We start from the raw sequence: 144179 nt of genomic DNA, 5'->3' as shown, positions 1-144179 counted from the left end.
GGCTGATATGACAAAAAAGGAAAATAATAAATGTTGGAGAAGTTGTGTAGAAAATGGAACACTAATGCATTGTTGGTGGAGCTGTGAACTGATCCAACGATACTGGACAGCGATTTGGAATTATGCTATAAAGCTGTGCACAACCTTTGACCGAGCAATAATTCTACTGGGTCTTTTCCCCAAAGAGATCATAAAAAAAGGAAAAAGGACCCACACGTACAAAATTATTCATAGCTGCTGTTTTTGTGTTGGCAAGGAATTGGAAATTGAGGTGCTGCCCATCAATAGGGAATGGTAGTACAAGTTTGGTATATGAATGTAATGGAATTCTAATGTGCTGTAGGAAATGATGAGCAGGAGGAGTTCAGAGAAACCTGGAAGGACTTGCATGAACTGATGATGAGTGAGATGAGCAGAACCAGGAGAACATTGTACACAGTATCATCAACATTATGTTTTGATCAACTGTGATAGACTTGATTCTTCTCAGTAATACAAAGGTATGAGATAGTTCCAAAGGACTCATGATGGAAAATGCTCTCCAAATCTATAAAAAAAGAACTGTGTAATCTAGATGCAGATGGAACCATTTTATTTCTTTTGGTTTTGGTGATATTTTTCTACTTTGAGGTTATTTCTTTTTGCTCTGGAGTGGAGGGGGTAGGGAGGGGAAGGAGAGAAAATTTGAAACTAGTAATCTTATAAAAAATGTTGAAAACTAACTCTACATCTAACTGAAAAATAATAAAATACTTTCATAATTTAAAAAAATTAAAAAGAAAGAAACAGAGCAGGTCAAAGGTCCTATGCTAAAGTTAATAGGTGAGGGAGGTCCTATAAGTTTCCCCTGCACTCTTAGCATGGGTGACCCTGTTGTAAAAATCAATCAGTCAATCAATAGGAAATTTATGGAGACTGAACCACTGAATTGAGCCTTGCTCCTAAAAGCCCTTTTATATTGTCATACAAATGAAGTTTGGTGAAGAAAGTCCGTTGTTTCACTACTTTTATATATATCTACTAAGAGCAAAATTTCAGTGATATTCTTTTGGTTATCTCCCACGGAAGTACTACCTCTTTGTAGTACTATTAGGTGTATTCTTCACTGGTAGAATGACTGCATTCACGGAACAATGAGAAATGAATTAGTCAAACTAAAAGGAATTCTCTAGTGATTATTCCCTGAGATCTACTCTTGGCACTGAGATGTTCATTTTTTAAATCTGTAACTTAATTGGATTATGATAAGGAAGCATCCTTACCAAATCTGCAAATGACATAAAGCTTGTATGTAGCATGAAGGAGTAGGGACCCAGTATGAACTTTATTTACTCTTTTTTAAGGCAGGTCAATGAGGGTTAAGTGACTTGCCCAGGGTCACACAAGTAGTAAGTGTCAAGTGTCTGAGGCTGGATTTGAACTCAGGTCCTTCTGAATACAGGGCTGCTTTTTCCACTTGGCCACCTAGCTGCCCACAATATGAAATTAACAGTTTAAAATGACAGAATGAATATCATAATGTATATTTAAGAAGATGTATCTCAACTCGCAAATTCAAGAAAGGAGAAGGGTGAATAGATGGAATTTTGTCAAAAATAGTTCTGGAGGTCTCATTGGATTGAATGTATAAAGAGAAATCCAGGGTGGAAAATGACAGCAAAAATTAATAATCTAATCTTAGACTACATTAAGAGAGGATTAGTATCCAGAGAAAAGGTGGTACTTCTCATTTTTCTTCTGCACTTGACAGATTGCATAAGGAAAACTGAAATCATTTTGGGTCTATGCATTTTGTGAAGGAAGTCACCAAATGAAAAGTTTCCAAAGGAGGATAACTAGGAATGTGAAGAGACTGTTAAGCGTGATAAATGATGATCCATTAGAAGGACTTTGAACACATAACATGGGATAAAGATGAAAAAATATGACAGCAATGCACTAGTATTTGGGGGCTTTTCAGAAAGAAAGCAGGACTTGTTTTCTCCCCAGAGGATAAAACTAGCAGCCTTTGGCCAGCATGGATCATAAATCAGGAGATGAAAAGTAAAAGGCCATCTTGCCCAACCCCTTCATGTTACAATAAGATAACTGAGTCATAGAGAGGGTTTCAGAGAGGGCATTTGATCCCAGGTCCTTTGACTCCAGAACCAGCATTCCTTGATGTGTAAGATGTTGAATTTGAGCATACACACTTGCACACAAAATACATACATACACAACTGTGTGTTTAGAACACACAAGTATATTGCATATGCACATATACACACTTGTGTTTGTGTATGTGTTATGGGTATATTCAGGATCAATGTCAGAAGAGAAAAGAAAAATCCTTCCTGACATATTGAACAATGCCCAAGTGGAATAGGTTATTTACAATGCACACATTCCCCATTAATAATGATCTTCAAACAGACGTCAAGGGTCTACTGGCCAAAAAATGCCACAGAAGAGATTTACTTTCTGATATAGATTGGCCTCAATGACCTCTGAATTCCCTTCCTGCTCTGTGACATTATAAAAGTTTTAGAATAATTCCCCCAAAGAAATCCAGTGATTTTTATGAGAAGTAAGTATGCCACTAATATCTGATAGGAATATTAAATTCTACGAATATTTCTCTTTCTAAGAGTATGACAAATAGCAACAAGTTCCCTTTTTTAATCTAAAACTGAAGCAACTTTGAATATAAACTAGACTTTTTACTAAAATGAAAGCTTTAAAAATTCAGTCCCTGAAGGGTGATTATGATTTTATCAGTTACTTATTAACATGCAGAGTGCCACAGACAGAATGGCACTATTAGTCCCAGGAGCCAACTCTGAGATAATGATACATATGTTGTTACTTGTGAAGTGATCTTAAGGAACATAAAAACCTACATGGGGAAGAGGAGCCAGGCAGGGGAGGAGAACTACATTGACTCATTGAAAAAAGTGTACAATTTTAGTGTCATAAAATTATGTAGCAATGAAATATTTTAATAAATTAAGAATCTCACATATTAATTACCTTTTATCCACTAAAAAGGGACACTAGCTCAACAACAAAAAGCCATAGCATAATGGGTAGACAACAGGCCCAGCAGACAACATAACCTAGATTCCTGCCCCATCTCTGTCATATGCCTAAAGTCATCTCTTATGAGGCAGACATTTACCTTCTCAGTAACCTTGATAACTTTCTAAGGATATAAATTGAAAAACAGATTCCACTATGTATTTGTAGAGGGATTTTCCTTGTCCAATAGCTTCCTAAACTAATAAAATCAAAAACCTAATACCCACCTCCTTCCCCAAAAGAAGGGGAAAATTATCTGGATTAGTGTGTCTTTTTACTTGATTATTCTGAAAATTGTACAGTCATCATGACTGTATTCACAGTATTGTCAACTCAATATTTTCAAACGTCTTTGTAATGTAGCATACTACCTTTAATCAAAATATACCATGTGTTAACATGATTCAGTTGTTAAATGGTCTAATATCCCTGTTCCACTATATTGTAGCTTCCCCCCCCCACCCAGTCATCTAGACTTGGCCTATGCCTTTCTCTTTAGATTGGTTTTCTTCTCCTGTTTCTTTTACACATCTATCAACATATGGAGGTTCTCACTGATTTCCCCCAAATTTTCAATTAGAAAGGTATTGAATAGAAATTGATGGGAAATATATAATTTTCCTAATCCCCACCCCCCCATCCACTTTTGCTCTAGGTTAATTTGATTCAGTAAAAGATGACAAATTTTCAATAATATATACCCTCATTTTGTGGTCATTTACTTTTAGAATTATCCTCCAATACCTTAATAAAGTTAGACCTAAAGTAAACAGCTATTTTTATGTCTAGAGACCTTAGAAGTAATAAAACTTATAAATAATATTTTTAGAGATTCCAGTGAATGTATTTGCATAAATACTGATTTTGAGCATAAACTATAAAAACTAAACTGCCACATGAAACTGCCAATATGAAAATGAAATTTTTAAGGATCTAAATATCTCCCATAATAAGTTATAGTGGTGATTTGGGGAATACCATCTACAAGATAGAGCTCTACTATTGAATTTTTTTTCACAATATCAAAAGTTTCTCACTGATAAATCAATATGGTACTTTAAAAGCCATTTGGAATATTTTGGGCAGCATGCTCTGAAACAGAATCCATCAACCTCATATTATTGCTACTGTAAATTTGTCTAAACATATTGAATTTCTTGGTATGCTATGGACAACAGACACCTATAACTAATAAAAACTTGAAGAGACTTTGTAAACTACTAGTGTGGGCCAGATGGCAGCACAATAAAGACAAATAATGTAATAATGTAGTAAGATTAAACAGCTATACCTAATTAACAACAACAACAATAAAAAAACTTATCCCCATCAAAAGAATTTAAATACTTTGTGCATATAATCATGGTGTTGTTAATAGGGGCGTTATAGCTAGAAGGGAACTTGAAGTACATATGTTCTTCATTTTGCAGATGAAGAAACCATGTCACATTAAGGGGAAATTCCACTTGCCCAAGGTTATACAGATTGAAAATCACAGAAGTGGGATTTGAATGCAGGTCATTGGATTTCAAATAATACAAGTTTTTGACTGAAGTACATAGTTTTCCCATGCCAACTCAGAAAGCAGAGGCCTAACTTAAATTATTATGTATTAATTTCTTTCCTAGAAGCCATGTCTTTCTTTGTGTAACCATATATGGCAGCCAAGAAAAGGAGATGCATACAGAAAGATAGGAGTTCTAGGGATATATGTATAATTGATTTGATTTTAAAAGACATATAATAATGGAACTGTTACAAGTCGATGAAAAAAACATAAAAATCTTCTGAGATTAATTAAGGTATGTGACTTTCCAGTGTGTATCTAGGAAAGAGATGCTAAGGAAAATAATTTTATTTTAGGCACATTGAAGACTTGGTAAATTGTATTTCTATTAGTAATATATAGACATTCTGATGATATGAATTTATATTACATTCTGCAACTTTGCTAAAGTTGTTATTTCCTTTAATTTTAGTTAATTCATTTTTTATTTGAATCATCAAGTGAAAAGACATATTCCTCTGTTATTGTTGTTGCTGTTGTTGTTGCTGTTGTTGTTGTTGTTGTTGTTCTTGTTCTTGTTGTTCTTGTTCTTGTTCTTCTTCTTCTTCTTCTTGTTTTTCCTTTTTTAGGGGAGGAAGTGGGTATCAGGTCTTTGGTTTTATTAGTATAGGAAGCCACTAGATAAGTAAATTTCCTTTATGAATACAAATTAGAGTCTCTCTTTCAATTTATAGCCTTAAACCATCATAATATCTGTAAAAGTGATTATTTTGATAAGTCTTATTCCCTAAATTTATGTGACTTCTTTTATTGTTGGAACTAGCATATCTTCTTTGCCCCCAAGGAAAGGCTAGTGTCCTCATTATTTGTAAAAGTGGTTCTTATTTTTAAATAATTAGTACATCTAGGAAAAATCTATTTATTCCTGTTTTATACTTTTTTTTAAGAAATGGGAATTGTATCCTGTCAAAAAAATTCTTCTGAATATATTTATATAATCATATTACTTTTCTTACTCTTATTATTTATATCACCAATTATGTTTAGTTTTCCTTTCCTAGAATTTATATTTATATCTAATAGTTTTAAACTGTCCCTACATTCCTAATATAAATCTAAACTGGTCATGGTTGATAATCTTTTTGTTGCCATTAATTTTAATGAAATTTTCTCATATCTATAATCTTTCTTTGACAAACTAATTTTAATTTTCAAATTATTTTCTCTCTAATTCTAAATTATTTTTCAATTTCCCTAATTGGACTGCTTGCAGGGCTACATATGATTTATATTTCTTTTTCCTTTTTACATTTTTTAAATTAAAAAATTGCTAAGATTTTTATGCTCTTAAATATGATTAATTTTTGTAAAGGTGCCACACAGAGTTGATATATTTATGTGTATGTGTTTTATTTTTGTTTTTCATCTCCCACTCAATAATTACTAGATAACCTATATAAAATAAAATTCTATTCAGGTCCATGCTTTTTCTTGCTTAATTATATATTTTATTATTATATTTGTGTAGCTCTAAAAGTAATTCACTAGGATACCCTAGTTTTTCTATCCAATTCTCCTGTAATTTGTCCATAATTTTTTTTCATACTATATTTTTGGTATAAGTATATTAATGCCAAGATTGATTAACAGGGTGAATTTCAGGAAAACTAGATTTCCTTATTTATTCATTCATTAATTTATTTATGGTTTATTCATTTATTCATTCATCCATTCATTTGCTCATTTATTTATTTATTAATCCATTCATTCATTCATTTATCCATTAATTCATTTATCTATTTATTTATTTATCTATCTAATTATCTGCTTGTTTATTTTATTTCATCACATTTATTTTGGTTGTTCCTTTGATCGAGATTATGATCATTAATTTTAGCTAATCTTAAGTTTGTATGAAGAATCATGGTTTCAAGAGTGGTTCTTATAAACAGAACATTGTTAGGTTCTGCTTTTTGATCCATGCTAATTTCATTTCCTCCTTTGGGGTAATTTTATCTCATTTATGTTTGTTAATTGTGAATTTCCCTAAATTTCATTCCCTTCTACTCCCCACCCCCCCCTACACACACACACACCCTTCTCTTTGCTTCCCCTGCCTTTTTACAAAGAAAAAAGTCAAGGAACACATGAATGCTTTGAACAAGGGCTCTATGTTTGACGTAATCAGCTTTTATTCCCCTATCCCTATTCTTTTCAGTTTAGCCAAACCCCAATTTCAGGTAATTCCCTTTCTTTTAAACCCTCTTATCATAAGGTCCTCTTCAAGTTTAGAGTATGTTTTTCTTATGACATCTGTCCTTAAACTGAACATCCCTCATTCCTTTTTTTCTTACTAATATTTCCTCCTATGGTGCTGTCAAATTAAATATATTTTCTACCTCAAATTCTATCCCCTATCCCTTCTCCCTCCCTCTTCTCTCCCTCTTCCTCTCCTTCTCCCTCTCCCTCTGACTCCCTCTCTCCCTCTCCCTCCCTCCCTGCCCGTTTGTGTGTATAAATTATGTTCTTCACTGAAAGGCTATAGAAAAGCAGGTGGCAGGCCAGATTTGGCTAGAGGTAGGGGTTGTAGTTTGCCAATATTTGCTTTTTCCCCTTGCCCAATATTTTTCCTACATTCTTTTTTTTTTTTCAGGGCAATGAGGGTTAAGTGACTTGCCCAGAGTCACACAGCTAGTAATTATCAAGTGTCTGAGGCTGGATTTGAACACAGTTCCTCCTGAATCCACGGCTAGTGTTTTATCCACTTTGCCACCTAGCTGCCCCATACATTCTTTTAAGATCATCAAAGCATAATAAAAATCACTCTCATATTCTCAGTCTTTTTTGACACTATGAATCCTGATATCATTAAAGTCCAGAAGGGATATTTGTATCATTCCCTTACCCTCCTAATTAGAATGTAAATAATTTCTGCTTATATATTCTGTTCAGATTGTTCACTTCTATCTTTTTAATATTTATCTTAATTCTCCTGTTTTCATTTCAGTTTCTACTCAGGTCATCAGGAATGCTGGGGACTCATTTATGTATTAAAGGTCAATTTTTCCCCTATAAAATGATACTTAGTTTTTCTTGCTAAGGTACTCTCTTTTATAAGACTACATCTTTTGAATTTTTGAATATTGTTTTCTCAAGCTTTCTGTTTTTTCTTAGTAGTAGCTACTACCAAGGATCTGTTGTGATCCTTGAATATGGTTCTTAGTAATTGAACTCTGTTGTGTTTTTTTTTTCCTGGCTGCTTATAGCTTCCCCCCCCCCCCCCCCCCACACACACATACCCCACACACTCACATACACACACACTTTTACCTGGAAGCTTGGGGTTGTGACTATGGCATTTCTGAGAATTTTAATTTGGGATTTCTTTCAGGTAGGACCAGTAGGGTTTTTATTTTGCTTCCTATTTTTTTACTTGATTTTCTGGTTCTAAGAGGTTTGGATATTGTTTTCTTTAAGGATTATAGCAATGTTCTGGGCCCAAGAGCTGCCAACTTTAAGAAACACCTTTGTGGTCATATAAAAAGCACAATCTGATTGCTGTCCTCTTTGCTTTTCATGATTCCAGTTTTTGTTTTTGTTTTTGAATAAATGTATTGTTTATTTTTAGGATTCTTTTTTACATTTTGAATTCTAAATGCTCTCCCTCCCACTTATATTCCATCATCTAAGAAGCAAAATGCTTGCAAAATCATAGAAAACATATTTCCACATCCATATTTCAAAATAAAAGTTATACTTCAATTTGAACTCGAAATTCATCAGTTCTCTCTTTAGAAACAGCATGTTTCTTTCATAATGAGTCCTTTGAAGCTGTCTTGGATCATTTTATTGATCAGAATAGCCAAGCCTTTCACAGTTGATCAATATCTCCACATTGCTGCACAATGATCTCCTAGGTCTTCTCACTTTACTTTGCATCAATACACAAGGGTCTTGCTGATTCCCCCCTGAAACCACACCTCTCATCATGTTTTTAGCACAATAGTACTCGATCATGCCACAACTTGTTAAGCCATTCCACAACTGATGGGTATCCCCTCAATATCCAATATTTTGTCACTATGGCAAGAGCTCCATAAATAGTATTTTAACACATAAGTACTTTTTTATTTTTCTTTAATCTCTTTGGGGGTACAGATAGAGTCTTAGTATTACTAGGTCAAAGAGTATGCCCTTTGGGTAGACTTCCAAATTGTTTTTCAGAATGATTGGACTAGTTCCTAACTCCACAAATAGTTTATTAGTGTACTTATTTTCCCTCAATCCTTCCACTATTTGTCATTTCTGATAGGTGAGTCATGGTTCCCCAGAATTCTTTTGATTTTCATTTCTCTAATTAATAATGACTTTTAGCATTTTTCCATATGACCACAGGTAGCTTTGATTCTTTTTCTCAAAGCTATCTCTTCATATTCTTTGACCATTTGTCAACTGGGGAATGGCTCTGATTTTTTTATAAATTTGACTTTGTTGCCTATTATATTTAATAAATGAGGCTTTTATCAAAGAAAATTTCGGTAAAAATCTTCTTTATATTACCTTATTGTTATGGTAGCTTTAAGAAAAATGTAATTTCTTGAATAATCCCTTTTAATTATATTTAATTCTGTTTTTCCTTTTAGGACCTCATGATTAATACACCTACCTTTTTTAAAATTTAGCTGATGTGTAATTGACTCTGCTTCATATGTTTATTTTTTCTATGTGTATCTCTCTCTGTTTCAAGTGTGTGTCATACATAGCATATTGTTAGATTGTGGTTTCTAATCCATTCTGCTATTCCCTAGGTTCCTAGGATTCATCATGTATCAATGTATATATGTATATATCCATGTATATCTTGTCATATATACATGCATGAACTTATTATGCAATAAATGGCAAAAACTTGAATTAGGGGAATTTTTTTTTCATTCTTTGTGTCTCTAGCTCCTGGGACATAGTAGGTTCTCATAAGTGTGGGGAAAGAGAGAAAGAGAGAGAGAGAGAGAGAGAGAGAGAGAGAGAGAGAGAGAGAGAGAATGTGCTAGGCACTATGCTAAGAATTAAATGTTGCAAAGAATGTAAAGAAAACTATTTTTTGTGGGGCAATGAGGGTTGAGTGACTTGCCCGAGGTCTCATAGCTAGTAAGAATCAAGTGTCTGAGCCCAGATTGGAACTCAGATCCTCCTGAATCCAGGGCCGGTGTTTTATCCACAGAAAGCCCTATTCTAATGTGGTTTGTAGTACAGTAAGAGGGACAACATAAAAAACATAGGTATAAATAAAATATATGCAGGATAAATTTGAGATAATCAACATTGGGAAGGCACTAACATTAAGAGAAATGGAAAGATTTCTAGTAGTGTGGGGAATTTTAGCTGGGACTTAAAGCAAGTAAGGGAATCCAGAGTAGAGATGAGGTAGGAGAGAACTTCAGGCATGAGCACTTTTGCAATAATTTTTCAAAAACATATTTATTTATTTCATTAAATAATGGACTCAAATCCCAGAGAATGACTGAACATATTTCCCTTTGGATTGTAGGAATAATCCTGAAGGGTTTGGGTGTGATTTATACTGTTATACTTGATCCAATAGAGTGTTTCCTATTCATTATCAGTTTAATCTCAAAGGAAGAGAAGCAGCCATACTCTGGGGACCTGGCCAAAAATGTGATTGACTGATATCAATGAGGCAAAAAATGTCCAAGTCTTAAACCTTTACAGTAAATTACTATATCTCACTAATGATCCCCATTAAATGGTCTGTGGTCAATTTAAAGTGGATATAGATATGTCTCTCTTTAGACTTCTCTGCATTTCTTTAACTTACTAACACAGGACTGATGTGAGAAAAACATTTTGTTAATGTTAAGTAATATATAATTGTTTTCTAATAGTCTTGTTATTACCAGAAGGGTGATTTTTTTTCTTCCTTTAGAAACAATGGTTCAAAAAGCATAAGTTTGCTAATTTAAACTTTTTCAAAAATATAATTCTATTACTGCTTATTATAAAAACAAAGCAAAATGGTAAGAAAAATGCAACTCTCTTTAATATTGTCCCTATGGGTTTCATGAGAATAATAAATTGAGAAAGATAGAGACATTTCTATATTCCACAGTGCAGGGATTGTCTTTTGCCTCTTTTTGTTTCCTCAATGCTTAGCACAGTTCCTGGAACATAGTAGGCATTTAATAATTTTATATTGACTGACTATGAACAAGATAGACAGCAAGATTGTAACTGATTCAGTAGATATCTGAGAGCTGTCTGGTGTTGCTGTTCTAATAAAGTACAATCCTTCCAGATCTTTAATACAGAATCACAAATTCTTTAAATAGACCGACACTCTCATTATTTATGTTTCAAGATATCAGTGCGAGAATAGTATCTGGTAGTCTACATGGTAAGCACTGGATTTAGAGTCAGGAATGCTTTAGTTCAAATCAGGCTTCAGACACAGGGCAAGTCACTTAACTGTCTACCTCAGTTTCCTAAGCTGTAAAATGGAATAATAGTAGCATTTACCTGAGGAGCTAGGTGGTTTTGTAGATAGAATTCTAGGTCTGAAATCAAAAAGACTCATATTTGTTAGTGTAAATTAGGCCTCAGACACTTACTGGCTATGTGATCCTGGGCAAGCCACTTAATCCAGTTATGTATCATATAGTAAATGCCTAATAAGTATTTTTCTTCCTTTGTTAGCTTCAATTTCCTCATCTGTAAAATGATGATAATAATATCACCTACTTCCCAGGTTTGTTGAAAGGATAAAATTATATCCAATTTTTAAAGTGTTTTGCAAATTTTGAAGGACTACAAAAAGTGGCTATGGTACTAGTAGCAATTATTGTTTTTGCTGTCGATAAATCAAAGAACGCAAACATTACATTAATTTTCAATCTTTCAATAAAGATTTATTAACAGTGTACTATGTGACAGATATTAAATGCCAATCATCTTTTGGTGGTTTTGTTGTTATTATTATTATTATGCATCCTTTGTTATTGAAGAGGACCACGACATTGGGAGGTAATATCATGATTTTGCAGAGAATTGGATTTAAGTGAGAGAGAGGTATGTAAAGTCACTTTCTCCTCCACTTTCTCCTCCAGAACCACCTGAGTTCAGTGGCAAGAAGTACATCAGGATGACTGGAGATGATCCTAGATGTTTAAGGAAATTGGGGTTAAATGACTTTCCCAGGGTCACCCAACTAGTAAGTATCTGAAGTAAGATTTGAATTCTGGCCCTTCCAACCAGTGTTCTATCCATTGTGTCATCTAGTTGTCCTATTTTTTGGTGGCTACCCATTCTTCTTTTTTTATATATTTAGAATTTTATTTTCCACATTACATGTAAAAGCAAATTAGCCAGCTTGGGAAAGGAAACAGACAAAAACAAATTTCAGATTAAAGATATCAACAAAAGTATGCTTCAAACTGTTTTCAGATACCATCAGTTCTTTCTCCGTAGATGGAATGCAATTTCCATAGGTCCTTCAGAGTTATCTTGGATCAGCACATTGCTGAAAATAACCAAGTCATTCACAGCATATCATCTTAAAAAATTGCTATTATTTTTTATATAGTACATTTCCCTCTGCATCAGTTCATGTAGGTCTTTCCAGGTTATTCTGATAACATCCTACTCATCATTATTTTTTCTGATGAAATAATTAACAAAAAAAATATGTTGTAATTTGTATTCAAATACTGTATTGTCCCAAGCTTAAGGGGGTCCCAGGTGGTACAATTTAAGGAGAGGCAGGTTTTTCACTCACCTGGCCTATGCTCTGGTATGTAAATAATCCCAGGCCAACTTGCTAATTAATCAGGCAACAGAATTTTATTTGCTGTGGTAGTTACCTCTGATGATCCTGCTCTCCTCCCCGACCTGGGCCACTGGCAATCAAAATTACTTCCTGGTTCCTCACCTAGATCAGACAACTGAATTCTTTCTCATCTCCACCCCCCCACTCCCCTTCCGAAGCCAGACATTCAGTCCTCTCACCAGACTGTGAGCTTAGTTAGAGAACAAGCTGGTGCTGCAGCTTATTTGGAGGTTCAGGGGTAAATTTCTTAGGCCCAGCCTGTGTCAATGTGACTGTGAGTTTGGGTTCTACTTTCAGCTCTAAACATCATCCCCCTCCTACAGAACTTCTAAACTGTCTTTGGCTGGAATGTAATCTCAGCCCAACTTTTTATGGCTTCTGCTGCTCCAGGAGTTTTCTTACGGCTGTTTTTAGAGTTTTTTGGAGTAATTGTGTCAGGAGCTCTGAGTACTTACTGCCTTTCCTCTGCCATCTTGGATCTGCCTTTCAACCCAACTGCTACCAAGTCTTTTAAGGGTACTATTACAGTGGGCAGAGATCATACATTCTTTGTTTTGGTTGTTTGTTTGGTGGGGCAATGAGGATTAAGTAATTTGCCCAGGGTCACACAGCTTGTAACTGTCAAGGCTGGCTTTGAACTTAAGTCCTTCTGAATCCCGGGCCAGTGCTTTATTCACTGAGGCATCTACCTTCCCTGATGATATATGCTTTCAGCCTTGATGTTATCCTTGGAACTTCTCATTGACATTGACATTCAGCTCACATATCCAATCAGTTGCCAATCTTGTTATTTCTACCTGTATATCTCTCACATTTATTATCTTTATTTAACTTGCAGAGATGCTTCACTTATACATCCCCTTATAACCTCATATTTTGATTATGCCTATAGACTTATGATTTGTCTCCCTACTTCAAATATTTCCCTATGTCATTCTATTTTCTACCCAGATAACAAAGTTATCAACCTGAAGTAAAACTTAACTATGACAACTACTTACTCAATAACCTCTCTTGTATCCTTATCACCTCTACCATCAAATAAGAAAATAACAATTTGGGGCAGCTAGGTGGCACAGTGGATAGAGCACTGGCCTGGATTCAGAAGGACCTGAGTTCAAAGCCAGCCTCAGACACTTGACACTAGCTGCGTGACCCTGGCCAAGTCACTTAACCCCCATTGCTCTGCCCCCCCCCAAAAAAAGAAAGAAAAACAGAAAAAAACAATTTAAATTTTAAAGCCCTTTGCAGGCTAGCTCTTTCCTATCTTTCCAAGTTTCCTATATTTTAGTCATATTATACTATATCATAGTAATTTGTATGTTCCCTCCCACAAGAATGTTAACTGCTTTAGGAAAGTGACTTTGTGTTTTTCTTTTTTTTTCTTTGTTTCCGCAACACTTAGTGAAGTGTCCAGTGTCTATGTATTTGCCCCTTGATAAATGTTAATTAATATGTTGAATGACTGGTTCTTACTAAATTAATGGATCAGACAGTACACAGCATCTTCCTTTGTCACAATTATGCTATCTGTCATCAATATACTATCAATTACATAATCTAGAAGATTCTTGCTGAACCTCATTTAATATTGATATTAAGGAGGCAGAGCCATAGTGACAGAGGAAATGCAGCAACTGCCCTGAGCTCTCGCCAAGACACCTTTAAATAATGATATAAAACAATTCCTGCAGCAGAAGAACCCACAAAAGGACATAAAGTCAAATTTCCCACATTCAAAGCCTGAAATTAAAATATTAAGTAATCAGAGATCATGGAAGTGGTCAAAAAGCATTCTGAAATTCAAATGAGACTGGTAGAAGAAAAATTGGGAAGAAGAATGAGAGTGATGCAAAAAAATATATATGAAAAACAAGCCAACAAGCTTAGTAAAGGAGAAACGCACGCACGCACACACGCATATACACATATACTGAAGAAAATAACCTTTAAAAAAATACTAGTCCAAATGGTAAAAGAGGTACAAAAAGCAAATGAGGATATTCTATCTTACCATACAGGAAGATATGAGGGGAAGGAAATAATATAATGTGTTGGGGTATGATAGAATGAAAGTCATATTGGGGGTGGTGGTAGCCTGAAGGAAAATACTTTTGGGGAGAGACTGGGTAAAATGACAGATGATCAAATAAATGGGGGTGGGGAAGAAATCATAATTTTGAAAAAGTAGGTTTCTCTGATAAAGACCTTAATTCACCAATGTATGGAGATCTGAAGCAAATTTGGAAAAAAATAATGCCATTTGATACATGATTAAATAAATTTATAAATGATCAAAATATATGAGTTTTCAAATGAAATAATTAAATCTATCTATATCCATAGTAAAAATGCTCTAAAACATTATTGATTGGAGCAATGCAAATTACAACAGTTCTGAGGTACTACCTCATATCTCTTAGATTGGCTAATGGGGTGGAAAAGGAAAATGATAAATATTGGAGGATATGTGGGAAAAAGGAGACATTAATGCACTGTTTGTGGAGTTGTAATTTGATTCAACCATTCTTTAGATAAATTTGAAACTATGCCCAAAGGGCTAGCAATGCTACTACTAGGTCTGTATCCAAAAAAGCAATTAAAAATACAAAAAGAAAAAGGATCTACATATACAAAAATATTTATAGCAGCTCTTTTGTGCTGGCAAATAATTGGAAATTGAGGGGATGCACATTAATCTGTGAATGGCTGAACAAACTGTGCTATATGATTTTGTTAAAATACTATTGTGCTGACTGGGGCAGCTAGATGGCACAGTGGATACAGCACCGGCCCTGGAGTCAGGAGTACTTGAGTTCAAATCCGGCCTCAGACACTTAACACATACTTACTAGTTGTGTGACCCTGGGCAAGTCACTTAACCCCAATTTCCTCACTAAAAAACAAACAACAATAACAACAAAAATATACTATTGTGCTGAGAGATGCAGAGCAGGATGCTCTTAGAAAAACCTGGGAAGACTTACATGTACTGTTGCAGTGTGATATTACTATGTACAAATTAATAGCAATACTTTGAGATGAATAGCTGTGAATGACTTAGCCATTATTGGCAATATAATGATCCAAGAAAAGTCTAAATGACACATGATAAAAAATGCTATCCATCCCCAGAGAAAGAAGTAATGGTTTCTAGAAACAAATTGAAACTATTTTTTCATTTTTTTCATTTTACTGATTTTTGTCTCTATTTTCTTTTTCAAAATTACTAGTATGGAAATATGTTTTGGATGACTACACATATATAATGTATATTGAATAGTTTGCCTTGCAATGATGAGGGTGGGGAGAGAGGAAGGGAGAGAATTTGAAAGTCAAATTTTAAAAGAAATATTAAAATTTGTTTTGTATGAAAGTGTTGAAAAATAAAATATTTAAAATTTTAAAAAAATAATCATATGAGGAATTAACTTCTTTCCAAATAAGTACATTATGATGTTACTGCTTAGGTAAAAGGTTTACTGCCTTGAACAACTATAAAAAAATAGATTCTGGGTATTTTTTATAATTATGTAATGGAGGAACATTCAGAGGTTTCACATAACTGCATTTGAATTTCATTTATTCTGCCCTCCAAAAAAAACTTTTTTACTTTGGGTACATAATATAACCAAATTCATAAGGCAGGATTTTAAGTAATTTAATTTCTCAGAATGGACATAGTCCCAGTGGACTTCTTGTTCAATATTTCCTACCACCTATAAGACTATATCTTGTTCACCTCTAGTGAAGTGCATATAATAGTGTGAAACACTGTAAGCTCTTATAAATATCAGATGATGCTTTACTAATGTTCAGTCTTAAAAACAAAACAAATAAAAATTAAGATAATTCTATCAAAGAAGAATCTATAAATGCATTAATAAATCCACTGACAATGAGTGTTGTGAACAGAAAAAAAGATGGACAAGATTAAATGTCAACCAAAGAGCCTAAAAGGATCCTAAAGTTCATCGTGAAACATATCATGATATTTCCAGGTAAATACTGTTTTATCAATAATGGAAAGGCAAAGATCCTAATAGATCCATATAATTGCTTCAGGGAAATCCTGATTCGCCAATGGCTGTATCTAAGTCTATGGAAGTTTGTCTTGGCATAATAGCAAGAAGAAATAAGTAAAAATTCTCCTAAAGAAGTTTGAGAATTCACTCTGACCATCTGCAAAACTATCAATTTCATCCCTCTGGACTCATAACTTATAGAGAGGAAATCAGCTAACAGAAAACAGGTGTTTCTTTGTTTAGCACATATGTTTCACAAGGACTTCATACTAGAGAGAGCATTTGTTGCTACTACATATAAATTCCAGCCAATAAGCCATTCATTCAAGGATCCTAAAAATCTATGAATGGTGCTACATGGGAGAATATAAATGAGTTTATAGTGAAGAGAAGGTAATGATAACCCTTTATAAACTTAGGTAGGATGGTAAGGCCTGCTGGATTTGAGCTTTCTAATGCTCACACAATGCATTCCACTACAGTAAAATCAAATGCTGCTTTAAGGAAAACAAGTAAGTGGAATATAATTAAATTATTCTCTACCTTATGAAATAAAACTGAACATTCTAATCAGTCACAGTTGGGCACACTGTAGCTTGACCCCTACATAGTAAGGCCATTTTGGTCCTCTTCTAGTGTAAAGGACAATAACCAGCAGGTTTATTTGTAGACTTTTTTTTTCTTTTTTAGTTAAGAACCATGTAGTTTCCGGTGATGAACTTCTAATGTCATGGCAAATTGGCACCCTTTCTGTAATTTAGTGTTTTGGAGAGTTGACTAAGGCAATAAGAGAATAACTTGCTCAGCATAAGCAAATATGAGTCAGAGGCATAATTTGAATATAGGTCTTCATGTCTCCAAGACCAGTGAGGTAACATCCATTTCTACTATGTTATAATGTCTCTAAGTTACAGAAATACATATGCTTTGTGTCGGTATACATGACACTTTATACACATATGCATATTGTATATAAATATATATACACATATATGTATATATACATATGCAGATTTATATATGTATGTGTATATACATACATGCGCACATGTATACCCATACTCTAAACTCACTGAAGTTTCAGATATATCTGATATTACATTATTTTTATTTACAAATATATACATATATATGTATATGTTGGATACATTAAAATAATGTAATATTAGATATATTTAAAACATCACTGACTTTATAGTTAGAGAACCTGAGTTCAAGCCTGGCCTCTAACACCACCTGTATGTCACTATGGGTTAGGTATTTAACCTATCTGAGCCTCAATTTGCTTAAGCACAAGGAACCCTCAATGAGGGTGGAGAGGGAGAAACTGTTGTGCCCTAGGATGGTCCATTAAGGCTGAACAAATAATTTGAGTTTTGAAAATTTTATATAATCAGAGATGTTAAGGAATATTAACTGACTGTATGTAGAAAAGGACCTTGGAAGTGGGCAAAATTTTGTTATGCTCAGGAAATAGGAAGTAGACAAGTTTAAACAGAAGACAGGGTTCATGGTAGGGAAGTTGTGGGAGATAAATATAGAAAGATAGGTTGGAGGAAGGTTGAGAAGACTGAGTGTATATAGAAGAAATTTTGACTTTATTCTGAAATTAATGTTTTAGGCACAGGAAAATTATATGGAAATTAGTTTTGCATGAAATTGATCTGGAAGTAATGTATAAAGGAAGAACTGGAGGTAGTGAGAGAAGAAGAAAACAACTATTTTGTTATAGTGTTACAGGAAACAAATGTGAAATTCAAAATTAGGCTGGTGATAGTGAAAATACAGTGAAAGGGATGGGTGTAAAGGGGAGAAATCAAATGAAATTTTATCCCCTACAAAATAAACATTTGCTTTGTATTAGTGTGATATAAAATTATCTCTGCACTGGAGTACATCACAACCTAAACATTACTAAGCAATGGCCAGTGCTATTTTCATATTAAAATTCAAAATTCTCCTAGGATTTGTTAATACAGTGTGATTTGAAAGAGCCAGAATCCAATATTCCCAATATGTTTCATATTGGCCAAATTTCTGAAGTACTTTCACTGGATGGGAGATACACATTTTAAGACTAATTTCTATAACCAAGGGACTGGATAGAAAACACAGTGGTAATTTCTAAAATTGAACTCAGAATTCTTGGAAGTTTGAGACTTGCAAAAATTTTCCTTTCCAATTTGATCATGGTAACACATGACTGGAAATATTCATACAGAAATTAGTTTCAATTACTACAGGTGATTAGCTTTCTAAATCTTCAAAGTGCTCTTTTATTTCATCTTTTCTTTATTGTCCTGCAGACACTTCTCAATCCAAATGTCAGGAGTGATATAGAATCCAATGATAAATAGGTTTCTAAATGATGTAATTTGCAGATAAAGTCATAAATTCACTTGATGAAGTTACTACCATATAAATACATTTCCTACTGTTAGAATACTAGGTCTGAGTCAGTATTAAGAATGATTATTAAAACCTGTTCTGTGTAGAATTCAGTTCATACCTTGCTTTTGAGTATATTAGGACAGGGACCACCAATTTTGATGTATTGTTTATTGGCAGTATTTATAAATTGAAAGCTGAATTCAAACGATTAAATTGTTATAGTGAATCTGATATAAAAGGTCTTTATTCAGTTCTGATATACTATGAAACTTGATTAATGTGATACATGTGATAGAAACACTCTATATTTGTAGGGTTGGTTAAAAATGAAGTAGATTTGATTTCATAAAGAACTAGAATGGAATGTTTTCAGTTCATTCAGGAGTGCAATTCTTTTGCAATTTATAGTCACCTGGGTTACTGAGAGTTGAAATTGCAATATTACTAGTGTATGTCTAAGGCAAAAGTTGTCTTGAAATCTTCTGGACTCTTAGCTGATCCCTCTCTCCAATCCTCCATGTTTCCTCTGAAATGTATTATAAAACTCTCCATACAATTTTTTTGGGGGGAGTGGGGTCAATGAGGGTTATGTGACTTGCCCAGGGTCACATAGCAAGTAAGTGCAAGAGTTTGAGGCCATATTTGAACTCAGGTCCTCCTGAATCAAAGGCCTGTGTTTTATCAACTTCCCTCAGAAGAGGATAACAACCTCAGGGCCCCTACATTCAAAGCTTCCAAGAAAAGGATGAATTGGTCTCAGGCCATAGAAGGACTCAAAAGGGACTTTGAAGAGAAAATAGGAGAAATAAATGGAAGACTTAAAGAGGTGGAGGAAAGAATGGAAAGGGAAATGAGAGTGATGCAAGAGAGTCATGAGAAAAAAGGCAACAGCTTGAAAAGTCAAATGGAAAAGGAGATGCAAAAGCTCTCTGAAGAAAATTATTGCATAAAAATTAGGATTGAAGAAATGGAAGCTAGTGACTTTATGAGAAAATAAGACACAGTAAAAAAAATCCAAATGAATAAAAATAGAGGGCAATATGAAATATCTCATTGTAAAAACAGCTTACCTGGAAAATAGATCCAGGAGAAATAATTTGCAAATCATTGGAATACCTGAAAACCATGACCAAAATATCAGTTGAGACAGCATCTTCCAAGGGATATTCAGGGAAAATTGCCCTGATATCCTAGAAGCAGAAGGTAAAATAGAAATTGAAAGAATCCACCTATTACCTCCTGAAAGAGATGCCAAAAGGAAAACCTCTAGGAATGTTAGAGCTAAATTCCAGATATCTAGGGTCAAGGAAAAAATACCGTAAGCAGCTAGGAAAAAGGAATTCAAATACTGTGGAGCTACAATAAGGATAAAAAATGATCTAGCAGCATCTACATTAAAGGAGCAGAGGGCATGTTATATGATATTCAGAGGACAAAGCAACTGGACTACAGCCAAGAATCATGTAGCCAACAAAACTGAGTATAAACTTTCAGAGGAATAAATGGAACTTCCATAAAAAAGAGGACTTTCAGGCATTTGTAATGAAAAGAACTGAACTGAATAGAAAATTTGACTTTCAAATATAAGACCCTAGAGAAGCACAAAAAGGTAAACAGGAAAAAGAAATCATGAGGTATATCAGAAGATTAAACAGTTTACATTCCTACATGGGAAGATAATACTTCAAACTCATAAGAACTTTCTCAGTAAAGAATTCTCAGAAGACACAGATCTCAACTGAATATGAAGGGATCATATCTGTAAAGCATTTATTTTTTGCTTCTCATGTTCTTTGTGGAGAAAGCAGGGTGGGGTGGCTTGTATCTGGGCTGTATATGGGCTCAGGGACTCCGGGGTCCCGGGCTGGTGCTTTGTCCCCTGTGCCACCAATTAACCCATGATGACATCTTTAATTTAGGGTTGAGCAGTAAGAGAAATGCACTGGGAGAGAGGAATGAGAGAGGTGGACAGGGGAGAGAGGTAGCTCACATGAAGGAAACAAGAAAAAAGCTTATGGAGGGGAGGGGAACAGGGGGAAGGAGTCGGGGAGTGAGCGAACCTTACTATCATCAGAATTGACTCAAAGAGGGAATAACATACAAAGTTAAGTGTGTATATTAATATATATTTTGTCCTGAGGGAAAGTGAGAAGGGAAGGAAATGGGGGGGGGGGAAGGGGAAGGACAGAAGGGCAGATTGTGTGAGGGGAGGGTGAAAGAAGGGAATGCAGAGAAGGAGAGGGGGCAGTCAGAAGTAAAACACTTTTGAGGAGGAAGAGGGTAATAAAAGATAGAAAATAAAGTAAATATCATGGAAAGGGACTATGATGGAAAGAAATATTTATGATGAACAGGATGCTATTAGAAAAACCTGAAAAGACCAAATGAACAGAAGCAGAGTGAAATGTACTGTATACATAATAACAGCAATAGTGTAAGATGATCTGTTGGGAAGGACATGCTTATTTTCAGCATGACAATGACCCAATGTAGCTCTGAAGGACTTATGAAAATTGCAATCCATCTATAGAGAAAGAACTGATGGTATCTGAAAACAGATTGGAACACTTTTTTTTGACAATTCCTTAATCTGAAGTTTTGTTTTTATCTGTTTTCTCTCACAACCTAGCTAATGTGGAGATGTTTATCATGAATAGTCATGTATAACTCATACTGAATTGCTTGAGATCTTGGGGTGGGAGATGGAACGGGAGGAAGGAAGAGAAACTGGAACACAAAGTTTTAAAAAATTGACTTAAATATTTTACAATGTAATTTGGAAAATAAAATTCTAAACAGAGGGCAAAAAAGAAAGAGAGAAATGGCTGCCACATTAAGGTGAGGTAGATTCAATGGTCCTAAACCTAATGTCCATGTTTTCTGTTTAAGAAAATACACTAATTTTAGTCAAAGATGTACAAACCATGTAAAAATTCCAAAATTAATGGGATAGCAAATATTAAAAATAATTCAGTGGGTATGAGATATTTAAGGATCAGGACTCCATTAAGAGGTTTTGAAGAAAAGATTGAAAAGTAATGAAATTTATGAGGGAGTAAATATCAGATGAATTTGAAGAGAAGAAGAACCAAGGAGGAGAACAGTGAGAACATTGCAAGTTCCTCTGACTCTGAGTTGTCTCTTCTTGTATTCAGAGACCAGGAATGTGTTTAAACAGGTATAATAAACAATGCCCTTGCCCCTCCTCAATAAACTTGTCTCTTTGCTTTTACTCTCTACCTATTCAGTCATATTCATAGGGTTTTAAAATAGGGGAACCCCAAACTCCAGAGCTATTTTTATTAGACAAATGATTATCACCTGACATAGCCTACTCTTCAGAGATTAAAATTTAGTGGTATATCATATGTTAGTCATTAACTAAAATGCAGTATTTGACAGAATTAAACAAGTTCCTGTAGCAATGAGTTGTCAAAAGATAATTAACAAGTAAAAGGTCATTGTCAAGCTCAGAGAATCATTAGTATTTGATTATATTAAAGAACTTGGCACCTGCGGCTGAGATTCTGCTCAGAACATGAATCCTCAGTAGTTAAAATGATTCTGAGTCTTTTGTTTTCTGATTCCAGTGATATGTTTCCCTTTTCAAAAAGAGCTTAGAAAAGCCTAGGAGAAGGCAGTCAGTCAGGATGGTGAGAAGGAAGGAAGGAAGGAAGGAAGGAGGGAGGGAGGGAGGAAAGGAGGCAGGGAGGGAAGTGTTCCAATTCGCTTTTCTTGAGGAAGAAATAGACAAGTATTATAACAGAGCTGAAAGTTTCAGATGCTGACAAGTATAGTTGAGTAGTGAGCAATGGAGGCTACAGTCAAATGCTATACAGAAGAGTCGCATTTGGTGAGCCATCATGGCACAGGGAGTTAGGCAGAACAGGGTTCTGACTAGGGTAGACCAGCATCCAGAAATGTAGTGGCTAGCTGAGTCTATAAGACCAGTGCAGAATAAACTAAGACACCATCAGGGAGGAGGTGTAGTGAAGTAGTTTAACATCACCATTAAACATCATTGTTTGTGAAGCATTTAAATTTTCACTCTATACACATGCCCTGACAAATAGCTAGCTCCCTACATATGTGTGTAGTCTTTCCACTATATAAAACTTTGTGGGAGAGTAAAATCCAGCTTATAGGGAGATATGTTGTTTTTATTCTTCCTATGATGCCAATTTGTATTTTTTAACTTGAAATCAACTGTCCTCTGGCAGATGATTAATATTCAGCACAGAGGTGTGGGCTTTCATGATTTTATAGATTCAGATATAGTATCTTGAACCTGAAGTTCAAGGAGAATTTACTTCATGAATTAGAGGGTGTCATTAATGCTGTATAAGACTTTGATTGATGTAATAGTTAAGAACAAATGGGAAACATTTTAAAGGATTAGAAAATCAGTAGTTATGTGATACAATGGAAAATAAGTTCTACTTTTACTAATTATTAATATAGCTTCCAAAATGGTATTTCTTTAAGGAATAAAATGTGAAGAAGTAAACTTGCTTAGTGAATTTGTTAACTTTTCTTATTGTCATTTTTTGAGGATTTATTGAAATATAGTTTATTTAAAGTATTCTTTGGTGGAAGTTAGGGCTGAGATCATTTAAACAATTTATCTTCAAGCTGAAAAACTGGAGTAAGCTCTTCATCCTAATGAATGGTAACTATTTTGGATTTTTTTTGTTGTTGTTCAGTCATGCTCAACTATTCTTGACCCCATTTTGGATTTCCTTGGCAAAAATAGTATTTTGCCATTTCCTTCTCTAGCTCATTTTACAGATGAGGAAACAGATGCACACAGGGTTAAGTGACCTGTCTAGGGTTGTACATCCAATAAGTGTCTTGAGATCACATTTGAACCCAGAAAGATGTGCCTTCTTTACTCCAAGCCCAGCATACTATTTAACATACCTCTTCCCTTCCCCATATTTTGAAGATATGTTAACTTATATTCAGCTAACAGACAATTCTGTAGGTTACTATCTGCATTGGTAAAAATACTTTTTTCATTGGTAGAAAGGAGTCACCTGTACAAATGAAATCAAAGGTCCAATCTCATCCCATTCCATGGTGACATAAAACTATTTCTTAAAACTGCTGATAAATTTGTCTCTAAATGTTATTTTCAGACTGTTTCTGTAACAACCTCTTCTATCATAGTGATAAAAATGTTTGCTCTTTTATAACTGCAAAAGGACTTCATTAAGCCTTCAAGAAGATTGTCATTAAATGAAGTTGAGTAAATAAGTTATATTTTCAGATCATTGTCACAGGTACTTATTTTAAATCCCTGTTTTTGAGTGAAATTTCATAGTTGGGATTCATTTACATTTCAATAATCAGATTTCATTTGAAAAGAGCATTTTGATTTACAAATGAGGCATTTAATGTGTATTTCTTTATGATTAAATAAAGAAAAACCAGATTTAAAAAATAATTCTCTCCTTCCTTTTAGGAAATGAATATCTAAAAGAAAATCAAAATGGAAAAACAGAAAGGTTGTCATAACAGTTGTTACACCTAGGATGGTCAGCTTTAAATGTTACTAAACTGCAAATGTTCTATATTTATTCATCATTCCTTTAATGATTTACTTCTTTTATGGTCTACAGAAGATTCAGGTGCACATCTTAGTAAAATATTCACAGTTTAATATCAAAAATATAATTGTGAGAAACCATCTATTAATTTCACTAAAAGTCATTGTCAAAATTTTAAAGACAATATTATATTTCAGAATAGCCACCATTCATTAGTATGAAGTGATCAGTTGGTGATTCCTTTTAATCATCAAAAGTCTCCTTTCTCTCTCTTAACCACTACTCCCCCTCACAAAAAATGAAGAGAAAAATAACTTTTATATACATGTATTGCCAAACAAAACATATTTCTGCACTGGCCATGTCCAACCCACAAATATATATTCATATATGTATATAATATATATACATATATGTATTATAAATGTGTGTATATGTATATAAATATATGTAATTGTATATGTATTTGTGAGTCATCTACCTCTCTATTTGAAAATGGTTGCATGTTTTATCATTAGACTTCTTTAATTGTGATCAGTTGTTACAATCATCAGAGTCCCCAGTTCTTTCAAACTTGTTTGATTGTATTATATGGTTATTTTTGTGCAAACTGTCCTGGTTCTGTTTACTTTTCATCAGTTCATAACATCTCTTAGGTATCTCTGAAACCTTCTCCTTCATCATTTGCTATAGCACAATACTATTCTATCATATTTATGTGCAATAACTTTGCAACCATTCTCCCCAACCCTCCAGTTACTTATTTTCTCCACTTCAAAAAGAGCTATAACTATTTTTGTATGTCCTTAGTTTTTATTCTACTTGGAACTAAACTCCTCCTTAAACCAATCTTACCTTTCCATTCTCTTGTCCTGTTCAGTGAATTATATTTTTGTATTCTCTCAGTTTTGGTATATTTATGCATTCTTCCCTCCTCTGACAAGTTAAGATGAAAATGCAGGTCCAGTGTCAGTCACTTCTCCCAACTTCCTCTTTATTGTTTGTATGGATGTCTAATTTATCATCTTAATGATGCAACATAATTTTCCTTTCCCTTTGCCCCATCTCACCCAATATATTTTTTCCTTCTCTTTCCATTCTTCCTTTAAGGTCATCAAGGTATGAAACTACTCCCATATCTTTTATTTAATGGGACATCCTTTATTATCCCTGATAATTATAGGGTTCAGTGGAGACACATGTATCATCTCTCCATGTCAGAAAGTAAGCAGCTTGTTTAGTTCTCTATCACTGTTTATTCATGTTTACCTCTTTATGTTTCTTTTAAATCCTATGTTTGAACTTCAAGGTTACTACACATTCCTGGTATTTCATTACAAAAACTCAAAATTCTCTATTTCATTCAAAATGCATTTTCCCCAGTAGAATTACATTCATTTTATTTTAGATAATTCTTGGCTATAAGCCTATATTCTTTGCCTTCCAGAGTATCATATCCCAAGCTCACTGCATCTTTATAGTTGTGAGTGCTTAATCATATGTTATCCTAAATGTGATTACTCATTCTTGATGTATTGAGTATATTTTCTTTGCATTGGAAGTGCTAGAGGTTATCTATCAAGTCCCTGGAAGGGAGTTTAGGGGTAATCTTTAAGGAAATGACAAAAGGATCCTTTCGTGTCTCATCTTTATCTCCTGGTATTAGGTGATCTGGGCTGTTTTATTTTAATACTTCTTCAAATATGATGTACAGGTTCTTTTTTTTTTTATCATGACATTTAGGTAGTCCAATGATTATTAATTTTTTTTTCTTCCTCAGTGTTTCCCAGAATAGTTTTTGTTTTGAGATACCTAACCATTTCTTTTTCTTATTTTAAATTGTCTTTTACATTCATTTCAATATTTCTTGCTAAGGGAGTCATTGTTTACTATGCAGTCTATTTTAGGGAGCAGGTTATTTTAAAATTCTTTTTGTCTTAGGAAGAATTTTTTTTAATCTCTTCTGCCAAGTTATTAATTTCCTTTCCAATTATTTATTCTATATGTATCATTTCTTTTTCACTTTTTCTCACTAGTTCTATCATTTAACTTGTAGAAATATTTAAACTCTTTAAAAAACACTCTTGCTTATTGCCCAAGCTGTGTGTTTTTGTTTTGTTTTTGTTTGCTTTGTTGTTGTTGTTGTTCGTTTGTTTGCTTTTTTTCAGGGCAATGAAGGTTAAGTGACGTGCCCAGGGTCACACACCTAGTAAGTGTCAAGTGTCTGATGTCAGATTTGAACTCAGGTGCTCCTGAATCCAGGAACAGTGCTTTATTCACTGTACCACCTAGCTACTTCCCCCCCACCTAAGCTGTGTTTTTCTTTGCAGTTTTATTTGTACATGTTTTGGAGCCATTCTTTTCCTCTGGATTTGTCCTGAACATAGCTTTGAACATCAAAACTTCTTAGCTTTTGACTTGATTTTAGGTCTAGGCTCTGTGCAATTATGGGGGGGAGATCTAGGCTGGTATTATGATTGCTTTCTTGGTTTATTGATTGTTCAATTATTCCTGAGTATCAGAGATGGCTTAGACTGAGAACTTGTAAATTTTCAGTGTTGCAAAGTGGTATCCAAGGCACATCTGGTTGATGCCACTTTGATATTAGATCTGCAAGTTCCTGGAGTTGGTTTGATACTGGGTAACAGTGGACTACTGCTGGGCTCAACCGCCCTCAGCCAACTGGTAATCTCTAATGGTTCATAGTGACAAAACTACAGGTTCCCCTTTGGTTTGGGATTCTTGCCCTGCTTATCCATCTGCAAATTTCATTGCAGATGAAGCCTAGAATGAGACTCCCACTCTACTCCTGGGTTCTGAACAACACAACTGCCGATTGGTTCTTTTTTTTATTATTTTTTAGTGAGGCAATTGGGGTTAAGTGACTTGCCCAGGGTCCCACAGCTAATAAGTGTTAAGTGTCTGAGGCCGGATTTGAACTCATGCACTCTTGACTCCAGGGCTGGAGGTCTATCCACTGTGCCACCTAGCTGCCCCTGATTGCTTCTAAACATGTTTTTTTCTGTAGTAGACTGCTCAGGGGCTGAGAACACTGGGTCAGGGGGGAAGTGGGTAAAGGTCTCCTAATCAGTTTGACCTGGTTATACAATACAGAATGTGATATTGAGTAGCAAAGCTATTCCTTCTCATAACTTCCATTTAAGGTGTCCCTGAATGGATCCATGTCAGTTGGTGCATAACTTCATGAGTATTAGATTACTTGCCCCATGAGCCTTTTTCTAGAACTCATGCCCAGTGTCTGCAAACCTGTCTTCCTATCCCTACCTGGGAGTGGAAGAAAATATTTTGCTGTGATTTGTCCATCAAAATTTAATCTGTTGCATTTTCTAAATTTGTATGAAGAAGTTTTGAGCAGGAACTCACTGAATTCTGTTTTGCTACTCTGTAATCTTATGCATCCTTAAAAATATAATTATATGGCACTTGAAAATCTCAGTTATAAATGTGTTTTCTTGTTTTCTTCTTTCATAACAGAAGCATGAACTTCAGAATAATATTTCTGTAGCTATACTACAATTAAAGGTCTTTAAGTTTTCACCTATTCAATATTTCAAAAATTGATATCAATTTTGTCACCATGTTTTTGCATATTTGTATGTTCATTTCTGGTTTTGGTGGGAAACATTAAATGAAGTGTAAGTATAAATCAGGCAAGTTTACAAGTGAGGAAACCAGAGACAGGCACATGAAGCTCTCAAGAACATGCTGGAGGTGTCAAACAATAGTTTTCCTGAACAGGGATGCTTATGACAAAAAAAAGAATCAAGCTATAAACCTGGTTAAAAATAATAGCAGAAGAATCTAGTCCATCACAGTAGATCAACACACAATGTTGATAATACTGCATAAAATGTTTTCTGGTTCTGCTCATCTCACTCAACATCAGTTCATGCAAGTCCTTCCAGGTTTTTCTGAACTCCTCCTACTCACTGTTTCTTACAGCACAATAAAATTCCATTACATTCATATACCACAACTTATTCAGCCATTCCCCAATTGATGGGCAATCCATCACTTTCCAATTCTTTGCCACCACAAAAAGAGCAGCCATAAATATTTTTGTACATGGGGGTCCTTTTCCCTTTTTTATGATCATTTTGGGGAAAAGACCCAAAAGCAGTATTACAGGGTCAAAGGGTATGCACAGCTTTATACCCCTTTGGGAATATTTCCAAATTGCTCTCCAGAATGGCTGGAGCAGTTCACAGCTCCACCAACAATGCATTAGTGTTCCAATTTTCCAACAGGTTCTCCAACACCTATTATTTTCCTTTTTTGTCAAATTAGCCAATCTGACAGGTATCAGTTGGTAATTCAGAGTTGTTTGAATTTGCATCTTTCTAATCAATAGTGATTAAGAGCATTTTTTCATATGGAAATAGATAGCTTTGATTTTTTTCATCAGACAACTGCTTGTTCATATCCTTTGACCATTTCTCAATTGGGGAATGATTTGGATTCATATAAATTTGATTTAGTTCCCGATATATTTTAGAAATGAGACCTTTATCAGAAGTACTGGCCATAAAAATTGTTTCCCAGCTTTCTGCATCCCTTCTAATTTGGAATGCATTGCTTCTGTTTGTATAAAAACCTTTTAATTTAATGTAATCAAAAATATCCATTTTGCATTTCATAATATTTTCTATCTCTTGTTTGGTCATAAACTGTTCTCCTTTACAAAGATCTGAACAGTAGACTATTCACCGCTTATGTCTAAAACATGTACCCATTTTGACCTTATTTTATTATAAGTTATAAGATGTTATAAATTATTATAAGTTAGGTTTATGCCTAATTTCTGCCATACTATCTTCCAGTTTTCCCAGCAGTTTTAGTCAAATACTGAGTTCCTATCCCAGAAGCTGGAGTCTTTGGGTTTATCAAACACTACATTAATAATGTCATTTACTACTGTGTCTCCTATGCCTAGCATATTCCATTGATCCTCCACTTTATTTCTTAGCCAGTACCAGATACTTTTGATGACTGGCACTTTATAATAAAACTCCAGATTTGGGACAGCTAACACACCTTCCTGTGCATTATTTTTCATTATTTCCCTTGATATTCTTGACTTTTTGTTTTTCCAGATTAATTTTGTTATTATTTTTTCTAGCTCTATAAAATAATTTTTAGGTAGTCAGATTGATATGGTACTGAATAAGTAAATTAATTTAGGTAGAATTGTCATTTTTACTATATCAGCTCTGCCTATCAATGAGAAATTGATATCTTTCCAATTATTTAGATCTGAGTTGATTTATGTGAAAATTGTTTGGTAATTGTGTTTATAGAGTTCCTGGGTTTGTCGTGGCAAGTAGACTCCCAAGTATTTTATATCATATACTGTCACTTTAAATGGAACTTCTCGTTCTATCTCTTGCTACTGGACTTTGTTGGTCATGTATAGAAATGTTGATGATTTATGTGGATTTATTTTATATCCTACTACTTTACTAAAGTTGTTAATTGTTTCAAGTAATTTTTGAGTTGATTCTCTAGGATTCTTTAAGTATACCTTGATAGCATCAGCAAAGAGTGATACTTTTGTTTGCTCCTTGCCTATTCTAATTCCTTTAATTCCTTTTTCTTCTCTGATTGCTAATGCTAACATTTCGAGTACAATATTGAAAAACAGAGGTGATAATTAACATCCCTGTTTCACCCCTGATCTTATTGGAAAGGCCTCTAACTTATCTCCATTACACAAAATGCTTCCTGATGGTTTTAGGTAGATAGTGCTTACTATTTTGAGGAAAGCTCCACCTATTCCTAAGGTCTCCAGTGTTTTCATTAGGAATGGGTGCTGTATTTTGTCAAAAGCTTTCTCTGCATCTATTGAGATGATCATATGATTTTGGTTAGTTTTCTTATTGATGTGGTTGATTATGTTGATAGTTTTCCTAATGTTGAACCAGCCCTGCAGTCCTGGTATAAATCCCACTTGCTCATAGTGTCTTATCCTGGTGATCACTTGTTGTAATCTCCTTGCTAATATCTTATTTAAGATTTTAGCATCAATTCATTAGGGAAATGGGTCTATAATTTTATTTCTCTGTTTTTGCTTAGCCTGGTTTTTCTATCACCACCACATTTGTGTCACAAAACAAATTTGTTATAACTCCTTCTTCACCTATTTTTCCAAATAATTTATATAATATTGGAATCAATTGTTCTTTAAATGTTTGGTAAAATTCACCTGAAAACCCTGGGGATTTGTTTTTAGGGAGTTAATTAATGGCTTGTTCAATTTCTTTTTCTAATGTGGGCTTATTTAAGGATTCTATTTCCTCTTCAGTTAACTGGGCAGTTTTATTTTTGTAAATATTTATCCATTTCATTTAGATTGTCAAATTTGTTGGCATACAGTTGGGCAAAATAATTTCTAAATATTGAATTAATTTCCACTTCATTGGTTGTAACATCACCCCTTTCATTTTTGATACTGGTAATTTGGTTTTCTTCTTTCTTTTTTTTAATCAAATTAACCAATATTTTATCTATTTTATTTTTTTTTATAAAAACAGCTCTTAGTTTTATTTATTAATTCTATAGTTTTACTGTTTTCAATTTTCTTAATTTCTCCTTTAATTTTCAGGATCTCTAGTTTAGTATTTAATTGGGAATTTCTAATGTGTTCTTTTTCTAGCTTTTTAAGTTGCATGACCAGTTCATTGATCTCCTCTTTCTCTTTTTTATTCATGTAAGGAGTTAGAGCTATAAATTTTCCCCTAAGCACTGCTTTGGCTGCATACCATAGATTTTGGTATGTTGTCTCATTATTGCCATTCTATTGGATATAGTTATTGATTGTTTCTATGATTTGTTGTTTGGCCCATTCATTCTTTATAATGAAATTATTTAGTTTCCAAGTGATTTTCAGTCTATTTTCCCATGGCTCTTTCTTACATGTAACTTTTATTGCATCATGATATGAGAAGGATGCATTTACTATTTCTTCCTATCTACATTTGACTATGATGTTTTTGTGCCCTAATGCATGGTCAATTTTTGAAAATGTGCCATGTACTGCTGAGAAAAAGGTATATTCTTTCTATCCCCATTCAATTTTCTCCAGACATCTATCATGTCTAACTTTTCTAGTAATCTATTCACCTCATTCATTTCTTTCTTATTTATTGTTTGGCTAGATTCATCTAATTCTGAGAGGGGGAGATTCAGATCCCCAACTAGTATAGTATTACTGTCTAATGCCTCTAATTCCTTCTTTTAACTTCTCTAAGAATTTGGATGCTATACCACTTGGCACATACATATTTAATATTGATCTTGCTTCATTATCTATAGTGCCTCTAAGCAAGATGTAGTTTCCTTCCTTATCTCTTTTAATGAGATCTATTTTTACCTGTGCTTTGTATGAGATAAGAATTGCTATCCCTGTTTTTTTTTTTACTTTACTGAGGCATAATATATTCTGCTCCAGCCTTTTACCTTTACTCTGTGTGTATCTCTCTGCTTCAAATATGATTCTTGTAAACAGCATATTGTAGGATTCTGGTTTTTAATCTACTCTGCAATTCACTTCTGTTTTATAGCAGAGTTCATCCCATTCACATTCACAGTTATTATTACTGTCTATTCCCCTCCATTCTATTTACCCCCTTTGTACTTTTCCCCCTTCTTTCACCCTATTCCTCCTCATCGTTTTGTTTCTTGCCCCTGCATCCCCCAATCGGGCCTCCCTTTTTATCACCCCACTCCCTTTTCTTTACCCCTTTCTCCCTTGCTTTTGCACTCCCTCCTATCAGTCCCCACCCTTCCCCTTCCCCTTTTATTTCCCTAAAGAATAAGCTGAGTTTCTTTATCTAAATGAATATATATGTTATTCCCTCTTTGAATCAAATTTAATGAGAGTACGCTTGAAACAATGTTCACCCCTTCCTTCTTTCACTCTATTGTAATAGGTTTTGTTTTTTTTCATCTCTTCATATGATGTATTTTGCCCTATTCCACCTCCCCTTTCTTCTTCTCCCTATAAACTCCCTTTTTTACCCCTCAATTTCCTTTATGTCATCACATCAAAGACAATTTATATTTATACACTCTGTGTATAATCCTTCTGTCTGCCCAAATACATTTACAATTCTCAAGAGTTGTAAATATTAACTTCCCATGTAGGGATATAAACAGTTTAACCTAATTGAGTAACTTTTTTTCCCCCTGTTTACCTTTTTAAACTTCTCTTGAGTCTTGTATATTAAGATTAAATTTTCTATTCAGTTCTGGTTTTTTCCTCAGGAAACCTCGAAAGTCCCCAGTGTCCTTGAATGTCCATCTTTTCCCATGAAAGGGAATGCTCAATTTTGCTGGGTATTAGATTCTTGGCTGCAGTCCAAGCTCCTTTGCTTCCAGAATATCAAATTCCAAGCCTTGTGATCCTTTAATTTTGAAGCTCCTAGGTCCTGAGCAATCCTGACCATGTCTCCATGATATTTAAATTGCTTCTTTCTGGCTGCTTGGAGTATTTTCTCCTTCACCTGATAATTCTGGAATTTGGCTACAATATTCCTTGGAGTTTCCCTTTTGGAGTCTCTTTCAGGAGATCAGTGGATTCTTTCAATGACAATTTTATCCTCTGATTCTATAATATCAGGGCAGTCCTCCTTAATAATTTCCTGGACTATGGTGTCTAGACTTTTTTTCTGATCATGGCTTTCATGCAGTCTAATGATTCTCAAATTGTCTCTCCTGGATCTATTTTCCAGATCAGTTGTCTTTCCAATGAGGTATTTCACATTTTCTTCAATTTTTTATTCATTCTTTTGATTCTGCTTGACTGATTCCTGGTGTTTCATAGATTCATTATCTTCCCTCTGTCCAATTTTAATTTTTAAGTCATTGTTTTCTTCAATGAGATTATGCACCATTTTTTTCCATTTGGCCTAATGAATTTTTTATGGCATTGTTTTCTTCAGAAAGATTATGCACCTTTTTTTTTCATTTGGCCAGATGAATTTTTTAAGGAGTTGTTTTCTTCTGTCAATCTTTGTGCTTCCTTTTCCAAGCTGCTGATTCTTTTTTTATAATTTTCTTGTGTTGCTTTCATTTCTCTCAATTGATTTTTAAAATCCTTTTTGAGCTCCTCCCAGAAGGCTTTTTGTTCTTGAGACCAATTCATCTTCCCTCTTGAGGCTTCACATGCAGGCAATTTGGGAGTATTGTCCTCATCTAAATTTGTGTTTGCCTCTTCTCACCAATGCATGGTACAGGAGAATTCCAGGGGACTCATGATGGAAGGGGATCTCCAAATCCAGGAAAAAAAGAACTGTGGAATATAGATGCTGATTGAACCATACTATTTCTTTTGTTTTTGGTGCTGTTATTTTTCTATTTTGTGGTTTTTCCTCATTGCTCTGATTCTTCTCTTATAACATGAATGACACAGAAATAAGTTTAATGTTATTATACACACACACACACACACACACACACACATATATATATATATATAACCTATATCAGATTACCTTCTGTCTAGGGGAGGTGGGAGGGAGCAGAGGGAGTGAGAAAAATCTGAAATTGGAAAGCTTGTATAAACAAATGTTGAGAACTATCTTTACATGTAACTGGACAAAAATAAAATATTTTTATCAGAAAAAAAATATAATAGCAGATAGGACCTGTGAATCAATGATCAATGGTGACTCTCAGGGCGATTTCTTCTTTATTGATGCACTTCCATCCACAATCAGCTACAAGTTCCACCATAAAATATTGCTTATAAAATAGAAATGAATAAAAGTATGTTAATCAGGAAAGTCTAGTGATAACCATTTTTGGGGGGGACTTGCTTTACTATATTGGGACAATTTCTTTCAACCAAGGTCAATAAAAATCATGTAATAGCACCCAGTGGTGATTTTACACCTTTGAGAAAGAAAATTAACACAGAACTGGATAACTTTCATAAGCCATTCTCCCAGGAGTCAAAAGAGATTGGCTTAAAACTCATATATCTCACATTTAGGAAAATGAACATGTTTTATCTAGGATATGTTATCATAATAATGTATTGTATATGGAACCAGTTTCTGGATTACAAATATCAACAACTCATATGCCTCCTTACTCTTCATTTCCTGGAATATAACATGACTATAATGGGGAGTATTTTTAGACATTTGAAACTTATGTTATCTTACATTGCCAATATCTTATCTACAATTTACCCTTTATCATTCTGTTTTTTGGCCTAGATTTGTGACCATATCTGTCACAAAAACTTAAAGAAAAAAAATTATTGAAAACAGAGATGTTTTAGTAAATGTTTAATAATCAGCCCTCTGGGAAGAAAAGTTTACCCTTAAAACACATTTATATTTAATCACTAATATTAGCATTTCACTAATCACTTTCTTAAAATAAAATAAAAAAGTAGTAAATAAAGCTCTGAAATGTAGAGTTAAATTGTTTTCAAGGTATAAATGATAATATTGATAACTTAACCATTGTCTTCCAGAACCAGTTCAAGCTGACTCCAGCCCACCTTTCACTAAGATGTATTTTCCATGTAAGTTTGCTGCCTTTCTTGTTTTCTTCTACATTTATTTCTTGTGTTCAAAACTTTTTCTTTTTTTTTCCCCTAGGTGTAAATGAGCTGGGTACATTTAGAAGAACTTTCTCAATTATTTTTGGCCTGTCTTCCTCACTCAGAAAAATAGGAAAATTCATAACAATGCTTCATTCAGCAATCTGCCACCAACTCTTTATTTTGATATCATAAGACAGACATGATCTACTGCTGGAAGAGAATAATAATAGCTAACATTTTTAAAGCATTTATTATATGCTAAATACTTTCCTCAGTGCTTTACAATTATTATCTCATTTGAACATTTCAATAATCCTAGGATAGAAGTGCTATTGTTACCATTGCATTCCTCTTTTACAGCTGAGGAAACTGATGCTAATAGAATTTAAGTGATTTTCTCAGGGTCATACAGCTAGTAATTGTCAGAGGCTCTTACCATGGACTTCTATCCAGTCTGCTATCTTGCTACTAGAATGTTAACATCATAGAGCCATATGGTTGGTAGATTCCAAAGTTGTCTAGCTCAACCCCCTCATTTTCCAGATGAAAATATTGTGACCTCTGAGGATAAATGACTTTCCAGGATGTGTGCTATATGGTACATGCATGCAGATGTTTGTTTGTGTGTCTGTGTGTATGGGGGGGAATTACAGGCACATCACTTTCTACAGTATTTAAATCAGGGATTGGATCAACTAGGTGGCACAGTGGATAGAGCACCAGCCCTGAATTCAGGAGGACCTGAGTTCAAATCCGACCTCAGATAATTAACACTTACTAGCTGTGTGACCCTGGGCAAGTCACTTAACCCCAACTGCCTCACCAAAAAAAAAAAAAAAAAAACCTAACCTATTTTAGTGAATTCTAGAATTGTTAAATTGTTAAAACTTGTGGTACTTGAAGATAGTCATACAGCATGCTATGCATAAGGGGCTGAATTTAGTATCAAGAAGACCTGGATTTAAGGAATCTTTCAGAAGCATATGAGATATATGACCATAGACATATTACCTGACCTCTTAGTGTTCTAGGCCCTAGCTTCTGAAACTCTGCATCTCGACCCTATATGGGCTCATATAAAAGAATGGGGGGGGTCACAAAAAATTGACAACTTTAAAAGTTTATTTCTACTTATATATAGCTATATTCCTGAGATTGTATAAAACTTTCTCAGACAAAAAGGGGTGGTGAGTGGAAAAATTTTAAGAAGCCCTGGCCTAGGCAACTATAATCTAAAAGTTACAGGATGATGGAGATCTACATTTTTCTATTTGTGTGTCTGTTGTTTACTGGATATATTCCACACTGGCAGTACCCTACATGGGAGGGAAATCGTAGTCCTTGACCTCCCCTCAAAAAAGAACTGGGTAGACATAAACATTTCAAGTGGTTACAGGAAATGAAAGCCATACAAAATGGGGTTCAACTGAAACATTTTAAAAAAGTGACAGAAATGCCTGTTTTCATTTGCCTAGATTTTAATCTTATAGTGAGTTGGAGACTAGGAAGTACCAAATAGTGTTGCTCTAAGATTTTTAAGATACATCTTAAACCAGGGAATTTTTTAAAAATAGAAAATCACGAGATAAAATAAGTTCTCAATTAAAATATTTTCTAACATTCTGTCTGTAACATTCTGTTAGTTGAATTTGTATCAAATTGGAAATGTTTCTTCCATAAATAAACATTTGAAATTTGCCACACATTTGATATGCTTTGTTAATTTAAAGTCTGTTCTTATGGTAAATCGAGTTCTTATTTGTCCTGGGAAATTCTGTGATGCATAGCAAATGTGGTATTATTTTCATGGCTAATACCAGCAGACATGAGACCTATATGTACAAATATGTTTATAGCAACTCTTTTTATGGTAGTAACAAATTAGAAATTGAGGCCATGTTTATCAATTTAGTAATTCCTGAACAAGTTATGGAATACGAAGGTGATAGATTACTATTGTGGTATAAATTTTATGAGAGGTGCTTTGAAAAAATATGGGAAAATCTATATGAATTGCTGCTAGATAAAGTGAGAACTGGAAGATCACTATGGATATTAACAGTCATGTAGTAATAGTGCTGAAAGGCTTAGCTAGTCTGATCAATAAAATAATCCAAGAAAATTCCAAAGGACACGATATATACATATATATATGTATATATATGTATAATTTTTCATTCTCTCTACCTCCAGAAAGAAAAATTATGATCTCTAAGTATATACTAAAGTATATTTTTCTTATTTTTGCTTTTTTATCAATATGAAATAAGTTTTTGCATAATTTCACAATAATATATTTATAATAATTTCATAATATAAATATATATTTATAAGTTTAAGTAGATTTGGCCACAAGCTTCTTACTTTTTGCAAGATGGAAAAACATTTGGATGAGCAAATACACGCAAGATCTACTAGAAAACATACAATAACTGAAGGGAAGACCAAACAAAGAATAGTACTTTTTAAGGAGTGTCTCAGAAGGAAGCCAAAGGCCACAGAAATACCATTTGTTTTCTTGCTCATCAGGAACATGTATTGTATAGTTAAGTATGTGATCATTATACTCATGATACTATTCATATTAGGAGGTATTTTTAAATTAGGGGAAAATCCAAACTACAATCCAAACAACAACAAAAAAGAAATTAGAGTAATATATTTGTCTTATTATTGGTTTTTAAGTGCCGAAATGACTATAACTTTTTACTTCTCCTTCCTCATGTCTTTAAAAGTATTTCTAAATTCAATATTTTAAAATTATAATTATATTTCACAAAGGTATACATCTACTTCTCATATCAACTTTTGACTGTTCCCATGAGGCCCTACTCTTCTCTTTGACAAAGTCCATCCTTCACAATAATAATGAATGACAACATGGCTCATGTTTTTTTTTCTTGGACAGCTTTCAACTTTCTGAAGTTTTATCATTTTTTTTTGCTGCCCTAATTTTTTCACCTCAATTTATAATTCATCACTGATTTTAATTAACCTCAAATAACACTCACAATCCAGCTGTCACAGCCAGGAGCTGAGTAACAGCTGGGGAGACAAAACAAAATGCAAGCCAGTGGTGCCTTAAAAGAAAAAGGGTTGACAGATCATGAGCAATATAAGAGGAAATTCATGGTACAAAACAATCTGTTGGTGTTTTCTTCCAGTATGAACCACACTCCTTAAAACATATTCCATATTTAATTATGTTTGGCTGTTATAGGAATTACCGGCATAACTGCATGGAGATAACATATTGTTGAGCATTATAGAAGTAATCATACATTTTGTATTGGATCTTTTATACTGCCTAGCATACATCTGCACAATGATAATAATAAGGTAATTAGGCATCCAGACTTTTATGCATGCTTAATCCTTTAAATCAAGTGTACCTTTCCTCTGAAATGCACACAGCCAACTAAAGCCATGCATCTATCACTAATTATTATGATTTTATGAGACACAAAAGAGCCAAGTAAATTGCCCCAAGTTCAAAGGGAAATTTGATAACAGACGTGGAATTTTAATTCTGAAGCCCATTACCATTTACAAAAGGTGGTTGCTTTTGAAGTTTGGATTTTAGAAAGATTATATGCAAAAATGTTATTAATGAAACATGAACACAGAGATTCTAATCTGCCAGAGGCAAGAAATTTAGTTTTGGTCTACATATCAACTTTACCTAGTCTAATCTTTTAGTTGTTGTTGTTGTTATTTGAATTTGTAACTATGAGGTTGCTTGTTTCTTATTATTCCTGACCCTTTTGCCCCACCTGCATTGTTTCAGAAGAAATTAAAGTTAAGTCCACCACAACAATTGGGATGGATATGAAAAAAAATGTGTTTCCTGCCTCAGAAATTATATTCAAGCACTGGACTTGGAATCAGGGAGAAGTGAGTCCAGTTCCTGCCACAGAATAGATGTGACTCTTAGCAACTAATTTAACTTCTTGGAGCCCCTGTTTGTTCATCTGTGAAATGGAGATAATAACATTTGCTTCCTGAGGCTATTTAGATAATATAAATAAAATGCTTTGCAAATTTAAAACATTACATTAATGTAAACTTTTACCATTATCACTATTAGTAATAAGTATAATTCTTGATTTATTTATTATTATTTTTGCTATTAATGGTTTAGCATGAGGAACTTTACATTTAATGCTTTAAAATTTCCTACAAAAATTTATGTGACTTTATAGCACTTTGGCATTTGTGTCTGAGATTCTTAGAGCATTATTTCCCTAAAAGAATCAAAGTGACTTATGAGATAAAATTTCATTTAATTCTTAACACATCCCTTTTTTGTACATAACATTTTTATATGGTGAAATTAGGGTACATAGTTAAGAGCCAAGAGACTGGCATAAAAGCACAGTTTGGTTAAGGGAAAATAGTTCAAATGAGAATCCAACACTTCTAACTCCTGAATTAGTCATCATGCTCCTAGAAAAAGCCTCACTATTTTTTTGTTTTATCTAAAAATCAAATCATAAAAATAATGCAAAATATTAAAAAACATTTGGAATGAAACATCAAAATATACAAACATATGATGAAGCTGTGATCTTGGAAATGTGCAGAAATAATAACAGATTTTTTCCCCTGGGGTCAAACAACAAATTCAGTTCTTCCTGATTACATGTGCCCATCCATATATGCATACATAACTGAGGAATTCTTTCTACTATATCATAAGCATCATCATCATTGGTATTTACTACTTGCTTGTTTGTCTATTGTGATGTGATTGAAAGGATATTTTTTTCTTCCATTATTATGAGACATAACAAATGTATCATATGATAGTTTTGTTGGAAATTAGTACTTAGAAGGGAGTCTATTCATTTTATAGATGAAGAAATAGAGGCCCAGAGAGCCAACCAGAGTGAAATGATACAGAAAGAGACAACAGTGCTGGGATCATATAATATGTTTAATTTCTTGGGCCTTTGTTCTTTTAATGAGATGATCTTGTCACCTTAAATCAATGCAGCAAAATTTGAAAGAGCACCTACTATGTTCAAGATGCTGCTGCTCCTCCCCCCACCCACCCAGTTGTGGCTTTGGGGAAACAGAGTGACTTGGGCACTTAATGAAGCAGGCTTTGGTACTACTTTATTCAGCATTTGCTATGAAAAACCAGGGGAGAGTGAGTCAACACAAGGCCTAAGCCTGACTGAGCTTTATTGACTTTTGCAAAGTCCAATATAATATTTCATCACCACCAAACATACACAAGGTCCTTTTTAGCCTTTCCTTGACCTTATCCATTTGGTCCCACTTGTTCTAACACTAGACATCCATTTTTTTTTGCCTTAAAGATCTTTCAATTTTTTTGAAAAGACACATTTCCATTAGATTGTGAGTTTTTGAGGGGAGGCACTGTCTTTTGGCACATTTTCTATCTCCTGGTTTTAACATGGCATTTGATACATAATCAGCACTTAATGTTTATTAACTAACTACAGAGGCCCTAAGTTCTTTGAAAAGATGCATTTTCTAATCATTCCATGCATGCATCATATCTATAGGATGATCTTTGGGTGGCCGGGAATAAAGAAGTCAAATACATTTGTAATTTATTCCACTTGGTAGTGGATAAAGTAAAGAGTTCACCAAGCTCCCTGATCACCCTTATAATTTTAGAACATGAAGAAGTTATTCATTCCTTGCCCTCACTTCTGGGTGACCAGTATAGAGTTGTAGAGTTCCTATATTATTCCATGGAGTGTTTATACCCTCTAGTCAAATATCCCAGCTCAAATTTCCCCATGAACCACATGATCCCTTTTATCTTTTAGTCACCAGTGTTCCTTTAAAGATCAATGACAAGGACATACAATATAAAGACTTTAATCAGAATAATAGACATAAATCCCAGCAGATTTCTACCAATACACCTAGTACAGTACTCTCCAATTCACGACTATTTCCACATCAACTTTCCTAGTGTCAGGGAAAACAAAAGCCTGGAAGGTTCTCCATTTCTCCTAGCAGGGAGCCCTTTCACTCACAAATTATCAGGCTGTATCAGATTCATGAAGTTACATGGAAGGAACTTTTAATGGTTTGGGGGTCTATCTTGCATAGAGGTTAAATAAATATTGGTGCAAATTATTGGTTTTCCTAGAAGATTGTTGTTTTTCTTTGTTTTGAAGAGGACTAATGACATCATGGGTGATATCTTGACTTGTGCCTGAAACTGAATTTAATTGAAGCAGAGTTTTACAGTCTTCAGTCTTTCAGTTCCCAAATCATCAAACTGCGATGGGAAGACAAAAGTCAAGATGACTGTTATAAGTCCCCATTCTCTGGTTTTCCTTTTCTTGCTAACAGTTATGCACATTTAATTGTTTTCCTGTGCTTTTTACATGAGGTAAGTCTGAGGGGGTCCTCCCCACAACAAAAAATACTTTGAGGATACCTAGTGTGTCACAGGTTTGATTACCATTTTTCAAGAAAGAAATCTCTCTTTACCTCAAAATCAATCAATAGACAAGTGCTAAGTATGGGGGGGAAAGTCCAGTAAAGGTATCCCTATTCTCAAAAAACACACATTCTATTGAGAAAGACACTATGCACGTAAGTACATATATACAAAATACAATCAAAGTATAAAGAAGTTAATCTGGAGGGGGTGTTGGAGGGTAGAAAGGATATGCTTAAAGTGATGCTCATGCTGAATCTTGTAGGAAACCAGGAATTCTAGGAGACTGGGGTGAAGATGGAGATCATTTCCAGTAATGGGGGATAGCCAGTTTTTTTTTTAATCTACTCCCCCAATTTCTTTTGCTAAAGACTTAGGTGGAGATGTACTATTAGGTCAATCTCATCCCAAGAACCCTATAAAAAGGGCATGAGTTCCTAAAATTCCTAGATGCCCAATAAGCCTCCATGGTTATAATATTCTCATACCTGCCTACTACATTCCATTGATGGTTTAAAAGAAACCTTTACTTTTCCCTGATCCCAGCAATGAAAACAATGGAATCTGTCATTTTTCATTACTAAAGTCCCTTTTGTCCATTATTTTGTGTCCCTCTTTCCTCTAGAAGATTTCCTTCCAGCCTCAGGTTACCAAGTAATTCCAAATATTCTCACATTTCCTAGCAATTCTGTGATGTGAGAAAAGTTTACTTGTGCCAGTGGTGTGGGAACTGGGTGGAACCAGGTAGAACCAGCTCAAGTAGGCTCAGGAGAATTCATTGTCAAAGTGTCATTGTAAATGTGTGAGTATCAGAAATTAGCAAATGCTATAGATTAGGACTTGAATTATTGTTTTGTTAATTTCTAGAATTAAAATCATGAAGGGAATATTAATTATGCAGATTAAACTTAGAATGTAATTTTATATATGTGTTTCAATTCACACAGTTGATTTTTAAATGTTACCACTTCTTCTAACCTACCAGGAGAACTGCCACTATAGCCCCACCATTTAAGACAGCAATCCCAGTCACCAACAGGTTCAAACTAGAATGGTTTTTCACCCAGCATGCATATCACCAAATATTTTTGTGACAATCTCTGGGAGGCAATGAATATAGGTGGTTGAAATTGCTATGCAAGGCAGTGCTACCTCAGATTTTAAGTGCCTGTGTCTTTCTCCCATCTACTTGGCACATTTCTACCCCATAGCTATTTTAATTCCTTGGCAGTCATGGGACTCTCATAACATTTATTAATTATGGTATATTATGGTATCATTAAATCCACTGAATTTTAAATACTGAGCTCCTGTTAACTTCAAAAGTTACTTTGTGCTTAGTAGGCTAAACTGCAGGTAGGGAATGAGGAGAGGATGTATGTCTATAATAATACAGAATTCAATACCAAAATCAGACAATCAACAGATATTTCTTAAGACTCTGTGATGTACCAAGAGGAGAAGGAAAAGGCTAATCACTCCAGTAAGTCCTCCAAGAAAACCTCAAATGGAGTCAGACAATAAAAAAAAAAATGACAACAACAAATGTACCAAGAACTAGGATAGAAAATTAGTATAAAAATTCAAAGAATGGAACAATACTTACTGTTTAAGAACTTGCATTCTATTGGAGAAATAGGTACACATATATACATACATACATACATATATATACACATAGAGAGAGGTAGCATAAATATAAACTGAAAAACTGCAACATTCATAACATGGTCGAATAAAAGGTTGCTTGGAAAAGAAAGTGTTAGCTGTTGAGCCATCAAGATAGGTTTCATGCAGAAGGTGATCCTTGACCTATGTGGTAAAGGTAGAAAGGGATTCCTTGAGGCAGTAGTGAAGATAGTATACATTTCAGCTATGTGGAACAACTAGTACACAAAGGAATAGAAATAAAAGATGGGGTTTCTTTTGTGAGGAACAGATAGAAAGTCAATTGACTGGATCACAAAATGCAGGACTGAGAGTAATATATAGTAAGGCTGGAAAATAGGTTGGAGGCAACCTTTTTAAAGGCTAAACAGAGGTTTGCATTTTATCCTAGAGGTAATAGAAAATTATTGGGTATTATTGAATAAGGCAGTCACCTGGTCAAATTTGAGCTAAATGAAATTTAATTTTGTAGCAATTTATAGGATGGAACTTAATACAGAGATAACTTGAAGTAAGGAAACCAATTAGGAGGAAGCTGCAATATCAAGAGGTGAGGAGGGACTCAAATAATGTGGCAGCTATGAGAGAAGGGAGGAATGTTCAAATGTAAGAGTTGTAGTGAAGATAGAAATGGTGATATATGGCAACTGAATAGATATATAGGGGGAAAGAGGAGTATAAGATGAAATCAAAGATACAAAGATAGAAAAATGAAAGAGAGGTGATTTATTCCAAAGAAATAGGGAGGTTTCCATAAACAGTTTGGGGAGGTAAAATGAGGACAGTTTTGGACATGCTGAATTTAAGTCTTTGGGGCATTCAGTGTGAAATGTCCACTAGTCAATTGGTGATGTGTGACTAAACTCAGGGAAGTCACTGGGGATGGATATATAGATATAGGAGACATTCATTTAGAAATGATGATTAAACCCATGGGATATAGTAGGATTTCCAGGAGAAAAAAAAATGTAGACACAGTAAAAAAGCGACACTAGAATAGAACTTTGTAAAATTCCCAACCTTACTGGGCATGATATGGATGAAGAAACAGTAAAGGTGCCTGGGGAAAAGCCATCATTAAAAGAAAGCCAGAATTACATTTTCTTTCCCCATCACGTTCACTCATCAAAAAAAGTGGAAGTAACAAATTATTATAAAATTCCAATCTGATCTTACTCAATAAAGATAATAAGTCCCACAAATACAGATTCATTTGTTAGTATGTCACAGACCATTCTTCATTCAGAGTATCCATCTGCATGTTTGAAATTAAAAAGCAAAGTATAAGGAGACACAGGTATACTACAAAATTTCTTTTCAATGTGTACCTACAGAAGAAAACTGATTATCCATTTTCAGTACTCAAGTAGATTGGCATTTCCCTTGTCCTAGTTTTATATGTGGGTGAGAAGGATAAGAATAATTCCTCCTGGTTCTCAACCCCCTTCTTAAGTTCTTCTCTGTCCCAGTTCCATAGTGTTGTATGTGACACATGAGAAAAGCATGCAGCTATAGCCAAAATGGAGCTGGCTTTGAGCAATGCAGAATTAATACTAGCTTCTTCCTACTCTGCTTAAATGTACACCCAGTTTTAAGTTGGATGCATTTGGGGAAGGGGCGGGATTCCACCTATATCTGGATAAAGGGAGAAAGTGGTGTAAAAAATATTTTAACTTAACTCATCTGAAAAATTATAACTATAAGCTGACTGGAAAATTATAACTGACCTGTAAGTCCTGCCATGGTAACCATTTAGGTAAGTATTATTATTAACTGGGTCTTAATCTGTGAACTCAAATTAGCTGGCTATCTGACTGCTATTAATTTAATATGGGGAGAGCCAATTGGGAGGCTCTCCATCCCTCATTATCTCTCCCATCCTGATTAGAAAAAAGATTAGGAGACTTCTGGGGCAGAGTCAAGATGGTGGTGGAAAGGCAGTAAGCTCTTGAATGTAGGACACGATCACTCCAAAAAACATCCAAATAATGCTATAGGACAATGCCTAGAGCAGCAAAACCCACAGCAGAATCTGTTGAAATTATCTTCTAATGAGAAATGGCTTGGAATGACAGAGGGAGGGAGCTGCTGTGCTGTGGAGCCCAACCCCACAGTCACTCTGACACAGATCCAATCCCAGGAAGGACTCACCAGAGAAGAAGACCCCCAGAGCCTCTGAATCAGCTGAAGCACCAGTTTCATCTGGAACTAAGCTCACAGTCTGGTGAGAGGGCTGAGCCCTTGGCAGGGTGGAGATTACAAGGTTCTATGCTGGTGCTGAGGCAGAACTTGGGTTTTTCACCCCTGCTGGGAACCAGAAGGTATGCTTGAGTAGCAGTGGCCCAGGTGGTGGAGGGGCACAGGCTTGTTGGAGCTAACAACCACAACACACAAAGCTGGTTGATTAGAAAGTTGGTCTGGAGTCATCCATGGACCAGGGAACAGGCCAGGCCTGTGAAAAACCTGTTCCTCCTTAAATCATACTACCTGGGTCTTCTGAAGCTAAGGATAGTGCAGCCTGGAAACAATGCCCCACTTTAAGGAGCTAAAAGTCAAATAAAAGAAAGGCAAGATGAGCAGACAGAGAAACATGAGGACCACAGAAAGTTTCTTCAGTGACAAGGAAGATTGAGGTGCACCCTCAGAGGAAGATGTCAACATCAATGCTCCCATATCTAAAGCTTCCAATAGAAATATTAATTGGTCTCAGGCCATTGAGGCACTCAAAAAAGACTTTGAAGATAAAGTTAGAGAGATAGAGGAAAAATGGAAAGAGAAATTAGGGTGATGCAGGAACAAAATGAGAAAGAAGTCAACAGCTTGAGAAGTCAAATTGGCCAAATGGAAAAGGAGGTACAAAAGCTCTCTGATGAAAATAATCCCCTAAGATTTAGGATCGAACAAATGAAAGACAGTGACTTCATGAGAAACCAAAACACAATAAAGCAAATCCAGATGAATAGAGGGCAATGTAAAAGATCTTCTGGGAAAAACTGCTGACCTGGAAAATAGGTCCAGGAGAGATAATCTGAAAATTATTGGTCTACCTAAAAACCATGATTAAGGAAAGAGCTTAGACAACATCTTCCAAGATATTCTGAGGAATAATTGTCCCAATATTCTAGAAGCAGAAGATAAAATAGAAATTAATATAATCCACCAATCACCTCCACAACGGGATCCCAAAAGAAAAACTCCCAGGAATATTATAGCCAAATTCCAGAGCTCTCAGGTCAAGGAGAAAATATTGCAAGCTGCCAAAAAGAAAGAATTCAAGTACTGTGGAGCCCCAGTCAGGATAGCACAAGATATAAGAGCTTCTACATTAAAGGCCTGTAAGGCATGGAATATGATATGCCAGAGGGAAAAGGAATTGGGATTACAACCAAGAATTACCTACCCAGCAAAACTGAGCATAATCTTTCAGAGGAAAAAATGGGACTTTAATGAAAAAAGAAGACTTTCAGGTATTCATGATGAAAAGACCTGAATTGAATGGCAAATTTGCCTTTCAAATACAAGACCCTAGACAACTATAAAAAATTGGAGTTGGGGGACATACCTGGGGTAGTACAGTGGGTGACTGTTTTGTGTCTGAGGCCAGGTTTTTGCTGGGATCCTCCTGGGCCCATGGTGAATTCTTTGTCCACTGTGTCACCTAGCTTCCCCATGATGATATTGTTAGAGTTAAATTGAAGGTTAATGGTAATGCACCGAGGGAGGGGGGAGGGCAGAGGTGAAATCCTACATGAAAGAAATAGGAAAAGGCTTATGGAGTGGGGGAAGAGATGGTGGAGAAGCAGGGTAGTAAATGAATTTTACTCTTATCAGAAAAGTCTCAAATACCTTAAACTCATCAGAGTTGCCTCAAGGAGGGATTAATATACATACACAACTAGGTGGAGTAATCTATTTAATCTGGGCATTAAATGAGCCTAACACTCATCAGAATTGTCTCAAAGACCTCAATCTCATTAGTATTGGCTCAAGGAGGGAATAATGTACACACTCAATTGGGTGGGGTAATCTCTCTAACCCTGCAGGAAAAAAGGAGGGGGAGGCCATAAAGAGAGAGGGGCAAAAGATGGAAGGGCAGATTGGGGGAGGGGACAGACAGAAGCAAATCCCTTTTGAAGAGGGATAGGATGAAAGAAGATGGATAATAGAATAAATATCATGGGGAAGGGAAGAGGATGGAGGGAAACTATTTACAATAGTAATCATGAAAAAGAGAAAAGCAGGAAAAATTGTACAAAAATATTTATAGCAACTCTTTGTGGTGGCTAAGAATTGAGATGCACAAGGGAATAGCAATTAATTGAGGAATGACTGAAGAAGCTATGGTATATGACTGTGGTGGAATGGTATTGTGCTATAGGAAACGACAAACTTGATGATCCCAGAAAAACCTGGAAAGACTCATGAACTAATATATAGCGAAGTGAGCAGAGCTGGGAGGACATTGCGCATAGTGACAGAAGTATTGTTCAATGAGCAATTGTGAATGACTTAACTACTCTCAGCAATGAAATGATCCAAGACAACCCCAAGGGACTAATGACAAAGCTTACTATCCACACCCATAGAAAGAACTGATAAAAAGAGCACTTGTGGATTGTACATATATAACCTAGTTGCTGTCTTGTGGAGTGGGGAGGAAAGGGACAGAGGGAGGGAGGGAGAAAAATTTGGAATTCTAAATCTTATGAAAATGAATGTTGAAACCTACCCTTACATATAACTAAAAAAATAAAATAAATGTTTGTTGAAAAAAAAAATTTAGGAAGCCTCTTTTTCAATTAAAGCAAATACCATGGTTTATTGAGGTGATAAACTTAAAGATAAGGATAACAAAAGTAAAATATGACCTGACTGCATTTTAACTTTCTTTCCTGCTGCCTGCACATCCCTCACCTGAGGGTATGTTGGTATGCTATCTGTTGCCTCAGCTACCCACCTCTTGCTGCATGCTGCTTGCACTTTCTTGTCTCCTCCTCACCTTCAGCCACCCCTTTCACTGTCAGCTGCCTTGCAACTTTCTCAGTCCTCTTTTTTTTTCAGTCTCCCCTGTCTCAGTTCCCCTTTTTTTCAGTCTCCTTTTCTCAGTCTCCCTTTTCTCAGTCTCCCTTTCTCACTGTCCCCCAGGCTATATAACCCTTCTATGTCCTCCTAGAACTGAGACTTGCCCAGCCCACACACAGGAAGCTAATTGTCGGCACCCCCAAGGCAGGCAGTTTCCCTTGCTGGGCATGCTGGGGGCTGGGGGCTGGGCAGAGGAAGCTCCAGTGTCCCTGAGTCCTTTCGTGCTCACCTCTGCTGAGCAGAGCACACGCTAGGCATGGCATGTGAGGCTTATGTATCTGGGGTGGTTTAGAAGTGAGCAGTTGTGCTGGGGGAGGGGCGGCACATTTTGGGTGCCCAAGGCTAATTTCAGCAGCTCAAGGTGGATAGATCACAGGAAGTGTAAGTTGGCAAGAAGTCAAAAGAGTTCAAATTCAGAAACAAACAGCTTTGTCACTGTAGGAAAGTCACTTAATCTCTGTTTTCCTCAGTTTCTTCACTTATAAAAGTTTCCTCATCTGTCAATAATAGAACCAACCTCCCATGGGTATTGTAAGAATCAAATGAGGCAATAATTGTAAAATGCCTAGTAGAGGACCTGGCCAAAAAAATAAAAAGTGCTATCTAAATATTAGTTATTACTGTATTTATTATTCAATTTATTTAATTTAAGATTGTTTTTTTTTAAATTTTCCTTTACTTTTAAGTAATTATATTAAGGGTAGCTACATGGCACAGTGGACAGAGTACCTGAAGTCAAGAAGACTGCATCATGAATTCAAATCTAACCTTAGATACTTACTAGCTGTATGATGCTGAGGAAGGCACTTAACCCTATTTATCTCAGTTCTTCTTCTGTCCAATGATCTGGAGAAGGAAATGGCAAAGCACCACAGTATCTTTGCCAAGAAAATCCCAAATGGGGTCACAAGGAGTTGGACACAAATGAAACAACTCAGAAACAAACAAAAAAATCAATAAATTATATAAATATATATGTGTATATATATATATATTTAAGTATTAATAATTACATGGGGATGAGTGGAGTAATGCATCCTTTCTTGTAGTTTGTATTATGTGATACAATCCAAATCCTAAAGTGATTCCTTTATGACAAGCTGCTTGTCTTTTCAGCACAGAGAAAGGAGGATTCAGCATATTAACAAGGTAGCTCAACATATGCATGTGGGAAAAATGTTTTGGAAAGCATTATAGCAGTAGTTTTTTATTTTGTTTTGTTTTGTTTTGTTTTCACCACCTTTTTTCAAGAAGTTTATATCGTTGGTATTTAAATATAACTGGTGTAAACATTACTTTCCCAAGTTTCACCAACTTGAAACTCAGTGGATCATAATTGAAATTTAAGGGCCAAATTCTCAGCTTGCTTTGCACCCCCATTGAGATGATCTAAGTACAAAGTACCTTTTGAAGTCAATGGGAGCTCAATGCTCAGATCAGATCTGTGGGAGGTGCATTAGTGAGATGAGAATATGGTCCAAAGGCTCTTTTTAAAGGTGTGATTATCATTCACACAAGGAAGCATTGTATTTTCATCCATAAAATCAAATTGGACATTTAAATGGAAAGCTGGCTAGGAATCTTCATGGAAACACAATGTATATCTGATTACACAAAAGCAGTAAGTGAAGTTTTTTTTTAATCACAAGAGACAAATGGTAAAAAGCCTCTCTAACCCAAATGCTTTCCCTTGCTCAGGGACTGTGCTCTCCTCAAAGTTTTATACACAGCCAAGTTCACCACAGCAACCTCAATAAATAAAAATAGAAAAGCTTTCCCTCATGGAGGAAATTACAAAGAGAATAAACTTTGAAGCTTCAATGGGTCTGCAGTGTCATGTATCCAGGCCTCTGTGTTCAGAGTGATTCTTGCCTACTTCCTTCTATAAAATTCCCTTTGAGAATCAAGTGCAATCTATTATAGAAAATGATCTGTAAAGGGTTTTCTTTTCTTCATATATGCATAGATCATTCTAATTAAGTCTTTAGAGGACTAAGTGGGCATATTTATGGGTGATTGCTATCATCTTGCAGATCTCCTGTTTGGAGTAATAATATAGTTTGTAATCTTTTCCATTTACCTTGAATATCATGTTTTTGGAATATTTAGAAAATTGGATTTTGTTTGGAAAAAAATGAAATATTCATTGCAATGAAAAACATTGCATTCTGTTATTTTATTCCAGTAATTTTGTTTAAGCTACATTTAAAAAAGAGAATGTTCAGAAAAATAATTAAAATGGAGAATGGCTAAGTAGAGGTATCAATCCAGCTGAATTCTCCACATATTACCCTCTATGTAGTTTTTTAATTTATTGTGTGTGTGTGTGTGTGTGTGTGTGTGTGTGTTTTGCAGGGAAATGAGAGTAAAGTGACTTACCAAGGGTCACACAGCTAGTTAAAGTGTGACGTGTCTGAGGCTGGATTTGAACTCAGGTCCTCCTGAATACAAGGCCAGTACCTTATCCACTGTGCCACCAAGCTGCCCCCTCTATGTAGTTTTAAAATAATACCTCAAATAAAATTCTGAAGCAACAGAACCAACAAAGGTCAGGGTAAGACATTTTTCTAGCCCAAGTCAATTTAAGAAGCTTGTAGGAGAGGTAAATGACAGTGGGATGGGGGCCAACGTAGAACACATATGCAGCAACAGCACTCATGGGCTTTGGAGGCAGTAGCAACAGGGGCGAAATTGAGCCAGGAAATGGTAAGCAAATCAAAAAACTGTTCAGAAAGATGTGCCAAAGAGATCAAAGAAAAAGAAAACGGACCTCCATATACAAAATATTTTGCTCCTCCCTTGTGGTGGGAAAGAATTAAAAATCAAGGGGATGCCCATCAATTGGGAAATTGGGAAAAAAGTTGTGATATATGATTGCAATAGAATACTATTGTATTATAAGAAATGACAAGAGAGATAGTTTCAGAAAAACCCCAAAACATCTATATGAAGTGTAGCAAAGTGAATTGGGAATCATCAGAAGATTATTGTACACAGTAACAGCAATATTGTAATTATGATCATCTGTAAAAGAGTAAGCTATTCTAATCAACACAATGATTCAAGGCAATACCATGGGACTCATGATGAAAAATGGTTTTCATCTCCAGTGAAAGAATTGAGTGACTCTGTATGCATTTTGCATTTTTGTGGATGGTATGGAAATACATTTTGCATGATTTTTTTGTATGATGGATCATAATGCCTGCCTACTTAAGGAATGAGGGAGGGGCAGAAGAGAAGAGAATTTGGACCTCAATTCAAAAAAAGGTAAAAAATAATCATGTAATACTTTAAAAATAATTAAAGAAAGTACTGTACTTTTGGGAAAAAAATTACCAAAGATAATTTGAATTTTCAATATCTTTTAATGGAAGGAGTAGTAGGTTTATAGTCAGTGGACCCAGGTTCAAATCCTTGCCCTGCATTGAAAAGTTACTTAGCTGCTTTGGCTCTCTCTTTGCTCACCTGTGGAATTAAGAATTTGAATAGGGTTATGTGTCTAGCATTAAATCAACGACCATATATTCCCATATGTCCCTAACATAGACAATAGGAAAATATTATTATAAAAATACCTCTAATGACTTCTTCCTTATAATGCAAAGATACTACTTATATTGGAGACCAGTTAAAGAAGGAAGCCGATAAGTAAATTCATGAAAAATAAGAAATTTTATAATCAGTTCTTCATTATCTGGAATTTGACCTCAGAATAAAACAAATAACATCAAGTAAAAATATTGAAAGATAGTATTTTAAAAAGTAGGAATTAAAAATCTGAAACTCTTTCCATGTACAAAGACTATAGAGTCAAAGAATAATGAAATATAAGAAATACAAAAGAAGTTAGAAATTTTTGCATTGTATACTCTCTAAATTCCTCAAGTTTCCACTATAGGACAGGTTCTCATTACCTCCCATGTAGACTATTTAAAAAGCTTTTAAATTATTTCTCAGTCATTCCCCTTTCCAATCTTTCATGTATATGCCAAACTCTTCTTCCTAATATATTTGTTAGAATAGATTAATTGACCTCTTGCTTAGAAACCTTTTAGGACTCCCTTTTGCTTATAGAATAGTGGTGAACATTTCCTGCCTTAGATTATAAGAAACTCCATGAACTGTTTCTAATTATTTTTTCATACTTTTCTATTTCACGTATTCTACATTTGAAACAAAGTCCTGCACTTGTGCTATCCTCTTCTGATTTTATATATACTGATAGGTCACCCCCAAATTTAGAACACATTCCTTCACATTTTCTCATTGAAATCTTCCAGCTACTTTTAGGTGAATTCTCATTCTCTTTTCTTCATATTTCTTTAAATCAAGATGTCTCTTTTGTCCTTATTGCCATTGTTGCTGTCATCACCTTCTTCTTCTTCTTCTTCTTCTTCTTCTTCTTCTTCTTCTTCTTCTTCTTCTTCTTCTTCTTCTTCTTCTTCTTCTTTCTTCTACTACTACTACTACTACTGCTTCTGCTTCTGCTGCTGCTGCTACTATTACTATTGCTTCTGCTGCTGCTGCTGCTACTACTATTCCTACTAATACTAATACTCTCCTACTACTAGTACTACTCCTGCTACCCCTACAAGTTTATGATTATACTAATAGCTAGAATTTAAATAGTACCTACTATATACCATACAGTGTGCTAAGCATTTTTAAAAATAGTATCTCAATTGATCCTCACAATAACCCTGCATGATAGTAACTATTATTATCCCCATTTTACAAGTAAGAAAACTGAGGTAAATAGTGACTATTTTCCCTGCCCCTAGTCATATGGTTCATAAGTGTCTTAAGTCATATTTAAATTCAGATTTTCCTGACTTTGAGCCCATCGCCATGTCTACTGCTCCACCTTTCCATTTTTCTGCTTTATATATTCTACCATACTCATATTTTTTTTAAATTTTCATGTAATCATTGTAATTATATTTTGTTTTGATGGTAAACTCCACGAGGGCAAGTGCATTGTAGGAAATAGATCTTCAGGTAGAACAAATCAAGATTGGCTTCATGGACTTCTGGGGTTTGGAGCTTAGTGTACTGAAGAGTCATCTCTCCTTGGATTGAAATAAAAAGATGGAACTATTGGAAATTTGAGGTCTTACCTTTCAGAACTTCAATATGTAGCTTTCTTTTATTTTTCTCCCACTTTTTAAAAAATTCCACTAACCCATTTTTAAAGATTTTTAATCAAAAAATGAAACTGATAAATTACATTTTCTGACCATGAAAGAAGTAATTAAAAACAAAGGAAATATTTCACTTATGGGAACTTTGTTTTTAACCTTTATTACCCTCAATATTTAATTTTACTACTATTACTTTAGAATTTCTCTAAGTTATTTTTAGTTATATAGCTAGTATAAATTAAGTTTATGTTACTATTCTGTTCAAAATGCCATTAAATTAAAAAAATAATAATAAATCAGTATTTGCAATGTCTGGAGTAGGATTGTAGCTTGTTCAGCAACCAATTTATAGTTATCTGGAAGTTTAGAAGTCCATAATAGAAAAGTACAGAAAATGAAAGGAAGAGTGAAGTTGTATACTAGAGGGCTTTTTAGGAGAGCCACAGTAAACCATGGCTATTGAGTCTATGGATTAAGGGTAGAGGTTGACAGCTACTAATATTAGCCTCCTCCTTTGTGATAATGATTCTTTACATAGGTATGTTTGACCAAGAAATGTTTCTTTCCAATGTGTGTATTAGTTGTAGATCCAAAGGCTGCAAATGAAAAGACTATGGTTTCTTGGATATATGGAATTTGAGTATCTGTGAAATTTCCTTCAAGGCTTGGTAGCTTGTCACCAGAAGAATGACCAGTATTAGTAATCTGGAATTTTATGTGCTCTCTAAATTAGCAGGAAAAAAATTCATGTTTATTTACTTGATTGACACCATCCCCCTCAGCTTTCTCTCCTTTCTGATTGGGGGAACTGGAGATTGGGGTAGCAAACTCTTCCCAATGCCTTCCTTTATATGGGGAAGAAACTTGACTCTCCATTCAGGACACTTTGATTCTACTGCTCTGTCTGGCTTCAACTTCATGAAACAAGTTGTTCACATGCCCAGTACTGATTAGCGTCCCTCCTCTTTCCTATCTCATTTAGTGTATTGTCTGCCACTTTAGATTGTAAACTCCTTGAAGGAAGAGAATGGTTTTATTTTTATTAATTATAACCCCACAACTAGGCACAGTGCCTGAACACTTAGTAGGTGCCTAATCAATATTAATTAGATTGGATTAAATTGAGGTATTTCCTGACAGGAGTCATTGTTTAAACTAGCAGATTGTTTAAATTTTGGGTCTAGTCTCCAGAGATAAAGATGGGGAAAGGATAGTAACTTGGCTAGGGAAAAGGCCCTCCCCAGAGCCATGAACCTAGACAAAGATAGGCATGATCTGTGTAAGTGCCAAATTTATTATGGGGAGAGTTAATTGGGCAGCTCGCCATAATATTGGGGTTCAGAAAATAATGAGAGACCTCTAGGTCCAAAGCTTTGGAAGGGAGGAAGCTTTGGACCTAGAGGACTCTCAAACCCCAAACTTGCTTCCAGCTCAGCTAGCTTGAAGAGCTGGCCTCCACAAACTCACCGCCTGGGGTCCGTAGTTTCAATGAGAGTCAGCTCTGCAGTCCCTCTCCAGTACTTTCCAAAGCTCACCAGAAAGAAATAGTCCTTCTATGGGAACTTGTTCCCTTCCTAGTCTTTCTCTCTCTCCCCCAAAGGGGCTGAGAGTGGTCCCCTGCTGACATCAGTAGTACACTGTAGTACAACAGTAGCACAACAGGTCACTCATGGCAGGCCAGGTGTGGCCTCCATCCAATCATCCCCAAGTAGGTACTTAGTCAGTTTCTAATTCTCACCCAATTCAAACAATACTAAGTCAATCAGGTGGGGCCCCTGGGAATCTGCCAAATTCCATTATCTTATTACATCCGAAAGATTTAGCTCATCTAATTCTGACAAATCAGAGGAGAAGGAGGTGTTCCACTGCCAGATGTGCTACATAGTTATAACTCCAGGTCATAATTGTGTCCCCAGCTATTTATTCAACACTTTGCTCATACTTCAATTCTCAAAAAAGCTATAATCTCATGGTTGTAGAGATTCCCTACAACAATGCATATTGCCACCCATTTATACTTGCCCATCCTATAATGCTCTCACATATGATCCCTAAAAAGTTATTCACAGGCAATGGACACAATGTGCTAGAAGGGTTCCTAAATTTCTCCTAACATTGGGGATGTACAGATGGAGTACACAGGCTATTCACTTGTGGCTGTTCCTTGTTCTTGCCATGAACCATGACCATCTTTTTTGATCATATATTTCTAGTATACTCTCAATAAAGGTTGAACTGAATTTCACTGAAGTGTTTTTCCTCATCTTTGCTTAGCAGAAGTAGCATAAGCTTCTCCTTTAGTTAAAGTAAATGAAAAGTTAATTCAGCAAGCAATGCAGTGTAAAATTGCAATTATATTTGTATAATGAAAGGAAGGCATTGTTGTATGCAAGTCATATTGGAAAGCATTAGAGAATAACTTTGATAAATAATAAATGTTATAGATTGTTCAATCATAGTGAATGTAAAATGGTAAGAAATCTTAATAAAAATCTCTCCTGTTATGCATTATGTAAATTTATCAGTCTTTCCCATGAGCTGTATACCCATCTTTATCACTCCCTAACCTGGTTGAGGTTATGTACAATACAATCATGATTTTTAATATACATATGTTCATCTATATGCATACACATCTATTTTAGGCCATTTATCTAAATAATATGATTGTTATTTTTTCAAAATAAATATTTGTTTTCCTTAATTTTTTGAGTCAATTTAGGGGCAGAATTTTCATCTACTTAGGGAGTGAAGAAAAGGTAACCAGGTATAAAATGCTCTGATAGAGAGAGACAAAGAGAGAAAGACAGAAAGGGATCCAGAGACACACACAGATATAGACAAAAAATGCCAAAGACTGTGAGAGATAGAGGCAGAGCCATGGGACACAGGAAAAGGAAAACAGACTAAGAATTAATCTTTGAAAATGAGTGAAAGTTTGAGGTCCTATCAAGTAAAATCATCTTAAATAATGACTAGCTTTGTAGTACACTGTCACTTTTCATCCTTGTTGATTTTAATATGTGAAAGAACAATGATAGTATGAAGGGAACATTATTGGATAGTGAAGATGACTGGATTGTGAATCAGTGGAGCTTGGTTGAAACTCACTTTTCTGCTGCTGCATATGTGACGTTGGGCTAGTCACTTCATATTCCTCAACCTCACTTCTAACCCCTGTAAAACAAAGGAGTGTTAAATTAAATGATCCCCAGTATCTACTGCAACTCGAAATCTCTGATGCTTATTAAATGGAGTTCTTACATAATAAATATTTGTAAAATAATCTGCTAACCAAAATATAAACTTTATTTTTTTCTTCCCTATTTTTAGATTCATATGAGGGATTCTTACAATGGAAGCTTTGATTCTTTTTTTTTTCAGGACAATGAGGGTTAAGTGACTTGCCCAGGGTGAAACAGTTAGTAAATGTCAAGTGTCTGAGGACAGATTTGAAATCAGGTATTCCTGAATCCAGGGCTGGTGCTTTATCCATTGTGCCACCTTGCTGCCCCTAGAAGTTTGATTCTTTATAACACACACACACACACACACATACACACACACACACACACACACACACACACACACACACAGGACAACCATGCCCAGGAATTAGTGCAGGAAGAAAAGATCATACCTACTGAAACATGAAATCAAATAAAATACATTTTTTTTTTGTGGGGCACTTAGGGTTAAGTGACTTGTCCAGGGTCACAGCTAGTCAGTGTTGAGTGTCTGAATCCAGATTTGAACTCAGGTCCTCCTGAATTCATGGCTGGTGTTCTATCCACTCACTGTGCCACCTAGCTGCCCCCAAAACACATTTTAAAAAAATGTTTGAGACAAAACACAGACAGACCACTTTTCTTGAAGAGGTGTCTAAGTTCATGAATCATCTAAACAATTTCCAGCTAGTTTGTAGTTTGAATAAGGAACCCTAAAATACTGTTTTCCAAGGTTTACATGTTAGCTTTTGTGTTTCTTTGAACCTAAACTCAATTGGGGCATGATTCACTGAAATTACAAACTAAAGAGAAATTTATACCAAGCCCTACCTATAGAATCTTCTTTACTGGGCATAATAAGACTCCAAGAAAGTAAGTTATGTGTCCTTACTTAGGACCAGTGATTCCTCTCTTCAGGAATTTTTCAGTTGCAACAAAGAAATATACATTCTAGGATATGTACAAACCAAAAATAGAGGGTATCTAAAATAATCCAACCTTAGATTAGGCTGCTGAAAATGCTAAACTTCCTTGGATTATAAAAGTCACAAAGACAAACTTCTGTGTTGAAATGCACATATACATATATTCAGAGCAAGTATCAATACCGCCATGTTGGGATGGTTTGCAAAGGGTATTAAGAACACACAGGTTGAGCTGATCTCAGAGTTAGAAAGTATTTGGTTCAAGTCTTACTTCTTAAATGTTCTATCTGTGCAACCCAGAGCCTCACTCAACTCTAAAATATGGTTGATCTACAGTGGCTGAGAAAATTCCCTTAGCTCCTGTTCTCTACACTAATAACACCATATGCAAAATGAAAATTAACAACAAAGAAAAAAGTTACCACAGGACGAGGAAGGGCTGTTGGGTATTTGGGTCTAAAGAATCTGTTTTCCTAAATGATAGTCCTGCCTAGGGGAGATGATTGCTCATCTTATTCTCATTCTAATGGCAGAATATGTATATTTGTTGTTTGTTGTTGTTGTTCATCCTTCTTTCTTAAAGAGGGCCAATGACAATCATAAGAGTGATTTCCTGGTATTTGTGCAAATTAAATTTAAGTGAGGCAGAGCTGTGCAAAACCTCACTCTTTTCTCCAGAGTCATCATTGTCCAGTGTGGAGACAAAAATCAAAATAGCTGGAGTTGGCCTCACGTGTGTATTTAAAATGAAATTTTAAATCATCAACTGATTGATAGAGAGAGTAACATTACTGGACATGGAGTCTTGAAGAGCTGAGATCAAACCATATTCTCTTTCTTTGAATGAACCAAGAGAATCACATGATATCTACTTAAAGTCCTTTTCTTGATTGATATCTTAGCAGATGTTTAAACAGTAAATAAACTGGGAATGAATGGAAAACAAGCAGTTATCACATGCTCTCCAACTTTCAGACAACCATGCAAAAACATTTATGCTGTGCTTTCTTGGATAAGTCATTTAGTTTAAGTTTCTACACTTGTAAAATGAAAATCATTGTCATCATCATCTAATTTATTCAATGGGTAATTTATTCTATTACCCATAGTTTAATTTATTACTGTTACTGTTCCTATTACTATTACAGCAACTACCTCATAGAGCTGTTGTGAGGATCAAATGGCAGAGAATATGTAAAGGACTATATACGTTTTGATGCTTATGGCTCATTGTAGTTGTTAAGTTGTGTTTGCCTTTTCATGGCACCAATTGTTTTTTGTTGGTGGTTTGTTGGTTGGTGTTTGTTTTTTGGCAAAGATACTGTAGTACTTTAACATTTCCTTCTCCAACTCATTTTATAGATTAAAAAAAAAGTCTGAGACACACAGGGTTAAGGCATTTACCCAGAGTCACAGAGCTAACCTGAGACTGGATTTGAACTCAGGTCTTCCTGACTGTAGGTCAGTTGTATCCTCTATCCATTGTGCCTCTTACCTACCCTGGCTATTATGATTACTATATTTAATTACAGTATAGGAAGATAAGAATCTTGAGAGCACCTATTTTCTAGATTCAAATTTATAGAATCATAGAAATTTTAGAGTTAACAAGGACTTTGGACATTATTTCATCTAATCTTATTATAAGGAGGAAATCAAAGTCATGGGTGAAGTGACATAGCCAATAACACATGGTTTGCTAAAGCAGTAGGACTAGAAAATGTCTACTGACTTCCTGTCAGTGCTTTACAACTCTGTATTCCCATGGAATGTGCCCATACTATGTAGGGTTCATCTGAAAAGTCTGAATTTCATGGACCTCCACTCACCACATTCACATCCCTGTAGAAAGAATATTGGGAATAAAATCAGTTCAAATCTTAACTCTGATCCTTGATATCTGTGTGATCATAGGCAATTAATTTAGACTTTCTGAACTTCACTTTCCTCATCTGAAAGATAGGGATAATAATTATTCTAGTATTTATCTCATAAGTTGGCTGTGGTGATGACATTTATGCTGACTCCTTAACAATTGTCTTACTTATTTTCCAGGTATATGTTAATCATAATAAAAAGGACTGAGGACAGTGAATCAGCATAAATTTTGGCTTTTTTTTTTTTGTTTTTTTGCTGGGCAATGAGGGTTAAGTGACTTGCCCAGGGTCACACAGCTAGTAAGTGTCAAGTGTCTGAGGCCAGATTTGAATTCAGGTCCTCCTGAATCCAGGGCTGGTGCTCTATCGACTGAAACACCTAGCTGCCCCTCATAAATTTCAATACCATGGCAGCCTTAGGAGGTAAACCCCAAATGACATCATGAAGAGTTGGACGCTACTGAAAAAGGCTTGATCAAAAAGAATTTGTTAATCAACCTTTTGAGGAGAGGCATCATTCAGGCTGTAGCATGTACTTTAATCCCACCCTTTGGCCTTTGTATTTCTTACTATCCAACAGGTATCAATTCATCCTTAACTGGTAATCCACATGTAGTCATCCCAAACTCCTTATCTCTAATTTCATTTCCTTATTATACTTCAGTGGGGGAGAAGTTGAGACACAATGGCTGACCTTGGTGACTGGGAGCATCAATTCCTTGCAAATAAAGGGAGAAGAAATGGAAGTAGTGTCAGATTTTATATTCTTGAGCTCAAAGATCACTGCAGATGTCAAGTGAAGCCATGAAGTTAAAGGACACTTGTTCTTTGGAAGGAAAGTTATGGCAAATATGGACAGTGTACTAAAAAGTACACATATAAGTTTGCTAACAAAAATCCATACAGTAAAAGCTAATTTTTTTGGTTTTGTTTTTGTTTTCCTAGTAGCCAGTTATGACTATGAGAACTGGACTACAAGGTCAATGGTATGCAACAGAATCAATTCTTTTGAACTGTGGTACTGGAGAAGACTTTTGAGACTCCCTCAGAGAACAAGGAGATCAAATTTGTCAATAATTAAAATAATAGTTCAGGCTATTTACTGGAAGGTTAAATACTGAAGCTTAAATACTTTGAACACAAATTGAGAAGATAGGAATCATTACAAAAGACCCTAATGTTGGGTGAAAAAAATAACATCAAAAGGAAAAAGAGGTTGGTAGAACCTAAGATGGAGAGATAGCATCATGAAAACAATGAATATGAACTTGGGTAGACTACAAGAGATAATGGAGGATCAAAGGGTCTAATATGCTATGGTCCATGGGTCACTGAGAGGCAGACACTACTCAAAGACTGAACAATAAAAATAATTATAAGAACTGTTTTATACTATTATGCAAATTTTTTCTTGAAAAACTTTCCTGTTTCCCTTACCCAGGCCTGGTCCTCCATGATCAGTCTCTCATTGCTTTCTTTCTGACTTTGCCTCTTTAATAAATTCTTAATTTTCTTTTCCTTAATTTTGTCTCCTTAATGAGGGTGGAAACCCAAATAAAGAATTTTCCTTTTAATAGTGGGATCAAAAGCAATTATAAAGCATTGTACAGATTAAAGATTGATTCTGCTGCTCTACTCTTCCCCCAAACAGATTCCTACTGAAGAATGGGAGAATCAAAACCAAATACTTTATCTTCTACTTAATGTTCACATGTATGTCCTATATCAAATCAGCCTCTCTGATCCTCAGTTTTCCCATATATGAAATGGAGAGATTGGAACTGAAGACCTTTAATGTACCTTTTAACTTAGAACCCAATATTCCTTTCTTCTTTCTATACCATTTTTCCTCTAAAATTGAAGTGCTTACATATATTCTACCTTACTCATCTACACAATAATCCTTAATTGACCAGAATTTTATATTATCATTTCTACAATAATGATTAGGTAATAGGAAAAATAAAGGTCCACATTCATGTTAGCAAAACATATGATTGTCAGGACTTTGTGGGGGGGGGAGGGAGGGAGGCAATTGGGGTTAAGTGACTTGCCCAGGGTCACACAGCTAGTAAGTGTCAAATGTCTGAGGCCAGATTTGAACTCAGGTCCTCCTGAATCCAGGGCTGGTGCTCTATCCACTGCACCACCTAGCTGCCCCTGGTCAGGACTTTTTAAGGACAAAATACAGACAACGTAGCTTCACAAGGATTGTAAACTTTAGAATGAACTCAAAGAACCATGTGGAAAAATTAAAGTTGTATTTCTGGATCAATATGTGAATGGTTGTTTAAAAAGTAAATAAATTGGAAAAGAAAAGAAAACAAAGACAGTTCTCTTTTTTTCCTTTTAATTTCAGACAAAATAAAAATATCTACCTTCCATCCATACAACTGTATAACTCCCCAAAAGTTGGCTAAAAGGTCCTTTGGCTACACACTTACTCCAATTCCTGGTAAACCTTCAGGATGGAAGTTCTTATAATCCTGCCTCTTTCAAATGATTCCTCCACATAAGACATCCCTTCACAACTAAAATAGTTGTTTTGTTTCATTTTTCTAATTAATAAAAATAATTTCTTCCATCCCCTACATTGAGAATATTGTTAAAAAGCAAAACAAAACTTTTGTAACAAATATATAGAGGCTACTAAATGCGGAAGGGGATAGAGTCCTGGACTTCAAGTCAGGAAGGTCTAAGTTCAAATCAGGTCTCATACACTTACTAGATGTGTGGTGCTGGGCAAGTTCTTTAACATCTATCTGCCTTAGTTCCATCATCTATAAATTGTAAAATAGCACCTACCTTATAGAATTGTTTTGAGTATCAAATAAGATGACACTTGCAAAGTGCTTAGCACAGTTCTAAACAAATAGTAAGCACTTAGCAATTATTTGTGTTTGTATACACATGCGCACATATATGGGTGTGTGTTTATGTGTCTGTGTACGCACACATAAGTAAAGATAAAATCCTGTGTGTATATATATCCATATATATCCATATATATATACATATATATATGGATGTGTCTGTATATGCATGCATATACATACCTAGTTGTATATATTTATATCTGTACTTATATCTATAGCTATGTATATTTCTCTTATTATAGACTTAGCAATTAGCTGTAACTACTATATCTATAGCTATAAGTTGGATCTATAGATATATAAATAGAGATGGAGTAAGGCAAAATAAAATTGCCACATTGAGACATGTATTTTTAGAGTGTGGACAATTTCTATCCTGAGCCCATCTCACTGCTTCAAGATGAGTGACATGCTTCTTCATGGGTTCCCTACAATCTTGATTGGTCCTTACATTAATCAGAGTTCTTAAATGTGTCAAATTTGTTTGGAAGACTGTAGTTGTTAAGCACACATTGTAGTGTTAGTCATTTGTTCATAGCCTGGATTTTGATTGTCCCCCTTATGTTTCTATTTCCTAGGAATTAGCTTTCGACTTGAGATCATATCTATCCCTCCCTCCTTACCTTAGAGATAAGAGAAACTCATAACTAAATCCCCTCTTTCCTCCCTTATCAGTCCCTACTTCCACCCAGCTTTGAGGGATACTCTTCCAATCCAAAGCTAAGGATGAGATTACCTTGTGAGAGAGCCATTCAACCTTAGTCAAGGTCAGAATGTCTTACTTTCCTATTCCATCTTATTGGGAGCATCCCTTGTCACACTGGTCTCAGTAGAAAACAAAAAACCAATCTGCAGAGTGCTTACCCATTCAAGCCTTGAGTTGTATAAAAACATATCCCTACAAAGTGGCATTTTGCCAGTTTAGAGTCAGGGTGATATTGTATGTCATCATGAACCTTTGATTAATGGGGCCCAAAAAACATCACAGTTCCAGGAGCTAAGATTTGGGCCCTGGAGAGAGAATTGGATTTCCACATCAGGCCTAGCCAGGATTGCTGATTTCTGCCTCATCACATGCAAGCTTCATCTGACTGACTTTGTAAATCTCTCCTGCAAGTCACTCCCAACATCTGGTGTTTCGAATGTAAGCACTGAGCAGCTGGTCTGTCAGGCTGACATACTCCCCAAGTCAAATATTGAAAACACCCTCAGTACCAAAGGAATCCTCTGGATCCAAGGACTGACCCAGCCCTGAAGACCTGTATGCAAAAAAGGAGCCAGTACAATCTGATTTTCTTTCCTTGCTATCTCCTGTTCTGAATTAATTATAGGGGGTCATTCACTTCCAGAGAGCCAAGTATGAATGCTAGAGAGAAATGTATCTATTCAGAAATGCTTGCATTTTAATAAGTAAAGGAATATACATGCTTATATATATATATATATATATATATATATATATATATATATATATATGTGTGTGTGTGAATGTATATATCCTTAGATTTTTCAACAGAGATGTAGCCTGGCATATAATGGATAGGGTTTTGATCTTGAATTCAAAAAGACCTGTATTTATATCTCATCTATGACACAACTAACTAGGTGACCTTTGATAAATCATTTAATCTCTTGGTGTCTGGGCTATCTATCCTTTGAGTCATAATTTTTCTTAACCTTTTTGTGTCCGTTATGTTCTTGTTTGGAAATCTGGGAAAGTCTATTGTCCTATTCTCAGAATATTTTAAAAATCTGAAGGTTAAAAAAAAAGAAAGAAAGAGGAAGAAGTTAAATGACTTTTCCAGGGCCACACAGATAAGTGAATGCCTGAGGCTGTATTTAAACTCAGAACTTTTGACTCCAGGCCTGACACTATTTACTGTATCTACTCTAGCTATAACCAAATCAGTGAAGGAACTGCCAAATTTTAGTTAGAAGTTAGTGGAAATAAAGTTGATTTTTTTCTATCCAATTTCACAGACTCCCTGAAATCTATTCCTAAGACCCTGGGGTGTCTGTCAATCCCTAGTTCAGAACACCTCCTCTAAGACCACAAGTTGAAAAAAGGCACTTGCATTGAATTAGAAGAGTAAATTCCTGCCTAATTCCTCTACAGATAAAAGCACAAGTCTATTCCTTATCCCTATCTTTCAGTAATGACATTAATAAGCAATTGGATCAAATTATCCTACTCCTAACATAAGCTATAATAGTCAACTATGTTGAATAGCATAAACATTAAAATAAAGATGCCATTTGAATACAAAAACATTATTAACCTCTTGTCAATGGTTTAGATATTGTGGGTTCTTTTTTGATCAGTGATGATAATGGTTTTCTCTAAACTCTTCTCTGCTTAATCTCAAAAGGATTTGAGGTAGCCTTCAAAATTAAATAGAACATACAATAGAAAAGTTTGATGTTAGAAAAAAATTGAAGAAATAAAAGTAACCAGGAATCTAAGATGATCTGAGTCAAAACATTAGATACTACATTTGTCTCCATGTTTCTTGGCAGCCAAGGATAAACATATTGGTAACAAGTTTTGGGATTTTTTTGTTTGATGCAATAAAATACCCAACATCTTTTAAGCTCTTTGGAAAATTAAAAAATGTGCTGTAAAGGAAATTATTTTGTACATCAATCCTTGTATTTTGTTTTGACCTTTATTCTCAACTATTGTAAGATATGTACTTCCAATAGATGATTCTTCTTGCTATTTGATGGCAGGAACTTAAGGCTGAGAGCATCACATTAAATTTTAACTCACTGTGGGCACTTTTTGAAGGAGCTGACATAATAGTACTAAGTCCGAACTCAGAGATTCTATCCAATCTATTGCAAATATTAAGTAGCTTAAGATTTTGACAAGTTCTATACTGCAAAGAATCTCTGCAGAAAAATAATTCTTTGAGAATTCTTATAAGAAAGATATTATAAAACACTAATGGGATATAGATTTTTATTTTGCTATCTTTTTTCTATTCTGAGGAATTTAATGTCATAATTTTGTTCCACTGTATTAAGAAATAATAGATAAACCCTCCAAATATTGACGATCTTGGTAAAGGACTATAGCCCATTCAGTAGACTTTCTATTGAAGATTTATGGAAGTGTATATAGAAGAAATACCCAGGATGACAAAACATGGATAAGTTGTCATCTGTTCCTGGAGGAGACACACTCATACTAAAGAGACCATGGACACTTTTGCACTTGAAATACCAGGCATGTCAGAGACAAAGTTCCAGATTAGCTGTTATATTCTTGTCCAGGCCCACTCAGTATGACTAATAATATTTTATCAGCATAGAATTTTGCATTTTCTCAAGTTCCTATCATACATTTCTTGTTGAAAATATACCAAATGTGGGATATAAGAATAAATAAATAAGAATTTATAGTAGAAGGAAGTTAGGGGGCAAATAAAATAAAGGCAAGTATCAATAACTATCCACAACATAACTGAGTATAATCTCTTATACATTGTGGATACTCAGTTACTATCAGTTGAATAAATGAATAAACAAATTGCTAAAACCTCAATGTGATCCCTGTGGAATGAATAATTTTAGATAGGAATACATTCTCATATGACTTCTGGATTGAAACATCTGACATGTGTCTTCCCAAATCTCAGAATAAATGAACCTGTAGGCAAGGGTATGGTTGCAAACATTTAACAATGAGCTCACTGGGGAAAAAAATTGCCCATTACACATTTCTGAGTTTAATCTGCATTATTAACATTTTCTTCAATTTTTAAGAATATACAAAAAAAAAAACAATGAATCAAGCCTTAATTTTAGAATTTACCAAGTGACAATTCTTCCACTGAAAATTTAAAAATTGGTTTCTACAAACTAATTCAATTATGAAATAATTTCTTAAGTTTACTCTTTTACCTGCTAGAAACACCAATAAATGAGGAATCAATGAGGGCACAGAAAGAGTAGCACACTTAATAAATGTCTAAGGCAGAAGGTTTTTGTTGTTGTTGTTGTTTTTAATTATCATTATTACTATGATTACTATGATTATGATGATGATGATGATGATGATGATGATGATGATTTGCAGAGCAATGAGGGTTAAGTGACTTACCCAGGGTCACATAGCTAGTAATTGTCAAGTGTCTGAGGCTGGATTTGAACTGAGGTCTTTCTGAATCCAGGGCCTGTGCTTTATCAAGTGTGCAATCTAGCTGCCCCCTAAGGCAGAAGTTTAAACCCATGTTTTTATTTTAGTTCAAGACAAGTTCCATTATCCTCCTTACCAAGGCACCTTTTGCAAAGGATAGAGCAGTTATGTGGAGTCATTGAGGACCATTTCAGTGAAGAAATAAAATTTGCTATGAGTATTGATTATAGAAGGTGGTCCAGAAGAAACAGAAGTTTGCTTACAGGAGCAAGACAATTTATGCCCAACAAGAGATAGAGAATATTATGAAATGCAAAATGGATGGCTAATTACATTAAATTAAAAAGATTTTGTACAAACAGAAAAAACACAGCCAAAATTAGAAGGGAGGCAGAAAGCTGGGAAACAATTTTTACAGCCAGTATTTATGATAAAGGCCTCATTTCTAAAATATATAGGGAAGTAAATAAAATTTCTAAGAATGTAAGTCATTCCCCAGTTGAGAAATGATCAATGCATATGAACAGGCAGTTTTCTGATGAAGAAATCAAAGCTATCTCTTGCCACATGAAAAAATGCTCTAATTCACTATTGATTAGAGAAATGTAAATTAAATTAACTCTGAGGTACCACCTCATACCTATAAGATTGGCTAATATGACAGAAAAGGAAAATAAAAATGTTGGTGAAGCTGTGGAAAAATTGGAAAACTAATGAATTGTTGGTGGATCTGTGAACTGATCTAACCATTCTGGAGAACAATTCAGAACTATGCCCAAAGAGCTATGAGACTGTTCATACTCTTTGACCCACTGGTACTACTACTAGGTCTGTATCCCAAAGAGATCATAGAGGAGGTAAAATGACCCCCATGCACAAAAATCTTTATAGCAGTTCTCTTTGTGGTCACAAAGACCTGGACATTGAGGGAATGCCCATCAATTGGGGAATGGCTAAAGAGGTTGTGGTATATGAATGTAATGGAATACTACTGGGCTCTAAGAAATTATGAGCAGGAGGAATTTAGAGAAACCAGGAATGACTTAATTGAACTGATGCTGACTGACAGGAATAGAACCAGGAGAACATTATACATAGTAATAACAACATTGTGTGATGAACAATAGTGATAGACTTGGCTCTTCTCAGCATTGCAATGATCCAAAACAACTTCAAAAAACTCATGATAGGGGCAGCTAGGTGGCGCAGTGGATAGAGCACGGGCCCTGGAGTCAGGAGTACCTGAGTTCAAATCCGGCCTCAGACACTTAACACTTACTAGCTGTGTGACCCTGGGCAAGTCACTTAACCCCAATTGCCTCACTTAAAAAAAAAAAAAAACTCACGATAGAAAATGTTCTCAACACCCAGAAAAAAGAACTGTGGATTATGAAATATTGGCAACTATTGGACTATGGGCATTTGTTTTTTCCTTCTTTTTCGAGATTTTTCCCTTGTGCTCTGATCCTTCTTTCCCAATATGACAAATGCAGTAATATGTTTAATGTTATTGTACATATATAAACTATAACAGATTGCTTTCCATCTTGGGGAAGAGGGAGGGAAGGGAAGGTGGGGGAAAATTTGCAACTAAAAATCCTGTTAAAACAAATGTTGAAAACTAGCCTTACATGTAACTGGGAAAAATACTTTTATTAAAAAAAAAAAAAGAATCATAGACCTAGAAAGGCAAAGGTCATGTTCAAGATCAATTAGCTAGTTAATAGAATGGATATCATGTCTTAATTCACACCCTTCGACTATATCGTTGTTTCTCATTTACTTTTCTCTGGTTTTGTCCATACTTAAATATTAATAATTATTATCAATATTAGTAATAGTTAGTATTTATATATTGCTTTAAAGTTTATAAAGAATTTTATAAAAATGTCTCATTTTATTCTTTCAATAACTTATGTGTTGCAGTATTATTATTATTCCCAACTGAGACAGATGGTAAGTGATATGCCCAGAGTCATATATCTAGTATGTATGTGATGCAAGGTTTGGATTCAGTTCTTCCTGACTCTGGGTATAGCACACTATCCATTGCTCTACCTGTTATAGTAATAGTAGTAATATTAGTAGCTGCAGGAGGAAGAAAAGGAGGAAGAGGGGAAAAAAGAAAAGAACACATAGAAGACAAAGCTAAAAAATACCTTATTTTATATAGAATGTTACAGTCTAGCTGAATTCAGTTTAACTTGAGAAAGAACTTATTCATATTATCTCAGTTGATCTCTATAACAACCTGACAGTACTCAATGTATTCATTCACCTATGGTATTTACTGCATTTAAATATATTTTCTATTCCTCAAAAAGAATGTGGAGCCTGCTTGATAATTCCGTATCACAAGAGAAGGTATTTACTATATTCCATACTAATTCATCTCACCTTTCCAATCAAGGATTTGCAAAAAGGGTCAACAGTAGCTTGACAGTAATTCATCGTGTCTACTTTTTGTTTGTTTTAATGTTGCTTTAAAAAAAAAACTCATTGCTTTCTATTAATCCTGCCTTTATCATCACACTTTGCCTTTACAACAAAAAGTTCAATTATGCAAAACTAAATGGCATACCATTCTGATAGTAGTTATCTTATACTTCACCTGTACTCTGCTACTTTCCTATCTAGAAGGTTGAGTTATGTACCAGAATTATGTCATTGGGATTCAAAATTGTTCATTGCATTGATCTGATATCTCTAAGCAATGCTATGCTTTATCATACTGTGACCATTATAGAATATACTTCCCTCATTGTCCTGCTTCTCTATGGAGGAAAGCAGGGGTCAGAAGCAGTGGGAACAACTGGAACAAAGGGCCAATGAATTGGTCTCAGGTTACTTGTTTTTGGTTTTCCTGTAAAAATAACCAAGTAGCAGGTTATTCCACTTTTTCCCCTTCTTGTCATTCTGAAATTTTCTGCATTTCAGAATTCTTGTATTATTTGGGGAGGGTGAATAGAAAACTGGACCCATAATATCTCTCTCCTCACCTTTACTATAGGCTTTGAAAGGCTGATATATATTTGGTAATATTCCTAAACATCTTTAAAGTAGCCCTGGCAAACTTTTTATATATTTTTAATTATCTTCTAGACTTGTACCCTCTACCTACAATGTCAAAATGAGTTAAATTTTATAATTAATTTTTTTGGGGGGAGGTTAACCAACATACTTAGTTAAGTATACAATTACATTAATTTTTTGTTTGTTTGTTTGTTTTTTCAGGGCAATAAGGTTTAAGTGAGTTGCCCAGGGTCACAGAGCTAGTAAATGTCAAGAGTCTGAGGCCCCATTTGAACTCAGGTTCTCCTGAATCTAGGTCCAGTACTTTATCAACTGTGCCACCTAGTTGCCTTCCCCATTTTTCTCTTTTAATTCTTTTTTTTTAATTCCACTAATTTTGATGGATACCACATCAGCTTCAAATGTTTCAAAATAAGAGTCAGACACTAAACTTACAGATATGTTTGTCATTTAATGTTTTGCCCTTCTTCTTAACTTAAGCTATTCCTTTTCTCTTCTGCCAAACTTTGAAATACTCATGAAATTCATAAAGCCAGCAAGTCTTTATCACATTTTCAACTACATAAAGGTGCTTAGTTTCTATGCTGACATTATTGCTTTTACAATCTAATTATCACCAGTGCTGATATTAAACTAAAGCCAAGACAGCTTTTTTTTTTTAAATCTTTATTCAAAAATAGGACCAACACATACTTGGCAGCCTCCAAGCGTAGCATGACCAATGCTTCTAATCTCTTCAAGCTTCAGTGTACTCAATATTCATTAGGACTAGAATTCCCAAACGAGTTCTGAGTTTTCATAGCAGCACATACAGAACTTCATTTTACTACATTTTCCTGAGCTTTGCTTTTAACACTAAAATATTTTCACTCTAATTTTTTCCTTAATATCTTTTGAAAAGAGATTTAAAATTCACCTTTTTCCTTCCATTTCAAAACAAAATGCTCCAGTAATCAATGACTTCAAATAAATAAAGAAATGTCTCTCATTAACCCTCTTTTCTTCTTGTCTAACAGAATACATGATGAACCGCCTGGTTAGATCAAATCTTATCTGTGCCACTGTGCAGATGGGTTCAAGAGAGATGGGCTGTGAAATGGAAGTTCAATTCTTGAGCACTTGATGGCATGGTCTAAAGAGCTGTACAGCATGATAATAGATCCTTCCATATCTGGGTAAAACTGTTTAATGGAGGTCAAAGCCAGAGAATTATCAGAAAGCAAAACAACAACATGACCTCAACAGATTACAATGCTCAGGAATGAAAGTGCAAAGGAATAGGCATGAGAATTAAATTTCTGTATTCAACCCTTTAAAAGTATTTCTAGATTGTTAGAATCAATCTCCTGGTAATGAAAACCAATCATTTCCCTTCTTAACTATGTGATTATTAACATACCAATATTGTCAAGAGGAAATTAATGCCTCAATAATTTAATTAATTTTAATGAATGTTCACTGCTCTCCTAGGTTCTAGGTTCTTTTGGTACAAGTGTATAAAATGATTCAATTGTTGCCCTCAAGGGGTCAAGAGAATATCCGAATGGACAGACACTTACACAAATATCTGTCTTAAAAAGTGCATTGAATGAAAAGGAACTTGATACTGTAAAAACAGCAGAGGGACATAGAACCACATGTGACCAGGGTTCAAAGCACATTTGGGGCATTTAAAAGGATTTGAATTTAGATTTAGATCTTTATAGATTGCCTAATTTAATCCTTCATCCTACAGATAAACAAACTGAAACTCAGGAAATCTCCATGAATAGCAAGTGGTATAGCTAAAGTTCAAACCATGGATTAAAGCTCTTTCGATGTCACCATGTTTCATGTTTTGTTGGATCTGTAATCCTGAGCAAATGACTTAATTTTTCTTTCTGAGCCTTAGTTTGCTCATCTTAAAGTGTTCGTAACAATGGCTATAGCAATTACCCAAGGGGGTGATTGGGAGGAACGAAGGACAAAAGATGTGTAAACCTTGAACAGCTAACCTTAAATGCCATAGGAAAGAGCAAAAAAGAGAGGCATCGGGGAGCTATAACATGGGATTAATTTTGAAATACCATAGAGAATGTATTTTTTAAATGCTAAACAAATTAGTATGAATCTTTGAAGAATAATATTATGATGCATCATTTTATTTGTTTTCCAGAATGCTGACATTCTGTGAATGAGCCCAGCTCATTTTACAGCTGATTTGCCCAGGGTCACACAGCTGGTGAGTGTGTGAGATCAGATTTGAAGTCATGAAGAGAGGTCTTCTTGATTCCAAGCCCTACAAGATGTTGTTTTTAAAATATTTTTTATAGACACACATATGTCTGTGTACATGCATTTGTATGTATATATTTACTAAAGATGACTGTGGATGATTAGGTAAATTAGGGAATATAAAAACACAAAATTCTCAAAAATGAAATCTTGAAAATAGAACAAATGTTAATGCCAAAACAGTATATCAATATAGAAGCTTTGATTCACTTCAGAGGTATTGATTTATTGTGTTATTGAGATGGTTTTTTGTTTTGTTTTGCCGGGCAATGAAGGTTAAGTGACTTACCCAAGGTCATATAGCTGTCTATATATAGACTGTCAAATGTCTGAAGTTGGATTTCACCTCAGGTCCTCCTGAATCCAGGGCCAGTGCATTATCCACTGTGTCACCTAGCTGCCCCATTATTGAGATGTTTTAAGCAGTAGATCTGTAATTGGCAAAACTTGCAGAGGAATTAAAACCAAAACTCTCACTTTTCAAACCCAAAAGTGATTAACTGAAACAATACTAAGGGCATCACCATTTTTTTCCAATTGACTGCTTCAACTGCTTCTGAAACCACAGGAATCTTTGACTTATCCCTTTCCTCTCACATGCAACCATTTTTCAAGACTTGTAGATTCCATTTCCAAGATGTATCTCACATTTCTTCTCTTCTATCAGCAACACCTCTGTAGAATCAAGCATACCCACTTTCCCAGTTACTCTTCTGGAATTCAGTTTCATGCCACCAACTGTCCATTGAACTTTTCAAAAGAGATGTTCCATGCACATCTCAGACTCGAAATTTCTAAAACAAAACTTATCTTTCTCCATAAAATGAAAGAGAGAGAAAAAGAAATGCACCCACTTTTAAACTCCCAGTTTATTAAGACATCAAGCTCCCTTGTTAAATAGAATCACAATCACCATTTATACCTTGACTTGATTTTCATTCATTGTACATATACAATAAGTTGTCAAATGAGTGGAAGATAGACCTTTCATCATCCATAGCTCTCATCAATTTGCACCCATCAACTGAACTAATATTTATAAAGCACTTAGTACAGTGCCTGGCACATAGGAGGCATGTAATAAATATTTGTTCTCTTCCTTTAACCACTTCCTCTTGCATCTAGACTCCTATAAGAGACTCTTTTTTATTTGTTTGTTTTAGTAAGGAGAATACCATGACATCACTTTAGCCTGGCCCTGTAGAGTTTCCCCGTCTACTGCTGAAACCATTATAGAATCTAGAGATTATGAACTACCATAGTTAGTAGCTCTGGCACAACAGCAGGCACGTAGAAAACCCAATCTGTGGCACTGAACCCAGCCAATTGGTCCATTTTGGCATCACTTTATTCTGTCTTCCTCTGACAAGAGAATTGTTCAAGGTCATTGATGTCCTGACCCAATCTTTAACTGAAAATCCTATATATGCAAACACTTTAGGATGGCCACTGAACTTGTCACGAAGGATGGTAACTTGATTAACTGAACCACAAGCATGGAAGTGTGCCTCCAGGTCTTCTGCTGTTGCACCCCAGTCAACATTGCCCACATCTGGAAAGGTGGGGGAGAGGTGTGCTGGGAAGTGTATAGGAGGTATATATGTATTTACACACTTACACACACACACAGATATAAAATGTATGTGTGTGTATATATACATATATGTATATATGCATGTGTATGTATATGTATACATATACACATGCAGATATAGACATACATATACATTGTACATTTGAGTTGTTTATATATTATTTATAAAGTAATTATATTTAAATAAATTTATCATAAATTATTTATATAATTTGATATTTATTTGTTATTTATAAAATAATTATTTAAGGAATTAAAACACTAAGTTATATGTATTAGAATATATTTACTTATATCTAAATGTAACAGAGAATTTACATTATATAGATCATATATGTGTCTGTGTATATGATATCTATTTGATATATGTATGAAATATAATTATATATCACAAATAAATTAATAATAATAATAATAAAAAACATTGCCCACATAGATGGACCAGGCATCAGCCTCCATCTTCTCCTCAAGGGACGCAATCAGGGGCCGGCACTGCCTGGGGGTGGCCTTCTGTTCATCTGTTTCTTCATCTCGTTTTGAAGCTCCTTCAATTTCTCTGCCTTTTCCTCTATCCCCTTTACTCAGGCTTTGATGTCCTTGAACTCTGGGTCCTTGATAGTGCCATCCCCTGGGTCTCCCTCAACAAGGCTGGGCTATCCCTCCTCCCCCTGACTCCCAGGGGCTGCTGTGCCAGGCCCAGAGGCTCCTGGGGATGTGAGGGGTGAGGGTGGCTCTTCCTCAGGCTCAGGCTCTGGCTTATCAGCAATTCCTCAGGCTCCCCTTATAAGAGATTCTTAAGCGGTCTCTGGCTTCAAGTCTCTCCACATGCCTATCCTTCTTCCACACAGCTGAAAGTCATGTTCCTGAAGCATGAATCTACACCTGTCACTTGTCTGCTGAAGAATTTCCAGTCGTTCTTTCTTTTTTCCTTCTTTTTCTTTTTCTTTTTTTTAGCAACAAACATTTATTTTATTTTTTCCAGTTACATTTAAGGGTAGTTTTCAACATTCATTTTCATAAGATTGAGAGTTCGAAATTTTTCTCTCTCCCTTTCCTCCCCCCTCCACAAGATCGCAACCTGGTTATATATGTACAATCCACAAGTGTTCTTTTTATCAGTTCTTTCTATGTGGGTGAATAGTAAGCTTCCTCATTAGTTCCTTGGGAATGTCTTGGGTCATTGCATTTCTGAGAGCAGTCAAGTTATTCACAATTACTCTTTGAACAATACTGCTGTCACTATGCACAATGTCCTCCCAGCTCTGCTCACTTCACTATACATTATTTCATGAGTCTTTCCAGGTTTTTCTGGGATCATCCTTTTTGTCATTTCCTATAGCACAAGACCATTCCACCACAATCATTTAGTACAGTTTCTTCCATCATTCCTCAATTGATGGACATTCCCTTGATTCTCAATTCTTAGCTTCCACAAAGAGTTGCTATAAATATTTTTATACATTTTCCCCCCTTTTCTCTTTTTCATGATTACTATTGTAAATAGTTTCCCTCCATCCTATTCCCTTCTCCATGATATTTATTCTATTATCCATCTTCTTTCATCCTGTCACTCTTGAAAAGGGATTTGCTTCTGTCTGTCCCCTCCCCCACTCTGCCCTTCCTTCTTTTGCCCCTCTCTCTTTATCCCCTTCCCCTCCTATTTTCCTGCAGGGTTAGAGAGATTACTCCACCCAATTGAGTGTGTACATTATTCCCTGCTTGAGCCAATACTAATAAGATTGAGGTCTTTGAGCCAATTCTGATGAGTGTTAAGCTCATTTATTGCCCAGATTAAATAGATTACTCCACCCAGTTTGGTGTGTGTGTTAGTCCCTCCTTAAGCCAACTCTAATGAGTTTAAGGTCTTTGAGCTTCTTCTGATGAGTATAAAGTTCATTTATTGCCCTGCTCCTTTTCCATCTCTTCCCCTAATCCATAAGACATTTTCTATTTCTTTCATGTAGGATTTCACCTCTGCCCTTCCCCATCCCCCAGTGCATTCCCCTCACCCCTCAATTTAACCCTAAGGATGTCATCATGGGGCAGCTACATGACAGTGGACAAAGCATCACCCCTGGACCCAGGGGGATCCCAGGCAAAACCCGGTCTCAGACACAGGACAGTCACCCACTGTACTACCCCAGGTATGTTCCCCAACTCCAGTTTTTTATGGTGCTCTAGGGTCTTGTATTTGAAAGTCAAATTTGCCATTCAGTTCAGGTCTTTTCATCACAAATACCTGAAAGTCCTCTTTTTCATTAAAGTCCCATTTTTTCCTCTGAAAGATTATGCTCAGTTTTGCTGGGTAGGTAATTCTTGGTTGTAATCCCAATTCCTTTGCCCTCTGGAATATCATATTCCATGCCTTCTGGGCCATTAATTTAGAAGCTGCTAGATCTTGTGCTATCCTGACTAGGGCTGCACAGTACTTGAATTCTTTCTTTTTGCCAGCTTGCAATATTTTCTCCTTCACCTGAGAGCTCTAGTTCCAGTCATTCTTGCCTGTAGGATAAAATGCAAAATATCCCTTTTGGATTTTAAAGCCCTTCATAATTGGGCTCTAGGCTACATCTCCAGGATTATTGCACACTAGTGTCCTCCATGAACTTTGCATAAAAAGAATCAATTCTTGCTGTTCCTCATACTTTATATTCTGCTTCTATTCTACTTGCTTTTCATAGGGTGTTCCTAATGACTAGAATTCATTCTCATCTCACCTTCACCTATTAGAAAGATCCCTGGATTTCTTCAAGTTCAGCTTTAATGTCACTCCCCTATAGACTTTTGATCCCTTGGTTGTTACATTCAATGTTTTTTATTACTCTGTACTTTGTATATTTTTGTGCATACTTTTTTTTTAATGGGGCAATTGGGGTTAAGTGACTTGCCCAGGGTCACACAGCTAGTAAATGTCAAGTGTCTGAGGCCGGATTTGAACTCAGGTATTCCTGAATCCAGGGCCCTTGCTTTATCCACTGCACCACCTAGCCGCCCTGCATGCTTATTTTTTAATGTACATATCACTTTCCCCTATTGAATATAAGTTCTCAGGGTAAGATTTTTGTTTTCTTTTTGTTGTTTTATTGTTTATTTGTTTGGTTAGCCTTAGTAATTAGCACATTGCCTGGCACATAGTAGATGCTTAAACATGTTTGCTGAATGGATGAATTTATCAGCACAAAAAAGAAAGAAGGGAAACATGAATGACTACAATATACCTTAAAAATATCCAATACTGCTGCTCCTTATTTTTGCTACCCTTGAGAACACTTCTTAGCAAATAATCAAAGGCTTATAATATCATTAGACCTGGAAGGGATGTAAAAAGTTATCTAATTTAGAATTGTTAAACTCAGATAGAAATGGACACATGTTGTAGCATATTGACTTAAAAAACACACATTAACATTTTGTATATTCATTTATTGTGTTAAACATTTTCTAATTACATTTTAATCTGGTTTGGGCTACACTGGGACTTTTACTGGCTATAAAGAACCAGGGTTGGAGTTTGACACCTCTGATTTCTAGTCAACTTTATTTTGTAGATGGGGAAATTGAATCTGAGAGAAGTGACTTGCTTATGGTCTCACAAGTGGTAAATGGCAGAGCTAGGATTTGAATTCTTGTCTTCTGACTCCAATTCCATCTGCCTATGTATTTCATCAAAAAGGGAATGAAAGTTCTGAGAAAATGTTAGGAATATGTCATTAAAATATATAAATTTTTATACATTGGGGGAGGGAGGTTTCTTAGCTTATTGTTTATTCTGAAGCACAACAATATAAATATTTTAGGTCTAAGTTCTCATACTCTCTCTGGTCATAAAACTTCCTACGCTTGGGGTTCACTAGTACCACCGATATGTTTTCAGTGGTAATGCAAGTAATTGGAAATAGAGTACTTTTGAGAACTGAATAACCCAGGTCCTAGCATTTAACCCTGAATGTAGAAAATCTTCTTAAGTTGTTTTGTTTTGTTTTGTTTTGATTTTTAGGTAGTGGCAAGCCACTAATTGATGTTGCTATCTAATTCTTTAAATAGATAAGGAAGGAAAGGAAGGATTGTTTGGAATGATTGATTGGGATATTTATTAGAACATATATCCAGAATTGCAAGTGATTTAGAGTCAGAGTCCACTCTGCCCCTTCAATTGTATAGATGAAGAAAGGGATACATAGAGGTATTAAAGAACTTGATTAAAAGGACCCCACAGTTAGTAAGTGCTTTTAGTGAAATTCTGACTTAAGGCAAACTCCGTCCAATTTCATATCCCAAGTACTATAATGTGCTTTTTTTTTTTTTTTTTTTTTTTTTTTAGGAAGGAAGGAGGGAAAGGAGAGAAGGGAGAGAAGATTTTATAACATATGTAATCAATGGTAGAGAAGGATTTAAACTTAGATATTCTGACACCATCCTTCCCAACTAAGTCTAAAACCTCAGTCAACTTTCACTCATCCCTCTCCCCTCATACACAATCAACATTTGTCAAAACTTGTAGACAGCAATATTGTTTGGTGAAGAATTGTGAATGACTTTCTATTATCAGCAAGGCAGTGATCCAAGTCAATCCCAAAGGAATATTGATGGAACATACTATCCACCTCCAGGGAAAGAACTGATATTGATGGAACAGATTGGTACATGCTATTTTTCATATTCATTCATTTGAGTGACAAATATGGTGATTTTTTTTCATGATCATATATGTATAACCATATCGGATTATTTACCACCAAGGGGAGAGGTTAGGGGAGGGGGCAAGGGAGGATAGAGATTGGAATACAAAAACATAAATAAAAATGTTTAATGTGGAAAGGTGGGGGAGGGGTGTGTTGGGAAGGGTAGAGGAGGTATATATGTATTTATAAACACACACGCACAAATATATATGTTGTACATTTGAGTTATTTAGTTATTTACATAGTAATTTATATTAAAACAAGCTTGTCATATAAATTATTTATATAAATTGAGATGTATTTGTTATTTAGAAAACAGTTATTTAAGGAATTAAAATACTAAGTTATATGTATTAGAATATATCTAGATATATCTAAATGTAATAATGTAGAAAATTTACATTATATGTCATATATGTGCCTTTGTGTATATTATATCTATGTTTGATATATGTATAAAATTTAATAATATATCACAAATAAATTTTTTAAAATAAAATTAAGTTTAAAAAGTTTTAAAATCTTGTAGATTATAGCTCTAAGATATATTTGTATATATATTCATATATATACACAAATATATATCTATATATAGATATCACATTTATCTCTTAGCAACATTTCTACATTCTGTCATATACTATACCCACCAACACCACATTTTTTGATGGAAGAGCTTCACAAGAAGGATAATTCTTTCTCATTTAGTACTAATATTAAATGTGAAATAAATTTATATAGTTAGATTAAAAAATCATGGTACCATTTTAAAGATTGTATTTTGAGAATTTTGCCAAAATTTGTTTTTTATGGCGAAGCCTTGGGCTAGGGTAAACAGTTTTGAGGAGTTTTTTTCTAAAGCTTACTGGCATTCTGCATTGTATGGGATGGGATGGGAAGAGTAGAGGCTGCACTTGTTATTTTATGGGCAAAGGGAACTTCAGTTAGAAAAAAACTTGTCATCAATGAAGATGAATATTTTGCAATTTGTCTTGTAGGAGAGACATTACCTGGGGGCACTGAGACATGATGTGGCTTCACAGCTAGTATATGCCACAGGTAGAAGTTGAACTCAACTGTTTCTGAATCTAAATCCAGACCTCAATCAACTGCATCATTTTCCTTCTCATTTGTCATACCAAAATCAAAGACTAGTAATGAAATCATACATTGTTCCTATCTACTATGGTGAACAAACAATATAAAAATGTGTTTTAATTCAGGAACCATTTGAAAAGACCATCTCCTATATTAACTTATAATACCTCTCCTGGCTATTCTGCCAAACTATATCAATTTTGCCCAACTATATAGCTGTCAATAAATTTGACAATTAAATGAAATGGGTGAATATTTACAAAAATATAAATTGCCCAGATTAACAGAAAAGGAAAGAAAATCCTTAAATAAAACCATTTTAATTTAATTTACCTATTCAGTGCCATACCAAACTACCCAAAAAAAAAACCTACCAAAAAAAATTGCTTCATAGAGCTAGGAAAAATAACAAAATTCATATGGAAAAACAAAAGGTCAAGAATATAAAGGGAATTAGGGCAGCTAGGTGGAAAAGTGGATAGAGCATTGGCCCTGGAGTCAGAAGGACCCAAGTTCAAATCCGGCTTCAGACACTTGGCACTTATTGACAATGTGACCCCAGGCAAGTCACTTAACCCCAATTGCCTCACCAAAAACAAAATACAACAAAAAAGAATATCAAAGGAATTGATGAAAAAAATATGCAAAGGAAGGTGGCCTAGCTATACCAGATTTAAAACTATATTATAAAGCCCAATCATTAGACCTATTTGGTACTGACTAAGGAATAGAGAGGTGGATCAGGGGAATGGGTTAGGCACACAAAACAGAGCAGCAAAGTAATATAGCAATTCCCTGTTTAATAAACCAAAAGACTCTGGCCTCCAGGATAAGAACTCACTATTTGACAAAAGCTGCTGGGAAAACTGGAAAATAGTATGGTATAAACTAGGCATAGATCAACATCTTACAACATACACCAAAGTCAAATCAAAATGGGTACAAGATCTAAACATAAAGTGTGATACCATAGGCAAATTAGAAAGGGAAGGAATAATTTACTTGTTATATCTATGGAGAGGGGAAGAATTTAATACCAAAGATGAGTTAGAGAATATGGATCATTTGACTACATTAAATTAAAAAGGTTTTCCACCCATATACACACAAATGTAAATATGATTAGAAGGAAAGCAGAAAGCTGGAAAACAATTTTTGCACACTGTTTCTGATAAAGGCCTTATATCTAAAATATATAGAGAAGTGAATCAAATACATAAGAATACAAGTGATTACCCAATTGAAAAATGGACAAAGTATATGCACAGGCAGATTTTAGATAATGAAATTAAAGCTATCTACAGCCATATTGAAAAAAATGTTCTTAATCACTACTGATTAGAGAAATGCAAATTAAAACTACTCTGAGGTACCACCTCATATCTAACCAATTGGCTAATATGATAAATGTTTAAGATGATGTGGGAAAATTGTAACATTAATGTTCTGTTGGCAGAGCTGTGAACTGATCCAACCATTCTGGAAACCAATTTGGAGCAATGCCTTAAAAGGCTATAAAACTGTGAATACCCTTTGACTGAGTAATACCACTACTAGGTCTATATCCCAAAGAGATCATAAAAAAAGGCAAAAGTTTCCACATGTATAAAAATATTTATAGCTGCTCTTTTTGTGGTAGCAAAGAATTGGAAATTGAGGATGTGCCCATCAGTTGGGGAAAGGCTAAATACGTTCTGGTATATGAATGTAATGGAATACTATTGTGCTGTAAGAAATGATAAGCAAATAGATTTCAGAAAAACCTGGAAAGCCTTACGTGAATTGATGCTGAGTGAAATGAGCAGAACCAAGAGAACATTTTACACGTTATCAACATTTTTTGATGATCAACTGTGCTAGACTTGACTGTTCTCAGCAAAAGACTTGTGGAAAATGCTCTCCACATTCAGAAAAAGAACTATGGATTCTGAATGCATATTGAAACATACCATTTTCACTTTTGTTTTTGCTTTTTTTCATTGTTATTTTTTATTCTTTCTTGCTTTTTTCCCTCGTGTTCTGATTCTTTTCTTACAACATGATTAACATGGAAATTTTTTAAATGAGTATAGTGTATAACCTATATCAAATTGCTTGCTGGTCTCAGGAGGTGGGAAGGAAGGAAGAGTGGGAGAAAAATTTTTAACTCAAAAATATCTTTACATGTAATTGGGGAAAAATTAAAATTAAAAACTAAATTTTTTTTGTAAAAATGCCCCTCCTATACAATTCAGTTATAATAGTGGCATAATAGATATACTACTAGAATTGCAGTGAAAAACAAAAAGCAAAAAACAAAAAAACAACAACAACAACCAAGTTTGAATTCTGCTTCAGATACTTATTGGGTCTATGATTCTATCCAAGTCATTTAGTATATATATATTTAGCCATAGATTCCTCATTTACAAAAGTAAGATAATAATATCACCTACATCAAAAGCTTGCTGTAAAGATAAAATGAGATTTTGTAAATATAAAATGCTTTGAAAAACATTGAAATTACAAATATATACATGCATACACACAACAGATAAGTGTACATGTGTGCAACACAAATATGCATGCACATGTGCACACATGCACAGACATGCACATACAAACATATATACACAGCACAGTTATATGTATATACACCTGCATATGCACATACACACACATGCATGCACACATGCATACAAGAAACATATGTGCTTACATACATGCACACATTATAAACACATGTGCATACATGTGTATGCACACAGTCTTAGTTATATTACAACCCAAACCATGGCTCAGAATAGCAGACTTAGAAATAATAGTAGCAAAGTTATCCACTGTTTGGGTTGTGACATAATTCAGACAATTCACTTTATAACAGTTTTTAGTACTTTGGGAGAAGAAATAATCATGACCTCAAAGAAAGTTATTAACTGGTAAAACGTCATTATAGGAAGATCCAAATAAAAGTGTCAACTATTTCTTTTCTAGGATTTTTATTTTAGGAGGCTCTTCAACTGTTTTAATAGCATATGTATAGTCTTTCTGTCTTGAATTCTAGGGACAGATCTTTGATTTCCAATAATGTTAAGTAGGAAAAGAAATGAAGATTATACCCTAGTCATACCTGTGGAAGGCTAAGAGATATTTGGACAAAGTAGTCATATAAAGTGAGTGTGAAGCACTAGCTCTGCTACTTTTATATAATCTTGTCCAAGTCACTTCATGTCTCTGAACCATAGTTTCCTTATCTGTAAATTGAGGGGGTTAGACTAGATAATTGTTCTGGATCCATCACATCCTTTAGAAGCTCTGAATTAGCCATTTTATTTAACCACAAGGAAGAAAAAAAATCACTATTCTAAATAACTTCATTATTTCCCACTCTAATATCATAACATTTTAAAAGAATGCTTTATTTAGATGACATCTATTATTGTTCCTGAATTGTTTCAAATAAAAACAAAAGTCCAGTACTGACCCTGAACAAATTTTCTGCATTTTTGAGTTTGGAAACAATAAGATAATGGTTCCTGCCTCTTTTCCAGTGTGTTAATGCATGCAAAAATTGCTTTGAAAGCTCAAGGGAATAATATGTCTCCCTAAAACCTCTGTCAATTTGTAGGCTGAAGAGTTTCAGATAACCACATGTACCTTTGTATAATTATTTGACTGTTTTAAAGGGTAAAGCTTTGAAGGTTTCCCCATCATTCATTTTCTGGTTAATTTCCACTGTATTGTATGTAATAGAAAAAAATAAGAAAAGCAAATCAGATGTAATAGGAGACTTTGCTGAGGTGTTAATCCTCACAGGCAAGATTGGGAAGATCTAATTATCCAACAATTCATTTGGAATTTAATAACATCTTCATGTTTGCTGCTGTTTTTGGAGTAATTGTGCTTTATCATTTTAACCCCTTATTAATACAAATTTATTGAAGAATTTAGAGTAGGGCATGCAGATGGTGACTAAAATTAAATCATCATGATGATTATGTAGACATATCTTATTTCTTTTCTTTGTGTATATGCAGCTCTAGTAAGTGCACATCTTATAATCTATCCTGTGTTGTGTTTTTTTTTTTCCAAGAATTCAGAGAATCATATATTTAAGTCCTAAAAAGGACCTCAAGGGAGTGTAGTTATTCACTTTTTCATTCATTCAGCTTACATTTTTTGAATAGCCATAGTGTATGAAACACTGTGTTAGGTGATTTGGGGAATTTAAAAGACAATTAAGGTAACTAAGTCCCCATCTTTAAGGAACTTAAAACATAGTAGAGAAAAGCTGTATATAAACAACTAGAATATAAATTAGAATAATATTAATACCAACGAAGTGTTTCAAACTCACTACTGCAGAAACCATCCCACTAATTGGAAAGATCCCTGCCAGTCCTATATTAATTTAGGAAAAATATATATTAACATTACTTGTTTTCTATTATATTTCATTTATTCTTATCTACACTATTGTCTAATTTAAGTTTCCTAATTATATCTTAATCTGGTGCAGCCAAACTCAGAAGTACTATGAGACTCATGCTAACCATGGGTTGTGTTTGACACATCTGGCCTAATAAATAGACAGTCAGTCTCAGGAAGACCTAGGTTTTAGTCCTACTTATAATACAAACTGCCTGACAACTCTGTGGGAGTCACTTCAAATCACTCCGGACATCAAAAGCAATTTGCTCAGTCTATAAATTGTAGAGAATGGGCATATTTACCATTCTCTATTTGGAGAAGAAGGGGTGTTGATACATCAATAAAATTACCTGACCAGTAAAAAAACAAATCTAAGAAAAACAAACACACAAAAACAAATGTATTCTCAATTCATATCTGTCACCTCCCCCCCCCCCCAGTAAACATACATGGACATTCACATAAATGCTCAGATGAAGTCTCTGACTTCTTGCCTAGCAATTCATTTTCTTATGTGGAGGGTACTGGGGACTCAGCACTGTTGCAAGCAAATAATTCCACCTCCTAGTTATCTTTCCTTATTGCTCTCCAAATTTGGACATGGCTCTGTGGATAATCATGACAATGACACAGGAGATCCAGTGATAAAGGTAGAGTAAATAAGACAGCCAGTTCAATGTTCTTTGTGACAATTTTTATCTATGGGATCACAAGCAATCACTTAACTATTTCACAGCCTCAGTTTCTTTGTTAGCAAAATAGAGATACAATACCTGCAATTTCCACTTGGTAGGATTGTTTTGAGGTTCAAATGTTATAATCAAAATATCACTTTTTGAAACAAATTACTATAAATATCAATTATTGTTACTGATAATATCGCCATCCTCCAGAGTCTAGGGATTTGAAGCACCTGTGAAGCACATCATTACTATGAAGTCCCTTATTGTCCCTTTCTTCATATATGTCTAGATGCAAACCCCCTACACTAAGGGTACCCAAGGATTTCACATTGACTATATTTTGAAATTTTGACTCTTAATCTGTATGCACTCAAATTAAACATAATTCATTCTCAATCTCTGTCTCTCCCTGTCTTTATCTCTGACGATCTTTCCATCTGTCAGTCTCTTTGTGTTTATCTTTCTTCCCTCCCTTTCTTCCTGTCACTCTGCCTCTTTGTCTCTCTCTCTGCCTGTTTCTCTATCTCCCTCTTACTCTCTGCTTCCATCTATCTTATTGTCTCTGCATCTCTCACTGTCTCTGTATCTTGAATTCTCATTGTACATCATACTTTAGAAAAGAATCCACATCCCAGCATAAATAGTGCCTTTCTTTCAGTATCACCACTACTGCACCAAATCATCTTGATTCTCAACAGAGTTTTACCAAGGACAGAGTAGCTGGGACTATGCCCCCAAAAATATTATCTTAGGGTTTATTTTGCCTTACCAATGACTGCACAAATTGAAATGCATGGTTTCTGTTTCAGATACAAACCATCCTATTATGACTTTGGTCACTCTCTGTTCCATTGCACCTCCACACCAGCCATCTCGACACCTCACGACTTACTTCTTTTGTTTTATCTTTTCCTATTAAAAGGTATACTTCTTGGGGCAGCTAGGTGTCACAGTGGATAAGGCACCAGCCTTGGATTCCGGAGGACCTGAGTTCAAATTCAGACTCAGACCCTTGACACTTATTAGCTGTGTGACCCTCGGCAAGTCACTTAACCCCAATTGCCTCACCAAGAACAAAGAAACAAACAAAAAAAATCCCAAAAATGTATACTTCTTGAGTAAAAGGATATTATTTTCTTATCTTCTATTTTCCTTTCTTTTTTTCTTTTTTTTTCTTTATTTTCCTTGTATCCCCAGTGCTGAGCATCATCTCTCCCATATAGTATTGTAAAGAATTAATTGTTATTTGAGGTTTTTATGCCTTGGCAGGCACTGGCCTGGGGCTCCACAAACCACATGGTGCTCCGCCCACTGGTTGTAACCGTTGCCAAGGCTCTGTCACCTCACATCATCACCACTCACCAATGCCTACATAGGCCTGGCAAAATTATGATTGGAAGCCTAGTGAGGGCAGTCATGTGACTGTCAGAGCGGCCATCCCATTGGCTGGGGCTGTGTGGGGTGTTTCTAGTTTTGGGGGAGGAGAATTGGGCATTCTAGGTGGAAGCTGGAAAGCTACAGGCATTCTGCTGCGTATTTTCAGCTGATTCCTGGGCGGTGGTATTTTTTCAGGTATTATAATTTCCCTTTCCTCATTTTATTTCCTTTCCCTTGATCCTACTGATCCTGTTTATGTTTTGTTTTGTTTTGTTTTGTTTTTTTAAGTTCGTTCTTGTTAAAATAAATCTTGTTCTGTTTTGAGGGAGGCTGCTGGTCTTCCTTGTCCCAATATTGCAGCAAGCCGCTTATCTAGCACTCCCCAATTAAAAATTGGCCCCCACAGTATACATTTAACAAAGTACTCCTCTCTTCTTTCTTTCTGAAGAAAATTAATATTATGCTGAGTCATAATATTCTGAAATCCCTACTTTCCTCTGGTCAGACCCCAATTTTTTCAGTATAGTTCACCAGATCTGTTTCTGAAGTGTGATCTAATGTGATCACTCCCAGCCCCTAAGGCATCTCCATATTAACTAGCTAGGCTTTCCCTAAGGGATAAGACTCCTCTTGTTTTCCTCCACAAATGTAGGGGTCACTTGAGTTTCAAAGGAGGAGGCCAAACGAGGTGGGGGGGGGGCTGATTGAGATGGCTATTGATGTTGTTTTTGTTGTTTTAGCCAAGATTGTTACAGGCACCTGCATCTGCTAAGACAACTAGCATTCTTTAAGTGTGAGAGAGGCACATAATTAGCAGCATCTGAAGGCCAACCAACCCATTTTACCTAGCTGAGGACTAATCCTATTACCTGAGTATTAGTCCTGCCCCACCCAATGGTGAAGTAATAGAGAGCACCTGAAAACTCTGAACCCACTTCCTCCAACAACAGGAATTGCCTTGGCGTTTGCCAGGGGAGGTTAAAATGATGTATTGTTAGGCCAATCAGAAGGAAGACACACCCAGCTTCTTTGGTCCTGGAGGCTGGCCAATGAGTCAATGACTTGGTGACTTCTTGCCTAATAAATAAACTGAACATGCTTAGGTATGTGGCTTTTGTTGAGATGTCAGTTTGACCCAATTTATTATCACTATCTGTATTGATGTCATGAAAATAATATCTTGGCATGCAGAAAATTACCTTTGCTATAACATTGTTCCCCTATTTTCTTTTCCTTTCTTTTCTTTTGTGTTTGCCTATCTATCTCTTCTTGCTTCTGCATCAGCTTCCCCAGTCTATCATCTTGCTATGTAATCTATCATCACTGTCATGAAAGACATGGAGTTTGAAGCATGTATAATGGCTTCCACACCCCACCACCTTCCTTGCACATATATATGCCTTTAAATTCACATACTTTTATAGTTAAAAATGAAAGGATAATCTTCCAAGTCAAGTACTGCATTTTCCTCTCTTTTCCATTCTAAAGGCACTTAGTAGAGTACCATGATTGCACCAAGAATTCAAAAAAATATTTGTTAAATGTATAAATGTATCTGGTCCATTTGTTAAATGGATAAAATCTCTCTGCCTTTCACTAAGTGAGGTACTTATTTGTAAAATGATGACTTATTTAAAGCAACAATAATATTACTGATTCTTCTTGTTGAAGGGGACCAGATACAGTGTATAACCTTAAAGTAGGATTTCTGAGGGAACATTAATGAAGAGGTGAAGGACAGAGTGAACTTATATTCATTGTATTATCAATCCAACAGTTTCTGAAACAGCCTCCTCTTGTTCAGTTAGGAAGTCTTGGATTTCATCTCTTCAGGGGAATGACATTAATGATGGTGACACAATCATTCTAATATCTTATTGTGAGTTAGTGAGTTTGGTTGGTAGTAGGGAGACATTTAAGAAGAGAGTCCCTAGGCTTTACAAGAAAGATACTAAAGAAGTGAAAGGTCCTGATCTCTTGGCAATTAAAAAATTGAGTTGCAAATTCTATCCCTCCTTCTCCTCTGTCTCCCCCCAATTAGGAAGGCAAGCAATTTGATGTGTTATAAATGGGCAGTCATGTAAAACATATTTCCAAGTTAATCATGTTACATAAGAAAACATAAACTAAAAAAAAGAACAATAAAAATAAAGAAAAAACTATGCTTCAATATGCATTCATATTCCATCAATTCTTTCTCTGGAGATGGATAGCATTTTTCATCATAACTCCTTCAGCAATAGCTGTTACTCACAGTTGATCATCATACAATATTGTTGTTACTATATATAATTCTTTCTAGTTTCTGCTCATTCCACTTAGCATCGATTCATTTAAGTCTTCCCGGGCTTTGCTGAGAACATTCTGCCTGTGATGTCTCACAGCACAATAATATTCATTTAAAATCATATACAACAACCTGTTCAGCCAATCCCCAACTGAAGGATATCCCCTTGATTTTCAATTCTTTGCCACCACTAATAATAGAACTGCTCTAAACATTTTTGTATATATGTCCTTTTCTTTTTAAAAAAAAAATCTCTTGGTCAAAGGGTATGCATGATTTTATAACCCTTTGAGCATAGTTCCAAATTGATCTCTAGAATGGTTGAATAATTATACAACTGCACCAGCAGTACATTACTGTCTCAATTTTCCCACATCTTTTACAACATTTGTCATTTACCTTCTCTGTCATATTTAGATACAGGATTCTTAACCATGTGTGTAATTTGGTGAAATCTATGGACTTCTCAAAATTATGTTTTTAAAAGTATAAAATAATTTTAAATTACAGAGTATTACAGAGAAAAACTTCCATTGTAATAGTTACACACACATATGCACCCACATACACATATATATTTATTGACTCCAAGTTAAGATCTCCTTCTTAGACTTAAGATATTGCATATATCATTGAACTATGGATCTTTTCTCTATCTCTGATTCTATCTCTGACTATATAACCATTTGAAACAAGATTAAGTAACCAAAAACCCATATGTAACAATTCATTAAAGTTAATATATTATTGTTAAATTATGTTATATATAATTCCAATATAACCCTGTCTCAGCCCATTGGCATGGGATTCTTTACTCATTTGTGGAGATGAACACTGCCCAATATGAGAGGTAGGACAGAGTTGATCAAGAGCAAGAAAGAGGAGAGCTCTTCAGATGTTTTTCAGATGGTATTTAGTTTTCTTAGGGGAATCTTCAAGCTTCACATCTGCTTTGAGTTCTGAGTTGATTAGAGAACTTCTGGCTTCCTGTTTACAAAAGAAAAAGAAAAAGATGGAAGAGGCCAACTACACTTTAGGCTGCTGAAAGAAAAGACTCTGGGAAGACATGAGAATAACTGCTGATCTCTATCATCTGCCTATCTCCAACTAGAGACCCTAGAAACTGTGGGGAGTTTCTCTTTGGGTGAGATCAGGCACAATCTCTCTTGGTTGAGCTGAATTAACTCATTCCCAATTCTAAAGCTCCTTCACTTTGAATTCTATGATATATATATTCTCCTGTGTATAAGAACTCTAATGTCTGTTTTATTATGATTTTGTTGAACTGGTTTCTTGACTATATTCAATGTGTGTTCATTGTGGAACTTATTTTTGGTGGGAAAGGGTGAAGATTTGGAAATAGAGTATGGGGTCCTTCTCACCCTGAATAATAATGACAAAGTGATCAGAAATTATAATGAACCAGATTACAATAATATTTAAGGGAGCAAATAGTTATAATGGTATTCTGGAATCTCCTGTCTCTGAGGAAAGCAGAATGGCCTCTGGCACCAATTTCATGTTTCCTCTCCTGGTAGGAATGAAAGTCTTCTTTAGGGAAGGGTAAAGGGATAAGAGGCTTATTATGTTTACTCTGACTTCCTTCTAGCCACATGACAATAGGTCTCTATATGTGGGGTCCTCTAAGCTTACATTATTTTATAAATGTGTGTATATCCCTGTAAATTTATAAGTCTATATGCATACATATATGCACATATATACTTACATATACATATATATACACATATATATGCCTGTGTACTTAAGTATAAAGTGAATAGATACAAATATATTCATAGTTAAATACAAAATAAGTTTTGAAAGAGATCACTTGTATTCAGAGGTATCAGGAAAAGTTTCATGAAGGAATGAAAAGACTCAGGCAAAGGTAAGGGGGATTCATTAGAGGCATTATTTGCCAACCATATCCATTTCAATGGAAATGAGCAATTTATTCCTGGTTACCCCAGGGATGATAAGTGAGCTTATGTGCCAGAGGAAGACTTTCTTGTGCTTCTCACAGTGTTTGACACATAGGAAAGAATAAATGCTTTGTCTCTCTACCTCAATATATCTATTCATTTAAAATCTATCTATATATGCAGCTAGCTATCAATACACCTATTAATTGATACATTTACCTACACAAGCATGTGAAGTAGTCAGTTGAAAGCCATGGAGATAGGAGTTGGAGTACAGTGTTTGAGGAGCAGAAAACAAAAGGACTTTTTGGATGGGAAGAATAATAATGTCAAAAATGAAGCTGTGGCCAGAAGATATAGGACTTTAAAAATCTAGTAAATAAGAATTGTATTCAGAAAAAAATGTTTCAAAAAATTTTATATGAAAATCACATTTCTGATGCTAGTTTTGCGACCATTGTGGCAAAGGAAGTAAGTTTTCAATGACTTAATTTTCAAATCTGTAAAATGGCCTGAAAAACAACTGAAATATTTGCCTCAAATGATTTCCATGAGGCCTAAATTTGATGATATCTTTAAAATGATTTGAAAACTTTAAAAGGTGTTTGAATTTCATTTATTAGCCTTCATCTTACACAATGCATTCCTCAAAGTAGCTGTTTACTAAGTGCTTTTTGAAACGAATTTTCCCCTATAAGCAAATAAATAAGCTGTATGTTTCAGTGAATTTTCCATTTCTCACCCCCTGCCCCCACCATACAAACACACACACACACACACACACTCACACAATTACATGTAAATTTTTTTTTAACATTTTCAGCACTGTTTTTGTCTTCCTTTTTCTTTTTTTTTTAACTTAATAGGATTTTTTTTTCAATTACATGTAAAGGAAGTTTTCAACATTCATTTTTGTAGGATTTTGAGTCCCCAATTTTTTCTCCCTCCCTTCCTTTTCTTCCCCCTTTAAAGACAGCAGGCAGTCACATTGACCAAATTTCTACATTAGTCAGGTTATGAAAGAAGAATCAGGACAAAAAAGAAACAAAGTGAACATAGTATGCTTCAATCTGCATTCAGACTCCATAGTTTTCTCTCTAAAGGTGGATAGCGTGAGGCTATTGGAATTGCCTTGGATCTTGGATCATTATATTGCTGAGAAGAGCTAAGTCTATCACAGTTGACAAATGTTTAACTTTTTTTTTCATAGACTCAGATCTGAGTTTTATTTAGTAGTTCAATTTTTTAAACTTTATAATTTATTAATCTCTCCTTTGATTTTTGGGATTTCCACTTCAGTGTATAATTAGGGATTTCATATTTTTAAAGGTTTTTTTTTTTAATGTCCAAACTCATTGACCTAATGAGACAAACATTTCTTGCTGACCTTTTAAATTGACGTGGGCTGGAAACTCATTTCTCTTGACCTTTTGTTGGTTCTTTCTTTCCAGGAGTAGGTTTGAGGGTTTTTTGTGTTTTTATTATTGGGGGGAGGGGGCGATGAGATTTGTGACTTGCCCAGGGTCACATAGCTAGTACGTGTGAAGTGTTTGAGTCTGGATTTGAACTCGGGTCCTCCTGAATTCAGGGCTGGGTCTTTGTCCACTATGCCACCTGGCTGCCCCCTGAGGTGTTATTTTTAAAGTTATTTTGAGGGGAATTTAAGAGAGCTCTGCTGAGTGCTTTTGTACTCCATTACCTTGATTCTACCTCCCCAATGAAATGTTGTTTCTGAATTGGTCAGGCTCTGAGAGAAAAGGCAAAATTATAGCAAATATATTTCATTTCCTCTGATACAGATAATCCAGATGCAACAGTGGGATAAGAGAAGACTTGTCTAAACTATAAGTAAGACTACCTTTATGTTCTGGATTTACCTAGATGTGAGATTTTGTGATATATTTTTTTCCAAAGTGGGAGGCAGACAAAAGGAGGGAGCCAAGATTTTGGGATTTAAATAAAATAACCAAAGGGCAGAAGAGGGAGGGAGGGAGGGAGAGAGGGAGGGAGGGAGAGAGGGAGAGAGGGAGAGAGGGAGAGAGGGAGAGAGGGAGAGAGGGAGAGAGAGAGAGAGAGAGAGAGAGAGAGAGAGAGAGAGAGAGAGAGAGAGAGAGAGAGAGAAAGGAGAAGAGGAGAAGAGGAAGGAGAAGAGGAGGAATGAAGTGCTTGATGCAGGTAAAACAATTTCATTCAGAACTTCCTTTAATAATCTTTACATTTTGCCCTCTAAGCTTTCTAAATCTTCTAATGTTCCCCTCAACCAGTACCCCTGACTCAGAAACTAATAAATGTTTTAAAATACACAATTTTAAAATTACTACTTTGAACTCAGTTTGCTAAGCATTGGTGGGTGCTTGAACTCAGTTTGCTAAGGATTGGTGGTGCTATAATTAACCATTTAGACCATCAGAGAAATATTGCAAAATTACTCTTTGTTTTCCTTTATAATCTGTTTAAATACAAGAATTTAGAAGACAATGCTACCAAGTGACATGCACATGGAAAACAATTAATAGCTAGATGAATGAATGAATGTCTAGATGGCTAGTCACATTGGACAGGAATATTATTTTTATTTTTCTGAGCATTTTTTACTCTTTCAAAATGCTGAGAGGCTCATAGGATAGGAATAAGTGAAAAAGAGGAATACATTGCGAAATAGCTGCAACATAAAAACATTTTTTTCACTAAAACGAAGATCTTTTTTTAATGAAATAAAAGGGAATGTAGAAAACATATCTTGGGATCAAACAGCACATTGCATTGGGTTAATTCCCTTCTTCAGACAACATAAAATCTAGTAGAATTCTTTTCAGAATCAGAGTGCTGTGTGTGTGTGTTTTCTCCAGTAACAACTTTTTTATTGAGTGCCTACTGTTTTCAAGGCACTGTGCTAAGCATGACAAATATAAAATATTGAGGGCCCTACCATGAAGAAGTCCATAATCACATTAAGAGAAGCCATAGATAGGGGTGGTGTGGGCAACATAATCCTAATATACAGAATTAAATAACCACAGAACCACCAATAAATGGAATAAGTTAATGGCAATTAAAATGAAATATCTAGGTAAGCATCATATCTCCTTTATACTCTGAGCTCTCAGTCCATTCATTTTACTTCTCTGTGTATATGTGTACACACACACATATATATGTACACAATCCATCTTTACATACATGTGTAGCTATGTACTAATGTGGATCAGCAACTGACCTACATTCTCCTCCAGTTCAGAGTTTTAGAGAGTTTATTTGGACATGAAAAATTTAAATGATTTGATCAGAGCCACACACATAGTTTCAGGGGTTGAGCTTCCTATTTCTGAAGTATATCTGTATATTATCTATAACATATCCACATATATTCATAAATGAGTGTGTGTATTTGGATGAATACATCTGACATTTAATTGGTGAGGATATTATCTAGGTCTTTCAAGCACTGCCCCATAGAGATGTGTATGCATGTGCACATTTTATACATGCGTACAGACACACATACACACATATCCACATACACTATGATGAATAGATGAGAATGATATGGATCAGTGAGGTCAGACTCAAATAGCAATGAAATTCTACAGTAGTATATTGACTTAGAAAACCATAAGTTAACATTCTCTCTCTTGTAATGGACTTTTATTTATTTTGTTAACCCTTTCACAATTATATGTTCATTGTATTTTGGCCATACTTATGAGTTTTAAAAGGTTGTGGTTTGATACCACAGCTGTGGATAATTCTCCACAAACATATTAACGTAACACAGAAATCGCATGCCCTATTTATAATAGCTCAATAATGTTAATTAATGATGGGGTAATATGTCATAGACCTTTGCTGAGAGGTTTTTTTTTTTTTTACATGTATCTTCACATACGAGGATGTAGGTGTATAAGGTCTAAAAGCATTCAGAATAAATACAAATAACAAGTCTGGAATGAGATAAACTGCTGAAGAAATAGCAAAAAAATAACAATAACAACACATTCTCATTCCCATTTCCATCACAATATAGGATTCAAAGATATAATTTTTCATGGAAATTTCAACTCACAGGGTCTTTACCTTCCTGTTCATGACTAACCCCGAATGAAATTTCAGACTTATTGATTCATCTGGAAGTAAAGTTCCTAAAATAACCCTAAATAATTAAAAGTATAAAATTCAATCTCCGAAAGATGAATAGGTTGTCTCACATTTTTCCCCCCAAGTCACACAGTATTGAGCCATTTGTGATATGGTGCCCTGCCAAACAGTGATCCATTAGCCTAAACTAATCACAGTGAGGCAGATGGCAATTTGACAGGGAGAGAGACAAGCTGACAGCTTTTTCTCAAACACCAGGCATATACTGTGTTTCCAGTGCCAAGCTGGATTTGACATTTAATTAAAAAAGTATCTTAACATAGGCCTCATACAAGAAACTCTGACTGCTGCTACAAAATCAATTTTGTCTTATTTAAACCCGAAAAACCTTGATGCCCAGAAGGCAGAATTCTTTGTTAGAAAAGAATCATGGCTCTACCTCCAGAAATATTGACAGTATTAAAAAAATTATGTATTTTGACTAGTTTAGGATATTGGACTTGGTTCAGGAGTATAAAAATAATAACATTTAATAAGAAAATTGAATTACTAGAAATATAACCCATTAGTCCTATAATTAGCTTGTCATGTGGATATTCCAGGTTCCAATCCAAGGAGTGTATGAGAATGAAATCTGTGTCACAAAGGTAATAGAAAATGCTAGAGATTATCACACAACTAGAGTTGGGAGGGTTCTTATGGAACCGTCTCTCAAATTCAGGAATACCCTCTGAAACAATGGGCATTTTTTTAAAAGACATTTTCAGTGAAAGTCAAGGATCTTAGAACTCTCATTTACATGAGGTTATTTAGAACAGTAAGGTCATAGGTGTAGAGCTGGGAGGGGCCTTTGAGGTCATCTTGTCCAACCTCCTACCAATTCAGCAATTTCCTTTGTAATATTGAAGACATATAGTAATCTAGTTATTATTCAGACATTTTCAACAACAAGGAACTTGACAGTTCTGATTGTTAGGAAGTTCAGAAAGTTATAGAATCATGGAATTAAATCTGGATCCCAGAGGCCACCTAAGCCTAGACCCTAAGTTTCTAGATGTCACTAGCCCAGGGAAGTAAAACAATTTTCCCAGTTTTACAGATAGTAAGTCTCAATGGGAAACTTTGAACCCAAGTCCAAAACCAGAGTTCTTTCTACTCTATCATATTTCCTCTCTTCCTTATATTTGACCAATGTCTATTTCCCTGTAACTTCAACTTGCCCTTATTTGTTCTTCCATCTGTAGTCAGAATCTATTTACTCTTCCACATGCTAGCCCTTCAGAAATTTGGGGATATATATATATAACTGACCCCCACACTATATCTCTGGTTTTTTTTTTCTTCTTTCTCTTCAGTTTATTCTAATTAGTTTCTTCAAGTGATCTTCAAACACAGTGATTATGCTAGTTAATCTCTTTCCTTAAAATGTACTTTTCATTTGTAAATTCTCCTTCTAAATTCAGAGAGGCAGAACTGACAACAATACTGTAAATGTGATAAGACTAGTACAGATTCTACTGAGATAGTCTTGCCTCCCTGATTCTGAATATTATGCTTGTGACTATTTGCAACTGATGAAAAATATTCATTTTGGTTTGTTTCATTTTTGAGAAATGTTTATAGCAAAAAACAAAATTATTTACTGCGATTTTATGAGAGCAAATAGGATATATATGCACACAGGCATACATATGTATTTATGTGTATGTGAATGTGTATGTGCATATGAAGAAGTTAACTTAAAATATTTCACAATAAAAGAACTTAAGTCCTAACTATATTCCAAGAACTGTGCTGGATGCTTGGAAAACAAATAAAAGCAAAAGCAAAAAAAAAAAAAAAAAGACCTGTGCCCTCAAGGACCTTATATTCTAATTATAATTATAATCTAATTCTAATGGGGGAAGAAAACACATTAACATAAAGAGAGAGATGAAAACCTATAGTAGGGGGTTGAGGAGTCTGGTGAAAAAAATCCAGAGATTTAGGAGAGGAGTGAAGAAAGAAATTGACTTAGTATTACTAACCTGAGTAAACTGACCAATTGGAGGAGAAAACTGCAAGGGTAGAAATATCTTCAAGGGTGAGAAGACTGGTGACCCTGGAAGAGACCTGATCAAATAATAAATTTATATCATTTAATAAATTTATAAATATTAGACTTGAGATATTATCATATATGCATGCAAATTTACATATATGTATACATAATTAGATTAAACATATAATTACATTCAGAAGTTTATTCCAACTGAGCCAAATTCAAAATACTTACAGTTTAAATTCATTGTTCAGCTAATAAAACATGACTGCTTCACTTGAAGACTCATTATATACTGTGCATTCATCCTTAGTATCAACTGCTGGTATGAATTAAAAGAAATGCCCTGTTGGTAAGGGGTGGGGGGGTCCAGCTAGAAAGAGGTCTATTTCAGTATATCTTAACCCTCTTTTTCTTACTCTGCATTTTTAATTTCTTTCTCAATATAGTTAAAGATGGCAATTGGTCCAGAATTGGTGTTGATGTTAGTGGCAAGATTATTTTTCTTGATGGTAGCTACAAGTGCAAAACTGGGTATCTGTGGGTCATTACTATTCTTGGATCTCAGTATCAGGGTCCTGGGATGTCTCCACTAGGGCCTGAATGCTTAAGATTTTTGTTATGATTTGATCTACCTGGAAAATAGTGTCTACCATCTCCCGTAAGCATACTTTGCTTCTGGCTTGCCTGTACCACATTTACAATTACTAGGCAGTGGTGATAATACATAAAATGTAATCTTTTTCCATGTGAGTTTCTACCTCAGGTGATGGCTGCCTGGAGCAGACTGGAAGAAGCTTCTTGGGCTAACCTCTTCATCTCTAGTCACATTACCACCACAACAGACAGAGCCATTGTCCCTGAATTATAACTGATGGGCCATTGCAGTAGCTTCCTTTATTAAGGTACAAGATTCCTTTAAGATAAAGAAATGGTACAGTATTGAAAAAGGGGAAAGTTTCTTTTTTCTGTAAAAGAAGATATTTATATTGTCAAAGGACAAAATATATGCCCACTAATATAAATGCACATTCTAATACAAAATGGTAGTAGAAAAAGAACTTTGTTTTAATGTACACTGTTATATGGAAATGCAGAAATAGTTTTCAGATGGGAATTGGACTGAGAATGATGTGTGGAGTTGACATGAGGACTCAGATCTCTTTGTCAACAAGTGCAGTGATACACGGTTTGTTTGGGAACAGCTTAATGCTATGAAAAAAAGGGAAATAATCTTTATTCATTAAAACTAGAGAAATAGTATAAAGAAACAGTTTCAGGGCAGCAGAGACAGATGAACTTATTGAAGCCTTAACAGTTACAATGATGACAAGTAGTATAGCAAATTTACATCTGCATGTCTTATGATTAAAGAAGGTAAAACAAAAACAAAAACAAAATAGACATCATATCCATTTGAAATCTGACAGTTGATTTTAGAAGGACTTTCAAATTTAGAGGAGACATTTGGGTAGATGTATTTTTTTTAAGTCAAAGATGGGTCACATGGAGTCAGGATGCTCCCACTTTAGCTATTGAAGGGCAGAGGTAGTTCTGAAATAGGAAGCTGGGGAAAATAAGTAAGGATTTATCAGGAGGGACCAAAAAACTTCTTCTGGGGACTTATGACACTTAGAAGCAGTCAGGAGATAGCAGGCTTTAGGTTACTGGGATTCTTGATTAATGGGATAGAGAATTGGTCTTAATTGTCTGAGAGTTACAATGATATCTAGTGCCCTTTGGTGCCAAATTTCATTTCTCACCTAACTGCATTACTTTGAGGTTTCTTTTACTTCTCCACTGGACCCACAACCTCCTTCCAACCTTTGGAATGATGTCTTTCCAAATTAGATTCTTAGTTCCTAGAGGAAAGGGTGTGTGTGTGTGTGTGTGTGTGTGTGTGTGTGTGTGTGTGTGTGTGTGTGTGTGTGTGTGTATGTATATATATCCCCCTTGGTTATCACAGTGACTGACATACACTAGGCAATATTTTTTGACTTAGTGTGAATATAATTATAGGTCAGTGATTTATCTCTGGGATTTTCAAATGACTATTGGAAAAAAAAAAACACACTAGAAAGAGTCAAATCCAGTGAAAAGTGAGATGTTTCACATACCTAGGTATGAAGCTCCTATATATGGTGGGTTTTGATGATATTCACTGCCACTCTGCACTAATCTCCCCCTTGCATGCTATAATATTGTTTTAAGAGATTTTCCCAGGGTTAAATATATAGTTTGTATGAGAAGCAGAACTTGAACCCAGGTATTCCTGGTTTGGGATCCTTCTCTCTACCCACTTTTCAATGCTTCCTCTTTTGATAGATTTCATCTAATAACTCATACTCTCACAGGTCTTGCTTTAAAAGCAGGAGTAAAAATTTCTTAGACACATAGAAGGAAAATAAACATTAATCACTTTGAAAATATTTAGTTCAAAGAGAGAGACAAATCATTCAAAAATGGAAATTGTCTCAATTAGCTTTGCATGAAGAATTTATCTTTATGCATTCAAAGAAGAAAGATTCATATCATAATGAAAGAAGGTAAATAAAGAATTCATTCCAGGTGGAGAACCTTCTTCTACCAACTCCTCACTCTATTCATGGACTACTTAGTAGATATGTCCTTCTAAGTTGCCTGAAGTACATAAAGGCTAAGTCACTTGCTCAGACTCATACTATTAATCGTGATCTGAGATATTTGAATTAAAGTTTTCTAGCTCCAAAACCTGAATTCTATCCACTAAGCCAATCCAAATCTCTTCACAACCATATGCACACATATCTACCTATCCACATGTATTTATGATGGACATGCACATATATGAATAGATTTGTGAAATATACAAACATGTATCTATGTGGTATATGTGTATATTACATATGCATATTTGCATATATGTATTCATACATCAAAATACAGAAGTGTCATTGGCATTGCTTTCTTAAAATTATGAAACAGAAGACATTAGTCATTTCAATTTTTCTTTTTCTGCACCTTTATGTGACACATTTTTTTCAAGATTTCTTTGGGGCAGATGCACAATGGATAATTTTACATTAAGGGCAAAAGCTTCAAAGTACAATGGAAAGATTGTAGGTTTGTCAGAGAGACTTCAGAATCAAACATATAATGATAAGAGAGTTTAGAGAATAACGAGCTCATTTTAAGCATGGTTGGTGAGGGAAAAATATATAGGGAAAAACTTCATGGGAAAGAAAAATAAGTTAGGTAACTATTGTTCTAGATCATTTAAGTCTGGCTTTATAAGATTCACATCACTATAAGATTTATAGATGTAGACCTAGAAGGGACATTAGAGGCCATTTAGAGTACAACTCCTTAATTTTACCTACAAGCAAATGAAGTCACAGAGAAGTTAAATGACTTGCCCAAGGTCACACAGATAGTACCTATCTGAATTGGGATATGAACCCAGCACTTCCTGACCCCAAAACTAGCACTTGACTTTCTTCTCTACACTCTCAACTATGGAGAGCAGAAGAGTTTGGCAGAAATCTGTTTGGAGAGGTACATTTGGTTCCATTTGACTAAATCACAGATTCATAAAGCTGAATGTTAGGGCATTGTAGAAAAAGTGACTTATAGAAAGACTGTAGGGGCTTGACAGTGGAGGTTAAGTTATTTGATACCTTTTCAGTAGGCAATGAGGAATTACTGAATTTTTAGACAACTTAGTATGATCTCAGCTTGAGTTGGACAATTCATAAGAATTTATATTTAAAACTAAAAGGGGCTTAATGGTTATTTAGAACAATGTTTTTTAAACTGTGGGTCACAGCCCCATATGAAGCTATATAATGCAATGTGGGAATCATAAAAAATTGGCAACAGTAAAAGATTATGGATAGAAATTTTATATACATATATTTGGGGTCACATAAAATTTTATTGGGCAAAAAGAGGTTGCTAGTGGAAAAAAATTAAGCAGCCCTGATTTAGGGGGCAGCTAGGTGCATAGGTAATAAAGCACTGGCCCTGGATTCAGAAGAACCTGAGTTCAAATCTGGCTTCAGACACTTGACACTTACTAGCTGTGTGACCCTGGGCAAGTCACTTAAACCTCATTACCCCACAAAAAAAGAAGCCCTGATTTAGACTGACTTCTTGATTATTCAGATGATGAAACTAAGGCCTAGATAGGTTGTGACTTGCCCCAAATCATATAGGTACCAAGGAGAAGATACAAGCATCCAAACCCTGGACTTCTGACTGATGTGCACTTGTTTTTTCAATGTACAACCTTTCCTCATAAGGAAAAGATATTGGAAATGAGGATATTAGTTCAGATAATATTAAAATATTTGATATAATTGGGGGCCTTCACAAATGTGGTTATTTTCCTTCTATAATTCTCAGAATATGAATTGAAGGAAGAAAATATTAATGGTGGAAATTAGCCAGCTCACAGAATGTATAACTTAGGTATAGCAGAAGGTCAAGAGGGTAAGGAATTCACAGATCCTAGGGAAACTACTCAAACTTTAAATGACTGCAGTAACTAGTGTTTTTCCATAATTTGTTAAAAATATAGAGACTGTGCAAATTATTAATTTTGGCAGTCCCATAAAGTAGGCTATATGATATCCACTAATAAATGTTTTGTTTCTCCTTTGGAATTTAAAAAACAAGAGTAAAAAAACACTTAATACTGTAGGATTCTAGTACTATAGATTTTTATACTGTATTTTAATACTCTATTAGTAAATATAGAAAACAGTGAAAGAAAACATTTTGGGAAATTGATAATAACACATGCTATTTAGAATAATTTGTACAAATTGTGATTTTGGATTTCTTTAAATAGGCTAGAAAGGAGAGGAAGGTGAATATAAGAAACATGCTTGCAAAAAAGGTCTGTAAGATGAGTTTATATAATCTAATAGGACACAGATGGTTTGCAGTGAATCAGTCCTTAGGACATAGTCTCTTTTTTATGGATTACAATTAAGCAGAGTATAATAAATCTGTTATTTGCCCAGCTGTGGATTAATAGATCTTGGTAAAGACGAGTGTGGGTGGATCATGTTTAATGAACTGTTGGGTGAACTGACAACCATCCAATAATAAGGACACACACCCATATTTCCTTTCATTTAACCTCCTTTTACCACTTGACAGCTTAATTCATGATATCTTGCTTTAAAGTTGCCCTTTTCTCTTCTCTTGAAAAGCTAAAGTGGAAAACTGTTCTGAAACCAGATTGCAAATTTGCTGTGTTTCTGTGAACCTCAGAACCAGATTCTTGGACAATCAGGGCAACCCCTTTTAAATTTAGGACTTCATGCTCCAGCAGATGGCAGTGATGAGTAATATCACTTGATTTTAACTCCAAGCAAATGCTATACATTGAGGTTTCAATTTAATTCAGTAAGTTGTCTCTGTGGCTTTGTTTATATGTAAGTCAAAACAACCAGATGACAAATGAAAACCCAGTCAATTAACCAGCTGTTTTTTCTCCATTCTGATAAGCAAACAGTTTGGCAGAGAGATATTATTTAATTTTGGGGGGTCTTCTTGTTGTTGTTGTTGTTTGTGAGTATTCCCTGATCTGAGGAAATCCACCAATTGTTTTGCTATTGTATAGGACATCATAAAATTCTTGGAAAACACAGACATTAAAGTAATTGAAATATTTAAAAATTTTAATTTTATTTTTAAAATTAAAGGAAAATTGGTTCTAATCCCCAACATGGTTTTCAAGTCAGATGACAGGCAACATCAAAAAGGTGCTGGGCTCAAGTTAAGATATTATGATTACAAAATCCTCATTAGGCAATTACTAGCTGATTGAAGGAGAGCAAGTTTATCAATTTATCTCAGCCTTAGTCTCCTCATATATATATATATATATATATATATATATATATATATATATATATATATGTAATGGAGGTAATAATACTGTATTTCACTATTGTGAAAATTATGATGCTTAAATGAGGGACTCTATGTAAAGTGCTTTATAAAACCTTAATCTATAAGTTTTAGCTAAAGTAGTATTAATTACTTAGGGAAAAAATTTTTATTTCATATCTACACTTTTAGATTTCCTAGTCATTTTCCTCTATATACATATTGATCTAAATTACCTCAGTCCTTAGAGCTCTGATCCATTAAGGCAAAAAGAAGTATCCTCCACTCCCCCACTTTACCCTAACTTTTTTCCCACTCTTCTCTGTGGAAGACCAAAGGGAGAAGTAAAGGAAATTACATCTTAAGATATGGTCATTAATACTTCCTTATAACTCTAAGTCAAAAAAGGTGGGGTTGGGGGGGGACAGAAAATTAAGGACTCAAGGGAGAGGCTAGAATAAAAAATAAAGGAAGGAAGGAAGCAGAAGGGGGAAAAGAATGGGTTGCAGCAAGAGAATAGATAGAATAAAATGTAGTGATGACCAGTATGGGACAATTGCAGATTAGTTTTCCCACCAGGCATATTTTTTTAATTGAATACCTATATTGGTATGTTTATCTGCAAAATAGAATCAAGTATCAATAGTGGGGTTGTTTTCATGACAAGGAATGCATTGGGAATGGAGAAAGTCTTTTTTTTTTTTTCTTCAGCTTCTTCTAGGGGCGGGGGTCTATACTTCTAACACAGTAGTTGCTTATTAAGTAATAATGAATTAGATATTATTCAAGTACCAAAATGGATGTGTTTGGGAGGTATTTTTTGTTAAATCCAATAATTCAGATCTCAAATAAGTCATGTCTGCCTGTCTTGTGTGACTATTGTCCATATCATCTTGTAAGTTTGTTGTCTGGGAATAGGCAAAATACTAGCAATCTGTCTTACTTTCTCCTCACAATCTGAAAGCACCAGAGAAACATTCTTGCTGTTGACTTCTCATGCCTTATTTTATGACCAGCCCATTCCTTCTTTACAATTGTCTGATGACGTCTTTGACTCCTCTGGAGTTTCTTATTAGATATCTTGCTCATTTTTCATTTGACTCTGTGAGTAAGCATAACTTACTCACTTTGTTACTTATCTGTTATGCACTTCTCAATCATTTTTGTGATATTCATCTTTAGTTTTTTGGACTTTGCTGTATTCCTTGTATACATCATTTTAATGTTGAGGATTCTTGTGCCACTTCCCACTATCAAAGAAAAGTTGCTGATTGCAGAAGAAGCCTATATCTCTCATCAAGTTGCTAAAATTACCACTGAGAAATAAGGGTTGAATCTCTAATACCATAAGTTTAAGATTCAACTCGTTTACCCACAAAATCATCATTTTAGTCTGACTAAAATATAGCTTTTCAATGGTGTATTTACTAAACTGGTATATTAATAACATTTGGCAAAAATATAAGACTCCAAGCATTTGTGACACACTCTCCCATGAACTCATGGAAATCTCAAGGGAAAGTGAGCTCAATTTTAGAGAACAGGCATAGGGGGCATCTAGGTGGTATGGCAGAAAAAACATTGACACTGGATTCAGGAGGACCTGAGTTCAAATCCGACCTCAGAAACTTGACACTTACTAGCAGTGTGATCCAAGGCAAGTCACTTAACCCTCGTTGTCCCCCCCGCTCCCAAAAAAGGGCAAACTTGCAATTTGGGGCTGCCAGGTGGTGCAGTGGATAGAGCACCAGCCCTGGATTCAGGAAGACCTGAGTTCAAATCTGGCCTCAGATATTTTACACTTACTAGCTGTGTGTGACCTTGGGAAAGTCACTTAATCCTAATTGCCTCACCAAAAAAAAAAAAAATACCAAAAAAAAAGAGGACATTCTGAAGGGGTAACACAGCTCTTTATTGTTGGATTTCCCCTTCTGGATTTGTGAGATGCTAAAACATCTTCTTTCAGGCACTATATAGTTTCTTTGCTGGGTTTCTGATAGATCTCTGGTTCTAGGTTAATTATAGGTCCATTATATACATTGCCATCAGATGGAATTTTAAATCATCCAAACCCTTCAGATTTCGCAGGGTCCTCATCTATCTAGCCAAAGATTTATGAGGGAGGTCAGCAGTTCTACCTTTAAGTATGAAGATAATGTTTCTTTCTCACCCAAAGCCAATCTAGTCCAACTTCACCTAGCTGCTCCTGCCCTTTTTTAGAGGATAATGAAAATAATATCAGCAACACTTAGCCTTTATAGTTGGCATCAAGATTTGCAAAGCATATTAAAAAATACTGATTTCATCCTCTTCAGGGCCCAACACCATACTTTGCATAGAGTAGGTAAATAGTCAAAGCTTTGGAATATATTATTAGTAGTAATGATAAGATTAAGAAAGGTTGAAATGTTGACATAAATTATCATTTCATCAGTGAGAATAACTCCCAGTAGAGTGGGAGTTACTTCCACCAAAGAATACTAAACTCTACCTATTACTTAAGAGGCAAGATTTTAATAATTACTCAAAGCATATTGAAATTTAATGATTGTTTTCAGTATATATCACTGACACAATTTGCAACCAGGTGTATCCTAATTCCCAGCACAACATTCCATATACTATCTCATGTTGTTCTCATCATCGTTGTCATCATCATCATCAATGAATATTGAAGAAGGTCAAACCTAATAACAAGTCTACTATTAAACAAGAATTTTAAAACTATTATAACATTCCATATGTTCCAGAAAGTCTTCTAAACAACAAGTATGCAAAAATATAATGGAATCCTACTTCTTAAAGAGCTCACATTATAATGGGAAAGATAGCATACATATAACTTTGTATATGCAAGATATTCACATAATAAATTGAAGGCAATCTCAGCAGGATAACAAGAGGAATGAAGTGAATATGGGAGGGTTAGAAAGGTTTCTTGCAGAAGGTGGAGGCTCCAATATATTTTATTGACTAATACAATCATATTATTAGGGGCTTTATTTTCTATTAGGTTAATAGGTATAAATCCCATGTCTTTTCCCCAAGAACTTCCTCCATTCCTACCCTTGTAGAAGCTACAAAACAATGCAAGACAGTTGGTTTTGTGGGCAGAGCCAAGATGGCAGAGAGAAGCTAGGAAAGCTACCTGAGCTTTCCCGTGTTTCCCTCAAAAACAATATTAAATAAAGCCTCTTAACAGATTCTGGAACTACAAAACCTACAAAAAGACAGAGAGACACACTATTCCTACATGAAATAATTTAGAATACTTCATGAGAGTTCAGTCTCACCTGGGTGAAAGGGGAGGGAGGCTCAGCACTGCTCAGTTCATCACTGCTCAGCTCAGTACAGCTCTGGTCAGTAGGCAGTTCAGCTCAGCAAAGGTCAGCTCAGTGGTCAGCTCAACAATGCTACAACTTGACATAGCTGAGAGTGGTGCAACTGAGAGCAGGAAGAAGCTTGCAGAAGTGACCCCCTTGCCCGAGGAGTGGACTTCAACTTTATAAGTTTAAAAATAGGCTACAACATAAGCAAGAACCACAAAAGGACCCTTACTACTGATGGCTTCTATGGTGAAAGGGAAGACCCAAACTTAAACTCAGATGAGTTTGTCAAAATGGCTACAAGTGAAGACTCAAGTGGGAAGATGATCTTGTCTCAAGACTAAAAAGCCTTCTTTGAAGAGCTCAAAAAGGCTTTTAAAAACCAAATGAGAGAGGTAGAAGAAAAATGGAAAAAGAAATGAGTTACATGGCAAAAAGAAGCAAAAAAATTGACTGAGGAAAACAATTCCTTAAAATACAATTTGACAAATGAGAGAAAAAATGGCCAAATGGTAGAAAAAAATTGGCTAAATGGGAGAAAAATTTGACCAAATGGAAAAAAAGAGGTAAAAAATTTAATAAGGAAAATAAGGCCTTAAAATTAAAATTGGGCAGATGGAAGCTAATAACTCCATTAGACACCAAGAATCTGTCGAGCAGAATCAGAAGACTGAAAAAATAGAAGAAAATGTGAAATACCTTATTGGAGAAACAACTGGTAAATAGATCCAGGAGAGATAATCTGAGAATTATTGGACTACCTAAAAGCCATGATCAAGAAAAGAATGTAGACACCATATTCCAGAAAATTATCAAGGATAACTGCCCTGAAATTGTAGCATCAGAAGATTGAAAGAATCTATAGATAACCTCCTGAAAGAGACCCCAAAAGGAATACTTCAATGAATATTGTAGCCAAACTCCAGAATTATCAGGTGAAGGAGAAAATACTCAAAGCAGCCCAAAAGTAACCATTTAAAATGATAGACACAGTTACCATCTAGCTTTCCCCTGAAATCAGTCTTAATAGAAGTTGATAGATGCTGTTTTTTAAAAATATATTTATAGAATATATACGGTATTTAATATTCTAAAGGCTACTGGGCAGGTAAATAAAGTAACTGCTTTATGTAATTAAATGAACGTAGTATGTAACCTGCTTTCTGGAGACAAATATTTTCTCGACAATTTTAGTAGCAGGTTGGATAAGGGTTTATTATACATCCTGTTCCCAAATGATTTTGAGTTGTCAGTAATTTTGAAAACCTTTGTGCTCACCATTGTTCAGATATTATACTTATTTGGAATGATGACATCTATATAAAATGTTGCTTTTTTATTTTTGGATCAATGTTTATGTACAGACAATTGTAGGCCACAATAATGTTCTGTTTCTAATACAGTTTTTGGCTTCATTCTCAAGGTGAGAGGGCTATATTTTAGTATGAAGATTTGTTGTCTGTTACTCTATGAAAGATACTAAGTTTTCAATTATTAATTCTGGTTCCTAGGTTTTGATTACTAAATAGTAAGTACTTATTTATTTTGTTTACAACTTGCAATGATTTGATAGATGAATCATTTCTACTGTGTCTTCATATAATTTTCAACAGTTAATAAATATGGGTTTCTTCAGGGTAACTTGAATTTGGGTCATAAACTATGCTTTACAAATAAGACTACATTAAGTCCATCATTTGCCCAATGTCTTTTGCTCAAAATATTATGTGGTGAGTTCATATGGATCAGGTAAAAAATACATTTTGATTTAACACTAAATTCTTGGACATTTTATCATGTTTCTGGTGAAAAAAACTGGTAGTAGTGGTGGTGGTGGTGGTGGTGGTGGTAGTAATAGTAGTAGTAGTAGTAGAAAAAAATCAAAAAGATTCACAAAAAAAAAAGTATTATGTAGTGGAACAAGCAAGGTAGTATAGGAGGAAACATCCATTCAAATGCTATATAAAATCTGAAGCTTTATAATTGGACACAACTCAGTTGGAAACTCTGAGCTCCTGTTGATTCTATTTTTTTAAATATAATTTATTTTAAAAATAATTGTGTTACAAATTTATCTTCCTCTATCAACTCCCCCTCCCAATCAGGGCAAGAAATGTGATAGAAATTGTGTATGTAAAAAATATTCCCCATTATCCATTTCACAAAAAAGAAGAAAGAAAAGAATAAGGAATTGAAAAAAAAAACCACAATTATGCTTCACTCTGCATTCGACTCTATCAGTTCATTCTCTGAAGATGGTAGTATTTTTCCTCATAAGTCCTTGGAATTCCCTTGAATCATTGTATTGATAAAAATAACTGTGTACTATGCTCTCCTGTGTCTGCTCACTTTACTTTGAATCAGTTCATATAAGTCTTCCAAGCTTTTTTTGAAACCATCCTGCTAGTCATTTCTTATAGCACACACACGATCATTAACCACAACTTTTTTTTTTTACCAATTCCCCAATAGAGGGTCATACTGACAATTTCCAAGTCTTTGCAACCATAAAGAGTTGTTGTAAATGTTTTTATACATATAGGTTCCCTTATTGGGATAGAAACATGTTTATAACCATTCAGGCTTAGTTCCAAATTGCTCTCTAGAACTGATAGATCGGTCCATAACTCTATCAACAGTGTGTTAGTGACTTTATTTTTCCACATCCCCATGAACATTTGTCATTTTATTGTATGGTCATATTAACCAATCTGATAGGAGTTGTTATTTTCATTTTTCTACTTATTAGTTATTTAAAAAATTTTCATATGTCTGATAGCTTTGATTTTTCCTTCTGAAAACTGTCAATTCATATTATTTGACCAAATTTCAAATTGAGGATGACTTGTATTCTTATAGATTTGACTGAATTCTCTATATATTTGAGAAATTAAGCTTTTCTTTTCAGAGAAACTTCTTGTAAAATATTTTCACCAATATCCTCCTTTCCTTCTAACCTTGTCTTCATTGGTTTTGTTTGTACAAAATTATTTTAAGTAAATGTAATCAAAATAATCCATTTTGCTTACCATAATCATCTCTATCTCCTTTTTGATCATAAAATATTCCTTTATTCATATATGTGATATATAAAACCCTCTATTTTCCCTAATTTGTTTACTATATCACTCTTTATGCCTAAATATATACTCTTTTTGACCATAATTTGATATAGGATGTAAAATATTGATCTATACCTAGTTTCTGCCAAACCACTTTTCAGCATTCTTTGTTAAATTGTGAATTCTTGTTCCAAAAGCCTGGCTCTTTGGGTTTGTAATAATAGATTGTCATTTGCTAATGTGTATTGTGTACCTAATCAAGTCCACTAATCCACTGTTTTACTTCCTCAAGGTCAGCTAGGGCATTGACAAGAAATTATTTAACTTGAAAAGGCTACCAGCCAAGACTGAAGTGGAGGGAGAGTTGGTACATGACTTTTTGTTCACAGATGATTATACACTTGATGCATCCTTTTAGATTGCCTTGATATTCTTGATGTTTTGTTCTTCCAGATTCATTTTATTATTTTTTTTTAATTCTCCAAAATAATTTTGGTACCTTCTTATGGCACTTAATTACCTAATTAATTTAGGTAGAATTTCCACTTTATTATATTGACTCAGAGTCCCCATGAAGGATTAATATTTTTTCAAACACTTAGAGCTGTCTTTGTGGGAAAATTGTTTTATAATTGTGTTCATATAGTTCCTGGCCTTGTCTTCGCAGGTAGATTCCCAAATATTTTATAATATCTAGTTATTTTAAATTAATTTCTCTTTCTAACTCTTGCTGCTGGATATTTTTTTGGTAGTATGTAGTAATACAGATGATCTATATTAATTTATTTTAAATCCTGCAACTTTATTGAAGTTGCTAATTGTTTCAAACAATTTTTAAAGTTAATACTGTAGGGTTCTCTAAATATACAATAATATAATCTGCAAAGAATGATACTTTTGTTTAATCATTACCTATTTTTACTCATTATGTTTTTCTTCTCTTATTGCTATAACTAGCACTTTTAGTATAATACTGAATGATAGTGGAGATAATGAGCATCCTTGCTTCACCCCCATATCTTACTGGAAAGGCTTATAATATATAATGCTTGCTGAAGGCTTTGATAGATATTTCTTTTCATTTAAGGAAAATTCAATTTATTCCTATACTTTCTTTTTTTGTTTTTGTGGGGCAATGGGGGTTAAGTGACTTGCCCAGGGTCACACAGCTAGTAAGTGTCAAGTGTCTGAGGCCATATTTGAACCCAGGTACTCCTGAATCCAGACCCGGTGCTTTATCCACTGTGCCACCTAGCTGCCCCTATACTTTCTATATTGTTAATATTTTATAATATTTATTAGAATATAATAATATATAAATGGTTTTTCTGCACCAATTGAGATATATGAGTTCTGTTGTGGATTTTTTATTGATAAGGTCAATTATGCTGATAGTTTTCCTAATATTGAACTAGCCCTGGATTCCTGGTAAAATTCTTACCTGGTCAGAGTGAATGAACTTAGTGATATATTGTTGTGATTTCCTCACTTTTTATTTAAAAGTGTTATATTAATATTATTAAGTAAATTGGTTTATATTTTTTCTCTTTTTGCTCTTACTGGTTTAGGTATAAGCACCAAACTTAAGTCATAAAAAAATTTGAAAGACCTACTTTGACTATTTTTAAATATTTCAGTACTGCAATTAATTTTCTTTAAATGTATGGTAGAATGCACTTGTGAAACCATATCGTATTGGGGATTTTTTCTTAGAGATTGCGTTCATGGCTTGTTCAATTTCTATTTCTAAGATAGGGTTATTTGACCTGTATTTGCATATGAGTAAAGTAAGTGAGTCCTGCCTCAGTGCCAGCAAAGAGACCCTTGTAATCTCCTTCTGACCAAATGTTTGGCTCCCTTACTGTATATGGGCTGAGATTTGCAGAAATAATTACTGATGATGATAATTCAGTGGTTTGTAAAGCCTGCTCCTGGCTTGCTGGGGCCAAGTTTCCTGTGGTCAGGTCTTCATTGGCACAGACTGTGATGGACTGTGCTTCACTCTCACCCTGGTACAACAGACATTTCCTGCCAACCTTTTAAGTTGTCTATGGCTGGAAAATGGTTTCTTCCTGTCCTTTTGTGGTTTCCACTGCTTCAGGAATTGTCTTATGGAATCATTAAAAGTATTTAGAGGGGTTTGTGGAGGAACTCAGGCAAGCCTCATCCTTTCCTCTGACATCTTGGCTCCACCCCCTTTCCCTCTATCTTTTCATACTCTTTCTAAATGCCCTAATAATCATTCAGTTCTTAGTAAATACAAGTATTTCTTCCCATAAAAGGTAAACATATTAATAATATTGAATCTTTTAGGATTTTTCTTTCCTGTTTATTTTATTATACTTTCCCTTGAGTCTTTTTATTTTTCTGAAAGTCAAATTTTCTATTCAGTTATGATCTTTTCATAAGAAATGCTTTAAAGTTCTCTATTTCATAAATTTTCATTTCTCCACTGCATTATTATACTCAGTTTTGTTTGGTAAGTCCTTTGCTTTCTAGACTATCATTTTCCAAGTCTTCTCCTCCTATAGCATGAACATTACTTAATCTTGTGTGATCCTGACTGTGACTGCACACTATTTCAATTGTTTTTTTCTGGCTACTAATAATATTTTCTTCTTGACCTGGGAGCTCTGGAATTCATACAAAATATTCCTGTGATTTTTCATTTGGAGATCTCTTGAAGGATGTGATCAGTGTATTCTGTCAGTTTCTTGTTTACCCTCTTGTTATAGGATATCTGGGGAGTTTTCACTATTAAATACTTCAAAGAGGATGTCCAAGTGCTTCTGTTGGTTTTTTTGTTCCTGGCTTTCAGGTAATCCAATATTTTTTTTTTCAGTAGGACAATGAGAGCTAAGTGACTTGACTTGCCCAGGGTCATACAACTAGTAAGTCTTAAGTGTCTGAGGCCAGATTTGAACTCAGGTTCTCTTGAATCCAGGGCCAGTGCTTTACTGTGTCACCTAGATGCAACCTGGATAGTCCAATAATTCTTAAATTTTCTCTTCTCAATCTCCTTTTCAACTCAGTTATTCTTTTTATATTTTATTCTATTTTTTCTTTCTTTTAACTTTGATCATTTCTTGATATCTCATGAAGTTATTAGCTTCAGCTTGTCCAGTTCTAATATTTAAGGAAGTATTTTCTTCAATAAGGTTTTGTACCTCTTTTTCTACTTGGTCAATTATGATTTTTAAATGGTTCTTTTCTTCACCAAATCTTTCTACTTATTTTAGCATATGGCCAATTCTGGTTTTAAGATGTTATTTTCTTCAGTCTATTTTTATGCCTGTTTTACCTACCCATTGAATCTTTTTTCCCATAATTTTCTTGCATCATTTCATTACTTTCTATGTTTCTTCCTCTATGTCTCTCATTTGATTTTAAAAATTCTCATTGCATTTTTCAGGAAATTTTTGTAGGCCTTGGATCAAAATCACTTTTTTCCCTTTTAGGCTTTACTTATAATTATTTTGATATTAATGTCTTTCTCTGAGTTTGTGTCTTGATCTTTCCTGTCACCATAAAAGCTTTTTATGGTCAAGCTTTATTTGTTATTTGATCATTTTTTCCTGCCTGTCTTGATTTTTTATTTTTTTTTTGGTGAGGCAATTGAGGTTAAGTGACTTGCCCAGTGTCACACAGCTAGTAAGTGTTAAGTGTCTGAGGCCGGATTTGAACTCAGGTACTCCTGACTCCAGGGCCGTTGCTCTATCCACTGCGCCACCTAGCTGCCCCCGTCTTGATTTTTAACTTTTTTTTTAAGTTTAGTTTATGCTCACTGTCCCATGCTTTAGGACTCTGTTTCTGCTATTTTCAGAGCTAGCTCTGGAGATCGTGTTTGGTTCTTCTAAATTGGTAAATGCCAAGGAGAGTTGGAGCTACTGCTCTTCTGACATATACCCTGATCCTTTCTCTGGAAAGGATCTTGTTTCCCCCAGCCACAACTGCTATCACTTCTTTTGGACCTGGAACTATGACTCAGACTTCTGATCTCCTGCAGTGACAAATAATATTGCTCTTTTCTGCATTAGAAGTAATATTAGGCCTCACCCTTCACTTTGAGTGACCACCAGCACTCTTATTCACCATGGAACTGTGACTATAGTCGCTGTTCCACTGTGGCTGCAAGTTCTTGTACCCCTCCTTATTCTAGAACTACCTTGGCAATATAACAAGGTCTGGTACCCAGTGCCATGATAGGGTTCTTTTAAATCTCTTTCTTTCCAATTGTCTCACCCCTTCCCTCTTGGAGGTGAAAGCTCCTGAAACTACTGATGCTATTGCTGGACTAAGAACTCCTGAAGTTCCTACTTCCCTGTTGTAACTCTGTCCAAGTTGAGATGCTTTTGCTGCCAAGTGTGTGCTTTGTTCTAGTTATCACCCAGTTGTGACAGACCTTTCCTGATGATCTCCTCAGTTGTTTTGGGCTGGAAATTTATCTTGCCCCAACCCTTTATTGGCTTTGCCACTCCATACATTGATTTGAGGCTTTCTTTTAAAAGTTTTTGTTTGTTTGTTTGTTTTTGTTTTGGGGGTTGTTGTTGTTGTTGTTGTTGTTTTTAGTGGAATGTTGTGAGAGTACAGCTGAGTTGCTAGGTATACTCCACCAGTTGGGGCTACCTCCATCACAGTTGTTTATTGTGTGAAATGAAATGAATACTAATTGCATGAGTAGTGTCATATAGTTAGTAGATCACTTAATTTCATTTTATGAAAGTTGGATTAAACTGGCTTCTCTGCCACTTACCTAATTTTGTGATTTTTGATAAATGACTTTAGTTCTTGGATCCTCATTTCCTTAATCTTTAAAATGGGGTGAGGGTGATAGACAAGGTGATCTCTGTGGTTCCTTTCAGTGCTAAATATTACCTCACCAGGCTGATAAATGTATACATTTTGTAAAATTTAAAGAAATATATAATCGAAAGTAAATTAATTCCATCTAACTTCTTATATTTAATAAAGTTATTAACAATAGTAATTTTCATTTTTCACAGTAACATCTTAGGAGAAACATCATAAAGGTAAGTTTAGTATGCAAAATATACATGGACATCTATAATGGAATACGTCAATGATATGTATAATTGCATATTTGTTTCCAAGATTGAGTGAGACCCGATGCTTTGGAGGAAATAATAAAATCTACCTAATGTAGTCTAATTTATAAAGCCATGCTATATGGAAATTCCTCCTTTACCCCAGCTGCTGATGTGCACTGAATCATGACGAAGGATAGTTCTTATAACATCTTATGATGTGGCATAGATAAACATAAAAGCTAATCTTACCTCAAAAACATCAACTATAAACAGCTTTCATAAATCATAAAATCAGTGGATTAATTATTTTTATTTATTTCATGTTTTAGTTAAACCTTTAATCAAAAGAAAAGAAGCAGAAAATGAAATGAAAAAAGTCATCAATGAATTTGATATTTTTATGAGTATGGTACCCAAAGTCATTTGAAACACTCATGAAAAGGATCAGGAATTGGGGACAGCATATGTCAGGGATATAATACCAGAGATTCTTAAATTGGGTGTTATTGCCTAAAATCAGACAATCTTAAAGAGGTCTTTGATATTCTTTGTATTTCTCACACAGTTCATTTGTACATATAGATTCAGTATGGTGCAATAGAGAGGCAGGGATGGGGCAGCTAGGTGGCGCAGTGGATAGAGCACTCACCCTGGAGTCAGGAGGACCTCAGTTCAAATCTGGCCTCAGACACTTAACACTTACTAGCTGTGTGACCCTGGGCAAGTCACTTAACCCCAATTGCCTCACACACACAAAAAAATAGAGAGACAGGGAGAGAGAAAGTTTGTAACACAAAAATTTTAAATAATGTTAAAAATATTTTGACATGTAATTTGGAAAATAAAATACTGTTTAAAACTCATACCATATTTTAAAAATAAAATAAGCAGGCTTTTTCCAAATCTAGGCATAAGAAGGTAAGTTCTATTCAATGGTAGAAATAGTTTCAGCCAATATAATTGCTTAGGAGTAGTGAGGAGAAAAACCTCTGTTTCCCTCTTAACTTTGACAAGAGGATGACATTGTTTACCTTAAAAGTTTGGACAATTAGCCATTCTGTGGGCATTTTATTAGTGGCCCTATAACCAGTGATCACAATATCTGCTTCATGAGCTGAAGCTAGATGTTGGGAAAAAAGATTGACCATCATTTTATATAATCTTTGATTAATCCCTTAACCATCTAGTGTTCTAATAGTAGAGATTTCCTATTTAGAGTGGAAGGATAAACAAAATGTTGTTGCTACTCCTCCTGCTGTTGTTTTCAGCCATGCAGTCCTGTCTGACTCTTTGTGACTCTGTAGACCATAGCATGCTAAAACTGTCCATGGGGTTTTCTTGACAAAATAGTGAAGTAGTTTTGCCATTTCCTTCTCCTATGAATTAAGGCAAATAGAGGTTAAGTGACTTGCTTAGGGTCACTGAGGCAGTAAATGTTTAAGGCCGGATTTGAGGTCAGGATATCTTGACCTCAGGGGCAACTAGGTGGTGCAGTGGATAGAATGTCATGCCTGGAGTTAGAAAGACTCATCCTCCAGAGTTTTGATCCAGACTCAGACACTTATTAGCTGTGTGTCCCTGAGAAAGTCAGATAACCCTCTTTGTTTTCCTTTCCTCATCTGTAAAATGTTCTTGAGAAGGAAATGGCACACCACTCCACTATCTTTGCCAAGAAAACCACAGTGTCACAAAGCATCTAATACCACTGACAGCAATGACCAATAACTTCCTAAATTTAGGCTCACTCTATCTATTTAGCCATATAGCAAAAATAAAATATGACAAATTATATGTACAATGAAATAGTAGAGCAGAAAGTCCTATCCATTATTATGACAAATACTTGTTTTTCTTGGATAAAAGAACATGAAGTATTGTTTTAATGGGTACCTTTCATAATTATAAAAAGCATTTGGGGGCAGCTAGGTGGCGCAGTGGATAGAGCAACGGCCCTGGAGTCAGGAGTATCTGAGTTCAAATCCGGCCTCAGACAATTAACACTTACTAGCTGTGTGACCCTGGGCAAGTCACTTAACCCCAATTGCCTCACTAAAAAAAAAAAAAAGTATTTTGTTAATTCTTCTTGATTCCTACCTTTGAACAGTACTTTTGTTAACAAATCCTGCTAAATGCATTTCACTGCTCCTCTTTTCAACTTTAGATGATGGACAGCTTGCTTTCTGATATACCCTAAGTAGCTACAAGCTATTACTGATTGACAGTGTATTTGGCAAAAGTTAACTGTGAGTTAACACTCTTAGCCACATGTGTTCTAAGTTTAAGCTCACTTTTCCCCTGATCTCTTTATATAAGTCTATGAAAGTGTGTCCCAGACTTTAGAGACAGGAGGATGGTGAATTTTGTGCCAAATCTTGTTACATACCACTTTAGTGAATATTTACTTAAAGGGGCAAAGGTAATTTTCTTTCTGTATAAAGGATATCAGCAGATAATGAATGGGGAAAACACACTTATTGCAGATCATGATTATTAAAAAAATGCTGTCATTCACACCATTATGTTTACCCATAACCTAAGGAAAAGAATTCTAAATTTAGGTCTTCTAAGTATTTTTTCAATTACATGTAAAGATAATTTTAATATCATTTTAATTGAGTTCTAATCATCCTCTGTCCTTTCTACCTCATTGAGAAGTTAAGAAATTTGATATAGATTATACATGTGCAGTCATGAAAAAGATATTTCCATATTAAACATGTTAATTAAAAAAGATAAATAAGAAAAATATAGTTTTTTAAAAAGCATAATTCAATCTCTTTCTAACTCCATCAGTTCTTTATCCAGAGATGGATAGAATTTCTCATCTTAAGTCCATCAGAATTTTCTTGGGTTGTTGTTTGATCATTTTTCTATCCTACTTCTTAACTTTGAACTTTATGTTAAAGTTGGACTCCCATCCCAGGATGAAGGGGCAATGTCCCAAGTTTCAAGGGTTTTTCCCTAGTTGTTTTCAGAGCTAGTTGTAGGGGTCCGTATGCTTTAAGTTTTTGTTTTTTGTTTTCATGGTGGTATGACATAAAAAGAGGTGCATTTACTACTCTCCTGGATTATGCTCTGGTTTGTGAATTCTCTCTTCCTCCCTGGAACTATAACCAGGGCCCATACTCCCCAGAAGCTACAAATTCTGCTGTGCTAGTGCTCATCCTGGGACTGCAACAAAGGTCTGTGACAAAAATCTGAGTTTAAGCAATGAAACAGGGTCCTGTTTGCAATGCCAGCAAAAGGACTGCTGGAATCTCCTTCTGACCAGTCATCAGACATTTTCACAGTGTATGGGCTAAGAGTGCTAGAAATTGGTGCTATAGATGTTATTGCTGACTCCATCACCATCAAGGTCTACTGCTGGTTCTTGGGGGCGGGGAGAGGGGAGGGAGTAGAGTGGACTGCATTGTCACAGCATGGGCTGAACTATGCTCCAATCTCACCGAGGGGGATTGAACCTTTCTGCTTGCCTTGTAAATTGTCTTTCACTAATAAAAGAAAAATAATAAATAAATAGAAATTGTTTCACTCTGTTCTTTTGTGGGTTATACCACTCTTGAATTCATTTTAAAGTTTAAAGTTGTTTGGAGGGGAATTTTGAAGATCTTGGGTGATTCCTTGCCTTTTTTCCACCATGTTTGAAAGTACTCTTGAGATGCAACCCACTAATCTGAGTCTGAGTTGGGAGAGTAAGCTCTATTGCCTTTTCCACCTTTCTGATATTTATAAACAATCAGAAACCATATTCCCATCACTGAGAGAGTAAATCTAGCCATCTTTGGAATTCTGTCATGGGGATGAGTTTTTCTAATTAGTGAAACAATAGGTGTCAACTCACCTAACCCCGTCACATGCTTGACATCTATCTATCCAGGAAATCTGAGTTTCTTCCATGTCACTAAGCCATACTTACTTGTCTTTTCTTACCTCTTGCCATGGAAATATCGATGAAATATATACTACTCTTGCTTCAAGAAACATCAAACATATATATTCCTCTATTCTCCATTCCTATGACTCCCAAGACCAGAACTCTTTTCCCTGACCTCCTATTTTCTCCCCTATATTAGAATGTAAGTTCCTTGAGGATAGAGCCTCTTTTACTCTTGTATTTATATCTTCAGCATCTAGCACAGTTCTTGACACGTATTAGGCACAGTACTCAATTACTTTTTTCACTCAGTCATTGTTGTTGACTTAAGGAGAGGTATAGGTAATCATTTCCTCATAATATTCCACATATGAGGTCAAGTTTCAGTGCTAAGATATTTCAGATAATTTAAAAGTTTGGAATTGAATGTTCTGACAGAGGAAGAGAAAGAAACATGCAAATGTTAGAATTACATTATGAATGAGCATGAAAGTAACATAAGGGATCCATTCTTTAGTGCCACCCACTTAAGAAGCAAAGCATCTGTGTAGCAAAACCTAACACCAACCATTTGGGTTTTTAAGTTTTTTATGTATATATAGTGGGAAATAAAGAAGCCAAGAGGATGGAAGCAAAAGAGAGACAAGGATCATAGGATTTAGAACTAGAAGGGACTTTAGAGATCATCTGGTCCCATCACTTTATTTTTCTTATGAGTATAAACTAGTCTCCTCAGAACAATGAGACTCACTTGGATCTTAAAATGAAATAAAAAGCACTTTAGTAGATTAAAAGATTCAATTTCAAAGTTAAAGACATATAAAATTTGATTCCCCTTCCTTTAAAAGTCACTGGGTCAGCCACTCAGCAAGTCAACTTCAGGTAAATGGAGCTCCAAAATCATCTCTGATGACCTGATATTATGATGCAATTTTGCCTCATGCTGGTTCTCTTCAAAGATCACTTAGCCACATGGCTTCTAGTCCCATTAAAAGACCAACCTAGCACAACTGTAGCTGGAACCACTGACCTGGACATAGAATGCTGGGAAGGTGTTTCAAATTAGAAAATGAAGAACAAAAAGAAAAGAGGAAAGAGGGCACAGGCCACAGTTCTACAGGATTCAGCCCCTATAAGTGTGTAGGCATTGTAGCTTAAATCATTCTGTCCTCAATTCTCTAAACCTGAGAAATTTGTCATCCATAGAAAACCATCAGCAATTCACTACAACTTTGTGCAATAGAAAATGGCCAGAAGGGTTCTGGGCCTTGTCCAAGGTTCTTAAAACAGTAAGTAGTAGAGATGGAATTCAAATCCTGGTCTTGTGACCCCAAATCCATGCCAAACATTTGTGTAATTCTGTATGGTTTGCATTGAATACACAATTTCATTGTAATTTCACAAAATTCCTAGGAAGTCAGAACTGTAGCTATAATCCCTATTTAAAGATGCAGAAACATTGAGATAAAGGGACATGCCTTTCACTACAAAGCTAATAAATTGCTAAGGAGGAATTTGGACAATTCATGAGACATACATTTGTTATATATAAGTAAAGCACCAAAAAATGCACATCAGAAACTGTGGGCATTACATATTTGCATTTCACAAAATCTTGGGCATACATGCATATGTATATATGTGCATACATGCATACATACATGTATATCTATATTTATGAAGAGAAAGATTAATATTTGTGGGCAAAATGATAATACAATTAAGTAGATATGAAATAAAGAGCAATCCTTAATAGATGTATGTCAGCATTGAAAAAGTATATAAAGGAGTATGCCAGAAATTCAGTGTTGTGTTATTTAACAAGTTTACCAGGGACTTGGATAAAAAAGTCAGTAGACAAATTATCAAATTTTCAAATAAAGCTAAGTTATGAGCATTAGCTTATTTCCTAAATAATAATCAGGATTTAAAAAGATGTTGACAAGCTAGAATATTGGGACAATTCAAGTAAGCAGAAATCCAATAGGGATAAACAGTCTTGTGTGTGTATGTGTGTGCGTGTGTGTGTGTATGTGTGTGTGTGTGTGCGTGTGTGCATATGTATATATGTATGCATGCATGGATAGATGCCTGTGATATATATATATATATATATATATATATACATACATACACACACGTATATATGAATATATGTGTACACATATCTATATATTCCATAAATAAACTATAAGGAAACTATTACTAGGCAATAGATTATCTGGGAGGTTTAGCAGATTTCAGGGCCAATAGAAATAAAACAGAATAATATAACAGAAAAAATGCTAATGTAATTCTAGGATTCATTCAGAGAAACTTACATTCCAGACCTAAGATGTCCTTGAGCAGACCACAGCTAAAGTATCATGCTTAGTTTAGGGGCCCGTGTTTTAAGAAAGGCCTTGATAAATTGAAGAATGTTCAGAGGAAGACAACCAAACTGAGGAAGCATCTCGAGATCCTGATGTGAGTAGTGGGGCTGGTTTGCTTGGAGAGAAAAGGACTTATAGGTGATAAATGATACCTTAAATCAGGTATTTGAAGGTCTTTCAAGTGGAAGAGAAATTTGATTTTTCTGTTCTGCCTAAGAAGGTACAATTAAGAGCAATGGAAAAGAAGTAAATTAAAGTGTAAAACCAGGCAAAATTTCATAACAGGCAGAGCCATTTAAATTTCAATTAGGTTGCCTTTAGGGATAGTGGTTTCTCCTCAATGTGGAAGTCTATACGCAAAAGTTGTGTGTATTTGTTCAAATATGAGTTGAACAATATGACTTCCAAGGTGTATTCCAATTCTGATATGTTATGATTCTTTATGTGACTAAAGTGATTAGTAAAACCATAAGAAATCCTTGACTGGGGATCTAACATAGATCTGAGCACATATGTTTTGGTTTCAATCGACGGGGTGGGGACGGGGATCATGTTCTTCTCATATAGCCAATCAATTCATGGCCAACTACATGGAAGGTGTTTCGGGTCAGTAGAAGGAGAGTGGTAGGGGGAGAGAGATTCTTCTGATGCTCTACCAAAATAGGATAAATGAGGACCTTATAAAATTGCAATGCTTCAAATCTTTTGAAATTATCTTCATGAACAGAAATAACCATAATTTTGTGATGGAATAAATTTAAATGGATGAGTGAATGAATGAATGAATGAATGAATGAATGAATGAATGAATGAATGAATGAATGAATGAAAAAATATGTTTAGGTCTGGGAATAGGAATATAAGCAAGGAAGACAAAGTGTTTACAATCTAATAAGAGAAAACACATTAAGGCACAAAGTTGAAGTAGGGTTTGAAAATAGTAGGGGATTGGTCGGGTGCCATGTTTCTAAATAATATAAAGTAAAAGCTCATACATTCAGAGTTCAGTATCCCTGGGCAGAGAAAATTTCATAGTTCAGTGCTAAAATAGGTAGAACAACAGAATCCAGATATACTCTGTACTCTTTTGTTCCTGAAATAGAATTTGAAATTTTAAAACTCAAAAGTGAAACAAGAGGACAAGAGAATTGATTAACTTAAAAAATACCTTTCCAGAAGCCCAGAATGGGGAGGGGAGGTTTTCAAGACTGTATTAGAGCCAGCTATACCAACTAGATTATTGTTAAACTTTGAGGGAGCATTTCACTTCAGAAATTGGAAAACACAAAAAATTGGGACTTCATTTATTATTTCATTGACTGTCTGAGCTTAAGAAATTCATAGAGAGGGGCAGCTAGGTGGAGCAGTGGATAGAGCACCGGCCCTGGAGTCAGGAGTACCTGAGTTCAAATCCGGCCTCAGACACTTAACACTTACTAGCTGTGTGACCATGGGCAAGGCCCCAATTGCCTCACTAAAAAAAAAAAAAAAAAAAAAATTCATAGAGAATATTTCATGGACACTAAGGATATGTGTTCAATTCTTATCTCAGCCACTTTATTCTAGTGGGATGCTCAGAAAATCATAAAGCTCTTCAACAAAACTTCCAGTTTCTATATTATGCAATACTGTATAGCAAAGCGCGCCCAATGATGATGTAGGACTATTGTAAACATAAAGTAATTAGGGTGAGGGTGCTATGTGTGCACTAGTGGGACTGGAAGAAACTCTGAGGAATTTTTGCTTAGAGCAACTGCTAAGGACATATAGCATCTATTTAGTGTAAGTTACAAAACAATTTATCATTAAACTTTGTTTTATATTTAATGTCATTAGAAAAAATGTGCCCTTCATGAATGATAGAAAGATTTTATCTGTAGTGTTCTGGTTTCAAAGCAGCACACTCAAGGCTGTATTGGGAAGAATCTTGGGGATGTTCTGTTGTTTGCCACCAGAAAAAAAATCAACATTTCATAGTCATGACTATTAAAAATTGATCACATTTTCTCAGAACACAAAGGAAATCTAATTTTTTCTTCTATATTTTCTGAAAGTATTTAATATAGAAACTTCAAGTTGTCTATTTTAAGTCTGTCTTTCCTAAAATGGATATTTTGTTGTAGCTAGAAAATCCTAAAAGCTTATCATCCTGTCAGCAGCATAGCACTTTTAACTCATGTTGTCAGAGGATAAGGAGATGAGAGGAGGGAGAAGACAAAGTATCATAATATCAGGATAAATCCTCGAATCTTATTAAAACTTCATGAGTTGGAGGCAGCTAGGTGGCACAGTGGATAAAGCACTGGTCCTGGAATCAGGAGGACCTGAGTTCAAATCTCTCCTCAGACATTTGACACTGTGTGACCCTGGGCAAATCATTTAATCCTCATTGCCCTGAAAAAACAAAACAAAACAAAACAAACAAGAACTTCATGAGTAGAAATTTAAACAGATATATCTATTTGGTAGTTTCTTTTTATAAAGCCAAGTGGGATTTTTATGAATTCTATGTTCCCCTAACAAACAAGGGTAGGTTTATACATGGAAGAGATGTGAGCTAGAAGGAACAGTGATGGAAAGAATTTGAAATTTAAAGTTAAGTATTTGAGCAACTGTTCCAAAGTTAGGCTTGTTGTGGAATAAGTATTTTACAAAGAGAGAAGGCAACCCTTAAACAAATTTAGAGGCTTAAATTGCAATGAAATGCTTTGGGTTGTTTGTATTCCTTTCATTCTGTTTTACAAGGTTCCTTTTATTAACTTTTATTTACTGACAATTTTAGTTGTTTCGTGGGTACCTGACTTCAGATGGATTTACCATTCTTAAATTCTAGAATTAAAAAGTATAACACTCAGGATTCAAACAATAGGACGATAGAATGAATTAAAATGAAAAATGTAGCTCCAAATCCTAGAATTGGGAGTGAAGGGATTCAGGAATGTTATAGAGTCAGCTCTACCTCCTGTATGATTACTAAATTTTCAAAGGGAACATCTCCTCATAAATCATCAAATGGTTCAAAATAGGGCTTGATTTACATTTTTGTTGATTTTCTAGATTTAAGAAACTCATGGAGAAAATAACATTGCATAATAAACTTTTTTAAATCTACTAATATCTATATACAGAAACCATCAATTCTTTCTCTGTAGATGGATTACATTTTTCATAAGTACTTCAGAATTGTCTCGGATCATTACATTGCTGAAAATAACTAAGTCATTTTTAGCAGATCATCTTAAAATATTGCTCTTATTTTGTATACAGTAGATTTCACTTTGCATCAGCTCATGCAAGTCTATCCAAATTTTTTTTTCTGATAGCATCCTGCTCATTTTTTATAGTAAATTACATTCATATGGTACTTTAAAGATTTCCTTACAAAACACTATGAGCTTGATTACTGCAACAACAGTAATAGTTAACATCTATATAGTACCTTATTGCCAGACATTTCCTTCATAATAGCCCAGCAAAGTATGTAGCCAACTCCTCTTCCTCCTCCTCCTCCTTCCCCTCCTCCTCCTCCTCCTCTTCCTCTTACATTGCTCTTGCCTCTGCTTCAATTTTTCCCCAGTTACTATTGCTGTTTCCCTCCTTCCCCTTGATATTCACTCTATTTTCTATTTTCTTTTACCCTATCTCTCCTCAAAAGCGTTTTGCTTCTGACTGGCCCTCTTCCAATCTGGCCTCCTTTCTTCCTCCATTCCACCCTTATCCCCTTCCCCTCCCACTTTCCTGCAGGGTAAGATATATCACTATACCCAGTTGAGTAGTATGTATGTTCTTCCCTCTTTGAGCCAATTCTGATGAGAGTAATGCTCATTCACTCTTGCATGCATTCTATAAATTTCAGTATACTTTATCATTGTTGTCATTCTCTTTAATAAAATTATTTATTGTTTTTATAATTAATTCATTTACCTACTTGTTTTTAAGGTTTGATTATTTAATTTCCAATTAATTTTAATCCATTTTCATTGACATTTACTGAATTTATTTCCAATGAATTTTCTACAATCATCTATCATATCTAATTTTTCTAAAATTTTGACCATTTTTAACCTCTTTCTTCTTTTGTTTTGGTTATATTTAATTGTTCTGAGAGGGTAAAGTTGAATAGTTTTACTGTCTATCTCTTCCTATAACTCATTTCAGTTTTCTTTAAAGAATTTGAATGTTACCGCTATGTTACTCAACTGGATGCCAATACATTTGACAATCTAAATGAAATGAATGAATATTTACAAAAATATACACTACTTAGATTAACAGAAGAGGAAATAAAATCCTTAAATAAGCCCATCTTACAAAAAGAAATTGAAGAAGCCATCAATGAACTCCCTAAGAAAAAATGTCCAGGGCCAAATGGGTTTACAAGTGAATTCTACCAAACATTTAAAGAACAATTAATTCCAATACTACACAAATTATTTGGAAAAATAGTTGAAGGAGTTATATCAAATTCCATTCATGACATAAATATGGTGTTGATACCTAAACCAGGCAGATACAAAAGAAAGTAAATTATAGACCAAATTCCCTAATAAATATTGATGCAAAAATCATAAATAAAATATTATCAAGGAGATTACAGCAATTCATTACCAGGATAATACTTTATGACCGGGTGAGATTTATACCAGAAATGCAGGTGTGGTTCAACATTAGGAAAAATATCAACATAAACAACCATATCAATAAAAAATAAACAAATCATATGATTATCTCAGTAGATTCGGAGAAAGCTTTTGACAAACTATAGCACTAATTCCTACTAAAAACACTAGAGAGCATAGAAATAAGTCGAGCTTTCCTTAACATAAGAAGCAGTATCTACCTAAAACCATCAGCAATGATTATATGTAATGGTGATAAGTTGGAAGCATTCCCAGTAAGATCAGGAGTGAAACAGGGATGCCCATTATCACCTTTATCATTTCGTATTGTAGTAGAAGTGTTAGATTTAGCAATAAGAGAAGAAAGAGAAAGACAAGGAGGAAATAATCTATTACTCTTTGAAGATGATATGATGGTATACTTATAGAATCCTAGAGAATCAATTAAAACTACTTGAAACAATTAACAACTTTAGCAAAGTTGAAGGTTATAAAATAAACCCATATAAATCAATGTCATTTCTATACATGACCAATAAATCTCAGCAGCAAGAGAAAGAAAGAGAAATGTCATTTAAAGTAAAGGTAGACAATATAATATTCTTGGGAGTCTACCAGCCAAGACAAACCCAGGAACTATATTAACCCAATTACAAAATACTTTTCTCACAAATGGAATTGGATCTAAATAACTGGAAAAATATCAATCTCTCATAGATAGGATAGGCTAATATAATAAAATGACAATTCTATCTAAATTAATTTACTTATTCAGTTCCATACCAATAACACTATCTAAAAATTATTTTGTAGAGCTAGAATAAATAATAACAAAATTCATCTGGAAGAACCAAAGGTCAAGAATATCAAGGGAACTAATGAAGGTCACTAGCCATAGCAAATCTGAAGCTATACTATAAAGCAACAGTTCTCAAAAATATTTTGTACTGGCTAAGAAATAGATTGGTGGATCAATGGAATACATTTGGCACAGGAGACACAGTAGTCAATTAATATAGAAATTTAATGTTTGCTAAACCCAAAGACTCCAGCTTCTGGGATAGAGACTTATTATTTGACAAAACTGCTGGGAAAACTTGAAGAGAGTATGGTAGGAACTAGGCAGAGACCAACATCTTATACCATATGCTAAAACAAGGTCAAAATGGGTACATGATTTAGACATAAAAGGTGATACCATAGGTAAATTAGGAAAGGAAGGAATAGTTTACCTCTCAGATCTATGGAGAGAACAATTTATGACCAAACAAGAGATAGATAATTTTATAAAATGCAAAATGAATGATTTTGATTATATTAAATTTAATAGTCTTTTGTACAAACTGAAGCAATGAAGCCAAGATTAGAAGGGTAGCAGAAAGCTGGGAAGCAATTTTTTATAGCCAGTGTTTCTGATAAAGGCCTCATTTCTAAAATATATAGGAAACCAAAAATAAATGTATAAGAATGCAAGTCATTGGGGGCAGCTAGATGGTGCAGTGGATAGAGCACCGGCCCTGGAGTCAGGAGTACCTGAGTTCAAATCCGGCCTCAGACACTTAACACTTACTAGCTGTGTGACCCTGGGCAAGTCACTTAACCCCAATTGCCTCACTAAAAAAAAAAAAAGAATGCAAGTCATTCCCGATTTGAGAAATGGTCAAATAATATGAAAAGGTAGTTCTCATATGAAAAAATCAAAGCTATCTATTGCATATGAAAAAAAAATGCTCTAAATCACTATTGATTAGAGAAATGCAAATTAAAATGACTCTTCCGTAACACCTCACTCCTATCAGATTTGCTAATGTGATATAAAAAAGGAAAATAAAAGGCTGTGGAAAAATTGGAACACTAATGCATTGTTGGTCGAGTACTGAACTGATCCAACCATTCTGGAGAGCAATTTGGAGCTATCTCCAAAAGGCTTTGGGATTTTTCAATATCCTTTGACCCAGGAATACCACTACTATGTCTGTATCACAAAGATATCATTAAAATGGGAAAAGGACCCACATGTACAAAAATATTTACAGCACCTCTCTTTGCAGTGCCAAAAATTGGAAATCAAGGGAATGCCCATCAATTGGGGAATGCCTGAAAAAGTTGTGGTATGTAATGGAATATTCTTGTGCTGTAAGAAATGAGAAGGCAGATTTCATTAAAAAAAAACCCTTGGAAAGACTGAAGTGGACTGATGCTGAGTAAAGTGAACAGAACCAGGAGAACACTGTACACATTAATAGCTACATTATGTAATGATCAACTGTAATAGACTTGGCTCTTCTCAGCAGTGCAGTTATCCAAGACAATTCCAAAGAACTCATAATGGAAAAATGTTCTCATCCAGAAAAAAAAGAACTGTGGATTCTGAATACAGATTGAACCATACTGTTTCTATTATTTGTTGTTGTTTTCTTTTTCGAGATTTTCCCCTTTTGTTCTAATTCTTCTTTCACAATATGACTAATACAGAAATATGTTTAATGTGATTATACATATATAACCTGTATCAGATTGCTTTCTGTCTTGGGGAGGGGGGAGGGAAGGGTAGGAGGGAGAAAAATTTGGAGCTTAAATATCTTATGTAACTGGAAAATAAAATATTTTTATCATTAAAAAGAATAAAAATTTTAAAAATTTTAAAAGTATTTGAATGATATGATATTTGGTGCACATATATTTTATATTAATATTCCTTCATTGTCTATTGTACCTCTCAGGAAAATAGTTTTCTTACTTCTTTTAATTACTTGTTTTAATCTTTTCCTTTGTCTGGAAACTTTAAAAAAAATCAGCTGAATCTTAATAGATTTTGCTCCTACTTATTTTTACTTGGTGTGTCTCTCTGTTTCAAGTGTGTTTCTTGTAAATAACATATGGATGGATTCTGCTTACTAATCCATTCTGTTATGTGTTTCCCTTTTATGGGTCAGGTCATCACTTGTACCTTCACAGCTATGGTTACTGTTACTAACTGTGTATTTCCCTTCATTCTATATTTTCCTGTTTATACTTCTTTTTCTCTCTTTTTACCTTGTCCCACCACAAAAGTCTGTTTTTCTTCTCACTACTACCTCCCTTAATATATCTATTCTTTTATCACCACTCACCACCTTTTGAAAATCTCCTTCCCTTATAGAGTAATATAGATTTTTATACCCAACTGAATGTGTATACCATCACTTCTTCAAGACAGTTCCAATGAGGGTAAGGTTCAAGGATTGTATGCCACCACCACCACCATCTTCCCCTTATTAATATCATTCTGAAGAAGTCTAAATAAGAAGAACCTGAACAGAGTATTCCAATAGGACAATCACTTCCCTAATTCTAAAATAAACATACACATGTATTTATATTTACATATTTTATAATGTAATATGCACATTCATATACATATATTCCTGTCTATATATTTATGTATCTGTGCATATACATATATGCATATATGCATTATGCTTTATATATGTTTATATGCATATATGTATTGTATATGTGCATATAAATCTAATGTACTTTTGTTCATGCACATATACACCAATATAACATATTAGTCTTTTTATCAGCTATATCACACTACTGATTTAAACTGAGCTCGAAATCAACTAAAACTCTGAAGCTACATTTATAAATAATATTTTTCAGCTCAAGTATACTTTATTTAATTCAATTTAACAAATGTATTTGTGCCTTAAAATAATTCATTACTTTAGAAGTTATGTACATAACACTAAGGAATGAGAGCACACTAATAATTAGTGTGATTAGGAAAGACTTCCTATGGGGTGGCTCATGAGCTGAGCCTTAAAAGAGAGTAAGAATTCTAGGAGGAAGAAGTAAGGAAGGAGTGTATTGCAGGAATGGCATAGACTGTTAACAACACTTAGGCGGGGATGGAATGTTGACTTTGATTAACAAAAAGTAGATTAATTAGTTAAAGCATAGACTATGTATAAAAGCAGTAATATAAAATGAGCTTCTGAAGATAACCTAGAGCAAAGGAGCTCTAAATAATAGAGTCAGCTTTCTGAGAGCTTTAAATACCATCCTAATAAGTTTGATTTTTAACCTAGCTAGTGGCAATGGAGACACACTAGATGGAGGTTCTTGAGCCAGGGAGTTAAATGGTCAGATTTAGATGATAGGATAATTATTTTGGCTCCAGTGTGCAGAGTAAATTAAAAAGGAGAATAACAAGTCTGGAATTCCATTAAGATGCTACTTTAATAGGCCAAGTGATAGGTGACAATATAAAAGTGGTCATGGATAAAGAGAGAAAGGAACACATGAGAGATATGTTATGCAAGTAGATGCAACAAGATTTTACAACTGGATGGGAAGGAAGAGGGAAGAGTTGATCATGATTCTGAGGTTGTGAATCTGAATTGTTGGGAAGGGTGGTGGTGCCCTTAACAATAACAGGAAAGATTGAAATAGACCTTCATCTTAAGGGACATTATATCAGGTATGAGTATGTAATGAAATAGAAGATAATGATTTGATTCTATTGAACTTAAAATGGCTTAGAAGGCATATATTTGGAGGTCTTTTTGAGGAGGTAAAAGGGGTCTTTCTTTGCCTCATTTCATAACTAGACTTAATAAGTGCATATGTATTGACTCAGGCCAGCTGAGACTTTTGAAAGACCTTAGCTTAAATGACCAAGGTCTCCTACTGCATATGGGGTCATTTCCAGGTGTTTTCATGTATATCTTGCCACTGGACCCAGATCTCTCCAGAGGAGAGATTGAGGTTGCACATCCCTGTTTCACTTAAATCATATTCACCGAGTCATAACATTACTCTGATGCCATGGTTCTCTTTGAGAATGGAGGACAAACAACAACAACAATATTTGGAGTTATTCGGTAAGCAGTTAATGATATAGAAATTGACACTAGGAGAGACTAATAATAGATGGATAAATAGATAGATGTGGATAATGTGTATGTCTATGTCTATGTCTGCATCTCTATCTATCTGTGTCTGTCTGTCTGTCTATCCATAGAGAGAGAGGATATATGAATATGTAGGGATATCTGAATAGAAATCATAATTGTACCTATGAGATCAAGGCAGCTCATTGAGAAAATCTGAAGAGAAAATGGAAAGCGGGTCTAGGAGAAAAATTAATCAGATGTCAGTGGTTAAGGGCCAGAGAGATGTAGATGAACACAGAGCTCTAAGAGACAATCATTCAGACCTAGGTAAGAGGAAAATTGAGAAAATAATGCCATACAATAGCATTGAGGAGTAACCAAATGAAGAATAGTAATTAATGGTAATGAAGAGTAAAAGAATAGTAGTAACTAAAAGTAGGGTATGTACAATAATGTAAAATGTCCCAGATAGGTCAAGAAGAATTAATATAGAAGTTTTGGTAGTTGTGGAGGTTTTGGTAACCTTGAACAGAGAAACTCAATTGAATATTGAGGTTGCAATGTTGTAACATGAGAAGAGTAATTGTAGGAAATGCCTTTTCCTCAAATTTTGACAGGAAAAGTGAGGGAATATGGACCATGCTTGTTGTTTTCCTTCATTGTGGAAGAGGACCATGGCATTGGGAGCTGATACCATGAATTTTAGTGAATTGGATTTAAGTGAGGGAAGGCTTTCCAAAGTCACCAACCTCACTTTCCTCCAGAGCCAACTGGGTCCAATGGCAAGATATACATAAGGATGATTAGAGATGGCCCTAGATATTTAAGGCAATTGGGGTTAAGTGACTTTCCCTGGGTCACACTAGTATATGAGATTAGATTTAAAGTTGGGTCCTCCCAGCTTCAGGGCCAGTATTCTATCCACTGTGCCACATAGTTGCCTCTTGAAAATGATAGCTTTAGAAAAAAGAAGGGTAAAATTAAAGTGCTTAAAGAATTGGATAACTAATTACACTACAGTAAAACTGGAAAACAGTATGGCAGAAGCAGGTATAAACTAACATCTCACTAAAATAAGGTCAAAATGGGTACATGATCTACACATGAAGGGTGAAACCACAAGCAAATTAAGGTAGCATATAATAGTTTATCAGATTTATGGACAGGAGAAAATTTAGGACCAATAAATATATAGCGAACATTACAAAACATAAAATAGATAAGTTGCATTATATAAAATTTAAAATCTTTTACACAAAGAAATCCAAGGTAACAAAAATTACAAGGAAAGCATAAATCTGGGAAAGATTTTTTGTAACACTTATCACTGATACAGTACTCATTTCTAATATATATATATATAGATAACTGAGTAGAATTTCTAAAACTATAAGTCATTTCCCAATTGATAAATGATCAAAGTATATGAACAGGCCATTTTCAGATATAAAGATCAAAGCTATCTAAAGACAAGAAAAAATGCTCTAAATCACTATTGATCAGAGAAATGCAAATTAAAACAACTCTGAGGTATCACCTCACACCTATCAGAGTGGCAAATGTAGCAAAAAAGGAAAATATTGAATGTTGGAGATGATGTGGGAAAACTGGGATGCTAGTCCAATGTTGGTAGATTTCTGAAAAGATCCAACCTCCTGGAGTGCAATTTAAAACTATGCACAAAGGGCTATAGAACTGTGTGTATACTATTTGATGCAGGAATACTACTGCTCAGTTTATATCCCAAAGACATCCCCCAAAAGAGAAAAAGACCTATTTGTACAAAAAATATTTATAGCAGCTATTTTTTTGTGGTGGCTAAGAACTGGAAAACAAAGGAAGGCCCATCAAATAGCAAATAGCTAAACAAGCTGTGGTATATGATTGTGATGGAATATTTTTCTGGTATAAAAATCAAAAGCAGGATGATTTTAGAAAGCCCAGGGTAGACTTAAATAAATTGATATATAGAGAAAAGAGCAGAACCAGAAGAAGGTTGTGCACAGTGATAGCAATATATTTTGATGAAGAACTGTGAATGATTTAACTATTCTCAGCAATACAATGATCCAAGACAATTCCAAAGGACTAATGATGAAGCATACTATCTACCTCCAAAGAAAGAACTGATATTGATTGAACACAGACTGAAACATGCTATTTTCACTTACTTTCATTTTTTTCTTTTATTCAAGTTTTCTTATACAAAATGGCTAATATGGTAATGTTTTACATAATTGCATATGTATAACGTATATCTGACTTACCATCTAAAAGAGGGGAAGGAGAGGGAGGGATAGAATTTGGAATTCAAAACTTTAAATAAAAAGGTTTATTAAAAGAATTAGAATTAGACAAATTTATAGACAGGGAAATAATTAATAGATTCGTAAAAATTGAAGAATAAATAATGAAAAGTTGAATAAAGGAGCAAACATAGACTAAAGAGTAGAGATGGGATCAAAATCAAAAGTTGGTCCTGGTGAGGAAGGAGGCAACATTTTTGACAGAGACTAGAACAAAGGAGAAGACTGTGGATTTTCTTGAGGATAGAGAAAAAAGAGATTAAAATTTAAAAGTTTCTATTTTTACTGTAAGGTAGGCATCACAGTCTTCTGCTAGGATTGGAAAGATTTAAGGAGGCTTGCAGAAAGGTCTGCAATATGAAACAACTGTTGGGAGTGCAATAAAAAATGAACAAGTAAAGAATTGTTAAAAAAAACTGTTCTAAATACATAGGATAATAGAGAGAGTTAAAATCAAGGTTATGAACTTGGGCTCAAGTCCCACATCTGAGACATTTGTGTGATACTCAGTAAGTTATTTAAACCTTCAGTATACTAAGTGTAAGGTTTAAGTTGCAGATCAAGTGCCTATTTCCACTGGTAAGAGTTTCCTACTCCGTTAAAGTGAGAGAATATATTTGTAAATAGGAAAAAAAAGAAAAAGAAATATTAAAGGACCCAGTAAATGGCAGATCGAATCAATACTCTTTTATAATTTATTCCACTTACATAAGAATAGAGAAATAGAAAGGCTACCTTTGTGTTTGGAAGCTAGGTGATGGGGTCAGGAAGAACTGAGTTCAAATAAGGCCTCAGATACATAAAAGCTCTGTAATTCTGAGCAAGTCATTTAACCTCTATGTATTTTTCCCTTTTTTACCTTTAAGATGGGGGTAATAATACCACTTGCCTCCCAGGATTATTGTGAGTTTAAAAAAAAAAAAACCAATGAGACAACTATAAATCACTTTGTTAGACTTAAAGTACTAGCTGTAATTACTAATTGCTTTTGTTGTTGTTATTAAAGTCACCCAGACTGACTTCTCAATGGTTTTCTGATGTCTTTAGTTTCATATCCCTTGTCCAATGTCAAGTGTGAATTTACTCATTTTTTCTACCCACTCCTCTGATTATTTTTCAGGCTCCTCATCCTCTTGCTGACCCATTAATGTGGGTATATTCCACAAGTATGACCTTGGTTCTATCTTTTTTTTTTTTTACCCTCTATATTCCCTTCCTTGACAAGCTCATTCAGCCCCATGGGCTCAATTACTACCTCTCTAGACCTGATTATTTATTTATTATCTATTTCTCCAGCCCTGACCTCTCTTCTGACCTCCAGTTTACCACTATATCCCTTTCCCATGGGAGGACTAATATGATGGTGATTATCTGGGCTAAAAGAAGGTCAATCACTTCATGAAGGAAGGGGAGTATAGCTAGAATTAGGAAGCAATATTTCAGTTATCCTCACAGCATCCTTGGGAGGCAGGTATCATCATTTTAGGGATGAGGAAATTGTGATTTCCAGTTTCAATAACTGTCATCATCATCAATGTAATCATCAATATAGTATTTTGAATTTTTGTAAATACACATATACATCACCTAATTTGATCCTCTGAAGTGTCCTCTGGCCACGTACTACATGACAGAAGATATCCATCCTCCCAAAGAATTTTTTTTCTTTTTTTTTTTTTTTTAGTGAGGCAATTGGGGTTAAGTGACTTGCCCAGGGTCACACAGCTAGTAAGTGTTAAGTGTCTGAGGCCAGATTTGAACTCAGGTACTCCTGACTCCAGGGCCGGTGCTCTATCCACTGTGCCACCTAGCTACCCCCCAAAGAATTTTTTAATTGGAATCTTTGATAAATTTTTCATATAGCAACACAAATTATCATGAATTACTTTTCATTTTATCCTCTTTATGGACTGTAACATCTACTAACTGAGAGACAACACTGTAACTAAATGATTTTATTTTCCCCCACTTTCTATCACATCCCTCTGCTCCTAATAGTCAGTTTATAAATGGCTTTTCAATAAATGGGTGGATGTTTCACCTTTCAAAATGACAATTTACAGAATGTTGAAATGTTATTTTCTATCTGGCCCACTTAATACTTTAAAAGGAATAAAAGGACAGTACCTCAATGGGATGCATTCCTGTGTCCATATACTTTTTTCAGTCTGTAATTGTCCCAAGCTCAAAACCCCCATGCCTCAGTTTAATAGTAGTTTTATATAGGTATCATATTCCCCAGTTCTGAGTCATGTGCCCTGGCTCCTGATGGCCCTCCAGAAAGTGATCCTACGTAGAGGCAATGTGTCCTGTCCTTAGTAGATACTGAGGCTCACTCTGTCCTCAAGTTACTTGCTGCTTGAGCAAAGAGGAAGGCCTAAAAGGAGAGCAAAGGAGGGATCCTTGACATTTTTGTGTTTTAGAGACTCTTTTAGGCATTTTAGAATTGGTAAATCCTATGAACCCCCTACTCAGAAAAAAAATAGTATTGAATCATAATTGATGGAAATGCACAATTTCAGCTAGAGATCAGTGAAAATAAATATGCAATTTCCCCCATCCAATTCTAAGAGCCCCTGAAATTTGTCAGTGGGCCCCAACTTGAGAACCCTTCCCCCAGAGCATATTTAGCCTTTCACACCAAAGGAAGAGACTCACTAAATCTGAGGAATTGTTTCATTTACATATAAAACATAAGGACCAGTAATGTCCTTTTCATATTTCTATGAAAGAAATGATCTTAGAACAGAATGTCTCATTCAATGCTTATTGACATTAATGTTTTTTTCAGAACACAAAGTATGCTTCTGACAACAGGCCTTCATTTATTTCCTCCTTTTGCTGCCCCACACCCAAATGCAATAATAATAGTTTTGCATGATTATATTTCTTTTCTCTAATAAGCTTCTATGGAATGAATTACAGGCAAAGGCCTCAAATTTGCACATAAGAAAGTATCATAAACTTAGTAATAACAATGGCATATTTTAAAGGGCTTAGAAGTTCACAAAGCTCTTTCCTTGAAGTAGTCTCCAGAGGTAGGGAAGTACAAGGATAGAGACAGAAAATCCAGTTAATAGGTGTTTATGTTTCTCTCTTTAGCCTTTACCTTTCAAGACACTCCACTAAATAATTTTCACTAATATCTTTCCTAAATACATTTTGTTCAGCCCAGCATCCCTCTTTGTGAAATTCAGCATTCCACAAAGCTTTTTTCCTCCAGTCTAGATTTATTTTTTTTTCTTTCTTTGCTTCAGGAAACTGCTCCTTTTCTTCAGACTGAGTAATCCCTTTCCTTCATCTGCATTTTTTTTACCTCCTAGATATTTATTTAAAGTCTAGTCCTCTGTTTGACTTTTTTATTCCTGAGTTTCCTAAATTGAGCTTTGTTCTCTCAGTTTCAATTCCCTCTCTCCCTGTTCTTTGCCCTCTTTGCAATCTTCCGGTATGAGATGAGACAAAGGATCCAAGAAAAACTGGAATACTTGACTAATTTTTTATCACATGAGGACTTTGGGAAATTACTGAGGTGATGGCCTTAACAATGTTTACCTCAGATGTATTGAAGCAATCTGCTTTGGCATGTTTAGGCAAGATAGAGTAATTCTCATGTTCTTTAAGTTACCATGGCCTGGTGTATGTTGGATGTTTGTGATGGTGTTAGATGATGTGTCCAGTGGTCATAGGAACATATGCAAATATTCATTGCAATTTACCCTATAATATTGCCCTGTTGATACTAGGAATACCATAGAATCACAGGATCATAAATCTAAAGCTGAAAAGTATTTCATAGACCATCAAGCCTAATTCTCTTATTTTAAAGCTAAGAAAATGGGTTTCCTGAGATACTAGATCCTGGTAGTCTACTGGTCATTTGTGGTAACCACAAGAGAGGATACCAAAGATATCCACTCTATTGTTTCTTTTCTTTTCTTTTTTCTTTTTCTTTTTCTTTTGCCGGGCAAGGGGGTTAAGTGTCACACAGCTAGTAAATGTCAAGGGCCCAGGGTCACACAGCTAGTAAATGTCAAGTGTCTGAGGCCAGATTTGAACTCAGGTCCTCCTGACTCCAGAGCTGTGCTTTATTCACTGCGCCATTTAGCTGCCCCAAAGAGTGATTATTTGGTTTTTGTTTTTTTGGGTTTTTTGTGAGACAATTGGTTTTAAGTGTCTTGCCCAAGGTCACACAGCTAGTAAGTGTTAAGTGTCTGAGTCCGGATTTGAACTCAGGTCCTCCTGAATCCAGGGCCTGTGCTCTATCCACTGCACCACCTAGCTGCCGCTCCATTGTTTCTTGAAGATGGCCCATTAAGATTTAGGATGCTTGATATTTCACCATTTCAGAGCTTACTGAGATGAAACAAAATGTAATAGTGTCAATGTGGAGTCCTTGTATGTCAATAGAAACAAAATATACTATTTGTAGAAAATTAGGGCCAAAGAATATCCCTAGGCAGTGTCTTGAAAGCATGAAAGGTTTTTGAAGTGGAGGAGAGAGTAAACAAACGCAGTGGCTTAGAAGGAAGGCTTTGGTGATGTGCTGACTTCCTGATATTTATCTCAGGAGGAAAAAGAATTGCCAGTTAGATAAGACCTTTCACAGAACTCTTGAGTACTTTTTAGGTGAAGGTATCTCTTTTGAAAAGTTTCTTTTAGTTGAAGCAATGGACCTTGGCACCTAGCTTCACATTTTTATACTATTTTGCTTAAAGCAATGTTTGAGGCAAGAAAGTATTTCCTAGGCCAAGGTCAAGCACTGTGACTACTAGGTGGGCATGAGTTACTAGATACCCAACAAAACAGACTTGCTCCATACTGGTCTTTGATTTTCAAATGTAGAGGAGGGGATAATTTTATGGTGAACAGATATCATCCAACAAAACAGATAGCCTACAAGTTTTCCTTTTAAGAAAATGTCATAAGTGAAAACAAAGAGGGTACCCATCAGTGCTGGGCAAATTATAATTTATGATTGTAATGGAATAAATTTGCACCATAACAAATGACAAAAGGTAGAGTTCCAGTGAAAACTGGAAAGAATTATATGAGATAATATGTATTGAGCAGAACTAGAACAATTTCTAGATTGACAACAATATAAAGTAACTTCAACAGAGTTAAGAACACTGATCAAGACTAAATGTTATTACAGAAGGTAGGTACAACCTCCTGATTGAGGTGATAAACTCAAGATATAGAATAATATTTACATTTTTGTTTCACATACCCTAAGTGGTAATTTGTTTTGATTAAATTTTGCATTTGTTCCAATTTCCTGCTCTTTTCTTTCCCAGTAGCAGTGTTGAATTATGAAGGGAGTAATGAAGAGTCTTCTTCTCCTACCAACACATTAAAAGAGAACCAACAAAACAAAACAAAACAAAACAAAACAAAAAACTGGAACCCAAAACTATAAATAAAAATGTTTATCATTTTTTAAAGGGAGTAACCTTCTTGGCTCAGCATATAAATTTATGTTATTTATACTGCTTCTCCGTGAAATTTTCAGATTGAGTTCAATGTAGCTCCTAAGTGTGTGAAGCAAATTAAATAATTAGGTTAACTTATTACAATTGTAACCAAACACCATCAAAGGCTGGAAAGAAATAAGTAATTTAAAAATAAATCACTTCATGAAACATTTATTCATTGTTAACATTTATCAGTGAAGATAGGGCTGTTCATGGACTGTTCTGAGTGAACATCATCCTGTAGTGCCTTGTATCCAAAAACCTACTTGATGCCTTCTAAGCCAAATTATCCACTTTTACCATTATCCCAATTTGGATTCATACCCATTTTCTCTGCAGACATAAGGGGGGGGGGTTGCAGAAAGAGAGGCAGAGGGACAGAGACAGAGAGAAACAGAGACAGAGAGACAAAAACAGAGACAGACAGAGACAGAAACAGAGAAACAGAGAGAAATTGCAGCAGGGGCAGGAGACACTGCATGAGAAAGTAAATACAATATTTTCATAAGTTTTTAGGGGACCTCAATCCATGCCTGGATTTTCCTGTAAAGGCCTTTCTGGGTTTCTAGTCATCACACACAACTTTGTACAAAAGAACACTCTTTAAAAAATATTTTTTTCTTGGTGAGCTCTCTAACTCACTACACAATTGTTCCAAGAAACATCAAAATAATGCCATAGGACAATTCCAGGAACAGCAAAATCCATAGAAGAAAGTACTGAGATCATTTTCCAAACAAGGTCAGCTTGAAAGTTTGAAAGAAGGGAGCTGCTGTGCTGAGACAGGAGTAGAGCCCAACCCCACAGTCACACTGATCTGGTCCCAGGAATGCCTCAACAGAGAAAGAGACCCCCAGAGCCTCTGAATTAGCTGCAGTGCCAGTATTGTCTGGAACTAAACTCACAGTCTGGTTAGAGGGCAGAGGCCTTGGCAGCAAGGAGATTACAGGGGTCTCTGCTGGTGCTTTGGCAGAACATGGGGTTTTCACCCCTATTGGATAACAGTAGGTAAGCTTGAGTAGCAGTGGCCCAGGTGGGGGAGGTGTACATGCTCGTAAGAGTTGACAACCACAAGACATGAAGCCTATTGATTAGCAAGTTGGTCTGGGGTCATCTATGGACCAGGGAACAAGCCAGGTGAATGAAGAACCTGCTCCTCCTTAAATCATACCACCTGGGACATTCTGAGGCTTGGGATAGTGCATACTGGAAACTGCTCCACTTTTATGAGCTAAAGGTCAAGTAAAAGAAAGGCAAGATGAGCAGACAGAGAAAGGTGAGTACCATAAGAAAGTTTGCTTAGTGACAAGGAAGATCGAGGTGCACCATCAGAGAAAGATGTCAATGTCAGAGGCCCTATATCTAAAGCTTCCAAGAAAAATACGAATTGGTCTCAGGACATAGAGGCACTTAAAAAGGACTTTGAAGATAAACTTAGAGAGGTAGAGGAAAAAATGGAAAGAGAAATGAGGGTGATGCAGGAAAGACATGAAAAAAAAAAAGTCAACAGCTTGAAAAGCCAAATGGAAAAGCTCTCTGAAGAAGTAGCTCTCTAAGAATTAGGATTGAACAAATGGAAGCCAGTGACTTTATGAGAAACCAAGATACAATAAAGCAATCCAAATGAAAAAAAAAAATTAGCGGGCAATGTGAAATACCTTCTTGAAAAAACTGCTTTCCTGGAAAATAGAGCCAGGAGAGATAATTCAGAAAGTACTGGTCTGCCTGAAAACCATGATCAAGAAAAGAGCTTAGACATCATCTTCCAAGATATTCTGAGGGCAGATTTCCCCAATATTATAGACGCAGAAGGTAAAATAGAAATTGAAAGAATCCACAGATCATCTCCTGAAAGAGATCCCAAAAGGAAAACTCCCAGGAATATTATAGGCAAATTGCAGAGCTCTCAGGTCAAGGAGAAAATATTGCAAGCTGCCAAAAAGAAAGAATTCAAGTACTGTGGAGCCCCAGTCAGGATAGCACAAGATCTAACAGCTTCTACATTAAAGGACCAGAGGGCATGGAATAAGATATTCCAGAGGGCAAAGGAATTGGGATTACAACCAAGAATCCCCTATCCAGCAAAACTTAATATAATCTTTCAGAGGAAAAAATGAGACTTCAATGAAAAAGAGGACTTTCAGGTATTTGTCATGAAAAAGACCTGAATTGAATGGCAAATTTGACTTTCAAATAGAATACCCTAGACAACCATAAAAAATTCAAGTTGGGGGACATACCTGGGGTTGTGCAGGGGGTGACTATCTTGTGTGTCTGAGTTCAGGTTTTGGCTGGGGTCACCCTGGGTATGTGATGTATGCTTTGTCCACTGTGTCACCTAGCTTCCCCATGATGATATCTTTTGGGTAAAATCGAGGGGTGAGAGGGGAGGGAGAAGGGCAGAGGTAGCATGGGGTGAAATCCCACATGAAATAAAATAGCAAAGGATTCATGGAATGGGGGAGGAGATTGGGGAAGAGCAGGGCAGTAAATTAACTTTATACTCATCAGAATTGGCTCAAGCAAGTAATAACATATGCACTCAATTGGGTAGAGTAATCTATCTAACCTTGCCGGAAAATAAGAGGGGAAGAGGATAAAGAGAGTGTGGCAAAAGAAGGGAGGACATATTGGGGGAGGGGACAGACAGAAGCAAATCCCTTTTGAAGAGGGTGAGGGTGAAAGAAGATAGATAATAGAGTAAATATCATGGGGAAGGGAATAGGATGGAGGGAAACAGTTAACTATAGTAATTGTGAAAAAGAGAATAGGGGGAAAATTATACAAAAAATATTTATAGCAATTCTTTGTGGGGGTTAAGAATTGGGAATCAAGGGAATATCCATCAGTTGAGGAATGACTGAAGAAGATGTGGTGGTATATGATTGTAGTGGAATAATATTGTCCTATAGGAAATGAAAAACAGGATGATCCCAGAAAAACCTTGAAAGACTCATGTGAACTGATGTACAGTGAAATGAACAGAACTTGGAGGAAATTATGCATAGTGACAGCTGTATTGTTTGATGAACAATTGCAATTGAGTGGAAAAAAGGTCACTGACCTTCCTTCCAAACTTCTGTATTTCTATTGAGGGCACCACCATCCTTTCTGTTAAGGAGTTTCACATCCTGGGAAACCTAGGGTACAACCATGTTAAAGAAGAAAGGGGTACAGATAAAAAGAGTATTTGTAAAACTGTTTTCCAGTTTTCTCAGAAGTTCTCATTGTTTTTCTTTCTTTCTTTCTTTCTTTCTTTCTTTCTTTCTTTCTTTCTTTCTTTCTTTCTTTCTTTCTTTCTTTCTTTCCTTCCTTCCTTCCTTCCTTCCTTCCTTCCTTCCTTCCTTCCTTCCTTCCTTCCTTCCTTCCTTCCTTCTCTCTCTCTCTCTCTCTCTCTCTCTCTCTCTCTCTCTCTCTCTTTCTTTCTTTCTTTCTTTCTTTCTTTCTTTCTTTCTTTCTTTCTTTCTTTTCTTTCTTTCTAGAAAACAGGGAATCCTTCCCTAGGTAATTTATGTTTTCCATTTAATTGAACACTGAAACTGTTTTGCATTCCCTCTTGCATTTTTTTTCTCCATTGATTTACCTCTCTATTTTTAAACTAATATCAGATGGTTTTGATGACTGCAGATTTATAATATAGTTTGAGGTCTAAAAATGCCATTCTGCCTTTGTTCCTACCTTTTTAATTACATGTCTTCATGTTCTAGATCTTCTATTTTTTCTTTTCTTTTCTTTTTGTTTTCCCCCAGGGCAATGAAGGTTAAGTGACTTGCCCAAGGTCACACAGCTTGTAAGTGTCAAGTGTTTGAGGCTGGATTTGAACTCAGGTCTTCCTGAATCCAGGGCCAGTGCTTTAACCACTGTGCCACCTAGCTCCCCCAATCTTATTTTTTCAATTAATTTTATTATTTTGTATTCTCTAAAGCATTTCTTTGAAAACATGATTGACATAGCACTGAAACTTTAAATTAAAATTGGTAGTATTATCATTTTCTTAAAATTGACTTCTTTTGGCCATGAGCACTGAGTATTCATCCAGCTATTTAATTGTTTTTGTAGGACTTTGTAATTAAATCTGTACAAGTATTTTGTGTGCTTTAGTAGACTGACACCTGATAATTGTGGACATTTTACAGCTGTTTGGAATGTGATTTTCATTTCAATTGTAGCCTCTCACATTGTGTTATTATTATATAAAATGTTATTAATTTATAAGTTTTTTTATAACTTGTCACTTTGCTGAAGCTAATGTTGTAATTTGCCATATATAATGTTGTATCTTTGCTGATTTCCTAGAATTTTCAAAGCAAACTATCTTCTCAGTAAAAAAAAGGAATAGATGTTTTTGTCCTCTTATGCATTTAATTTTTCTCTTTTCTTATTGTTATTGCTATTTGTTACAGAACTATATCCTACAAAAGTGGGGAAAATTAGCATCCTTCCTTTATTCATGCATTTATTTAGAGGGCATCTCCATTGGATGTGATGCCTGTTTTTGATTTTAGATAGATACTGTTATGACTTCAAAAAATGCCCTACTATGACTATAACATGTAAGGACATTAGCATAAATGAGTGTTCTTTATAAAAGAATATTGATAAAATCATTTTTTATTTTTTATTACTATGATTAATAATTTAATATTCAACTATCCATGCATCCCTGGCATAAATCCAAGCTGGTCATGATGAATTGTTCCTTGAATGAATCACTGAAACATCTTTGAAACTATTGTAATTTTTTGAATCCATAGTCATTAATGACATTTCTCTATAGTTCTCCTGTGCTTTATTTTTCCCTGGTTTAAGAATTACAACTATGGGGGCAGCTAGGTGGTGCAGTGGATAGAGCACGGGCCCTGGAGTCAGGAGTACCTGAGTTCAAATCCAGCCTCAGACACTTAACACACTAGCTGTGTGACCCTGGGCAAGTCACTTAACCCCAATTGCCTCACTAAAAATAAAACAAAAACAAAACAAAAAAGAATTACAACTACATTTATTCTCATAAAAGGAATATGATAGTATGCTTTTTAAAATTTTGAGAATAATAAATGTAGCATTGTCACAAATTATTCTTTAAAGTTTAATAGTGTTCTCCTGTGAATCCAACAGGACCAAGATCATCGTTCTCTAGCACTTCCCTTACAGTGAGTTCTATTTTCTCTATTGAGATTGTATTATTTAAGGTTCTTATTTGGTCTTCTTTTAGGTCATTTTCTATTTCTTTTTTTTTTAAATAAAAAGAGATGTATTAGGAAAGCAATATATGGTAGGGGAACAGATCACCTTGGTGACTGTCCTTCTGGAGTAAGGGCCTTTGTATCTTTAGAAAAGAGAGGGAAGGACATTGCAAAGAACAAGGAGGGGATATTTGAATAATGGGGCATCAATAAGATATGCAGCACCCATCCATATCTTTTTATATCATCTTGCAAACCTTGATATTATTTATCAGCATACTAGGGTCATGTCCTGCCACCCCTCATACCTGAGGTGGGAGAGAGCTGTTTTTCCCTTAGCCTTGGGGATTAGGATATTTAGGTTTCTTGGGGTCCCACTGCATTGCCATAATATTCCCCCTCCCATTATTTCTGGGGAGAAAGGGGAAAAGGTCCATCTTCTGTAGCTTCTTCAAGGCTGAAAAGTGGTGTGTAGAGATGTCTGTGTCTTTAAGGAGAGAGGAAGTGAAAAGTTTGGTGGATGCAGTCTAAGGGTTATAAGAGCAATGCTGTAGCTTCAGTGAAAGCTTTAAATCTAGAAGCAACTAAAGAAGTGACAGTATTACAAATACAAGGTCCATATAGCAAGACGCATGCGATGATCAAAATTATAGGTATGAAAATAACCATGAAGTCCAGGATGGAAAGCTGGAGAACAATTGACTGTCAGTGTCTGCCATGATAAAAACACAGCAAAGTATTGCATACCCCACCTTAGGCAGCAAGTAATCCAAGCCTACCCTATTTTCCATTACTAAATTGGGCAAAGAATCTAGAGACTCTTAGAGGTCCTTAAGGACTAAAGCAATTTCATTAGAAATTTTCAATTGCTAATATCAGATTAGTCAGTATTCCCTCATATTGTAGGTACCCTACCAAAGTAATGGCAAGGACTACATTTTTACAAATCCACCACAGGAAATTGTCCCAAGACCCCCTTTCTGCTCTATGCCTTTCCTTAGGAGGGAGAGGGCTCAGGGGGTTCTGATATAGGGTATTTTCTATTTCTGAAGGTATTTCTCTCTTTTTTCCCTCACTATTGTTAGCATAACTATCTACACTTAATTAGTATTTTATAACAGATTTGTAGTGATCTCATATTGTTCAGTTGCTATTTTGTTGACTTGATTTTTGGCCACTTTCTTAAATCACATTGGCTAAAGTTTTATCAATTCTGTTACTATTTTCAAAGAAATAATGTCTTATAATTTTTAAATGTTTTCCTTCTGGTAATTTCTCCTCTTTTTAAAAATATGTTCTATTTATTTTTGGTTTACTTATTGACTTTCTAATGTTTAAAAATGGTTGCTCACTAACCTAATTCTCTCTATTTAAAAAATCATATTTTCCTAGATTACTGTTTTAGCTGTATCTCAAACATTTCAGCATGTTTTTTTCATCACAACTTTCTGTTATATCATTTATTTGATTTGTTTTTAGACCCACTCATTATTTAATATTTCATCATTGTCTCTATTTTGTTTCTCTTATTTGTGCTTCTTAAGTTATTATATTTTATTGTGTTGTGGTATGTAAAGATATCTATTTATCTATGTGTATATATGTTTACATATATATATATATATATATATATTTACATATACACATCTGTCTGTATAGACACATTTTTTCCAAGATACATTTGTTTACAATGTTTGGCCAAATAGATGGTCAGTTGTTGTAAAAACTCCATGTGGTACTGAGAAATATCCAGTCCTGTTATTCAGTCCTATTTAGAAGATGCCACAAGTATTTTAGTTTTACTTTCTCCAAATTTTTGTTCAATCCTCAAGTTTCCCTTTTGTTTATCTTTCTATTAGGTGTGTCAAAAACTGAGGGAGAGAACATTGAAATTCCCTACCACTATTTTATTACTGCCTCTATCTTGTGTTTCAGTTACTTTTTCCTTTATGGATTTAGAAACTAAGGCATTTGTAGCATATAATTTTAAGCTTTATATTGTTTGATTTTCTATAGTTCCTTTCACTAAAATATAGTTTGCCTTTTTGTGCCATTCTTTTTTATATTCATCCAATACATAGCGGTATTTTGAATTGTTTTCTTTGTTAATCTCTCTCACTTTCATTTTGTGTATGGCTTTATATATATATATATATATATATATATATATATATATATATATGTGTGTGTGTGTGTGTGTGTAAATATATATATATATATATATGTGTATGTGTGTGTGAATTTCTTATAAGTAAGAGATTGTGGGGTTTTGTTTTGCTATTCAATCTTTTCTAAGACAACTTTATTCCCAAGAAGGGTAGCTAGGTTTTGAATTGG

The 144179-nt window shown here is 35.0% G+C and overlaps 1 pseudogene; it reads right to left on the bottom strand.

The window, feature by feature from the left end:
- Window positions 1–72810: 72810 nt before the first annotated feature.
- Window positions 72811–137738, bottom strand: LOC122732220 (annotated as a pseudogene).
- Window positions 137739–144179: the final 6441 nt, after the last annotated feature.

This window comes from Dromiciops gliroides, chromosome 6, assembly GCF_019393635.1.
Source record: "Dromiciops gliroides isolate mDroGli1 chromosome 6, mDroGli1.pri, whole genome shotgun sequence".
Classification (NCBI taxonomy): domain Eukaryota; kingdom Metazoa; phylum Chordata; class Mammalia; order Microbiotheria; family Microbiotheriidae; genus Dromiciops; species Dromiciops gliroides.
The sequence above is the reverse complement of the archived record's forward strand: the minus strand, read 5'-3'. Positions and strand labels throughout refer to the sequence as shown.